A 138,186-nucleotide genomic window follows, 5' to 3' on the forward strand; every position below is an offset into this window, starting at 1 on the left:
CAGGTGAGCTGCCAAGACCTTGGGGAGCTTTGTGGTTCTGTGACAACTTAGTTAATATTCTGCATGGACAAGTCCCTGTCAGCCTTGCTGTGTCAGGGACAGGAATGCAGACTCAGCTCTGGCCTGTATAGCCAAGCTGCTATCAAACAGGCAGGGACAGAAACTTCATACACAGAAGATACACGGGTCTCGTGGGGTGTGGGGTGTGCAGGCCTCCTTTGGGGAAAGGAATGTTCTGTCTGGGAACCTAGGTAGCCATCAGAAGTCAAGTGGGTGTGTAGGGAGAGGCTGTGGGCAGGGAGGCTTGTGGCTGAGCACCAGACACTGGGTCATTCTGAACTCAGCAGTGTTGCAGACACGGCCTTCAGATGTTACCGAGGAAACTGAGGTGCACCTAGTCTCATTAATAGAAAGATTCAGAAAGGAACTCGTAACAATTGTTTTGGCATTTAAAGGAAAACATGGTACAGGTTAGGTAAGAACCCTGACAACCACCAGGAAGAGGTGTGAAAAAAGCATGCCTTCTAAGTTAGATGCAGAATGGAAATAGCTTACTAAGAAAGGAACCACGGGGGCTGGAGAGATGGCTCAGTGGTTAAGAGCACTGATTGTTCTTCCAGAGGACATGAGTTCAATTCCCAGCCGCACAGCTCACAGCCATCTATAATGAGATCTGGTGCCCTCTTCTGGTGTGCAGGCATACATGCATGCAGAAGACTGTATACACATAATAAATCTTTAAGAAAGAAAGAAACGATGGGAGCTGGAGGACTGGCTTGGCTGCTTTTGCATAGGACAGGAGTTCAGTCCCCAACACCCATGTCCAGCTCCTTGGAGATTCAGCATTGTCTACGTGCCTCATCCCCACACAAAATAAAACTAATCTTAAGAAGAAAAAGAACTCCAAGGATGGAAATAAACCAGTGGGCGAATATCTGGACACTCACTGGCCGTTTATAACACCCACCTCCGCTACTGGTTGTATTTCATGAATTCGTTTCCAACATAGCGGTATTCCTTAGATGATACTAAGTAAGGAAAGGTTTCCAGTCGTCCCCTGACTTCTTTCATGTTTTTGTTGTTTGTTTTTGAGACAAGGTTTCTTTATGTAGACCAGGCTGTCCTTGCACTCACAGAGATCTGCCTACCTCGGCCTCTGCAGTGCTGGGATTAAAGGCCTGTGCCTCCATGCCTAGCCCATGTGTTAATCTTCATATAGAGTTTTGTTTTTCAAGACAGGGTTTCTCTGAATTGCTTTGGAGCCTATCTGGAACTCGCCCTGTAGACCAGGCTGGCTTCGAACTCACAGAGATCCGCTTGCCTCTGCCCCCGAGGGCTGGGATTAAAGGCGTGCACCACCACCGCCCATCGTGGAGCCTTGTTTTAAGGGTAGTTTGTTGGTGAACAATAGATAATAGTTTCTGAGCACCACACAGAGTCAGAGAGAGGCAGATGCAGTCTGCCCCAGGTATTGGAGGCCCACAGTGAGATGAAAGGAATGGTTCCTCATCTGAGGCTCCCTAACTTCTGGAGGTTGACAGTAAAGCTAACTGTAACATACCTACTTCCCTTCACCGTGAGCTGAGCTGAGAGGTGTGAAACCCAGCCATTGTTGCACACGAAGATGCTAGCCATAGTTAAGTGCTGTTGCTACTGGCGCACTCGGAAGAAAAGGCATATTCCAATGTACGTGATAGGATGTCAGTAACTAAAGCCTCAAGGTCTGAAAACAGACATTAGACAAGCATGCTGACTGAGCGGTCCATGGTTGATGCATCTGAGACCCTGTCTCAAAAACAAATAAAAACCACTGAAAATAGAACATTTTAAGCCTACTTGGCTTAAAAAAAAAAAAGACAAAGTCATGTGTGTACACTGTTAGTATTCAGGCATCTGTACTGGCCTGCCCTTGGGGTCCTGACAGGATACACGTTCTCAGCTGCAGCCACTAAGAGCACCTCCTGTGCACATTCACTGTGTTCCCTTATAAAAGGCAGGTCTTGGGGCTGGAGAGATGGCTCAGAGGTTAAGAGCACTGGTTGCTCTTCCAGAGATCCTGAGTTCATTTCCCAGTAACCACATGGTGGCTCACAACCATCTGTAATGAGATCTGGTGCCCTCTGCTGGCCTGCAGGTGTACATGCAGACAGAATACTGTATACACAATAAATAAATTATATATAAAAAAAGGCAGGTCTTGCCTCTTTCCCTCTCCCGCTGCTCCTCCTATCCCCCAGAAGTCCATCATCCCCCTCCCTCCTCCCCTTTCCTATTCCCTTCTCCCAAAAAAAACTCCCATGTGAGCCCTGTCGCATGATGGCGTGGCTCTTTCTCCTGCCATTTCTTTTAAGACAGCACACATGACAATATCAATACACGATTATGCATGCCAGATATATTTTTTCCAAATATTGATGCATAGGAATGCAAACTGCAGTAAGAAAGTATCATAAACTGTGCTAAGCCCCAAGGATTATCTCTGTGTGCTGGAATTCAGACGATTCTTTTTGTCTTCCTTTCTGCTTGTCTGTCTTTCATGTTTTTTACTGCAGTGAACATTAATCGGGAAGAGAAATAAAAATGTTTTGCATCAGGCCGGTTGTGGCACACGTCTTTAATCCCGTCACCACAGAGGCAGAGGCAGTCGGATCCCTGTGACTTTAAGGCCAGCCTGATCTACTAGAAAGCTCCAAGTCAATCAGAGTGGCATCACCAGACCCTATCTCAAAAAAAAAAAAGTTTTATGTCAGATAAATCAAGGTAGACTGTGGCTGACCGGCTGGCTTGGGGACGCCAGGTTCCCTTTGGTCAGAGCTTCGTGAGTCTGGAAAAATAAGCAAAGGGCAACTCAAGAACTTCCCTCCCTTTCAAGCTAAGGGCTGTCTTTACAGGAAAATATACTTATTTAGTAGGTAATACACTTACAGCCTAGGAAACCATACAAGTTCGTAGGCCAATGGAAAATACAAGTGTTGGGGAATATTATTTTAAGGTGTGTGACTTGTTTATGCTACATTTGTCTAACTATGAAGCTGTGATTCTTTGCCTGTCTAAAACACCCAGTTGTCCTAATAAAGAGCTGAACAGCCAACAGCGAGGCGGGAGCAAGGATAGGCAGGGCTGGCAGGCTGAGGGTAAAGAGAAGGAGAAATGAGGAAGAGAGGAGCAGCAAGAGAACAAGGAGAGGGAGACATTAGGGGCCAGTCACCCAGCCAGCCACAGAGTTAAGAAGGAGAGATGTGCAGGAGAAAGAAAGATAAAAGACCGGAGGGAAGCCTGGTCTACAAAGCTAGTTCCAGGATAGTCTCCAAAGCCACAGAGAAGCCCTGTCTCGAAAAACCAAAAAAAAAAAAAAAAAAAAAAAAAGCCCGGAGGGAAAGAGGAAGAGAACTAGAAACCAGACAAGCTAAGGCCAGGCACTCAACTAAGAATAAGCCTCAGTGTGTGATTTACCTGGGAGCTGGGTGGCAGACTCCCCCACCCACCCACCCAAAAGTCAAGAGAAAAAACATGCAATATGCTGGCATCAGTCACCAATCCGTTTTGCTTGTTCTTTTTTTTCCCGTTTTGCTTGTTTTGTTTCGTTTTTTTGTTTGTTTGTTTGTTTGTTTTGGTTTTTTGGTTTTTCGAGACAGGGTTTCTCTGTATTGTTTTGGAGCCTGTCCCGGAACTCACTCGGTAGACCAGGCTTGGTCTCGAACTCACAGAGATCCACCTGCCTCTGCCTCCGGAGTGCTGAGATTAAAGGCGTGCGCCACCACCCAGCTTGTTTCGTTATTTTAAGCTATGGCTGTCCTATTCAGCAGCTACAGCTAACAAGAGCCAAAGCCTGAGGAAATTCTGTTCCCTCAGGCACCCACTCTTTCAAAGCTACTAAGGAAATTTATTTAAATCTCTGTTACACTAAAGAACTCAAGATTCAAGGTTGAGGCAGGATCTTGCTTCCCAGAGAGGCTGAATAGCAGCAGCTCACCTACCTCACCTCGAGTCTCCCCAGGGGTCTGGGGATTTTTCCCACCCCCTCCTTTATAAACCCTTCTGCACCTGGCTCCTCCCCACAACTTCCTGTCAGCTAGCTGCCGGTCCAGCCTCCTGACCGCAGGTGAATTTCATTTAATCAGACACATCTTCGCATCATTAAACAAATGCCCCAGAGCATAGACAAAAGTAACACACCTTAAAATGATATCCTACAGCATAGGAGTGTTGAGATTTTCATAAAGAATAAAACAGGATGCTACAGAAAAATCCTATCTCAAAAACAACCAATAAATAAATCAGGATTTTTTTATTTTTTGTAAAGAGAGATGCACAGTTTCATTGCCTATTTGATACAGGTGAATGCCATCTAAGGCCATCCTGACCTTACTTCACTCAGAGGCAGTCACTCTGGGCTAGCTGCTCCTGAGGACGGAGTCTGGAGCTGCCCTCTTCTGGTTGGCAGTGGTCTTGGGCGTTTGCTTGGGCATGTGTTCTATGGCGTTGCATGGGTGTGGCATTTCAAAGAGAGAGCTTATGGGAAGCAATGTCTGGTAACAGGGAAGTGACAGACCAGCCATGACATATTTACCCACCCTGGGCATGAGGTGTCCAGCAAAGGGGAGCTCTCACGTCGGACAGGAACATTCATGGTATGCGATAGTGTGGACAATCAGGAGTTAGAGCTGATGAGCCTCATGACCTGGAGCAATGGACAAGAGGCCCACTAGGCAATCCTGCTACATCTTTTTTTTTTTTTCAAGACAGGGCTTCTCGGTGTAGATTTAACTTGTCCTGGAACTCACTCTGTAGACCAGGCTGGCCTTAAACTCACAGAGATCCGCCTGCCTCTGCCTCCTGAGTGCTTGGATTAAAGGCATGAACCACCAGCGCCCGTTGACCTACTGGCTATAGTTAACCTAGGCTTAAGAATCAGGGAACAAAGCAGAGGGACCTTTGAGTTTAAATTTTAATGTTCACTGGCCTTTAATCCCAGCACCTGGGAGACAGAGGCAGATAGATCTCTGTAAGTTCAAGACCAGACCAGCCTGGTCTACAGAGTGAGTTCCAGGACAGACAGGGCTGTTACATAGAGAAACCCTGTCTCGGAAAACAACAACAACAAAAAAACCAAAATTTTAATGCTCTTCTGTGTTTCTTGCATGATGATGCTATGATCAAATACATAAGGAAAATACCAGGGTCCTACTGCCATACAGAGAACAGCCAATGACATTCACAAAAGCCACAATACTACTGACAACAAATAGGTGTTCGATCCCGTCACCAGGGCAAGCATAGCTTCTTTTCTGTAGGATGATTTTGTTTTTCTTTCTTTCTTTCTTTCTTTTTTTTTTTTTGGTTTTATAAGACAGGGGTTCTCTGTATTGTTTTGGAGGCTGTCGGTCCAGCCCGGCCTTGAACTCACAGAGATCTGCCTGCCTCTGCCTTCCGAGATTTTGTTTTTCTAAAGTTTTATGGAGAACAAAAGATTCCTGGCAATCTGAAAACAACAATTTGTTGTTTTTCGGGAACAGGGTCAAACTCTGTATGTAGCTGATGCTGCCTGACTTTAAACCCACGATCCTCCAGCACACCCTTCGACTGCTGGGATTATAGTTCTGAGCCAGTATTTGTACCTAATACTGCTACACTGAGCACTGGGATTTAACAGCAACTGGGGACCTTCAGATTACCACAGCCAGATGGAGTAGACTTTCAGTGCCAGGTTGTATCCTGGAGCAAGCAGAAATGTGAGAGAAACTCTGGAGTAAAAGAACACCCAGGCTAGCCGGGCGGTAGTGGCACACGCCCTTAATCCCAGCACTCGGGAGTTCGAGGCCAGGCTGGACCGACAGCCTCCAAAACAATACAGAGAAACCCTGTCTCATAAAACCAAAAAAAAAAAAAAAAAAAAAAAGAGCACTCAGGCTGTTCTTTTTCTTTTCTTTTTTCTTTTTTTTCGAGACAGGGTTTCTCTGTGGCTTTGGAGGCTGTCCTGGAACTAGCTCTTGTAGACCAGGCTGGTCTCGAACTCACAGAGATCCACCTGCCTCTGCCTCCCGAGTGCTGGGATTAAAGGCGTGTGCCACCAACGCCCGACCAGGCTGTTCTTTAAGAAGGAAGAGTCAGAGGGCTGGAGAGATGGCTCAGAGGTTAAGAGCACTGTCTGTTCTTCCAGAGGTCCTGAGTTCAATTCCCAGCAACCACATGGTGGTTCACAACCATCTATAATGAGATCTGATGCCTTCTTCTGGTGTGCAAGCATGTATGCAGATAGAACACTGTATACATAATAAATAAATATTAGAAAAAGAAGGAGTAGTCAGGCAGCCGCAGGCAAAGAGGCCGCAGGAAACATCAGCCCCATTTGCCCAGGAGTGTGCCAGGTGGGCAAGAGCCACCAGGAAGAGACTTGGCAGAAACATGGTAAATTGGGGATGGGGGAAGAGAGAGCAGTAAATAAGAAGAAAAAATCAGTTCAGGTTTGGAAACTGAGAGCCATCGAGCGACAGAGACAGAGAGGTAGAACAAACACAAAGCAAGGCAGACAAACTTGCCTGGAGTTTAGGAAAATTCATCTTAGTTCTGTTGTTGCCAGGATCCTGTAATGTTTCCCAGGAAGGGAGATTAATGCAGCCTACTCAGACATGTTGCTGCAGCAGCGGGGCATGAACAGGAGGTACCTGGGGGCAGCCTCCCTCCCTCACTGAAAGCCTCAGGGGGAATGACACTCCAGCCACAGTAACCTAGTGTCTGTGTCCCATTGAAATCCTGCAGTCTTCTGGATGTTTGAAAAATGGGTTCACCTGGTGCATTGATACCTGTAGAATACCAAAGCATGAAGCATGAAGCAAGTCATCTGTGCTGCTTTGTCAGCGCGTACTGGACAGTCCTGGGAGACCAGAACATTCCACTCTGAATTGCCCCACCCCATTCATGCGTGGAGATGTGACCTTTAAAGAGGTGATTATGGTAGCATCAAGCCATTAGAACAGGCCCTAATCCATTGTGGCTGTGTCTTCAAAAGAATTGAAGCCAGCAGCGGTGGCGCACGCCTTTAATCCCACTCAGGAGAAAGAAGCAGGCAGATCTCTGTGAGTTCTGGAATATCCAGCGCTGCACAGAGAAACCATGTTTCGAAAAACAACCAAAAAAACCCCAAACCAAAATTGTCGATGAGGACATAGGCAGACACAGAGGGTGGGCAAGAGGTCCCAGGAGCCACAGTCTTGCTCACACCCTGATTTCTAGCCTCTAGAAGACAACAGTAGAACATTTTAAGATGCCAAGTCTGTGGCACTTTATTGTGGTGGCCTTAGCAAACAAATACACACTGTACGAATTTTACTGAAGCAAAAAAACAAAAAACAAAAAAAAAAACAGAAAACCAAGAAACAAAACCCAACTGAACTTCAGGAAGTGTGTGTTGGACTTGCCTGTGGGGCTTGATGGCTATGCCATACCTGGGAGTACGGGGAAGCAAGGCTAATGACTGGATATGACAATGGGTGGGGGTGACAGATAAAGTAGTGGGGTCAGGTCTTCACTGCAGAATCTACACAGGGCAAGTGGGGTTAACAGAGGCACTCTTTCAGCTTCGTTGCGTGTTTGATACTTTTCCATAATGGAGCACTTGGGGGTACTCACTGCCGAAATACACCAAACCCCGGCCCCGAGCTATGATTTCTCTCTACAAGGCGGCATCAGGAGAAAGAGTGTTAGGTAAAGGGAACAGTAAATCTGAAGACTCGGTGATCGGAACCAACCATGGGCTCACCTTTCTGCGCTTATTCCCTGTGCAGCAAGATGCTCCTTGTCCTCGTGATGAAGATAGAGTGAGTCTTATAAACACAAGATAAAAGGGCTGGGAAATCCCAGCGCCCCTGCCACGGAGGCAGGTCTCAGTCTGGCTCCTGTGTGGTGGCTGAGGAACTGCTGCTCTGTTCCTGTCCTAGCCCGTGCCCCAATATGCACCGTGTATTGGGGTCACTAAGCTGAGCACATCTGTGAGGACCCTGGTCCTCAGCCTCGGATTCCTGCCCACGGTGTCACCTGAGGACACCAGCCGCGTAGGAATCAGGTGTGCCGCACTGCGGGTGCCTCACTTGTCTTCTGGGGGCATTGCCATTGCTTTCTTTTTTCTTTTTTTTTTTTTGGTTTTACGAGACAGGGTTTCTCTGTATTGTTTTGGAGGCTGTCGGTCCAGCCTGGCCTGGAACTCACAGAGATCCGCCTGCCTCTGCCTCCCGAGTGCTGGGATTAAAGGCGTGCGCCACCACCGCCCGGCTCATTGCTTTCTTTTTTGAGACAGGGTCTCTCTACATGGCACTGGCTGTCCTGGACCTTCTGAAACATTCAGGCGGTCAGACTTGCCTTCCTCTCTTCCAAGTTCTTTTAAAAGTCCTGTTGAAGCGGGGTGGGGGTGGGGTGGCGGCGGTGGCGAGTTCCAGGGCAGTCTGGGCGGTTACACAGAGACCCGGTCTTCTGTTGATACCTCACCAGGGATTACACTGGCTTTGCAAACTGGTGAGGAGTTGCTATGTTTACAATGCTTTCTTTTTCCCTAGGGAGGGCGCTTTCTACTTCAGTCTGAGCTGCTCTGATGTCCTGCAGCCTAACTGTGGAGTTTCCTACCTGTGGCGAAAGATTTTGGCAAGTTTGGTGAGCCGCACCTGCAGATCCTGAGGGTCTGTGCATAGGCTCTCGGCCAGAGCTCTCCACCCTACCCAAACCAGTCCTTGCCAAGTTAGGCTTCGGGGACCCAGGGTTCACCTTAGCCAGGTGCAGCTGGGTCTGAGAGAGCACTCCTGGTCCCTCCCACAACCTGGTCGGCGCGCAGTTCTTTCTTGGTCCAGCCTTAGGGCGTGCTTACTCCCCAGGCTCCTCCCACGACGTCCATCCTCTCCCACAGCCCATTGTCCCAACCGAAGCAGGCCCCACCACGAGCCTGGGACCGACCCTGGACGCTCTCTAGCACCGCCCACAATCCCTTCCCCGGGCTTTGTTTCCGGATGCCCATTCTCATTGCTTCGGCTCTCCCTGGGCTCCGCCCACGGCTCTGTCCTTGGCCTCGGCCCCGCCTTCGGGCTCCTCCCACACTTCTGGGGACTCTTCGCAGATCCCGCCCACAGTCCCAGTCCGGGCCCCGTCACGATAGCCCCGCCCCTGGCCAAGCCCCTGTCACGCTAAGCCCCGCCCATGATCCTGCCCAGGCTCCTCCCACAGCCCCGACTCTCTCCAGGCTCCGCCCACGGCCCTCGTCCCCTCCGCTGGCCGGTAGCCCGCGAGGCCTGCGAGCTCCGGATTTGGAACGTCCCTTGAGGCGGGCCGGAGTGACGGCGGTTCGGTCCCAGCGTCCCGACGACGACTCGTCCTGAGTTCCTTTCTGGGTCCCGCGGCCGGCCGTTGGAAGCGGCGCGGCCCAGACGCGCGTGGCGAATCTGCCAGGACGAATCGGCAGGCGTGGCGCCGGCGGCCTCGCGAGAGTGCGGCTCAGACGGAGGCGGCGAGACGGGGCTTGCGGGCTGAGGGCCGCGGGCGGAGAGCGGGCAGCGGAGCGGCGGGGGGCCGGCCGGGCCCCGCGGCGGCTCCACCATGACGGGCCGCGTCTGCCGCGGCTGCGGCGGCACGGACATCGAGTTGGACGCGGCGCGCGGCGACGCGGTGTGCACGGGCTGCGGCTCGGTGCTCGAGGACAACATCATCGTGTCCGAGGTGCAGTTCGTGGAGAACAGCGGCGGCGGCTCGTCGGCGGTCGGCCAGTTCGTGTCGCTGGACGGTGGGTCCCGCGGGGCGGGGGGCTGGCCAGGGCTGAGGGCGCCGAGTGAGTGGGAAGTCGAGGCCGGCGGGGAACCTGCAGCAGATCGTCCTGCCGAAGGCCGTGGGCAGCCAGGCAGGGAAACTGAGGCAGGGCCCGCCCCGCCGTATCCCGTGCACCGACGCGAGCCCCTCCACGGCCCTCCTGGTCCAAGCGTCGCGATCTGGTCCAACCGAGGCGGCCGGGCTGGGTCCCGGAGCCTGGCAGGCTCGGTTTTCGGGCTCTCATCTGAGGGATGCGCGCTCCGTTCTCCCGGGTGGCCACTCTGACAGGTGTGCATTGCCCTAAGGGCTAAGGAGGAGCCGTGCCCAGCCTGGGTCCTCTGCCCAGCCTCTCTTTTTATTGGGTTGTTGCCTATCCTAACCGTTGCGTGCTGAGAGGATGGTGAGTTTTGTATTTGTGATCCAAGGAGCAGAAGTTACTCATCTTGACCAAAGGCTTTACGTTTTGAAACACTTCAGTTTGTCGTTTCCTTTCTTGGTTGTGTGTGTGTGTGTGTGTGTGTGTGTGTGTGTGTCAGATGAATCTAAAATGTTTGCTTGGGTCACTACATTGGTTTTCTAAAAGTTATTGTTTACGCTTTAACGTAGTTTTGTTTTTATTTTCTGTGCACTGGGGATCTAACCCAGGGCCTCCAGCATACTGAGTGCTCTCTAGTCTTTTGCCAGTGGAAGCCTATGCCACATTTTCAGTTACGCTTTGTGGAAAATGGTGATGTGCAGGCTGAGGTCTCTTTCTCGAATGTGGAGTCGTTTTTCACACAGTTTGGTAAAAGGCTTTCCGTTTTTTGCTTGGAGTTACCGTTATACTAACTTCAGCAGAGATCACCATAGACTCCCATAAGGGTCTGTTTCTGGGTTCTTTTTTTTTTTTTTCCCGCGACAGGGTTTATTTATGGCTTTGGAGGCTGTCCTGGAACTTGCTCTGTAGACCATACTGGTCTCGAACTCACAGAGATCCGCCTGCCTCTGCCTCCCAAGTGCTGGGACTAAAGGCATGCGCTACCAAAGCCTGGCCTGCTTCTGGGTTCTGTTTTGCATACATCCTTACGTTTTGTTTACATTTTAATGCCTTGAGATCTGATATTGTGAGCAATCCAGCTTTTGTCTTCTTTTTTAGAATTGTAGATTTGTAGTCACTTTCCCTTCTGTTGTAGAGTAATTGTGTGTGTGTGTGTGTGTGTGTGCGCGTGCGTGCGTGCATGTATTTATGTATATGGTTCTGGGACGGCAACCCAGTCTTGCTCATGCTAAGCCAGTGCTCTGCTATTGAGCTATATTCCTTGTCATTTTATTTTGAGTCAGGGTTTTGCCAAGTTGTCCAGACAGACATTGAACTTGCAGCCCTCCTGCTTCATTCAGCCTTCTAAGTAGTTGGGATTATAAGCCTGCGCTCCAAGACCTAACTTCTTCTTGTTGCTCTTTTGAGACAAGGTGTCCCTATGTAGAGTACCGGGCCTCAAACTTTGAGCCTGCCTCTGCCTCTCAAGTGCTGGGATTACAAGCATGCACCACCAGGCCCTGCTGTGGCTGAATCTGTGGGCGGCAGGGGCAGTGTGTAGTGTCTGTGTGTGTGTGGGTGTGTTGCACGCATGCATGTGTGGGTGCATGTGTGTGTGGGTGCATGTGTGTGTGGGTGTGTTGCATGCATGCATGCGTGGGTGCGTGTGTGGGTGTAGGTGCATGTCTGTGTGGGTGCATGTGGGTGTGGGTGTGGGTGCATGTCTGTGGGCGCATGTGTGTGTGGGTGTGTTACATGCATGCATGTGTGGGTGCATGTGTGTATGGATGTGTTGCATGCATGCATGTGTGGGTGCATGAGTGAGGAGGCCCATAGTTAGCATCCTTGACAATTCTACACTATTTATTAAGGCAAAGTCTCTTGCTGGACTGGCTACTCTCAACCTCTCTCAGCTTCTCTCAGACTCCCAAGTCCTGGGGTTATAGGTGGCTACCACACCAGACCAGCTTTTGTGTGAGTTCTGGGGCTCTGAACTTTAGTCAGGCTTGCACAGTAAGCATGTAATTTCCTGAACCGTCTCCTCAACCCCTCTGGCAGACTCTTGAATCTGCTGTGAGTCCCAGAAGTAAGTTCACATAGGGTATTGTCCTTTGGATATGCTCGAAGATTTGTGTGCAGTCCTGGTTGTTCTGGTACTCACTCTGTAGACCATGCTGACTTTGAACTCAAGGAGACCAGCCTCCCTCGGCCTCCCAAGTGCTGGTCCAGGTATACTTCTCCAATGTAGCCAGTTGGACTTAGGGTTTTCTTTTCAACTTTTGTCATAGCAGTGGTTGTAGTTACATTTCAGATAGTTTCTGACTTATTTTGGAATTCAGGTTCGAGGAACGGGTCCATCTGGTTGTGGATTGGTGTTCTCAAGCTCCTGTGTGCCCCATCCTGTGCGAATGCCAAGCAAGTGGTCTGCCAGCGAGCATGTCCTAGATATCTGCAAGATGCCCCTTATCCTTGGGTGTTAGCGTCTGTGTTTCCCTTTGTCTGTCTTGCTGGTTTACCAGTTTTGTTGATATTTCCAGAAAAACATTGGCTAGGGGTTGACCTTTCCTTCCCTGTGGTGTGCTTCAGACATCACACAGTTCTTCCTCTTTGTAGGTGACTTCCCAAGGGTGTCTTCAGGACGCTGTGACAGTGGTTCTGCATGTTGTCTACAGCCTCCTAAATAGTCGCCAAGATGCGGATGTCTATTAGAGTGATAACAGCAGTATACAGGTCATTGTGGGAGCAGATGTCTAGGGCTTTCCATGGGAAGGCACTTTTCTCAGTGCACACATGGCTTGGTGACAGTGTTGTTATGCTGACTGTGTCCCTCATAATGTCAGGGAAAATAGTGTGAAGCCAGAGTGGAGTGACATCTTAGCATGCATCTTGGAAATCATGTTCCAAAGCCCTGAGTGAAACTCGGATGGGCTCTTAGGTGACATCAAGATCTCTCTCCAGGGAGAAGCACTCCAGCAACCAGCTGTGGGCGCCCTGGGGAAGGCACTGTGAGGTCATGAATTCTTTCTTTCTTTTTATTTCAAAGTTGGCTGAAGTTTATTTGATAAGTTGGATCATATGAGGATGATAATCAGGGTGGGCAACCAGGCTTGCAACTGAATAATTTTCATTATTAAATGGCTTATCTTAATATATTTCTTTTTTATTCTTATTTAACTTTTTACACATGTTTACTCTCAGTTCCCTCTCCCTCTTCTCCTCCCCCAGAACCCCTAGTCCTCCTAACCCCCACCCCACTCCATCTCCTCTCCGCTCCCCAGGGAGGGTTAGGGCTTCCATGAGGGATTTTCAGAGTCTGTCATATCATCCCGGGCAGGGCCTAGGTCCTCCCCCATGTGTCCAGGCTGAGAGAGCATCCCTCCATGTGGGATGGGCTCCCAGAGGGGTCATGAATTCTTAGGTGCAGGTTATTCAAGAGGGAGGTGTCAGTTGCTTTGAACAGCCATGTGGCTACCTGCCTAGTGCCCCCCCCAAAGCATGACCTCACAGGCAGGAAACATGACTTGTCCCATTTCCTGCCCTCGTAGGTCCCTGATCCTCTTTGCTCAACTTGGCCTTCCTCCACTTCCTAGTAAAGCTGTTTTCTCGTTGGCGACTGTCTTGTACGTTCTAAAACAGCTGTCTCCTTCCTAGGTGTCCTTGCCTACAGCAACCTAAGCTGGACACTTCAGCAGTTTACTCTAGAATACGTGCTTAATATATGAAAGTGAGTGATAAGGGGCAGGAGGCTCCTGGCTATGAAACGTAGCACCTTATGCCTGTGATTAGGTTTTAGAGGCCTCTTCATAGGAGTACTGGGCATCCCGACTGCAGGTTCAGATGCCCGAAGCAAGGCAGCAGGTAGCTGGAGAAGTTGGGATTTGAGTCACACTGTGAGAGTCTGGGTTTACCGTTGTTATGAGCAGGAAAGGCAGGGGCAAAGCAGGTCTCCCACAATGCACACTTCCCAGCATGTGCCATGTCCTCTGAGGCCCTCCTTCCCAAGACCTGAGACTACTCTCAGAATGCTTGTTGCAGAGAGAGCTCCTTCACCAAGCAACCTGTGACTCCTGCCTCCTCAGGGTTCATCCTCCCCTACCCTGGGAGCAGCAAACCTTGTTAGGAGACTGGAAATACTCCCTGAGGTTCCAATAATCAGAATTGCTTATGGTGTTTGAGGTTGGACCCAAGGCCTCATGTGCTGGGCAGATACTTCCCAGCCCACTAATCAGAACTTAACATTTCTATTACATTTATTTATATGTGTATGCAGAATTCAGAGGCTAACTTACAGAAGTTGTTGCTCTCCGTCATGATGGTTCTTAGCCATCAAACTCAGGAGGTCAGACTTGATAGCTGCTGAGCCAGCTCACCTGCCATAGAACCTTTTCTTGTTCTTGTTTTGTTTTTCAAGACAGGGCTTCTCTGTAGTTGCCCTGGAACTCACTCTGTAGCCCAGGCTGAACTCAAACTCATAAATCTGCCTGCCTCTGCCTCCTGAGTGGTAGGATTAAAGGAGTAGGCCACTACCACCATTTTTGTTGTTGTTTTGTTTTTTTGTTCTTTTAAGACAGGGTTTCTCTGTGTAACAGACCTGGATGTCCTGGAACTTACTTTGTAGACCAGGCTGGCCTCAAACTCACTGGAGATCCGCCTGCCTCTGCCTCCTGAGTACTGGGATTAAAGGCGTGCACCATCACCACCCAGCTGGCCTTCCTTCCTTCCTTCCTTCCTTCCTTCCTTCCTTCCTTCCTTCCTTCCTTCCCTCCCTCCCTCCCTCCCTCCCTCCCTCCCTCCCTCCCTCCCTCCCTTCCTTCCTTCTCTTTTTGAGGTGGAGTCTTGCTGTATAACCCAGTCTGGCCTCAGAGTCTCTAGCCTTTGTGTGAAATCAACACAGTTGTAAAGACTATCTGGAGACTCTGAGAAAAACGAAGGATAGTGCTATGAGGAGGCTTTCTGGGCACTGAGGTCTCTTGGTCCTCTCCTAGGTCTAGTGCAGCAGGTGAGGGTGGCATTGTGTGTTCCAGGACACATCCAGTCTGTTTCTACCCATGCTGACTTGGTCCTCTCCTAGGTCTAGTGCAGCAGGTGAGGGTGGCATTGTCTGTTCCAGGGCACATCCAGTCTGTTTCTACCCATGCCGACTTGGGTTCAACCCTCTCTGCCCTTTGCTAAGTCAGACGTTCTTCCCCAAGTGGCCTGTGATTGCATATTCCTTCTCCATTGTCCACGAGGGGGCAGACTCTGCCAAGCCCATCTGTGCTATACTCCAGCCTGTACTTTTTGTTTCAGAAACTCCTCTGAGGAGGAGCAGGAGTGCAGTGGGCATTCGTCTAAAGTGGATGCCATCTCTTTGGGAGTAAGGGTGGGGGAATAAGGGAAATGAGGCAAGGTTTTGCTGTGTATGTCCTATTGGCCTGTAACTCTTGACCTATGTGCCTCAGCCTTCTGATTATAGACACGTACCACCATGCTCAGCCTAGCTAATGCCACCATTCTTTTTTAATGTAACTTAAGTTTTTTAAGATCTTATTTTTATTCTAAATTATGTGTGCATCTGTGTATGTGGGGTGCACACATTAGTAGAGGTGCCCACAGTGGCAGAGGTGTTGGCTTCCCTAGGACCGGAGTCCCTGGTGGCTGAGAACTATGTGACTGGGAACCTATCTTAGCCTCTTTAAGAGCAGTGCTTGCTCTTAACTGCTGGGCCATCTTTCCAGACCCCACGACTGATGTGTATTAAAAGCATATATCCACTTTAATTAGAGCACTAGAGGTTTATTTATAAACTACATTTGTTTATGGGGGTGTTATGGTGAATATGTGGAGAAGATAACTTGTAGAATCAATTCTTCCCATCCTCCATGTGGGTCCCAGTCATGAGGTGTGCAGACAAGAGCTCAGTCACTTCATCAGTCCCTACTTTGTTCTTTTGAAGGTTTGGGATGCCTCTGGCAGAGCAAGGTCTTGGCCTTCGGGGCTTTCTCTGCCAGGCTCTGGCTAACCTGTTTTTTATATTTCCAGGTGCTGGCAAAACCCCAACCCTAGGCGGTGGATTCCATGTGAACTTGGGAAAGGAGTCCAGAGCACAGACGCTACAGAATGGTATTGCCCACTTCAGTGTTGCTGGCCCTGGGGTGGGACGGGGGCGGGAGATGGGACAGGATATGGGTGAGGTCAGAGCTGACCAGTCCTCAGCTGTTACTGCTGCTCTGTGGTGTCCACTCTGCCCCCCCCGTGTGTCACCTGTGTCCTGCTCTGTGGTGTTCACTGTGTCCACCCATGTGCCACCTGTGTCCTGCTGCTTTTTGCTGCCCTCATGGTCCAGGGCCCATCGCTCTGGGAGAATATGTCCTAAGCGTGCTCCCTCTTTTGGTCACTCTCAGCTCTTGCTAGACCCCTCGGTAAAGGGCCCCCAGATGGTGCCAGCCCATAACTGTCTGTTCCTGGTTTCTTGGAGATAGACATAAAACCAGCAAGTCTATAGCATTTGACCTGGCAGAAGTGACATTTCATTGTTTTATAAAAGCATAAGTTCACAACAAAGGAGAGAAATATCTGTTCTGATCCTTTGCTTGTTTTTAATTTAATTAGGTTGTTTGCCTTTATTGAATTGAAGAAGTTCTTTATATATTTTAGGTACAATGTTTATTGTTTTGGTTTTTTGTTTGTTTATTTTTTGGGGGGGGTTTGTTTCTGTTTTTATTTGAGTCAGGGCCTCTATGTAGCACCTTAACTGTCCTGGAAGTCTACATACACCAGGCTGGCCTTAAACTCACAGAGATCCACCTGCCTCTGCCTCCTGAGTACTGGGATTAAGGGCATGCACCCATATACCTGGTTTTAGCTATAAGTCTTAAAAACAATACACACGGGGCTGGAGAGATGGCTCAGAGGTTAAGAGCACTGACTGCTCTTCCAGAGGTCATGAGTTCAATTCCCAGCAACCACGTGGTGGCTCACAACCATCTGTAATGAGATCTGGTGCCCTTTCCTGGCTTGCAGATATACATAGAGGCAGGATGTTGTATTCATAATAAATAAATAAAATCTTTAAAAAATAAAAACAATATACACACTCACTTTATATATGTTTATTTATGTGTGTGTGCTTACCACACACATTTATGGACAGGTTGCAGGAGATGGTTCTCTCCTTCCGTGGTGCAAGTTCTGGAGACAGAACTCAGATCATCCATCTTGGCAGCAAACACCTTTATCCACTGAGCTATCTCACTGCCCTCCTGTGAGTCTTTACCAGACGCGTGTTACAGAGCAATTTCTCCTGTCCCATGAGCTGTCTTCACTCCTTTGCTTTCTTCTTACTTGCTGGTATAAAGTAAAAGATGTATCATACAGTGTATGCACGTGTTTTACCTGCACGCATGTGTGTGCACTGTTAGTGTGTCTGGTATAAAGTAAAAGATGTATCATACAGTGTATGCACGTGTTTTACCTGCACGCATGTGTGTGCACTGTTAGTGTGTCTGGTATAAAGTAAAAGATGTATCATACAGTGTATGCACGTGTTTTACCTGCACGCATGTGTGTGCACTGTTAGTGTGTCTGGTATAAAGTAAAAGATGTATCATACAGTGTATGCACGTGTTTTACCTGCACGCATGTGTGTGCACCATGAGTGTGTCTGGTATAAAGTAAAAGATGTATCATACAGTGTATGCACGTGTTTTACCTGCACGCATGTGTGTGCACTGTTAGTGTGTCTGGTATAAAGTAAAAGATGTATCATACAGTGTATGCACGTGTTTTACCTGCACGCATGTGTGTGCACTGTTAGTGTGTCTGGTATAAAGTAAAAGATGTATCATACAGTGTATGCACGTGTTTTACCTGCACGCATGTGTGTGCACTGTTAGTGTGTCTGGTATAAAGTAAAAGATGTATCATACAGTGTATGCACGTGTTTTACCTGCACGCATGTGTGTGCACTGTTAGTGTGTCTGGTATAAAGTAAAAGATGTATCATACAGTGTATGCACGTGTTTTACCTGCACGCATGTGTGTGCACCATGAGTGTGTCTGGCACCCTGGAAGGTCAGAAGAGGCTTCAGATCTGGGGTGAAAACCTTATAGATCAAAGAAGTGGTGAAGGAGTGACAGCGGACCTTCCCTCCACACTTCCTAGACCAAAAGAGACAAAGAAAAGCCCATGAATCTCCCTCCCACTCCTTTCTGTGCCTCTCCATCCATATCCTGGTTCCTCCGTGTTCTCTATGGCCAGTTCTTACCAGCTGGTCTCTGGCCCTGCCCCCCCCCATTCAACGTTAATTTTATTAGCACAGTTTGAGTTGTCCCAGTGCGATCAGATATCCTGCAACAAGAGCCTTGTATTTCACAAAGCTGGCCTGAAACTCATAGTCCCCTCTGCTTCACCCAGTGCTGGGATTACAAGGCCTGTTCCACCACATCCCTTGAGTGAATTTTAGAGTCTGTTTATAGTTTGTGCCAGGAAATCAGCTGGGGTTTTGAGGGGATTATGTTTTTTTGTTTTGTTTTGTTTTTAATTTTACATACCAGTCCCAGTTTTCCCTCCCATCCTCCTGCTCCTCCCAGTTTTCCTCCCCCCTCCCCCCATCCGTTCCTCAGGGTAAGACTTTCCATAAGGAGTCAAGGAAGTCTACCCATCACCACATTTAGGCGGGACCAAGGCCCTTCCCTCTGTGTCTAGGCTGAGTAAGGTATCTATAGGAAATAGGCTCCAAAAAGTCAGTTCATGCACTAGGGATAGATCCTGTCCAACTGCCAGTGGCCCACAGGCTGCCCAAGCCACATAACTGTCACCTGAATTCAGGGGGCCTAGTTTGGTCCATTGCAGGTTCCCCAGCTGTCAGCCCGTGAGCTCCTGTTAGCTCGGGTCAGCTGTTTCTGTGGGTTTCCCCATCATGGTCTCGATTCCTTTGCTCATATTATCATTCCTCTTGAGGGGATTATCTTAATCTGTAGATCATTGTGGGGAGTGTGGTTGCTTGGATGGTACTAAGTCTTCTGGGGTTGTCCTTTCATTAATCTGAGTTTTTAGAGTCTCAGATTTGGACTTACCTGTTAACTCTCCAGTGGGGAAACTGCCCAGATTCTTCTGGTTGGGTTACATTGAATTTGTAGGTCAAGTTATAGGAGTGTGCTATGATGTTCTTAAAATGTGAACTTGAAGAGTCTTCTTATTTTAGCAGCCTCAGGCTGTGAGCAGACATTGTTGGTCATTGCTTCCTGCCTCTATTTTTACTTATTCTCAAAGCTCTCTGCATTGTTTTCATATGTTGCTGGCTTCCCAGAACTGCTGAGATGGGGTCAGCTTGATTCATCACTGACCTTGGTGTATGTGGAGCAGTGTTTTGCTCTTAGGAATGATGTCACTAAGTGTGTCATTTGCTGTTTTGTATCTACTCAGTGATCGTATGGATTTTCTTTGTGGGGTGAGGGCTTGGGAATAGAGCTAGCCTTGAGCAGGGGGCCCTAGAGAAGAGCTATCTTAGCTGCATTGTGGAATTTCCCAACACTGGGTAACTAGTGGGTCTCAGCCCCCAGCTCTGTAGTCTTCTGTGTACAGACTGTACTGTTACTGTCAGCTTCTGGGCCCAGAGTAACCTGCTCTGCCTCTCTCTGGTGTGCTCCTACTGTGTGCTAGTAGAGGAGCCAATTTTTATACAGTCGGTCAAGAGTTGGCCTTGCCCTGAAATGGGCTGTTGTTATTGTTGGCTGTGAGTAGTGTGCTAGCCCTCAGTCCTTATCAAAGAATCAGAGAAGCCAGTATCTAACATTTTGTGGATGCTGTAGAGGTTGTCTGCAGTTTCAGAGGAGGAATGGGGTTGGGTCCTGAAGATGCTAGTGGGACTGGACGTCTCTGGTGACATTTCTTGCCATCCACAAGTCCTCTGCATACCCTAGGGTGTGTCTAGTGTCTGGAGGGCCCGCTCTGGCCCTGGTGCTCACCGTAGGTCGCACTGACAGTCAGTGTCCGCAGCCCTCCCACAGATCTACACCACTGGACTTTGGGAGGTCTTTGTTCTGTGTTTACACACATAGGTGGAAAGCCTGAGTCTCCTGCCTACGGCACAGAGCATCTACACAGACACAGTCTCCTGGCTACAGGTGCTTCTGCAGACCCTAGAGGGGCCTGGCACCCTCAGACCTCCTGGTAGTGTGCCTGACTTTGCCATTGCTCCTCCTTTTGCAGGTGCGCAGCTGGCTCTTGGAGGGAAGCCTGGCCAGGGGTTGTTCCGGCCTGGACTAGGCAAAGAGGCCATTCTGGGAAGGATCAGGCAGATGGCTTGAGTTTTGTGCTGTTAGGACAGAGGTGGTGCTTGACACATAGTTGTAGGAGACCCATTCCTTCCAGACACTCCAAGCCATAGGAGTCTCCAGAGGAGGCATGACCACTGTATGTGTACTGCTCCAAGCTACGTCTATCACTGTCTACCATCTATCGATCTTCATTCATTCATTACCAAGTATTGAACCTAAGGCCTTATGTGTTCTAAGCAAGTTCTCTAACACTGAGCTCCAGCTCCAACCCTCATTTTACTTAAAAAAAAAACTTATTTCATGAATATGGATGTTTTGCTTGCAAGTATGTCTGTGTACCATGTGAATGCTGATAATCAAATCTGGGTTATATGGAGGAACAGCCAATACTCTGAGCCTCTAAGTCATCTCTTCAGCCTAGTTTTACTTTTTTTTTTTTTTTTTTAATGTGACAGGGTTTCTTTGTGTAGGTTTGGCTGTCCTGGAACTCGCTCTGTAGACCAGGCTGGCCTTGAACTCAAAGAGATCCACCTGCCTCTGTCTCCTGAGTAATTAAAGGCATGCACCACCACTGCCCAGCCTGTTTACTTTGCAAGAGGTGGTCTCACCAAGTTTCCCAGGCTGGCTTTGAACTCATCCTATAGCCTAGGCTGGTCCTATTTGTTTGTTTGTTTGTTCGTTTGTTCAAGACAGGGTCTCTAAGTTAGCACCAACTGTCCTAGAACTCACTGTGCAGACCAAGCAGGCTTCAGACTCAGAGATCTGCCTGCCTCTGCTAAGATTAAAGGCATGTGCCATCATGCCTGGCCCAGGCTGGTCTTGAAATTGTGATCTTCTTGCCTCAGTCTCCCAAGTAGGTCAAATTACATGTCTACACTAACAGGCTTTGTTCAAGTCTTGAATCGTAAGATGCCTTGTGATACTTAATTTTAAATTGAAAGTTGTGACAGGGTCATTCTATATTCTATTCTAGGTCGGCGCCACATCCACCACTTGGGGAGCCAGCTGCAGCTGAACCAGCACTGCCTGGACACAGCCTTCAACTTCTTCAAGATGGCTGTAAGCAAGCATCTGACCCGAGGGCGGAAGATGGCCCATGTGATTGCTGCCTGCCTCTACTTGGTCTGCCGAACTGAAGGCACACCTCGTATCCTTTGTTGTGGAAGCCCCATTTTGGTTCTTGGGTGATCACTCAGATGTTGACTCAGGAGTGCAGAAGTTTGGTATTGGTTGGTGTTACCAACAGTTCCCTTATTGGATGTCTGTTCTCAGCTAGTGCAGGGCTCCCTCTCTAAGCTACCATCTTAGTTAGGGTTTCTGTTGCTGTGAAGAGACATCATAACCACAATAACTCTTCAAAAGGGAAACATTTAATTGGGGATGGCTACAGTTCAGAGGTTTAGTCCATTACCATCATGGCAGGGAGCATGGTGGCACACAGACCAGGCAGACATGGTGCTTGAAAGGTAGCTGGGAGTTCTACATCTGGACTGGCAGGCAGCAGGAAGAGAGAGTGACCCTGAGCCTGGCTTGCGGTTCTGAAATCTCAAAGCCCACCCCCAGTGATGCACTTCCTCCAGAAAGGCCATGCCTATTCTAACAAGGCGACACCTCCAGTAGTGCCACTCCCTGAATCTATGGGGGCCATTTTCATTCAAACCACTCAGCTGCCAAGGTGGGTGTAGTCAGGCTGCTCTGTTAAGTCCCTGCCACTTTCGGATGGCGGAGGAGGAGGATGAGGAGAGCTTACTACTTTGGGCTTTCCCTAGCCCCCCTTTTGCAGCTTGGTTTCTTGAGGTTCCAGGCCTGGTTCCCCTGTACACTTCCCAGGCACCTGCACTAGGCTCTGTGGGCAGCACACACAGCAGGAATTGCATCTTTTGTCCTGCAGAATCTTCTGTCAGCGTCTATGTCCAACTTCCTGTGGTGCCATCTGCTGTACACCCTGTCATATATGCACTGCGTCGTACAGCTTCTTCTCTCCGTCATCCAGGGACCTCGGTGTGCTGCTGTCTATCTAAGCACTAGGCGTCTTCTCTGGTAGATCCCTCCCTCTGGCCACCTCCCACCTTGAACTTGTTAGGTCACTTGGTTCCTGCTTGTTCTTATTTTGTTCACTCTTCCTGGTCCACCAGGCTTTTAAGAAATCACTGCTTCCTTTCCATCCAACTGTTCACCTTTTTGGCTTGAGGCAGTTCCTAGACTTTATCTCTAACCCAGTCCTTGTGTTTTGTACATAGGGAGGGGTGGGGAGCACATGTGCTACATGCATATGTGGGGTGAAGAGGATCACTTGTGAGATTCAGATCTCTTCTACCATGTAAGTCCAGGGATGAAATTCAGGTGTCGGGTTTGGTGGAGGCACCTTTACCCACCGAATTGGCCTCTTCCCTAGGTTTTTTGAGATGGATCTCTCACTGAAGCTACTTTCCTGTCCTCTGTGCTCTGCTCTGCAGAGCAGCAAATGACCTCAGGGATAGAAGAGCAGTGGTCCCTGGCTTTCCTACTTCAGCTGGCACAGCTGACCTTGGCAGGAGGGAGAACCTCTGTCAGACTGAGCAGATGATTAAATTGTGCTTGGGATGCTGTCCCCTGAGCCATCGAGATGCTAGTCTGCACAGATGTACCTAGAAGCCCAGAACTTAAAAAAGTGTGAGGGTTGCTGCCTTGGCAAGTGACTGCGCTGTCTTCAGGACCATCTCCAAAGGTCTGAGCACAGAGTGGTCTCCTGCGGCTCCCACCTAAGTCCTGCACCCACTTCAGTAGTTGGGAGAGGAGAGGCAAGTATCAGAAGCGCATCTGAGTGGGAGCCAACTCAGGCTCTGCTGCACCACTGCTGCTAAGGCGTAGACCATAGGACGGAGCAGGCAGAAGCAGGTGCGTGGCATCTCTGGATCTGGCGGGAGGAGGCTCAGTCATCAAGGCAGAGGCTTCGAGGAGGTATGTTGGCAGTAGCAGGCTGTACAGATATTCTGGTAGAGTAATGCTGATGTGTCGCAGTGACATGCTGTACAGATGCTCTGATAGGATGATGTTGATGTGTCGCAGTGACACACTGTACAGATGCTCGCTGGGATGATGTTGATGTGTCAGTTGTCTAAGATATGTCACACACAGAGAGAAACTCAGTCGCAGGCAGGCACAGGAGGTTGCTGGAGCAGCGAGAGGCCAGTCCTCCAGGGGGTGGAGTGAGGAAGCTCCCCAGCAGGCCCTGAGCCATCAGACACCATTCAGAGCATCTGCTCCGTTATTGTCTCTGGATAGCGTCCTGAGGCCTGGGGAAACTCAAGCCCTTCTAGGCCCTGTTCAGTCCATAGAGTGGGCCTGGGCAGCTGGGAAGACTGTCCTTGCCCCTCTAGCTCCTGTTTCAGGAAGACAGACATGAAAGCTCTGAGCTGTGATCCTGCTTCTGTTTCGTGGTCCCGGTGCAGGGGCCCAGGACAGTATGCACTGGGAGCCTGTCATCAGGAGCTGTAGGCCCTGACCATCTGGGTTTTAATCCTGCCTCTGCCCCAGAGTTTGGTAATCTTGGTTCTTAGTCTGTTACCTTTTCAGGGAAATAGGGAAGGGAAAGCCTATGCCTCCATGTCATCACGCTGTCAGAGAGCAGGCCTCAGGATTCTGTCTGTAGACAGCAGAGAGCAGGTATCAGTTCTGCGTAGACAAGTATTAGTGCTGTGCAGAAAGTGGGTGCCAGGGTGGACGAATGTACCAGGGGTATATAGGGAGCCAGCACAGCCTTCTGTAGACAGCAGGTGTCAGTGTGTAGGCAATGGGTTTCAGGGTGTGTAGAGAACAGAAAGCAAATGCCACTGAGATAGTAGGTGTTGCTGTTGTCCACCGCGTAGACCTCCGTGTTGTTAGTAGGCAGCAGGTGTTGAGAGCCCTGTGGGGTTGCTCATCTTGGTTGCAGACGGGGAGGTGAGGTTGGCTTCCTGCATGCTCAGTGCCTTGCATCCTAAGGGCTCCTGCTCTAGAGGTGCTGTGGCTGGGCTGAGAAGACAGTACTGGACGGTACTGGACGGTACTGTCCAGGGAAGTCAGTCAGAGCAAGAGGGTCCAGCGGTGTGAGAAGGGGTCTATGATGAGTGCTAGGCCAGATTTTCTTCTCAGCAGCTTTTCTTCTCTTCTTAGGGTCCTGTAATGGCAGGGTTAGTTGGATGGTTTCCCACTGACCCATTCATCTGCTGGACACAGATTTTTTTTTGTCAGATTGCACATAGAAGGGCCATTTCTCCTGTTTCTGTTTTTGGATATTTATAGAAACATTTCATATGTGAGGCTGTATAAACAAATTTCATAGCTGGGCCTGGAGATACAGCTTCATGAGAGGCTGAGGCAAGGGGATCTCAAGGTTACTCATGGTCAGCCTGAACTTTAGCATGAGTTCAAGAATAGTCTGTATGTCCTAATCAGGCTTTCTATGGCTGTGACCCAATATCATGACTTTTTGCAAGTTGGGGAGGAAAAGGTTTATTAGGCTTACACTTGAGAGTGCTGTTCATCACTGAAGGAAGTCAGGACAGGAACTCAAACAGGGCAGGAACCTGGAGGCAGGAGCTGATGCAGAGGCCATGGAGGGGAGCTGCTCACTGGCTTCTTCCCCATGGCTTGCTAGCCCACCTTCTTACAGAAACCAGGACCATCAGCCAAATGATGGCACCACCCACCGTGGGCTGGGCCCTCCCCCATTGATCACTAATTGAGAGAACGCCTGACAGCTGGATCTCATGGAGGCGTTTCATCAGCTGAGGCCCCTTCCTCCGATGACTCTAGCGTGTGTCAAGTTGATAGACAAAGCCAGACAGTACCGTAGCTCAAATTAAAAGACACAGGGAATAAGTTAAGGATTTAGCTTTGTGGTTGAGAGCTGTATGTGCCAGATCCCAGGTCCAAGCTTCCATGCTAAAAGGAAGATCCTGAGGAATAGAAAGAAAAAATTAATTCCCTGTTTGTTCTAGCTCTGCTTCATTTAAATCTCCAAACTTCAACCCTATGGAGAATCTCAGTTTGAATCAGATCTTGTCTGCAAATGTTTTTCCACCAAGCACAGCCAGTCAGATGTTTTGGTTGGCCATTAGCCTGCTGTTTACAGAGCAACTGATCCTGACCCCCAGCACTGACTGCATTGGGGCCAGGTTGCTGTGGTGGCATTTTCAGACTTTGTCAAAGCTATGGATGGCCTGAGGGAGCCTCAGGCCTCTTCCAGCTCTCCGGAAAGTCCAGCCTCTAGCAGATTTTCATTTCCCAGTCTTTGCTGTGGTTATGTTTCTCCTTAACTGGAGCTGGAGGCTTGCTGAGCACAGTGCCACCTGTCAGCACAGCCAGGGCACAGCTGGGCCACAGAGTGGTTCTGCCCTTTGGAATTTGGGTTCTTGCATGCTGGTGGCTTTGGTCAGACCCTGACTTTTCTCTTGATCTTTATGAAACTCCAGCACCTATGTTAGAATCAGAGGTTATCAAAAGAGGGCTGGGAGGATGTAGTTCCTCTAGTCATTATTTGGAGGACCTTCATATATCCTTCCTGCCAGCTGGGCGAGTTTTCATAACAAGGAAAGCAGTCACTTTGGTTGACAGTTGAATCCTAGTCCGCTTTAAAATGATATAAAATTTCCCCATAGCTCTACTGTGAATGGTCTGCAGACATCACTCTCCCATGAACAGTTTGTGGTCCTTGCTCCACCCCAGCCACCTTCTCCTCCCATCAGCTCTCTGTTCTTAGCATCTTACTTTGACACCGTTCAAAGCAAGCAGTAGGGCTGCCCATGCCACTGCCCCAGTCTTGCAAACGAACAAGATTAGATCTGGAAGCGAAACCACAAAACACAAAGCATAGGTCTTCCTTTACTACTTGGCAAGTCCTGAGAAATTTATACACTTGTCTGCCGACAGTTCAGTCAGACCCTGACCCTGCAGCCCCCAAGGTGCCGTCATTCTTCCTGTCCTAAAGCTGTAGACTGTCACCTTATTCTGGATGTGCGTTAGTACAGGCACACGACCTCGGCTCTTTGCTGCATTGTTATGTGCTTCCCCACTGTAGCCACTCTATGTATAAGACAGTGTTTGCCTTCTGATGTCGGATCCCTGGGTTGGTCCTAGTGGGAGGCCATGTTGAATGAAGTTGCTGCAAGTGTGCCTGTGCGTGTCTTTTGTGGGTGATTTTGTCTGTCTCGGGTAAATGCACCAGACTAGAATAGCTTGGTTAGAGGTGGGCCTGTACTTGGTCTTATAAGAAACCCTCAGACTGTCCCCAGTGGCTGTGCCACGTCAGTCTGTGGGTAGTGTAGGGGCTAAGGCTGTCTCTACCCTTGCTAGCATTTGGTGTTGAGTGCCCTGGGTGGGTTTCTAGGACTCCTCGTGCAGTAATGCTCTTCTCATGTGTGCTTGAGCTATTTATCTCTTTGTGAAATTTTTGCTCACAAGCCTTGCCTGTGTTTTGGTCTCTATTTTATTACCTTACATAATTATGTGTATTTAAAAATGTATTATCTGTGTATCTCTGTGTGTGTACATAGGCACGTGTGTCACTTGGACATTGTGGAGTTTGGAGAACAACTTTAAGAAGTCAATTTCCAGCCAGGCCTTTAATCCCAGCACTTGGGAGGCAGAGGCAGGCGAATTTCTATGAGTTTGAGGCCAGCCTGGTCTACAAAACTACACAGAGAAACCCTGTCTCAAAAAAACAAAATACACAAGCAAACACACACAAAAGAAGTCACTTTCCATCTTTCACCACGGGCCCCTAAGGCCACTCGGGGTTTTCAGGCTTGCATAGCACATGTCTTTGCCAGCTGAGCCATCTAAACGCTCCTCCCCACTTACCTTGTTGAGATGGACTGTCTTCCCTAGGCTGGTCCTGAACTAGAGTTTAAGTGATCTTGCTTCAGCTTTTTTAATTTTTGTTTTTGTTTGAGACTATCTCTGTAGACCAAACTGGCCTTTAACTCACAGAGATCCACCTGCCTTTTCCTCCTAAGTGCCAGGATTAAAGGCGTGCGCTACCGTGCCTGGCCTGTTTATTATTTTATTAATTATTTTGAGATTTTATATTTGTATGTGCCCTGTCTGTATATATGTCTGCACCATATACATGCAGTGCATGGAACCTGAGTTATAGGTGATTGGTAGCTGCCCTGTGGGTATTGAGAGCCGAACCCAGGTCCTCTTGAAGAACAGTAAGTGCTCTTAACTACCGAGTCATTGATCCAGTACCATCAGACAAACATCCTGTTATTTTATATCTTTTTTTTCTTTTGGTTTTTTTGAGACAGGGTTTCTCTGTGTAGCCCTGACTGTTCTAGAACTCATTCTGTAACCAGGCTGTCCTGGAACTCACAGAGATTCCATCTGCCTCTGCCTCTGCCTCCCCAGTCCTGGAATTAAAGGGGTGTACCACACTGCCCGGCTACAGCAACTGCTCTTAGCCACTGAGCCCTCTCTGCAGCCTGTGTAATCTTTTATGTATAGCACTGAGGAGGGATACGGTGCCTTGTGCGTGTTGAGCAAGTGTACCACTGGGCTGCGCCTATAGCCAGTAGCTTACCTCGACTGACAAGTGACTTGTTTTTTATTTTGTCTGGGCGCCATCTGAGTTTGCACTCATCTGAGATCTGTTGTTGTTGCTGTCTATGTCACACTCATGCAAGGATAGGTCTCACACCAGAGCCCCCTGGCAGTGTTTGGTAGGTACCCATCCCCTTGCTATGACATCTATGTCTGGCCCCCAGTTTGTGCCTAAGGGATAGATAGAGCTGAAGTGTGGTGGCCCATTTCCATGCTGTGTCTGGACAGAAGACATTGTACAGTAGATATCTGAAGCCCGTTTCTCGTTTCCCTGACCTTTTCCCCTATTCCTGTAACTGTGTCCTTAAAGTAGATTCCTAGAGCTCTCCCTCAGTGCCTGGAGAGACATGGGGACTGGTTAGGTTCCACCAGGGCCTTTTCCTGTCTGGTCTGACAGATGAGGTCCAGCTCCCTGGGTGTGCAGCCCTGGTAGCCTCCATGCAAACACTCCTTAACTCTGGCTGCAGACATGCTTCTCGACCTCAGCGACCTGCTCCAGGTAGATCACTTTCCTTCAGTCTTTCTTCCCTGAGTGTGTTACAGGACCACAGCTGGTGCTTCTGTATCCCTGGAGGCCAGTTTGTGCCGCCTGCCTCAGTAGGAGAGGGCGGCTCACAGCCACGGTGTTATCCAGGGCCTGGTGGCTTTGCCTTAGAGTCACTTGAGAGACCCTGGTGAAACTTAGTTTAAGGCAAAGAAGATTCTTTTAAAGGAATATTGGACCCCATTGCATGCATTTCAAACCCTGGAAAACTCTCATAGGTACAGTCTATTTAGGGTCATTAGCTTTTTGGATTCAGATTGTGTGGTTTTTTTTTTGTTTTGTTTTGTTTTTTGCATTGCTTGTTTTTGTTTGTTTTTAAGACCAGGTCTCATGTAGCCCCTGCAAGCCTGGAACTCAGAGATCTGCCTGCCCCTGCCATGCTGGGATTAAAGGCGTGCATGCACTGTTCACTTCTAAGTAGTTGAGCATCATGAGAAGATGCACCTAGGTGCCCTCAAAGGCGGTGAAGGAGAGAGGGACGTGGAGACTGCACTGTTGCCCCACTGATGGTGCTGTGCACGGCAGCTGGGTGGAGGCCAACTGAAGTCCCCAGACTACTCCCCGAGGGAGCCCTGAGTGGAAACCCTGATCTAGGTACCCCAAGGATCCTGAGAGCCCATAGCCAGGCAACTGCTCCTGGTTGCTCATCCTCAGTGCCCCTGAAGACTAACAGATTCCAGTCACATGGTGCCTTGTATTTTTGTCCTCCCAGCTGTCTTTATAAATGGCATCTCTCAGCAGCTATTGCTGAGATACTTTTTGGTCAAGCTAAAAATAACCTGCTGGAATTGTGATAGCCCATCGACTCCACCTTTGAATGCATTGTGCTCAGTTCAGAGCATGACCACGTTACTGTTTCCAGCCTCCCAGAAAAGATGGGGCCGGGCCAGGCAGTGCCAGAAGTAGCTTGGACAGCTCTTAGAGGAAAACAGGTGCACCAGTCATCTGGTTTCACAGCTCTGGAAGTGGGAAGACAGCCCAGCCTGTCAGGATAGAAGGCGGCATGCCACCAGGAAAGGCTGAGGTCTGGCCAGCTGTGCGGTCTGGGTGGTTGCAGACCACTCTTCTTGGTAGTGCTGTGCTGGCAACGTGGAGTGGCAGAGGACCTGCAGGTGAGGGCCATGCGAGGCTGTCCCTGTCCCTGCCCAGAACATCTACAGTTTGTCCTTTTGTTCTCCAAGATTCCCCTGGCCTGACCTGAAGACAAGACAGTTTTGCTCTTATCTGGGTGGGGTTCATGCCAGGTCAGTGAAGGCCCTGGGTGGAGCCAGCTACTATGCAGGAGCCAGAGTAGAATTGCCAGAGATCCCAATTAATTAATTAATTAATGTTTTTCAAGACAGGGTTTCTTTTTGGCTTTGGAGTCTGTCTTGGAACTAACTCGCTCTTGTAGACCAGGCTGGTTTCGAACTCACAGAGATCCGCCTGCCTCTGCCTCCCGAATGCTGGGATTAAAGGTGTACGCCACCAATGCCTGGCTCAGAGACCTTGAATTTAAAGCCTTATTTTTTTCCCGACTCACATATATGCCAAAGGCAGATAGCCATCAGCCACAGGCACAGGAGAGTGAATTGTGTGTGTGATAATGTCTAACAGTACCTACCAATATTAGTATGCCTAGAAGCCAGGTACTGTAGTACACACTTGTAGTCCCAGATGCTTAAAGACTGTCTCTAGAAAGTATTCTTTAATTTTTTTTCTTTTAGATTTATTTGTGTGAGCATTTGCCTGTATGTATGCATGTGGACCACCTGTGTCACTGGTACCTACAGAAGCCAGAAGAGGGTGTTAGATCCTCTAGAACTGGGGTTAGCGATGGTTGTGAGCCACCATGTGTGTTGGGAACCAAACCCAAGGCCTCTGCATGCGAAGCAAATGTTCTTTACCATTGAGCCATCTCTCCATCCCCTGGAAAGTGTTAAAACTTTGAATTTACACGTGAAATCTATCAGTCTCTTTCTGTAGCAATCAGGTCTCATCGTCAGACATATCCATCTGGAACCCAAGGTTAAGATAGTGAAGGAGTTTGAAGTGGGTTAGATGGAGGTCAGGGCCAGCTTTGGCCACACAGCTGGAGTGGGGACCTGGATGTCTGTGGGAGCCTGAGAGGATGCTGCAGGAACAGAGTACTCCTAGAGGAGCACACTTAATTGCATATTTGAGCACAGGCTATCTACCATAGGACCTGTGCATATGATTACATCATACACTCCCAGGTTTCCATACATACATGAATACTCACATAGGCCATATAGTCATGCACACCATAGTTTTAAAGATGACCCTTGAAACTGCAGGAAGGCAGAATTACTTCAGGAAGTGCCCTCTGAGCCACCAGTCCTTATGTAGACCTCAGGAAGGTACTTGTGTCCAGCCAGGGTGGAAGGTGACCACCCCACTGCTGATGGGCTATGGTAGCTGACCCTGACCTTTTCAACTGGGTGGACTCACTAAATTGATGTCATAATTCTCTCCTCCTAGTCCTGCATGTAAGGAAGACCCCATTGTGTACCATCCCTTAGACTTTGTCTCTTGATGTATGTCAATATCTAGGGGGTATCACCTTCATGCCAAGAAAGGAGGTTTAGAGAGGGCCCACAGGCTAGGCTTGACGAGGTGAGGGCGTTCTTTCAGGAGGCCAGAGGCTGAGGGCTGGACCAGTCATATCTGTGAGTCCCAGGAGTGGCCTGACTTGAGTGTGTGGGGTTTTCAGGGAGCTGAGGATGGGAGGAGCCTCTATCTAGCGTTGGGGCAGGCCTGAGTGCCCAGGCTAACCCACACAGTGCTGCACTAAGGTGCTCAACTGCACACTAGGGGTACTGTACACTGGTTAAACCTTTGCTTTCCTGACAACGGATAGTGCTCCTACCACTCCAGCCTTGGCACAGCCTTCCAGGATGGACTCACCCCCACTGCTTACCTCCTCTGGCAAAGAAGAGCTGTGGCAGGTGGCCAATAGGCCACATGGCCGATAAGGACTTGAGGTGAGGGTAGTGGAGGAAACATTGGGGATTCCAGGAAGGAGGCAGATCTCTGGGACTGTAAGGTCGAGGAAGAGCGGCCATTGTGTTGTATACCAGTCTTGTGTGGTTCACAGTTAGCATAACTGTACTGTGTTATCACCATACTCTAGCGGGCACCCTCAAAGGACTTTTCTAAGCAACCATTGACAGGATTAGGGGAGTCTGGGCAGCCCAACAGAGGAAGGCTGGTCCTCCTTGTGGAGACCAGCAAAGGCATGGAGTGGATTTTCCACAGTCCAGCAGGGATCTCTGGCAATGGGGTCTTCCAAGACTCTACAGCGAAACAGGCACATTAAAACAGCAGCTGAGCTGGGTGTGGTGGCGCATGCCTTTACCCAGCACTTGGGAGGCAGAGGCAGGCGGATCTCTGAGTTTGAGGCCAGCCTGGTCCACAGAGCAAGTTTGAGGATAGCCAGGGCTACACAGAGAAACCCTGTCTAGAAAACAAAACAAAAAACCAAACAAAAATTACTGAAAAAGAAAAAAAGCAGGGAATGTTTTCTTGAATCCCAGTGCATTCCTAGCTGTGTTCTTTTGTCACAGGTGAACGTGTACGTGCTGGGGAAGACATTCCTGCTCTTGGCGAGGGAGCTCTGCATCAATGCACCGGCTATAGGTAGGCGGGGCTGAGGTAAAACCACCTTGTTCAGAGTAGAGGAACGTCAGGTCAAAGTACAGAACCCCAAAGTGAAGAATGTCTGCTAGAAGTTGTGGGACATACGGTCAGTGGGGTTTATTTCTGGTGCAAACTCAGGAGGCTGCCTGTCAGTGTTCGTCAAACGTGGCTCAGGACCAAAGGGAAGAGTATGATGCATTGCATCGGGCTGGGAACCTAGCAGGTGCCATGGGAAAGGCGGGGGCCCTCTAGCCATGGCTCTTCCCATATGCAAGGATGGGTTTTCATGGTTTCTGAAATATCAACTCATGGTTAGGAGGCACTACTGGGGGCTAGAACAGAGGGCCTGGGAGGATAGGGTTGAGTCCTAACAGAGCCAGGCTTCTGGTGTTAGGCACACTGGGCTAGGACACAAGCTCCCCAGAGATCGCTGCCTGCTAGGGGGCCTTGGAAGGCCGGGTGCTTTTCCTGGACAAAACATCTGCAAGGGAGGACAGAAGCCTGGGCCTAGGGATCCCTCTTTACCCACACACCCCACAGCCCGTTCCTTAAATCTGACCGCTACAGTCAACCCTGTAACAAACACAATCACCCAGGTATGGGGCCTTCTGCAGAATTGTAGCTACAGCTCCTAAGAGGAAGATAGCCCACATGCCACACGGGCCTAGATGGGCTCCTTTGAGATGGGGTTTGGTTCTAACTGCTCTGCACTGCAGACTTCATACAGACAAGATGTTCTTGTCAGAATGAGAGAGAATGCCCCAGTCCCTTATCTGCATGTGGCTTTTGTGAAAAGTCACTTAAATAGGATGGAACTGTTCTAAGTGACTTTTCAGCAGCTTGTGGCTTGAATGGAAGGAAGGCCTCAAGGTCAGCTGGAGCCACTTAGATTCCAAGGGCCCTAAACCTGGGTGCCACTGAGCAGGGGCCTGTCCTCCATCTGTGGAGTACCATCTTGGGGTCGGGGATACCTGCCCTCCATCTGTGGAGTACCATCTTGGGGTCGGGGATACCTGTCCTCCATCTGTGGAGTACCATCTTGGGGTCGGGGATACCTGTCCTCCATCTGTGGAGTACCATCTTGGGGTCTGGGATACCTGTCCTCCATCTGTGGAGTACCATCTTGGGGTCTGGGATACCTGTCCTCCATCTGTGGAGTACCATCTTGGGGTCGGGGATACCTGCCCTCCATCTGTGGAGTACCATCTTGGGGTCGGGGATACCTGTCCTCCATCTGTGGAGTACCATCTTGGGGTCTGGGATACCTGCCCTCCATCTGTGGAGTACCATCTTGGGGTCGGGGATACCTGCCCTCCATCTGTGGAGTACCATCTTGGGGTCGGGGATACCTGTCCTCCATCTGTGGAGTACCATCTTGGGGTCGGGGATACCTGTTCTCCATCTGTGGAGTACCATCTTGGGGTCGGGGATACCTGTCCTCCATCTGTGGAGTACCATCTTGGGGTTGGGGATACCTGCAGTTCAGTTCTAGGTCTGGCTGCAGAGAGAAGTTATCTGCTTCAGACTCGGGCTGATGGTGTAAGCCAGGCCTTTAATGGTCTCAGTAGGCAGTGTCCTGCACCCCCACTGCACTCGCTGGGCAGACTCCACGGCAAGTCCACCCCAACCACTACACCTCACGCGTAGAAGATGAGCTCTGGAATCTGCCCACCCTGGACTCCAGTCCCGTTGGTACTGTCCGAGGAGCACTGGAACTGGAAGGCCACCTTCCCACATTGCACTTCTGTCATTCCTTCCTGCCCAAAGTAGCTGAGCTCACTGCCATCCAGGACAGCACTGGCAGTGTAGAACGTGTCCTGCTCCACCTGGACAGGATGCTCAAACCAGACTGGGAATGTGTTGCTGGATCCATCTGAAACGAACTTGGTGAGATTCTGAGCCAGGACCATCCCTAGCCGTTTGAGTTCAATCTTCACGCTGTACTCAGCCTTCCCAGAACTGGACCCATACAAGCCCAGTCCAGCAATGAACACCCTTCTGTCCACTGCAAACTGGATGCTGTCACAGCGCCCACGGTACCTCCACTGGTTACTTCGGTAGGCAGAAGACTGGAAGCGGTGGCACCTCTGTGGAGCAAGGCCCTTCCTCTTGGTCAGGGGGAAGTCAAGGAGCGGCTTGTTGGCCGCGGTGTACCAGAGGAAGATATTGTGGGTCTCCTCCAAGGTCAGGATATCTGACTGGGCAGCTCCGTTGGCAAACTCCTCTAGTGTCATAGTTGGAATTCGTACTAGATACAGGGCTCTTCCCAAAACGTGCCTCTTGTTGTGAGGGGTGATGGGCAGGCCCTGTCTCTTGCACTCTGCCTCAGCCCAGTTCAGGACTGCCTCAAAGACCACAGCCTCTTTGGTGTTGAGGGCCTCCCTGGTCACAATGATCTCCAAGGTCTGCCGGTCAATTTCACAGAAGCCTTCAGACCTCAGAGCCATCTCAGCCTGTGCATCGATGACTTCCCAGCAGCGCTGCGTCAGTTCAGGCTCCTCAAACAGTCGGCTCTGGGATAGCAGCACACAGGCATTCTTGGCTTCCAGGCTTGTCTCCAGAAAGGTGACACAGGCCTTGGCTAAGGCAGGCACAATGTACTTCTTAGCAGCATACAGAGTGGCGAGCACTGTGTCCGCCTCCAGATCAATCTCATCGCTGTACATGTACCTGGGTAAGGCAGGGACTCTTCTGGGGAGCTGCACAGGCTGGCCTCAGAGAGGAGCTCATGGGCTCCCAGGCACACCCGCTCGGGACATAGGAAACATGTAGGGGACCACTGGAAGGTAACCACCCCATCCTTCCAGCCCCGGAGTACAGCACTTACTTTAACAAGACCAGGAAGGCTGCAGGCTCGACGTCAGGAATGTGGATTTCTGACTTGACTTCCGCAAGGTCCCCATAGAACATGGCATAGAAGACAGAGCTGCCGACAGCCAAGACGTACTGTGGATAAAACAAAGTCACCTGAACTACAGGGTTGTAAGGAAGATCCTGGGAGACTGCGTCTAGGCAGGCCCACCAGGGGACAGGGTTGCGCCCCTACCCACCTTGTGGGCGGGCACGCGCCTGGCTGCCCCCAGGGCCCCCACGATGAAGTGGACGTCGGCCATCAGCTCGTTGTTGAACATGAGCGCATTCCTGCAAAGGGGAGAGGCACACGGGCTGGAACGGCGCGCGCCTGGGCTCCAGAGCCCGGGGGCGGGCGGCGGCTCACCTCTCGCGCAGCGTTGGGTGGAAGGACTGCCAGTTGGGGCTCTCAGGATTGTTGTTATCTGGCGCGGGCGGCGCGGGCAAGGGTAGTAGCGGGGCGGGCGCCAGGCGCGGCGGGCAGCAAAGGCCGACCTTCCTGCCCACGGCCGCGTCCGCCGCGTTGCTGTTGGCGATGTCGGTGGCAGTAGGTGAGGAGGCACCAGCGGGCGGGTAGAGTTCTGCGGCCATCTTCGCTCCGGCCGGAGCCGTCTCCACACTGGTCGGCGCCGCCCCGCGCGCCTTCGCGCCGCGCCGGGGCCTGGGCAGCGGCTCTGCGAGCACCAGCAGAGAGGTTAGGCACTGCGCCACCCGCCCATGCAGGCAGGCCAGCGGCAGCAGCATGGGGCCACGCCGGCCCTGCCTGCCGCCCGCGCCCCGCACCCCGCACCCCGCACCCCGCACCGAGCCCGCGGCCCGGCCGCAGGGGGCGCCGTCCCGCCAGTACCCAGTGCAGCCACAGCGTCTCTCGTCACTGTGCGTCACGACGCGACTCCTCTCGCCAAAGCCCCGCCCTCGAGGGGGAGGCGCCGAAGCCCCGCCCGGCAGGTTTGTCTGCACTGTAGTTGGAGTTTCTATCACTTAAGAGGTGAGAACTCAGGAGCTCAGCTTTTGTAAAACAACCTGATGCAGCTAGCTTTCCTCCATGGAAGAAGTGAGTCTCTTATGCCCGGCTTCTTTAATAGAGCATAAAGTCAAGGGCAGTACATGTTGTAGTGTGTCTTTTTCTTTTTTTATCAGGACTTTGTATTCTCCAGAGGGGCCTCTAACTTCCTATGTAGACCCGCCTATAAGTTAACTGTTGTCTGTTGCATTTTGTTTGCCAGTTGACCCAGCTGTTGTGACCGCAATTATCCCCTCAGATCCTAGTCGGGATTCTCTGAGGCTTTACCCAGAAGTGAGGTGGTTGGAACAAACGGTCGGTTGTTCTTCATTGCCTTTTAAATCTTACTGTTTATATTTTATGTGTGTTCTGTTTGCATGTGTCTCTGTGCACCATGTGTATACCTGGTGTGTGCAGAGGCCAGAAGAGGTGTTGGTCCCCTGGAACTGGAGATACAGATGGTCGTGAGCTGAAAGATGTGGGTACTGGGAACTGAACCTGAGTCACCACACAGTCATACCCAGCCCTTCGTTTACTTCTGCTTTTTTGGTTTTTGTTGTTGGTTTTGTTTTGGTTTTGGTTTTTCGAGACAGGGTTTCTCTGTGGCTTTGGAGGCTGTCCTGGAACTCGCTCTGTAGACCAGGCTAGCCTCGAACTCACAGAGATCCGACTGCCTCTGCCTCCCTAGTGCTGGGATTAAAGGCATGTGCCAGCACCATCTAGCTTCATTTGCCCTTTTTTTTTAAAGGTTTATTTATTTATTTACTTGTCCATTTATTAGGTATAGTGTTCTGCTTGCATGTTTACCTGCTTGCCAGAAGAGGGCACCAGATCTTATTACAGGTGGTTGCCATGTGGTTGCTGGGAATTGAACTCAGGTCCTCTGGAAGAGCAGCCAGTGCTGTTAACCACTGAGCCATCTCTCCAGCCCTCTTGAGATGGTATCTTGATCGTTGATGCTGAGCCCCTTTCCTTGTGTTTCTTGAAATAAACGTACTCAAGTCAGTTTGCCTTTTCACTGCATGGAGTTCTTTAGGTAGTATGGATACTAATCCTGATGCTAGTGATTTATGGTCGTTTTCTCCTGTTTTTGTAGTTGCCTTGTCTGTGGATAGATTCCTTTGCTATATAGAAACTTTGCAGTCTGAAGTCATCCTGTGTGTCTGTTTCTGCCTTTGTTGAATCATTGTTAAGAACAATGTTACAGTGTCCCCCATGTTTTCTTTTAGGGAATTTGTACATCTTTGGTCTGTTTGGCCATAGTTTTACAAGTGACAGTAAATCTTATTTTTCCCAGCCTGTTTGCTGAAGAGACTGCCCTTACACCTTGTGTCTTTTTATCCATCTATCTGTATGCTTCCTGAGACAAGGTTTTAGCTATGCAGGCTTGGCTGTCCTGAAACTGACTATGTAGACCAGGCTGGCCTTGAACTCCTAGAGATCCACCTGCTTCTACCTCCTGAGTGCTGGGATTAAAGGTGTGCGTCATCAGGCCTGTCTTGGTTTCTTTGTTATTTAATGCACATGCCATTTTCATAACTGTTCCATTGATTCTGCAAAAGGATTACTTCGTGAGGCAGAAAATTTAAAGTCTATTTAGTAAATGCAATCTAGTGATACGAATGCCACCTTAATCCATTTTGCTGACTGACCTCAGATTGGAGAGAACTTTGTTAATAGTTCCCCCCCTTGTGATTTGGAAATGTCTGTTTCCAGCACTTCTTGCTGTGTATGACTCCACCACTGTGTCTTCTCTGGAGGCACGGGTTTCCCTGTTCACAGCTTGCCTGTTCCCACAGGCCTGCACGTCCATTCAGGGAACCTGAGTCAGGCAGCCTAGACTCTTTCTTCATCCCCCACAACCCCTTTTAAACTTTTTAGAGACAAGGTCATGCAATGTTTCCCAGGCTGGCTTCAACTCTCCATCCTCGTACTGCAGCCTACGTAGCAGCGTGGACTACAGGCATTTGTTGCCATCCATACTATCCTTTTTATTTAGGGAAGGCGAGTGGAGGAGTTAGGAGTCAGGGCTAGTGAGACAGAGTCTCACTCTGTAGATCAGGTTGGCCTGAAACTCATAGAAATCCACCTGCCTCCGCTTTCTGGGTGCTGGAATTAAAGATGTTCACCATCATTCCTGGCCTGAGGACATTTTTAAAAATCAAGTCTAATCATTGCTGTATTCATTAGGCCTGGAACATAACAATTAAATATGCATATGTATGTTATATATGTAGTTCATCTTTTATAGACAGGTGCATGCTTTTAATCCCAGTACTCAGGATGCAGAGGCAGGCAGATCTCTGAGTTCAAGGCTAGCCTAGTCTACAGAATGAGTTTCAGGACAGCCAGGGTTACACAGAGAAATTCTGTCTCAACAAACCAAAGAAACTTTTGGGGGCCCAAGGCTGTTGAATTTTTACTAAGATGACTACTAGGGTTCTCAACAGTTTAGCACAACCTAGGTGCACTGGTACCCAACAAAGCCAGGTGGTTACTGTGGGATGTGACTTGGATCTATCCAGTCCTCTAGATTTCAGGCTGCTTCAGGGCCTCCATCCTCACTGCCCTCATAAACCCTCCCTAGGTCCTTCTGTTGTTTTTCTTTTCTTTTTAAGCGATGGTGTCTCTGGTGTCTAGGGTGGCCTAAGTGTCCTCCCACACATCTCCCAAGTAGCTTCGGTCACAGGTATAAGCCGGTGTGCTCGGCTTTCTTCTCTGAGACTCTGAGCTGCATTGGATCCTTGTGTGTGTGGTCTCATGGAGTCACTTGGCAAAGGTCTTTTTGCCCTGGAGGATGGGCGAGGTGTCAGTCAGCAGCTGATGTCCTTTCCCTTCCCTGCCCTTGCTGCCGTCTGGAAAGTGAGGTAGAGACTCCTTGAGAGCCACCCTGGTCCTCCTCCAGTGTTACCTGCTGGCGTTCTCTGAGCTGCCTGCTTCTCAGCCCTGAGCATAAGTGCCTCTTCCTGGACACGTCCCAAGATCTCCTCTGTCTCTAGGTAGTGTCTTTGCACAAATGGCATGGTGATAATGAACTGAATTCAGCAAGTGACTTGGTTGCTCTTGTTGGCCCCATTCATGGGCTCCATCAATTTTTGGTGGAAGCTTCAGCACCCAGCAGAGTGCCAGGCAGAGAGGAGGAAGAGAAGCCACTGTGAGCATGCGTGTACCTGTGTGCCCACTGCGCTCATTTTGCAGGCTGCTGAGTTGACATGGCCACTCAGGAAATTCAGACGGTGATGTGTGTAAAGAGCCCACATCTGCCAACTCTGTGACCTCTCGTCACCCTCCAAGAGAAGGTGGAAGCTATGCTCTCCCCATCCCTATTTCATTCATGCCCAGAATTGCTCCCTGGGCAGACAGCCGCTCTTCTCTGGATGCCGGAACACAGACGGTGGCACAGCTGTGGGTGAAAGAGGCTGTGCTCCAGGGGGGGGACCTCAGGGAGCCGTGCGCACAGGGAGGGGCAGAGCACTTTGTGCGCATGTGCGTGCACACTAAGGTGGCGTGTCTCCTGTGCAGACCCGTGCTTGTACATTCCACGCTTTGCTCACCTACTGGAGTTTGGGGAGAAGAACCATGAGGTGTCCATGACAGCCCTGAGGCTTCTGCAGAGGATGAAGAGGGACTGGATGCATACAGGCCGGCGCCCCTCTGGCCTCTGTGGAGCAGGTACAGTGTGGGCCATCAGTCTAGCACTTGGGTAGCATTTTCTCCTGGTGCTTGATAAGCGTGTGCATGCACGTAGGAGTGTAGGGGTGAGCCCACAGTACTGTCCACGCCCAGAAGGGCAGGGACAGGGAGATGGGCACAGGTGAGATATTTAAAGAAAGAGAAAAAAAACCTCTCTCTCTTGCTTGGAAGCCTGCCACGCTTCTGATCATCCGGCTTGTGTGTAAGTTCTTTCTCTGGTAAATAAATACACTAATTTCCATATTGCATTGACCTCCCTCATCATAGGAGGGTTCTAGCTGTCAAATTTAGGGTCCCGTGCGTAATAAGTAAATTGAACCCTAGCCATCTGTCTTGAGCCTTAAAGCAGTCAAGCCCATGAGTTACTGGTTCCAGTTCCAGAGTCCACCTTACATAAGAGCTGTGTCCTGGACCCAGGACCTCCCTGACCTTCATGGTCTTCACCCCTTAAGGACTCTGGTACTTGTTCCCTTGTTGGCCTCTGCAGATTCTGAGATGAGAGACAGGACTTCAGAGGATGAAATGACGATTTGACGTCCTCGTTCTACTCGTGGCAAATTGTTGCCTCAGCATGGTTAGTGATACGGCCTCTCACTGAGACAGAGTCCTTGTTAGCCCAGCAGCAGCGCTGTTTTGGTTGCCCCTGTGAGGCCCTTCAGGCACTGACTGTGGCCTAGACCAAGAGTCCCCTGCTCAGAGAGAGCTCCAGGCCAGCAGGCCTGTTCTTCTGCACTCGTAGGTGATGCTGCCTGAGACTCAGCTTGTGTGTGAGCCCAGACTCCCTCGTTTACACTGCAGGTTCGCTGTCACCGTAATGCGCAGTGCTCAGACAGGGTCCATCTTGTGCCCCAGCCTCTCCCAGCTTGACTGCATTCACGGGACCCTCTGCTCCCATCATAACCGTGGGTTCCCATACATCGCCCTGAGGGGTATAAGGAATTCTTGGATTTTCTGTTTTCCTTGTGTTTAAAAGTAGAATGTAGTACAGCTTCAACCCAAAGTAAGAATGGGAGTGTCTTTGCCATAGACTGCCTGCATCCTAGGTCTGTCTGCAGAAGGCAGACACCCTGCCACCTTGTAGAAGCCACAGCAGACAATCCCAGTCACAGCTGTTCAGCTGTCACCAGCCAGAGCTAAGAAAGAGTTTTGCTCACTTTCATTTCTGTGTGAGTTTCCTGATGATCTCATTTCTTTCCTAGCACTTTTGGTTGCAGCCAGAATGCATGACTTCCGGAGAACCGTCAAAGAGGTCATCAGTGTGGTCAAAGTGTGTGAGTCCACTCTGCGGAAGAGGTCAGCATTCTCCTTCAGTGTGACGGCTGCCGGGCCCAGCTGTGGATTGGAGTTGCTGCTGCCCTGGGTTACCCTGCCCTTGGGAAGTGCTGGCTTCCCACCTGTCCTAGGGTCCCCTGAGATTAGTAGACTGTGATTTACAGAGGCCCCCATCCCAGTTGCTTTTTTCTGTCTGGGCTTTGAGAGCCCGAGTGACTTCTTGCTAGAGCTGGTTAAATCTCACCATGCCTAGCTGGGCGTTGGTGGTGCACACCTTTAATCCCAGCACTCAGGAGGCAGAGGCAGGCGGATCTCTGTGAGTTCGATGCCAGCCTGGTCTACAAGACCTAGTTCCAGGACAGCCTCCAAAGCCACAGAGAAACCCTGTTTCAAAAAACAAAAAAAACAAAAAACAAAAAAAAATCTCACCGTGCCTGTCATGGGTTGCTCCCAGCGCATTCAGATGACCTAGGCAAGATGAATAAGCCAAGGCAAGGAACTGCTGGGACCTGTCATTGCTGCTCCTTTCTGCTCCTCAGAATCTGCTGGAGTGCCTTCTAAAGCAAATGAGAAAGTCATTTTAAGTATTTGGCCTGTAATAACTTTAAAATTACTTTTTTAAAGTTAATATTACATTTATTTATTTGTGTATATGTATGCCACTGCACACAATGGGGAGATCAGAGGGCAACGTGGGGAGGTCAGTTCTCTCCTGCCTAGGGTTCCTAGGGATTGAACTCAGGTCACGGGCACTTTCGTATGCTGAGGCAGTCTCACAAGCCCCCACCCCACCCCAGAGACAGGGTCTCTTTGTAGTCTTGGCCTACCTAGAACTCACAGAGTCCTCATGCCTCAGCCTCCCAAGTGCTGGGAGTAAAGGCGTGTGCCGCCACACCTTCCTCTTTATTTTTAATTAAGACATTTAAAAGGTGTAGTGTATATGTGCAAGTCCGCATGTGTAGACAAGAGACGAACTGGCAGAATTGTCTCTCCTTCCACTGAGGGTGCTGGGCTGAAACTCAGGTCATCAGACTGGGCAGCTGATCCATCTTGTTAAGCTAAATTTCTACCTAACTAGTTTATTAAAAATTGTGTGGCATCGCCCTTCACTGACTCCGGGAGAGCTGGCACTGCTCCTTGCTGGCCCCACCCCTCACAGGACAGCTGGTCCCACACTCGGGAGAGGTGACCCACTCTTTTCACTAGGGTTGTGGGAGAGCTGGCCCTGACAGCTTGGGCACAGAAGAGCTGGCTTTCCCCCTCACCTAAGGGGGCCGTCCCAGCAGCCCAGACTGACCACATCAGCTACCACATCCTGGCTTTGAGTTGACATCTACCCCATCTGTGACCTGCCAGAGTGCATGAAGGCGCTGGTTCTATGGAACCATAGTTGCAGTGTCTCTATGACTTCGGGCAACAGCAGGCTATCAGAGAGGAATTTTGGTGAGAGTCCAGTATTGATGGTGCTGAGAAGCCACAGGCCTTGAACCAGACCAACAACTCATTGCAATGAATGTTTGCAAGTAAACCTTAGTGGACAAAAGTGTGACACACCGTAGCCCCAATGCCACTAAGATGAATGAAGACGTGTTAAAGAGTTGGGGAAGATGGAGGAGAAGAGTAGTTTTTTTTGTTTGTTGTTTGGTTTGGTTTTAATTAATTAATTATTTTTAAAGATTTTCCTTTGGGTGCGATGCTACCAGGGTTAGGGGCAGATATGGAGGGACTGGGAAATGAGTGGGATTGGAATTCATGATGTGAAATTTCCAAAGAATCAATAAAAAATTATGTGAGGAAAATTGTAAGCTGGTGGATACCTTTAATCCCAGCTCTTAGGAGGCAGAGGCAGGTGGATCTCTGAGTTTGAGGCCATCTTGGTCTACAGAGAGAGTTCCAGGACAGCCAAGGCTACACACTAAGAGATCTCAAAAAAAAATTTAATACTAATATTGAGTAAAAATTAAAATGTAGTCAAGCACTTCTATAACCCCAGCTCTAGGCGCATCAAGGCGGCAGGATCAACAGTTCAGGTCATCCTCAGGTACATGGCAGCTTCAGAGCCAGCCTGGGCTACGTGAGACTCACTCTTAAAAATGTTGGCCAGCAGTATGTGCTTGTGGGGGGAGGCCATCAAGGTGGCTCAGCAGGTCAGGACTGACCGCTGAGTTCAGTCCTCAGGGCCCATGTGGCAGTAGGAGAGAGCTGAGCCTGCAGTGTCCTCAGACCCCCACTTGCGTGTTGTGGCATGTATGCATGCTTGTGTATGTGAGCACCTTCCCCACGTAAACAAGCTAGCTTTTTAGCTTCAAAAATGCAGAAAAGTTGCTAAGATGTAAACTGTGTTGACTGTCACAGAAGAGCCCTGCTCAGGTTGCTGGGTGGGAAGAGGAAGGCCGCCTTCCTTGCAGGCCTCCCAAGCTCTTCCGCCAGGGCCGGCGTTAGGCACGCAGAAGTAGTGAGGGTGCCATGGGCTTCTCTCTGCTCTTCTGTCTTAGGCTCACAGAATTCGAAGACACTCCAACCAGTCAGCTCACCATTGATGAGTTTATGAAGATTGACCTGGAGGAGGAATGTGACCCTCCCTCGTACACAGCTGGACAGAGGAAGCTGCGCATGAAGCAGGTGGCCCCGTACTTCCATGTGTTCTAAGATCCCCACATCCGTTGCACTCCCAGGGCTGCTAACTGGTCCTCTCGGCCTTGAGAGTGAGTCTTAGGGGTGCACCATGTGTGGACCCTCCAAGCCCTGTCCACACTGGGGCACATGGTGAGCTTTCTGTCCCTGGCCCCTTGAACCCGTCCCCACAGCCAAGCTCTATTTCCGGTTTATTCCTTGTCGTCTGAGGCAGCCACCCCTGCATCCAGACTTCTTCCATTGCCACTGAGACTGTGACCGTGCTCGTACTAGGACTGCACTCAGGCTGCTGAGTTTGGGGACTACCGGGTGCATTGTGTACATGGGACGACCTGACCCTTCCCAGTCACATTGGCTTGGGTGGGATGTTGAGGTTTCAAGTTTTTAGGTATTTAGAAAGGGCTGCTTCTGCCCAGGGCTACATGCATGTTTGGAAGGAGAGGGCCAGGCCTGCAGCTCCGACTGACCATCCCAAGCCTTGTCAACAGTGAGACTTTTAACACTGGACTCCTTACCAATTGTCTTTCAGCTGGAACAGGTCCTGTCAAAAAAGCTAGAAGAAGTTGAAGGTAACCAGCCAGTTCTCACATGAGTGTTTCCTTTTGGGGACAAAATGAGCATGCTCACCTTGTGCTTTTAACCTGTCCCTTTAGGTGAGATATCCAGTTACCAGGACGCCATTGAAATTGAGCTGGAAAACAGCCGGCCAAAGGCAAAAGGGGCTCTTGCCAACTTGTCAAAGGATGGTGAGTCCTCCCTGCCCACCTCTGAGGGCCCCAGGCCAGCACCCCAACCTTCCCTCCTCACTGGTCCCTGACCGCACCCCAGTCTCTTATCTCCCTGCACTGCAGCACTAAATTACGTATCAAGTTACTGCCACGACACTCTTCTTCACCTGGCCACAACCTGCATGTGCTGCAGGGGGCCCTGCTGGCCTGTTGAAGCATGCGTCCCTGCGTGGGCTTTTCAGAGCTGCTGTAACCTTTGCCAGGTGGATGACTCTCTGGGCTGTGCAGAGTGAAGGCAAAAGTCTGCTTCCTTCCTGGACACACGGTCTAGGGAAGCACTCTGAGCATCGCCCTGGCTGCCTGTCTGTGCTCTCTGTCTGTGCTAATACCCTGTGCCATGCCGGGCAAGTGTAAATGTCCTCTGTGCTCCCCTCAGTGTGTGCAGTCACTTGCTTATGTCCCGTGTCCACGCTAAGATCGCCTCGTCCACCCCTGTCTACCTGCAGTCTGCCCCACTTGTCAGCGTGCGGACAGCTGCCGAGCTTGTCTTTCTGTCCTGCCCTGACTTCCTTTCTGTCTGGCCTTTGCTCCTGGACTGTCTGGGCTAGCACCACACTACTGCCTTCTGTGTGGCTGTTTGGTCCCCATGGCAACTTGCAGCTTGACAGTAGCATTGGCTTGTGCGTTCTGGCTACTCCTGTGCAGTGTGAACTCTGTTGTCACTCATGCCATTTTCAGTCATTTTGTCACTGGGTTTTCCAAGTTCTTGCTTCCGTCATCTACACAAAGCGATTCTGCTGCTGTTCTCTACCAGCTCTTGATTTCCCTCTTGAGTCTGCCTGGCCCTGCAGCACCCTGCTGATCTTGGGACGGCAGTGTGGACTAGTGTGCATGCGCTGAGCGGGTGTCCCCTTGTCTGTCTGTCATGGTGAGTAAATGCCCACCCACTGTCATCGGGAGTTTTCTTTTCTCCGTGAAATGAGAGTTTCAGAGGGTTACGGCCTCCGTGGAGACCACAGGCGTTCCCGCAATAGGTGAATGTGATCCAGTGTCACACCGTTGGGTTCTCCCTAGTTCCTAGAAGGCAACATTTGGATCTCAATGGCTGCTGTACTCATACCCATCCAAGGCCTTGGTTCAGTGCAGAACTCAGTTCACTACTATTGATTCTCTGTGTGGAGGTTTTCTTTGTGATCTCTTCTAAACTTACACGGTCTTATTTTCTACCCGTCCTTTGCACGTACATGTCTGCTGCCTTCTGTTTCCTAGGTGGTTGCTTCCGCCTGGCTTCATCCTTCTAACTTACTCCACCTCCCAGGTCTCCTGCCTGACTTCTCTGTTCTGAGTCTGCTGACTGTGCACGTGGGGCACTGAACTTCCTGTGCCTGTGAGAATTGTTAGGTTTGCAGTTTCTTAGTCTCAAGACATTTCCTCTGTTGCACATGTGAGGGAGCTGTGGAAATTCTGGGGTAAGGTATGCTCTGATGTGGTTACTAACTCTGCTTGTGTTGTGCAGTAATCAGGGAATATGCTGGAGCGTTCCTCCTTGGCACTTGTTGGGCATGCAGTATCCGTAGACACTGCAGAGAGGCACCTTGTGTCATGTGCACACAGGTGAGACATGTCCCACTTTGACTGCTAACAGAACTGAGGACCTTCCATATGGTGGCTCTGCTTCAGAGCTCTGGTCTCCCTCACTCTGATTTCCCCGGTGGCTCCCTCATATTCAGAGATGTGGCTGATACCTTGTTATGATTCTCAAGGCCTGTCTTCTACCAGAGGCACTTAGCCACCTTCAAGCCTGGAGGCCTGACCCTTGGGGCACACATAGGCCCAGGTGTCACTAAGTCTTGGCTGTCCCCTCTTTGGCTTTATGCTGCCTGGAGAACTTGTCCAGTGTTGACTTGATTCAGTCTGGATCCTTCTTCCCTAGTGGTTTGAAGCAGGCTGATGTGCTTGGTCCTGGCTGTCTGCTCTAGTGTCCTTTGTGTAACTCTTTTATTCCTTTTCTTGACTTCATCTGTCCCTCTTCCACAGCCTGACTCTGGAGCACAGCGGAAACAAGTAGCCACAGGCAGGGCACTGTGGGTCAGACTACACAGGTGTGTCTTTAAGAACAAGCGTCAGAAGCTATAATGCACACACTACAGGCTGTGTTTGGCTCTAACGCAGCTTTGGCTCTTGAGCTTTGCCTGTGAACATGCATGACACCGGGTGAAGGCAGCACCACAGTCACTGTGATTCTAGACCTGTCACTGCCACTGTCTCTCTGTCCTTTGTGATGGCACCCCACCCTTCCTCCCTACTTCAAGCTGCCACTGGGTGAGTGGTCTTTTCTAGACTTTTACACAGAAGTCTTCTGTGGACATACCCTGGTCTTTCCTCAGCATTAATTTTGCGTTGCCCTTTAGTCGCGGTCCTTTTTCTCGTGTAGCCCCCTTAAGTGTGGGGAAGTGCTTACCGCTCCTGGGGAGTGCATCTGGGTTAGTCCCAGCAAGCCTGTATGCAGTCTCTGTCCATATGCATTTCCTTTGTACTGGACACAGCAGAACTGCTGGGTCTGGTGTAGGTGGTGTAGGCAAGCAGTTTGCGTAGCAGCCACCACTGTCGGCACACGTGAGACCAGTGCCTCAGTCCTGTCTCCATCCTCTGATGAGGTGACCGGTGTGTATGGTGGGAGGCCATAGGGGACAGCTCTCCTGCTCCGACCGCCCAGCTGCAGTGTCTCTCAGGGCTCCATGGCCACGCCCTCTCTTGCTGTCCTGCCCCGAGTGTGTTCTGTGCCGCTCTGGCGGGTCTTTCTTTGCCCTTTTTATTTGGGTGTTGTGTTTCTGAGCATAGTCGCTCTTCACGTGCTGTAGGCTGCCCTTTCTGACATGGTCTAAAAGGAAGCTATGGCTCACTGTTGTCTTGACAGACCAGACATTGTAATTCTTTTTTTTTTTAATCATAATTAGTTTAAAATCTATCTATCTTTTATGGGTTCTGCTTTTGTCTTGTTGAAGGTGTTTTTGCTAACCCTAGAGCACACACTTTATTTATCTTTTCTGACAGTTCTTACGCTCTCAGATGCCACATTTAAGCCAGCTTTTGCACAGAGCATGAGGACTAAGCCAGGCCATTCTTGCACGTGGGCAACCAACGCCGTCTGCTGGCAGGACCGTGCTTTCTCTGCTGCAGAAAAAGGCATGCTTTTTGGCAGATTTTGTGTTCTCGGTTATTTTGCAGCTTTGCAAAAAATGTTTCTGTTACAAAAGTGGGCTCTTTCTGGCTTTCTGCCTGGTTGACAGGTGGTGTGCGAATCGTGTGTCCCTAGGCTCCGGTGAGGACTCCACACCCAGCCCGTTCTGTGAGGAGGACACGGAGGATGAGGAGCTGGAGGCTGCTGCCAGCCACATGAACAAGGACTTCTACCGAGAGCTCCTGGGGGATGACGGCGGCTCCGAAGCAACAGAAGGCCCTGATGGGGGCAGCAGGCCCCTTGCCCTGGAGTCCTTACTCGGCCCCTTGCCCACAGCGGCCAGCCTGGGCATCTCCGACTCCATCCGAGAGTGCATCTCCTCCCCAAGTGGGGACCCCAGTGAGTGCCACGGGACGGGGAGTTTACAGTCCAAAGGGTCGCTGCTGTGGATTAGACCAGAAATACTTGGGCTTGGATGAGGCACTGTGAGGTCCCTGGGCACTGTAATTCCATTTATCCTGCTGTGATAAATATCCTGTCAGAAGCACCTGTGGGGAACAGCTTACAATGTCAGGTTACAGTCCTTCCTTCATTTCAGGAAAGTCAAGGCAGGAACTCAAACAACTAATCACATCACATCCATAGTCAGTAGCAAAGAGAAAACAGACATTGCTTCCTGCTTGCTCCTTGTAGCTTTCTCGTGTCTTCTCGGGGCCCCAACAGTGAGCTGGGGCTTCCTACACCAATTAACAATGAAGACAGTCCTCACAGACTTGCCTACAGGCCAGCCTGATGAAGATGTTTACTCAGTTGAGACCCTCTTCCCAGGTGACATCTGAAACTAACCATCACACAGGGCACAGAGCTGGGAATGTGCCACCACGCTGAGATGCCAGCTGGCCTTGTTACCATGAGCTCCCTCTGGCCCTCCTGCTTTGGTTGGCTGACTTACGGCATGGCTCCTGAGTCTCAGTGGCTGCCAAATGACTGAGAGGGTCTGGCATAGTCTGAAGTCATACAGGTCAGGGGATGGGTTCACTCCTGATCTTTTCACCATTGGTGTTGCCTGCTGAGTTTGAGCATGGGCAGAGGAGAAACACACTCACCAACATTTGCCCCTGCCACCCAACAGTACCAGATCCCTGTGGCTTCTTGCCCTTCACCTGTAAAAGTCGGGAGGAAGGTTGAGAGCGCTGACGCCCTTTCAAAGATCAGGTCCCGGGGGATGATGCCGCTTTTGGCTTTTGGAGGAACTGCACACATGGGTACCCAGGCATCCGTGCAGGCAAAACATCCACACACAAAATAAACTGCAATAAATAGTTAAGAAGGGCTGGGACACCAGTGGCCGTGGAAGGGTACCCGGTCCCATTCCTGTAATCTGCTTCTTCTCTCCTGGCCAGGTGAAGAGTTGATTTTTGCTAGAGGGTGGGGCCTCTCAAGATGGGCAGAACAGTTGAGAAATGGGGCCTGTGTGAGGTGTAGACCTCTCAGCTGGGGAGGGAGATGCTTCACCTGTGGGCCAAGTATGGAGAGGACAGTTGAGTGTCTGCTTTGAGGGGACAGGTGATTCAGAACAATGCCAAGGGACTTGGGAGCCTGAGCATAGGCAACCCAGAGCAGAGAGCAAGGGAAGGGGCAGACCACAGAGAGTCTCGTGGGATGGTCTCTCCACTAATGAGTCACCCCAGGACCTCAGCCTTGAGCAGAAGAAGACACCTCAGACTCCCCGTCTCGTGGGCCAGTTGCCATGCCTTACCCGGGCCACTGTGTGGGTGAGGGTGGGGGAGTGAAGGGCTGCCTGCATCTAGAGGGTGCGACACTGGAGGGAGAATCCGGTGCTCTGTACTGCTGCGGTCCGCCGCAGACCCACCTCCAGGGCTTCTGGCCTGGAGTAGGATAGCAGCATGCCCAGACCACGCCTTCTAGCAGCCCTTTACCTAGTCTTGACCTGAGCTTAGGTGTCTTGTTGAGGACACAGATATTCTCTGTGCCTGTTCTCGTCCCCATGGGCAAGTGTTAAAGTGACATTCTCTCGGAGGAGATTCCTGCAGCCCCTTTGCCCCAGCCCTGGGCCCCACGCATCCCCATGGTGAGCCGGAGCTGCCGGGGCAGCCTCTGTGACACTGATGGGTTCTTTTCTCTAGAAGACACTTCAGGGGACGGGGAACTGGACCTCAGTGGCATCGACGACCTTGAGATCGACAGAGTAAGCCCTGACTGTCCTTGTCCCCAGTGGTGGTTGGGACTTATGGAGGCTAAAGTGGGGTTGAACTAGCTTCAGGGTCTGTCACTCACCTTTAGCCTCTTTGAGCCTTGTGGCTTTCTCAGACATTCCCTAACAGGTGGGTGGTCTCAACTTGTGGTGCCTGTGGCCCAGACATACACCCTAGACTCCTTCCTCTAAGCTCCATTCCAAGGCAGCTTTGACTGTCATGTGCCCTTCCTCTGAAACCCCAAAAAACCCTACCAGGACCTTGTTGGGAAGGCCTTGAACTCTGCATCTGGCCTTGGCTCCCATTGCATCCCAAATGTACTGTACATCGCTAATCCTCAAATTCCAGGGGCCCCAGACTATGCACTAACACTTGGCTATGTATCTTAGAGATCTGCCTAACTAGGCTTAGGAACTGAATACCGGTTCATGGCTGCAGGGTAAAGTTTGTGGAGGAGGACAAAAAACTGATAGGTTTCTCTGTGAAGGGAGGCCTTCCCACATCCTTTCTTGAGCAGTTTAAGAACATAAATAGGAAGCTAGTTGCTGAGAGATCTTGGCATGCCACGGAGCTCGGCCTCAAAGATCTGAAGCCTGTTCACTGCTTCCCTCCCACAGTACATCCTGAACGAGTCAGAAGCCCGGGTGAAAGCCGAGTTGTGGATGCGGGAGAATGCTGAGTACCTGCGGGAGCAGAAGGGTAAGTACCCACTCACCCTCTGCCTGGGTCCTGGCATGTGTCCCTTGCTGAGGCCAGCTGTTCTGTTCCCTTTCAGAGAAAGAAGCAAGAATAGCAAAGGAGAAGGAGCTGGGCATCTATAAGGAGCACAAGGTGAGTGCCATTCTGGAAACACCTCTCCTTTGTGTCCATGGGAGCCAGACTTGCACAGGCAGTGGAAGCCGTAGGACCACATCCCTGGCTGCCAGGCTGTTGTGTTGTTGCCTGCAGTGAGATAGCCGTGCAGTGGGATGATAGCCGTGCAGTGGGATGATAGCCATGCAGTGGGATGATGGCCGTGCAGTGGGATGATAGCCATGCAGTGGGATGATGGCCGTGCAGTGGGATGATGGCCGTGCAGTGGGATGATGGCCGTGCAGTGGGATGATGGCCGTGCAGTGGGATGATGGCCGTGCAGTGGGATGCCCCTCCAGATGGGCACAGCTGGGGCTCAGGAGTGCATGGCAGGTGTGAAGCTAGCACATGACAGAAGGAGGTGTTTTGTGTGTTTCATTCAGCCCAAGAAGTCTTGCAAACGCCGGGAGCCAATCCTGGCCAGCACAGCTGGGGAGGCTATCGAGAAGATGCTGGAACAGAAGAAAATCTCCAGCAAGATCAACTACAGTGTGCTTCGGGACCTTAACAGCAAGGGTGGAGGTAGCCCTCTCAGGGAGGACTCAGAGACCCCAGAGCGAGCCAGCACCAAGAAGCTGTCACGGAGGAACAGAGCGGCTGGCAGGAGCGGTGCTGCCCCTGGGACAAGCATGGGGAAGAGGTACTGTCCTGCCCCTTGCGCTGGGTCTGCCGGGAAGAGGCCAGCAGAGGACTAGGCTCCATCTCGTTTGCAGCCAGGGCTTCAGGAGCCACACTTGTCCCACTGTATGCTGAAGCTAACAGGCCGTCTCCAGATGTGGGTGTGGCCTGACACCACCCCCTATGCACGCTTCTCAATCCCAGAGCTCAGAGGCTTCTGGCAGCAGCAGGGCCTATTCCCATCTCCAGTAAACATTTGGACACTTAGTGTGAGTGGGCTTTTCCAGCCTGCCACACCCACACCCCTTCTGTCCTCCTGAGGCTCCATCGGCTGTGTTGAGAGAGAGGAAGCAGGCACAGTGCCGCTCTACAGCTTGACGAGGGCGTGTTTGAGGTGGCTGAGCTGCGCATAGTCCTCCTGTGCCGTGACTTACTCTTGGGTGGTAGCTGCCAGTTTTCCTGATGAGGTCACAGGTAGTTCATTCCCTTGGCTCTGGAGATAGACTGGACACCCAGTGTGGCTACCATCCACCTGCCTGCCCTGAGCATCCTGGGAGATGCTGCCTGCCCAGTCTCCATGTGTGAATTAGCCATGGCTTGTCCGAGGAGGAAGCCGAGTGCTCGTGTCTGTGTGTTGCTTCCCTTTTGCTGCCGGTAGGTTTTGTTTTCTTACTTAATCATATGATGCTATCGTAGGACCCAGGAGGACGAGGCTGGAGAACGGTGAATTCAAGGCCAGCCATGGCTGCATAATGAGACCCAGTCCTCAAAATTATAAATTTAAAAAAAGTAACTGAAAAGGTGGCTCGGGTTCAGAGATACCCGAGTTCAGTTCCCAGCTCCCACATCAGGCAGCTCCTGTAACTCCAGGGGATCTGTGTTCTCTTCTGGCCTCCACAGGTATCCATACAAGCACAATATATCCTTACACACACACACACACACACACACACACACACACACACACACACACACACACAAAATAAATAAGTAATAAATAAATAAATAAACGTAAGTCTTAGAGACAGAGAGAAAGAAACACACCTTTAATCTTCACACTTAGGCAGAGGCAGAGACAGATGGATCTCTTGAATTCAAGGCCAGCCTTGTCTACATAGCGAGTTCCAGGACAGGTAGGCTGTGTGGTGAGACCGCGTTTCGAGAGGAGGAGGAAAAGAGGGAGGGAGGCAAGAGAGCCAGGAAGCAGCACCAGACCAGCAGGGTGTGCCGCTGCCCCGTAGTCCAGCCAGTTCACAGCTTTTGAGGTTGCTAGCATGTTCATAGAGTTCTTTACTGTGTCCAGATGGTGAGGGAGAAAAAAAAACCTACCTGTGTGTGCGTGTGCGTGTGTGTGTGTGTGTGTGTGTGTGTGTGTGTCTGTCTGTCTGTCTGTCTCTGTTAAAACAAGGTCTTACAATGTATGCAAGACTACTGGCTTGGACTTCTGATCCTCCTGCCTCCTCCTCGAGTGCTAGAATTAGAGGTGTGTGTGCTCCATCACTCCAGGCTTTAATGACTTTGTCTTACATCTTTTTATACCGTGAGCCTGATCCAGCTGGAACTTAACTTTGGCAAGAGGAGTAAGACGGAAGCCAAACTGGAGTTTGTGGTGGATACTGTAGACAGCATGTGTCTGTGAGATGCCCATCAGGTGACCCAAGTCTCCTGTCGCCAAGCTGATGGTTGCTCTACTTTGTATAGCCCAGGAGTGTTTGGTGGGCCAAATTCTTGAGAGCATTTTTGCACATGGCCTGTTTATTTTTTCTATGAACTGAGAATGAGAGGTCTAGGCTAGGCCTCTTCCCATTGTTGCTCTCAGCACCCGATGTCCTTACAAGCTGTCCCTGCCCCCAGTTGGTGGTATGGTTGTCGTAGGATTTTGAGTTCTGTGATTCCTTCCGGCTGCTTCTGTATGTGGGCAGTCCTCAATTTCCCCCATCCATTGTGTTCACAGAACCTGTTGGGTGTCTCCTGTTGCTCATGAGGCCTTCCCTTAACCCCTTGGTGCCTCAGGTTGGATGTCCTGTCTCCTGTCAGTGCTGGCTATCCCGAGTACTGAGTCAGCATGGCTGCTTTAGGTAGGAACTTCCTCAGAAGGGAGATGCCCTTTTCAGTCCCTGTGTGGTCACATAGCCTCTCTCTTAGAGATTACTAACGAGAACTACGGGCTGAATGCCCATGGAAGCTGTCCCGTGCACGTGTGGTAGATCAGATGGGGCGGGGCCAGGGCTTGACCCTCCCTCCCCACCTAAGCCCCTGCCCTAGCCACCCAGAAGGCATCCTCGGATCTGCTTATTGTGACCTGTGTCACCATCCCTAATGTCTAGCTGTAGCTAGAAATGGGTACAGAGAGTCTGATGGAGCTGAGCGTTCACAGGTCCAAGTTGAAGCTCAGTGAGGCCACTACTGTCAGTGCTGGGAGTTCCAGTGCAGTGATTCAGGTGACCTTTGTGGTCATGTGGTCAGGGGAGTTTGTGAATATCTGATATCCTGAGGAGTTATGAAGTCCTCAAGGCTGGGGGGCCCCGACCACTGCACTCAAGTCTCTGCCCTTACTCATCTTGACCAGTGCAGACAGTTCCAGCAGGGAGAGGAAAAAGACCACAGGGCTCCAGATTCTTAGCTTTCCCTGACAGCTGTTACCCACTGTCTGAGACAGCCCCTCTCAAGAGCAGTCTGGCAGGTGAGGTGGCTGTAGCATCAGCATCTACCTCTAGGAAGATGTTTCCCTAATGGATCCAGTGCTCCAGGCTTACACAAAGGCTCTTGGGTTTCCCAGGTCAGATCAAGCAGGCTTCCACAGCTCAGTAGAGGCAGTACCCAGACCCCACATGTAGTCCTCACCTGCCCTCTGGCTGTCCTAGAGGACGTGCCCTGGCTAGAGATCAGTAGCCATGTGGTGTTTATGAAACTGTAGCATCTATGGTCAAGGCAGAGAGCTTGACGGCGGTGAGGCTCCCTAGGCTGTGGCTGGCAAGGATTATCTTTGAAACTGAAGCTGTGATCTGAGGAACGCCATGCTGAACTTACTCTCTGGGCATCACAGACTCTTCTGTGAGACGTGACCAGCTGCTCTTGGGTCTCCATAGGTCCTAGAGAGGCCACAAACGCAGTAAGAAGGCTTCAGCTCCCTGCCTTTGTGCTCTGTGCCATCTGCCTGGTACGAGATTCTCTTTCAGCGCCATCGAGGATCCAGTATGTCATAGCTGGGCGGGACTGGGCCTCAAGGGCCACACAGAGCATGAGTCCAGGCCTTCACCTGCCTGTGTAGTTGTACCCTGGAAGAAAGGCATCTTGACCGTCCCCATACCCAGAGACCACTTACACTGACCTGGATGGCACTGTGCCTGTCTCCTCTTGAGTGGGTGCCCATTTTCCTTTCTGTTTCTTGTGGACATGGTGTCAAAGGTGCCTTTGTGTTTGGAAGTCCTAGGGACATCAAAGACAGGCCCAAGGTGGAGGTACTGCTGTGGGGGGGGGTGGAATTTTGGACAGGGTTCTCTGTGTATCCCTAGCTGACCTGGAATTCACTCTGTAGACCAGGCTGACCTCGAACTCCCAAGTGCTAGGACTAAAGGCATTTACCGTCACCACCCAGCTGGATCTTGTATTTTTATATAGTGTTTATATATCTCCCATTCATGACAGAATGATGGTAGGCATTGACTAACTAAGACAGTAGGTCAGATCAGCAGCACTGGTGTCCCAGGTAGTAAGACTGAGGGACAGGCGAGACCTGAGGTCAGCAGGAGGCCTGAGGGCAGGATGGGAGGCCGGGGTAAGACTGGTGAGACACCAGCAGAGGTGGTGACAGTTCTGTGTTTCTGGGAAGGTACACCTGTGGAGGGGCACGCGTGGGCCTCAGTCCTTTAGTCAGTGATGGTCACAGGCAAGTGTCATCTGAGGCTGTAGATTGAACTGACTGGGCACACACACTCACACACATCCTCACACACATGCACACACGCACACACACACATCCTCACACACATGCACACACTCATACACACACACTCACACGCATCCTCACACATGCACACACTCACACATGCATCCTCACACATGCACACATTCACACAACACTTAACACACATACACACATACATCCTCACACACATGCATACACTCACACACATGCATCCTCACATGCACACATTCACACACTCACACACACTCACACACACACTCACACCACACTCACACACACACTTACATACACATCCTCACACACATACACATTCACACACACATATACACATACATCCTCACACACATGCACACACTCACACACATGCATCGTCACACACTCACACACACATACACACACACCACACTCACACACATACACACACTTACACACTCACACCACACTCACACACATACTTACATACACATCTTCACACACACACACACTTACACACTCACACCACACTCACACACATACTTACATACACATCTTCACACACACACACACACACACACACACACACACACACACACACACACAGAGCCTGGACTGAGGCTGCTTCCATGCTTTCTTTCAGGTTGAGGCCTCTGGTGTCTACACACCCAGCTAAGAAGGCAGCTGTGGGAGAGGTATGTTGTCCTGCACAGCTGGGGCAGGGCCTCAGGACCACAAGTTGCCATCAGGCTTGGCAAGGGGGAGGCCCAGTTGGTTGCTGCTCCAGTATTAGCCTGGCTCCAGCAGAGAACCCTGAAGCTCAGGGTGTGAGGGTGCCTGAGTCACAGGAATGGGGCAGGCAGGTGCTAAGGGCCTGCTGCTGCGGGCGGGGGTGAGCCAAGCGCACTCTGGACTAGTGTGGGCAGAGGCTAGGTTGCACACCACAGGGCCCTGCCTCCCTCCTCAGATGACAAGAGCTTTGGGGGAAAAGAGGCCTGGGGCTTCATAGCCCCAGGAAACCAGAAGGAGGAGCTAGTGGATATGGGGAGGCAGGCTGGTCCGCTGACCAGCAGGAGCTCTGAAGAGTGCCCATGCCTGGACTGAGAGAACCTGAGGGTCCCCTCAGTCAGGAGGGCAGCCCACTCTGCTTCCATCCCAGAGACAGGCCCTCTCTTTCCAGGCCTTGCTCTTAAGTTCCCCTACCTTGGGAGCTGAGCCCATCAAGCCATCGGCAGTCTTGGTGGAGAGTGGCCCTGTGTCGTACCATCCTGACGAAGATGCAGATGAGGAGGACGCGGAAGAAGAGGATGGAGAGCCTTGCGTCAGTGCTCTGCAGATGATGGGTGGCAATGGTGGGTAGGACCCACGTGGCTATGGGCACACTACAGGAAATTTGGGGGAGGTATCCAGAGAGTAAAGCCATAGCCATCCACCCCAGGGATTTCCATATGTGAAGCCTGTGACTACAAACTAATTGTCTCTACAAAGAAGGGAGCTGGGATACTTAAAGCTGGCCATATGGATTCTGAGGCTCTTGAGTGTGCTAGAAGGAGGCTAGCCCCACAGGGAAGTGGCGTCTGCTGTGCAGGTCAAGGGTTCTGGGCTTGTTGGGAGTCAGAAGGGGCCTGTTCAACCGGAAGACAAATGTCTGGGTTGGCCCTGTTTACAGTGCCCAGGAAGGGGCCAAAGCCCCTCCCTACCCACAGTATGTACTAGCCCACCGGCCCCAAAGACTTCTGGGAATAGATTGACAGGGCGGGCCTTCAGGTGTGGGCCTGTGAGATGAGACACGGGGTTGGTCGTGGGGCTGGGGACATGAAGGTGGCTCCCTGTGGCAGCAGAGGCTGCCTGGACCTCCACCGCTGTTCTCTGTGTTTTGCAGATTACGGCTGTGACGGTGACGAAGATGACGGCTACTGAGTGGGACTCAAGGCCAGGCAGCGTCCTGGCGCTGGACTCCAAGTGTTTCTGTTTCATGGGGGTCAGATGGGCCCTGGGGCCGCGGCTCACAGGCATGATTTGTGGGACTCAACCAGCCAAGCACCACCCGTCTGATGTGAAGCTTTCTTCCCACGGCCGCACTGTGGCCCATCATACTTTACTGTTGGGAATCATGTTTTGAGCAATGTAAGGAATATTTTTGCCCAGCAAGGGAAACCAGCTGTGTGTCTGTGTATAATGAAACGTGTTCAGGGAGTAGCTGGGTCTGGATCCCACCTTGTGACCAAGCCTAGTCATTGAGTCACCAGAAGTCCTCAGGCAGGCTCTGTGCTCCTGTCATGAGATGAGAGCACAAAGAGGCTTTGCTCATGGAGTAACTCTGGTCTTAGCCTGCTGCCAGCGTTCTCTGCCCACCCTTCCTGTCCTGGAGGGACAGGCATCGGGCAGAAGGCGTGTCAGTTACTGCTGTGTGCTTTGCAACTACAGAACCCTGGGAACCTGTCTTTACCTGCAGCCCAGCTTCCTGCTGAGGTGGACACACATGCTTTCTACCAGCTCCAATGTCCGTTCACTGCCTTCAACCACCAGGAGCATTACAGCCTCAGCCTCTTGCTTAGGACACATGGGCTGTGCACCCAGGAGGTCCTGAGGCTACCCAGTAGCAGATTAGTCAAGGTGAGCAGCAGAGCTCAGGACGTGCAGACCAGCAGAGCATGCGCCGCTGCATGTCCAGCACAGCCTGTGTGGAGTTGTGGCTTCCGGCCCTGCCCTGGCACCTGAAGCAGAACCCAGGACTCCTTATCCTCTGCCTTGACTGAGGACCCAGGACTCCTTACCCTCAGAGCACTTGACTCAGACGGCCCTTTCCTGGGTGTGAGTCTGCATGGCTGGGCTGAGGCGGGCCTGAGAGGGTGAGGTGTCGGGGAGGGTGCTGCAGGTGGACGGAGAAGGGTGGGACAGATGCAGAGTGATTTTGATGAGAAGATTGCAAAATGCTTTTGGATTCTGTGTGGGAGTGTGGGACTGTAACCAACATTCCTTCCTGGGGGCAGGCGATGTCACAGGAGTGAGGTCAGAACCATGGTAGGGAGCCACGGTACTGGCCCAGAGTGTGTTTAGGGTGTTTGTGTGCTTGTATGTGACAGGACTTGCCTGTGGCATGGAGGGAATACAGGGCTGAGGGGTGGAGGTAAGGCAAGTACCTGGTACAGGAACTGAGACCTGCTCCCAGCTGTGCCTTGTCCCTGCTGGAAAGTGAGCACAAGCCAGTAAGGAGAGGTTGACAAGAGTCGGCAGAGAGAGGGAAGGGACAGGGAGAAATGTCCCTAGAAGATGGTGAGACCTGTATCACAGGGTTGAGAGGCCCAGGTGCTAAGGAGTAAGGTCCCAGTAGGGGGCAGCCATGCCGTGGGCAAGGGCACCCTGAGCTGAGGCCACAGCCTTGTGTGGTGAGCCACCACAAGCAGCAGTGTGCGGCTCAAGGAGGCACTGGGCTGTGTGACCCTGTTCTGCCCGCAGCTGGTCCATTTCTCTGTGCTCTTCTGACAGACTACCACAGCAGGGTCCCCCTGCCTCGGATCTTCCCAGAATGCAGACCAGTGTAGGCAGCCTCCTGGGGCACACTCAGGCCTCACCACACTGGACCTTAGGAGAGGGAAGGAAGGAGTGGGGGCGGGGGAGTGCATTGGATTCTGCATTCTAGACTGAGACCCTTTCTGGTGTACACATGAGTGCTGAGTGACCTGCCTCCTCTACCCTCTCCTGCTGCCTTTCTGCCCTGGGGGGGTCCTGAACTGAGGAGCCTAGTACTTGGTGGTCAGCCCCATCCTCTGCACACTGGGTGATCACCCAGGCTAGACAGGAGCAGTCAGCAAGGCTCCTGATAAGGCCACGCATCTGCTTAGCAGAGTGTGCGCCTGTCTGCAGAGGTAACGGGCTGCGTGTCGGGGCGGGCCACAGGGTGATAGCGCCGAGCAATGCAAGGCAGTGAGGCTGTCCCCACTTGTAGCTCTTCTGTCCTGAGCTGCTGCTGGACCCAGGGAGAAGCTTGTACAGCCCACCTTGAACTCCGATTTCCTATCAACCTGCTTTACCCAACTATATACCTAGTAGAGCAGGAGTGAAATAAGCCCTGGGGGGGCACTCTTTATACCTAGTTAGAAGGTGGAGGATGAGTTCTGACCATGTACCTCGTTTGATCATGTCATTGGTTTCTGCCCAGAGACCTACCTGTCCAGGACTCAGGGGACACAAACACACACACACACCTAGGAGTCCATTCCTGTCCCACACATAATGTGGGAGTGGGGCATGGGCCCAGCTGGACGGGTATTTGCCACTCTCTGATCTTTGCCTCTGTGCTTAAAGTAGCTGTCACCAGATGCTTGGCCAGATTACAGGGACCCTGCAGGAAACCCCGGAGGCCAGAAAAGCAGGGCTATTGGGTGTTGCTGCTGAGGGAGTGGAATGCATGCATCTTAGGGATACCTGTTAGACCCAGCACTCCTCCTTGTCCTCCCTTCTTAAGAGCATAGGACGGGGCTGACTAAAGAAAGGGGACTGAAGACACTGTTGTGTTCTCTCTGCAGGCTGCTTCCTGCATTGTGGATAACCTAGGTTCTACTCACAGCTTAGGCTGAGCTAGGGACACTGGACCATGGTGCTGTAGGCAGTAGCTGCAACTGGTCTACGGTAGTTTCTTTATGTTGGTGGTGGTGGGGTTTTCGTTTTGGGGTTTTGTTTGTTTTGTAGGGTTTTCTGTTTTGATTTTTTTTTTAAGGCAGGGTTTCTCTGTAGCTCTGGGCTGTCCTAGAACTCGCTCTGTAGATCAGGCTAGCCTCAGACTCAGAAATCTGCCTGCCTCTGCCTCCTGAGTGCTAGAATTAAAGGAGTATGCCACTATTTGCCCAGCAGGATAACCTCAAGTCTAGGGAGCCACGCCTGGGCCAGCCCCTGAAAATCCTTGGAATTAGGGAAGAGATGAACTGAATCGCTGGAGCCATAGCGCGCTGCAGGCCACCAACCCTGCAGGCCTACAGCCTCTCCGTGACCTTGCAAGCTCTGGACCCACCCCAGCTGGAAATAATGTCCTAAGTCAGTGTAGAAGGGGGCCGCTGACTTCATCCGCCTCTCCTTGGAGCACAGTCTCTGTAGCCTTGGGGTGGTCACCCTTGTCAGGCAAGCCTGTGGCAGTAACAACTCTTGGACTCCTCCTGGGCACAGAGGAAGCTCTGTGATCTCTGGAATAAAACACCTGCTTGGTTTCTCCCCAGTCCAACCCATTTCTGTTACTCTGCTGAGGTGGGAGGTACCAAGGTAGTCTGCATACCCCGTGAGTGAGATGCTGTCTGATGGCTGTACCAGGTGTGGTGGTGGATGCGGCAATGGTGGTATCTGTTGAGGGTGTTGCGCCTTTACCTTCCGAGGCTCTCTTCCTGCCCTACTCCTCTGCACCTTCTGCAGCCCTCCTGAAGCTTGCATGGTCCTCTATACCTGTCTTAGCAGCCTCCAAGAGTGCAGAGGGCCCAGCTAAGGATGACAGGTGTACTCCAAGGAAGCCTTGAATAACCCCGCCTGGGGGCGTCTTGGAGAAGGTAGCCTGCTCCCTGATGTGCTTGAAGTTTGCTTATCCCTGTCAGGAGTGGGGTCCCCAATGACCTTTCAGGTTGTGTGCCTTGCCCTAGAAGAAGGCAAGCATGGGTTTGATCACTCAGAGTGTGCGCTTCCTCAGGATAGTAGCTGCCTGAGCCTCCCCTGATGGTCTTGAGTTAGGTTGGGCTTAATATCCAGGACCATTGCTTTGTGGGGCCACAAACGGGAGTCTACAGCTACCCAAGACCTTAACTTACGCTGCCCTGGCCCAGCAAAGCCCAGATGGGAGTGGGGAAACAGCACAGGCGAGCTGCAGTGTGTGTCAGGCAGCAGGGCAGAAGTTGGGAGCCACAGTAAGCGGAGGAGAAGCTAGACACTGAGCAGACAGCCTCGGAGGTGCAAGTCCTGCAGCCACATGAGCTACTGGCGATGACTTGGAACTCTTGGCCACAAGCCTAGTGGTTGGCGTGGGCTGCACCCTCTGGTGGCTGTGTGCAGCACTGTTTCCTGAAGGCCCTTGCTGGACATGGTCTTAGCGGTCGGGTGGTACAGTAGGACTTGCCCTACCATTGAGCCCACCCCCTACCCTGCAGTCTGACAGACAGGGTGCCCGGAGCCAGCTGAGCTTAGTGAGAGCATTGGAACCTCTGGAGCTCCACACCTCCAAGACTTCCTTAGTCCTAAGGCACTATGCAGCCAGTACCCCTTAGCCCCTTATCTGTCCCATTCACAGGGTCCGGTCACTCTGTGAAAGTGCCCTGGCCGCTTAGGGGACACTGAGGTATCAAGTCAGCTTTAGGTAAAGTGGTGGTGGTGGGGTACACTTGCAGATAAGAGTCTCCAGCCCATAGTGGGTTTCCGGGGGGGGGACTCTTGGGCAGGCTCAGCCCTCCTCAATGACTCAGCTCTAGTGAAGTGACCACTGTTTCCTTGGTGGTCAGAACCTGTGTCTGTACCCTGAGCTACGTGCCTGAAGGGATAGCTAGTCTCTAGGGTGCCTGGGCTGGGACAGGCTGGCAAAGGGTGGGGCCAGGTTCCATGCTGTACTTGGCGCCTGAGGTCCGCCCAGGCCTTCAAGGGGCTGTGGGCAGTGGTAATGGGCAGACTTTATGGTTTTCCTGTTGAGAGGAACCTAGATCAGGAGAGCTATTGTCCCCAAACAATGAGCCTGGCTAAGACCCATGAGGGAAGTGGCCCCAAGTTGGTGAGACCAAACCCATCAGCCATCACCCACTTTCAACCCTCAACCTGACCTTGGGTCTAGCCTGCCCTGAGGCTCATGCTGCCACACTCTTGATTCCTGCTATCCCAGCTGACCCCGGATGGGGAGGAACATGGAGGTGCTCCCGAAACATCTGCAAAAGGCTTTAATGCATAATGCGCCTTGTACCCCAGCCTGCTGCTTAGATGGAGGCCTGGCAGGTCCAGTCCAGGAGGCCCCAGCTTGGGCCAAGGTTGGAGAAGTCTAGAGAGAAGGTCTAAATAAGCCTGGTGAGCTGAAGACAGTATCCACTCTGCTGTACGGTGTAACTCCTGTCCCCAAATATGAAGGTTGTGAATAGCTATCAGCCAGACACCTGCCTCAGCAGAGCCTGGGAAATGATTATTATGGCCTGATCGCACAGCATGTCCTGGGGAATGGCCAGCCTCCTCTCCCTGCCCAGTGGAGCTGGACTGACCATTGCGGAAATGCCCTAGAGTAGGGGCAAGGCTCAGATTCTAGTGGGTAGAGGAGAAGCAGGATCAGCATGCTGCCACAGTGCCTGTGTTCCCAAGTGGCATAGGATTGCTGAGGTGGCTTTCATCACCATAAGCACTCACCTCAGAGCCGGGCACCACCACCCTCATTACCTACAGACAAGCTAAATCCATAGGAGAGCAGCCTCACTACAGAGCGAGTTCCAGGACAGCCAGGGCTACACAGAGAAACCCTGTCTCAAAACAAAACAAAAAACCGAAGAGGAAGGTTTAATCACGTCTGTCCACTGTGTCGCCTCACACACACACTCGCACTTCAGTGGCAAGGGTAACAGAGAAGCTGGAGGCTGTCTATGCCCTTCGCCAGCTGGGAGGCTAGAATAGTCTACTCAGGGTACTCTGAGACTCTAGGACCTTCATCTCTCACAAACCTTTTACCAGGATAGACTCTCCAACTACACACACACACACACAGACACACACACACTCACTCAAAAATACATCTTTCTCAGTCATTTGTGAGTTTTTCACCGAGAAGACACTAGCAACGAATGCCTAAGAGCGGAGCCAGTGGCGCAGCAGGGAACAGCCAGGCTGCCTGTGACACGTGAGGGATCTAGCAAGTAAACTGGAGTAAGCTGGTAGGTGGCACGGTGTTAGAAGCAGAGGCAGGAGGATCAGTGTGAGTTCAAGGTCAGCATAGGCTACAGAGAGCAACTGTTTGAAACAGCAGAGTGGGGGACCCTGCAGAGGCCAGCCAAGGGGAAATGAACTGTTTGAAACAGCAGAGTGGGGGACCCTGCAGAGGCCAGCCGAGGAGAAATGAACTGTTTGAAACAGCAGAGTGGGGGACCCTGCAGAGGCCAGCCGAGGAGAAATGAAGCCATGCTAGACAGCCAGGCAGGACCTGAGGATAACACACGGGTCTCCTATTCCAAAAAACACCGTGGCTGGTGGAACAGAATGGGCCCGGAGAGCTGGGTGGTGCCCTGCCCTGCGTGGGTGCAGGCTGTGGGGTAGGAGACAGACTGCTCCACAGCAGAGGTCTTGGCAGTCTCAGGATGTGTGGGGAAATGGGTTCTGGTAGGACTATGTTCAGGCTGCTGCAAGGTGGACAGAGAGGTCTCTGGACAGAACTGGGCTGAGGTGGGTTCAGGCTCTGCAGCCTATGGAGGGCTTCTGAGGGAACATCCCTAACAGGTGTGCCCCACACAAGTTGCTGTTCAAGAACAAGATTTCCCAGCCCATTGACAGTGACTCAGACTTGGAGTGGTGGCATTGTCTCGGGCCGTGTCCAGGCTGGGTGAAGCACAGGTGTTACATTCCTTCTTTCGTAGTTTGCTTTCTCTGCTGTGATTTTTTTTAATTTCACTAGATTTAGTAATGTTATGTGCATACATGTATGCACACCATGTGCCTGCTTGGTGCCTGCTGAGGTCAGGAAAGGGTACTAGATCCCCGGAACTAGAGCTACGGATTGCCGTGAACCACGTGGGTGCCAGAGAGTGGGCCTGGGTCCTCTGCAAGAGCAACAAGTGTCTCAACGGCTGAGCGACTCTCCAGTCTGCTGCTGTTAAAGTGCTGAGCAGACCCACCTTGGGAAGGGGGAGGGTTCCTCCGGCTCACACGTCCCCATCACAGTCTGTCACTGAAGGAAGCCAGGGCAGGAACACTGCTTACTGTCTCCCACTCCAGTTTGTTCAGCGTGCTTGCTCAGACAGCCAGTACCACTTCAGCGGATGGCGTGGCCCACAGTGGGTTGGGCCTTCCCACGTCAAACATCAGTCAAGAAAATGCCCACAGGGCAAACCCGTGGAGGACTAACTTGATGAGCACTGCTTCTTCCTGGGTGAATGATTTGAGTCTAGTTAGTGACCAGTCATCACACCTCCTCCACTGAGGTGCAGCAAGCAGAAGGAAGCCCAGAGGGCCGGATTGCAGGTCTCACAGACCGGGACTTCATGGTTAAGTCCTTCATGCTCTAGCCCTGTGCAAAGGAGAGAGGTTTCCCCGGCAGGCGAGAACCACCCAGGCAGCCTGTCCCCCACCCCACTTCTCCACCAGCCTTCTGGGTGTGGGGGCCAAGGGCACTCTGTTCTCCCCATTCCCCCGCTCCCAAATCCTGGGATGTGCGTGGTGAAGGGTGCGCTGTGGCGAAGGTGAAGGGTCAGTTTTGCCAAGGGGCAATATACCTCAAGGTTCTGTTGACAGTCCACTAATGCTCAGAGACAAACCCAGGAAATGCAGGCACTCAGGGTGGAAGGGGCTGGGGGAGCCTTCCTGAGGCCCTAGGATAGGAGATGTGTGGGAGCTACACCAGGACATCTTCCCGGAGCCATGGCAAATGGACACAAAACTCTCGAGTATCTAGAAGAGACAGGTCTCCCTATGCTTGTGACCTGCGTGGCGACAGCGAGCATGTAAGGATGAGACTTAAGAAGGTGTAGAGTGTGAGGAGGTGTGGGCAGGACGCCATGGCAAGGGACGGCATGGGTCTGCGGGTCGGAAGTGCCCAGAGGTTGGGGTGTCACATTCTGCAGAGTGGAGCAGCCCAGCAGAGGCAAGCCCGTGGTCCAGAAGCAGACGTGTGCCCTGCTGTGAGGACCTGGGAGAAGTCAGCTTCTGTGACGCCTGGTGGCTAGGCACAAGTTCTGTGAAGGTAGTCAGCAGAGGGACACGGGGCCAGGGCGTCCCCACGCTGGGCGCTGGGTGAGTCACCACTGACCCGACGTCCTGGCGCCAAGGGGGGGGGAGCAGGCCACTTTTACAGCAGGAAGCCACAAAGGCTGATAAAGGGCAGGGTTGGAAGCCAAGGGTTTCCCACTTCCTGCAGACTGGGTATGGCCAGGAGACCTGCAGGCATCTGCCTTTGCAGGTCCAGGGGTCCACAGCCTGGCCTGGATGGCTCACAAAACAGGACACACTTATCCCGTGGCTTGTCTAGCTGCACCTTTGGGTAGCGTGGCAAGAAAGGAGCTCGTGGGTGCCAGGAGAAGGGTCTTCTAATCAGGGCCAGGGTGGAGAGGGCGGCCAGCGCGAGGCCAAGGAGGCCAAGAAGAACGCGACAGGTGTAACGACCTAACCAGGCTATGCCAGGAGTGCACCGGTGCCCAGGAGCTGCGGGCACTCCCGGGAAGGGCACACGGACACAGTCTTTGATGTGACTCAGTTGATGCCTATTGAGAACCCCAACCCAGAGTCCCGTGGTGGCCTCTCAGTGCCTCCCCATGAGAGCAACCCTTCCATTCCTCAGCCCCCTGCCGTGCGGTGGCCACAACCACCCAGCCTGCCCGCGACAGAGCGCAGAGGGACTGCTCAGCCTGACCCTTGCATCAGCAGGGCCACACATATGCCCTGTCTTCCAGTCTCAGGTCACTCGCACCCAGCTCCTGGGGCTCCTGGCAAGTGGTCACCACATGGACATGCTCCCTGTCAGGGCTGGCCTTCTCACCAGGACTACCAACACAGCGGTCCCAAACAATGCCAGAAGTGGACCAGCTCGCCTAAGGGCGGCTCATCAAGCTCCGCCCCCCCCACCCCGCAGCACTCCTGTGTGCCCATCCTTCCTCAACCCCAGGCTCTTCGCTGACCCTAGTCCATCTACATTGCTGCCACTGTTCCCATCCCCCAAAAGCCCTCCTTGCTCTCTTCCACCAGAGTTGAGTTAGAGCCCTCTCGGGCTTCAGCTGTCTTCGAGGGTCCCTCTGACCCCACCCTCTGCATCCTGCCCCCCTGCCAGCATGCCCGATTCCATTGGGGGAGGGGCTGCTTGCTCACGGAGACGAAGCCGGAAGTGCCGTGAGCTGGACAGTGCCAAGGGAAGCAGACCCTTCCCTGCCCCATCTGCCTGGGATCTGCCAAAGGTGGAAATGGCCAGGAATGGAGGTCTGTCTCAGTTTCCACAATCTTACAGCCTTTGCCCCTACACTTACCAATTTCTGTCCCTCCCCCATGGCTTTGTCATCCTGGGGCAGCTGAGCTCTTCCTGGCTACAACAGATCCTGCCACGTATACTAATCACAGCTCTGTGGGCTCATTCAGAGCCGCCCCAGGTTAGGGTGGGGGCTTGGAAAAAAGCAGTCTCAACTCCAGTGTGAGCCATCCAGGCCTCCAGAGCAGGGGGAGGCCCAAAGAGGTGAGTTTTCCAGATAGGGACCCTGAGGGCGCACAGCGTCTGTCTGTTGGCTAATCCCCAGTGTCACCAGGAGCAGGAATCTCGCCTGGCTTATGACATGTCCCTGTCTTCACGTTGAGGGCAAAGGGTAAGACAAAGTGGGTGTCTGTCTGGAGTAGATGCTCCGCGGCTGTGCGCGCATGCCCGCGAAGTCAGTCTAGGCAGCCTCCTGCACCTCAGCCCTCCCTCGCAGAAAACCAGTCGATGCGGCCTTCCGCGCAGGCACCCATGCCACCCAAAATAATACGAGAGAAGCGCAGCCCTGCGTGGACAGTTCCCAGCATCAACACAGATGACGTCTTATGCTTTGGGAGAAAAAAAAAATTTCAAGACATCACCCCGGGTCTCAAGAGCCGCACCGGAGGCAGGCAGGCGCTGGTCAGCGGTCTTAGGCAGCAGGCTAGCTGCCCTAGGGGAGGAGCCAGGAGGGGCGGTTCCGAAGCCGTGAGCTGTGCCAGGCTCTGGGCGGGGCGGCTCCCCGCGCGCTCCCGAGATTGGTCCGAAAGCGGGGCGCGCCGTCTCCCCATTGGTCCCCAGCCACCCACGCGCAGGCCTCCGCGAGCTTTGGGCTTCTGGGGGCTACAGTGGAGGCGCACGGTGGCGAGGGGCGCGCGCGCCTCTCCGTGTCGTACTGGGTCCGGCGTTCAGGGTCTTATCAGCGTAGGCAGCTGGCGGCCTGTCCCCGCACGAGCTCCCCAGCCCAATTCAATGGCCATTGTCCGCCGGCCCCTTTGTTCAGGAGGCGGCCACTTCCTGCAGGACCGAGCAGGGGGCGGGTGGCAGGAAACCAAGATTCGGAGGCCAGCCTGGCCTGGGGTCCTGTCTCGGGGGCTCGGCTCCGTCCTAGGCCTGTTGGGTGGATGGGAGAGCCGGAATGTCTCCTCCTAGAGAAGCGGCGGTGGGGGCTGGGTCCGTGAGATCAAATCCTATAGAGCTGGGGGAGGGGCCGGGGACCGTCCCCAGGCCGCGGTGACCCTTCCTGGGCTGCTGCCTCCTACTGATCCCGGGCACAGGGTCACCGTCTCCAGAGAAGTTAAGAACCGCCGGTTTTTGGATGGAACTCAGATGTCGGGAGTGGAAGCTCCACTCCCACTGCCCCCCCACCCCAGGAATAACCCATTGGGACTCAAATGGGAAAGGGACTGTGGCGCGGACTGAGTCCTCTCCTTGTTGCTCGCTCTCCTGAGCACTGTGGAGACCGTTGGGCCGGCTGTGGTCCTGCCCACCAGACTGCTCATCTCTGGAGGACCCACGCCTGACCAAGAGTCAGCTCCGTGGAAGCAGGGGAGTCTGTCCTCTGGTCCACCGTCCGCTGTGGTCCTTACCCAGCCTGCCCCGTGACTGACCCAGTATAGAGCAAAACCGTTCTCCCTCCCCTCTCCCAGGCCTCAGGCCCCACTCAGACACCAGGATCTCATGCTGATACTTCAAATAGGGGTAGCAAGGAGCTCGCAACAAAAGGTGCATGCAAGTGGGCAGAGCTACCCCCCGCTGTCTAGAAAGCCTGAGTACCTGTGCCTGTCCTGGATCCTTCTAGATACAGCGACGGGCGGGGGATGTCAGGCTTCCCTGGGCTGAGAAGAGATTCCCTACATACTCGCCTCGGTGCAGGGTGGGACCAAGAATCCTCAAGGTGAGCCGATGGGCATCCAGCCAGCTCCTTGCCACACCCAACCAGATCCTTGCCCCTTGGGCACGTCTTGTCTATTGAGTCTAGCTACGAAGTGAAGTTTGTGCATGGGCAAACAGCCTCCCTCAGAACAGAGCCCAGTGGCCCTTCCCAAGCAGAGGCCCTCTCAAAGGCCTGGATCCTCTAGAGACTGAAGCCCCACCACACTGATGCCTGTGAACACAGCATGGGAGCCCTTAGTTCGTGTGAGCAGCGGAGGTCTGGGAGAGGGCAGTTAGGCCTGAACTCGAACCTTCTGTGTTCCTTCAGGTTGTCTGAGAGGTCAGGATGGGCCAACGCTTAGGAGGCAATAGGGTGAGCCCTGCCTGAGCCAGGGACCCTGGAAGTGACAGGGGCAACTCCATGAGATGGACCGGTCAGCCCAGGAGAGGTTGGGACCGCCATTCCTGGGTACTGTGGTGCTCCTCGGAGAAGGAGCTATGTGGGGTCCCAGAGGACCTGGGAGCTAGGTGGTCAGGTAGAGACAATAGGCTAGAGGTGGGCAGCGCGAGTCCCTTACCCTCCTGTGGACTACACTGCATCAGAAACAGGCCTGGAAAGGCAGCCTGGCGGGCTGGGGACTGACGGTCCCCGAGAGCATGTCAGTGTGCCAGGAGGCCAGGAGCTCTTCACCTGCCAGCCGCAGGCTACAAGAGCCAGGTATCGTTTGCACGCTCTGGCTTGAAACAACTCCCCGCACGGCCCCGAGCCGGAGATAGCTGCCCTCTCTCCTGAAGCTGCACTCATACTCCAGAAAAGCCACCCGGGTTTCCCAGGGCTACCTGCCATTCACAGCGGCTCTACCCTTCGTGGGATCCTAATCGGCTGCCGTCGCTCACCCTTCTCGTGTCAAGGGGCCATGGGGACCGCGACCAGTCCTCGTCCCAGGGCCCTGCTGAGAGAACAGTGGTCTTACCGGGGCCGGGAGCCGCGGGCCCCTCCCCCTAGACCTTTGTCTGTGGACAGGCTAGCCGCGTCTCCCCCACTGGCTCCACTCAGCTGTTGGCACTTGAATCTAGGCTCCCACAAGGAAGCTCCCGGGTCATCTGCTGGCCCAGGTGATGCCTGGTCCTGTGCTGGGATGTGCAGGGAAAGATGGGCCCCGGCTTTGCCTCAGAGCTGGGGGTGGGGAAGGGCTCTGGGGCCATCTCTTTCTGGGAGGCCTAAGCATGAGTCACCCCGTAAGGCCCAGGCACAAATGCAGGAAGCTGCCATTCTATGGAACTATTTTCTCTCACAGAGGGAAAGCCCGTCACACGCAGGCATTGTTCATGACCAGCGCTTTCCGGGTGGGCTCCTGGAGTAACCAGCAGGGTTAGGGATCTGGGCTGAACAGCTTCCCTTGGAGACCCAGGGGCGCCTGGAGGTTAAGAATGTGGGGCCCTGGTCCAGCCACTAGTCTGAGGTGATGGGAGCAGGTCCACAAGAGGGGTGCCCTAGGGGGGCGCAGGGCTAGATCAGCCAGGTCACTTTGCTGCCTACTCGTAGGAGTGAAGGTCAGGACCAAAGGGCAGACGGGCTGACCACGGCCCCCATACCGTATAGCTTGTACAGCAGCTGCCTGCTCCAGCAAGTCTTGCAGCCCCCAGCCCCCGCCCCCGGCCCTCTGTTTACTTTGGCTCTGAGTCTGTAATGGCCAGAGGTGACCCTGTAACGGCCGGGGATGGGGATGGAGACACAGCTGAGGAGGGTCAGGGTAAGGCAGCGTCACCTGGCCCTCAGGTACTCACCGGTGACTGAGGAGGACGGACAGACTGCCTAAGACACAGGGCCTCAGGAAGTTGGGGACGCTGGCGCCCCCTGTCAACACCCTTACGGCAGTGCAGTACAGAAGCAGCCAGTGAGCCCCCCACCCCACCCCCTTCTCCGGCTGGACGTGCTCTGGAGAGACTGGGCATCCCAGCAGGGGGAGAGAACCTTTTTCACCTTTCTGAGCTCTACCCTCCAAGCTTCATTTGAAACCTAGATTCTGGCCGCCCAGTCTACGATATCCATTCGATCCTTGTGCATCTGGGGACTCCTAAGCTGGCCAGGGAGAGCCTGGACCTGCCTCAGTTGCAGGACAAAGATGTCAGCGGCACAAGAAGAACTCTTGTGTTGTTGGTCTCACTCGCAGGCTTGGCCTACCGTGTAGTGTAGTGTAGGCCTTCACGGGAGCAACCCGCACTCGTAGGCCCCTCTGGTGTCACCACACTTACTTCCTTGGACAGAGCGACAGAGTTGATGAGGGCAGGTGAGAACACGGCCTGATAACATGCAGGGAGGCCTGAGGCTCCCGGATCCCGAGTCTACAACACAGCTGTCTCCTGGAGACCCAGAGTCCACAGTGACGTGTGGGGAGATCGGCTCACAGGGACAGGCAGCCAGCTGGACGGAGCCCAGTCCTAGTGAAGAAAGCAGGGACGTGTCTTGTGTACTGGAGGAGCCTGAAAGGGACCCTGGGGCAGCAGTTAGAAGATTTGACATCTAGGGAGAGGTGGCTCTGAGGAGTCACTTAGAGCTGGGTGCCTGCCGTAAGAGAGCCTCCTATAACACACTAGGAGGAACAGGAGCAGCCATGATGCCCCACAGAGGCCTCTGCAGCCTCGCCGCGCCTCTTGAGGGGGACAGAGGAGCCAGCTGGGGCACAAACGGAGGCTGTGAGACGCGCTGCTCATGCCCCTCTCCTACGTCACCCCGGGCTCTTCCCACAGGCCATCTTGTCTCACTCACTTCTGACACGAAACTCAGCCCGCCACATGCATGTCACATCCTCACAGTTTTTCAGTGGGAGTAAAATACACGAGTACAATATTTACTGTCTTAACCATTTTAAAATGCTTTTTTTAATTGAAAAAGTAATAGGTGCCCCCAGCAAAATTCAAAGCGGTGCTTTTTGTGTGCAGTTAAAAAAAAAAAACACAGCTGGGGACTCCTTCAGTATCTCACCCACCGTGGATGGTTCCTACCTGGTGCACGCCTGTTATCCCAGCACTTTAATTTGGAAGTCTGAGGCAGGAGGATTGCTGGAAGTTCAAGGTTAACTTTGAGACTGTGGGGTTTTTTTTCTCCTTAAAATACACCCAATATTTACTGTTGTGACCATTTTTTTTGTTTGTTTTTAAGACAGTGTCTCATGTAGAAGTTGTGGACTTTGAACTTCTGAGACTCCTGCCTCCACCTCTTCAATGCTGGGATTATTTTGTTCGTTCGTTCGTTTGTTTGTTTGAGGTAGGTTTCTCTGTGTAACAGCACTGGCTGTCCTGGAACTCACTCTGTAGCCCAGGCTGACTGGAACTCACAGAGATCCCCCTGCCTCTGCCTCCCGAGTGCTGGGGATTAAAGGTGTGCGCCACCACTCCTGGCTGTTTTAAGTGTATAGTTCAGGGGCATTAAACTCACTATCATTATGTACTTTCCAGAAGACTGTCATCTTCCCAAACTAAAACCTTATCCCTACTGTGTAATTCCCCAGCCCCCTCTCCCAGGCACCCACTCTATCTCCTGCAGCTACAAATCTGACTACCCCAGGGACCTCATATGTTCTTTTGACTGGCTTATTTCATTCTGCCTCAGAGTTCATCATTTGTAGCATGTGCCACAATTTCCTTTTTAAGGCTTAGCAACACTCCATTGCATACATCTGCATGTTCATGCATCCATTCACAGCTATATTCTGATGCACAAAGATTTTACATTTTCTTTCTGACAGGGTTTCTTTGTGTAGCCCAGGCTGTCCTGGAACTCACTCCATAGACCAGGCTGACTGCCTCTGCCTCACAAGTGCTGGGATTAAAGGCCGCCACTGGCCCCACAGATCTTACATTTTCATGGCCCAATGTGACTGCTTTCCCTTTGGCAGTCACCGACAAGCTGAATGTCTTGAGTTTCTGTCCTCCTTTTCCCCCTAGAAGTTTTGAACCTCGGTCCTTATGTGCAAGCCTCTGATCCACTTGTTCATTTTGTGTTTGGTGCCTGGCAAGCCTCCAACTTCATTCTTTTGCTGTAGACACCCAAGTCCCCTGAGATGCCTCACAGTCAGAAGAGGAGGCCAAAGCCCAGTGTCCACCCCACAGCAAAACACCACAGCCTGCTTCTGCTCGACTGGTTCCTTCCAGCTGTGTGCGTCACTCTGTTTGCTTGTCTGTTTGATTTTCGAGACAGGGTTTCTCTGTGGCTTTGGAGGCTGTCCTGGAACTCACTCGGTAGACCAGGCTGGTCTTGAACTCACAGAGATCCGCCTGCCTCTGCCTCCCGAGTGCTGGGATTAAAGGCGTGTGCCACCAACGCCCTGCCATCTGTGTCCACACTCTTAATTCCCCAGAAGCCTGCTGCAAGTCTCCGTATCGTATGGTCTATGCATGCATGCCCAAGATGTGCTCAGGATGGCTGAGGCTACGGCTGGTAGTAAGGGACCTTTTGTCTTGAAATCTGATCCGAGGGGCTGAAGCAGGCAAAGCGCCTGCTACACTAGCGGGGTGTGGGGGGACCTGAATTCAGATGCCAGCACCCACACGAAACCAGCATGCACGTCTGTAACCTCAGCTCTTGGGGAGCGAGGCAGCAGACAGTGGCAGAGAAGGACCCCCAGCCACCGTGAGGGACACGCGTGTTCATACATGCAGTGCACATGTGACGGTGGCGGCAGGGGTGGTGGTGTGGCACACAGGACAAGTGTTGTAGAGCCGGCTCTCGCCTCAGGGACTGAACTCAGGTTATCAGGCTTACATCATCAAACAGTGAACACCTTTATCTGTTCCGAGTCCAGTGTGGTGCTCACAACCTGATCTCAGCACTTGAGAGTCTGCGGTGGTCAGGAGTTCTAGGTGAGGTCGGGCTACACGGTAAGACCCTCAGAAACACTGAGAAAAGGTGCGTGTGTGTGTGTGTGTGTGTGTGTGTGGTGTGTGAGTGTGTGTGGTGTGGTGTGTGGTGTGTGTGCATGTGTGTAGTGTGTGTGTGCATGTGTGTGAGTGTGTGTGGTGTGTGTATGTGCATGTGCATGTGTGTGTGCATGTGTGTGTGGTGTGTGTGAGTGTGTGTGGTGTGTGTGTGTGTGCATGTGCACATGTGTGCATGTGTGTAGTATGTGTGTGCATGTGTGTGAGTGTGTGTGATGTGTGTGTATGTGCATGTGCATGTGTGTGCATGTGTGTGTGGTGTGTGTGAGTGTGTGTGGTGTGTGTTAGTGCGTTAGTTAGTTAAGTTTCCAGACCTACAGGCTACCCACCCATCACCCCACTAGAAAAACACAGCGCTGGCAGAACCCAGCACCCACCTAGACATGTCCAGGTGATGGACACTGTCCAAGGACGTCTTCCATCCTTCAGCCAGCAGCAGGCAGACCATGTGTGTCTGACAGCTCCCTGTAGGACCTGCCCTACTGTGCGCCTGCTTTGTGTGGGCCTAAAGTGGGGAAGAGAATTTTATAGGTGTGGCCTTCAGTATGTACTGGGAGCCCTCCTGTTCTGACCAGATGTCTCTGCCTGTCTTTAACGCCATTGAGTAGTTAGCATTCCCTGCGTCCACACACACCCCACTCAGGGGCAGACCCGGGGCTGTGTGGCTGGTTCTGATCGCAGCCCCGAAGACATCAGTCTGAAATAGTCTGGAGACACCTGAACCCCGGGCAAGGAGCATTGTGTTGGAACCCCAGCATCCTGAAATGACCTCGTAGAAGTCTGTTTTGCTGGAAGCTAGCAGACGTAAGGACATTTACTGGTGTGTGATCTTGTGTCTTATGCTGTCTGCACCGTCTGGGCACACACTCAGTTGGATCTCTGGAACACAGAGGCGGCTTCCCTGGTCTTGGGACACAGGTGGCATGGTGAATTCTCGTGTCCCCCCGTAGCAAATCCCTCTCCATCCAGGCTCCTGACTGCTCCCATGGAGACCATGACCACCCATCTATCAGTATCACTCTGGCCGCGGCCAGACACGCCCCTTGCTCCTCCCCACGGGTGACCCTGTGCTGTGACACAGGGACTTCAGAAACTCCAGCCACCTCAGTTTATACTACCAGGAAAAGGCAACGGTCCCCACCAGAATCGAAAGAAGGCTCTGTGGGGTTGTGGGGTCTTCCTATTCTCCTGCTAAGCAGGCCCGGTGGCCAGGGTGAGTACACATAGCTCCCAGCCAGTGACACCAGGTCCTCTAACCTTTGAGAGCTCTGTGACCAATCCTTATTGTCTGCACACACCCTCGGGAGGAGCAGTCTGCAAGGAGGCCTCTGAAATGGGAGGAAGGCAATTGTGGAGTGTTTGGCTGGGGTGGGCTTCTAGAGGGGCTCCTGGTTGGTGGTCACTCTGCCCTCCAGGATGCTGGGTGGCCAGGCTAAAGCTGGGAAGTGCAGTGCTTTAAGAGAGGTGTGTGTGCGTGCCTGCGTGCGTGTGTGCGTGCGTGTGTGTGTGCGCGCTCGTGTGTGTGCACGCGCGTGCGCGCGCGCTAGTCTTCAAGAATGGCTCCTGTCAATCATGTGCCTCATATTGTGAATCCAGCCCACACCGCTCCCCAATCTGGAGTGGCCTGGGACTCTGGCCGACATTGTGATGCAGTAAGTAGGTCTGAAGCCCTGTCTGGCTGGGTTGATGTGTGCACTGTGGTAAGGAACAACATGGCCTCAGTGAAGAGAAACAGCCAGAGACCTTTCTCTCCAACAGACGGGGGCAGTCCAGGCCAGGCCAGCCCCTACCTGGGCTGGGGCCCTTTCTCTGGCTTCCTTCACCAGCCTTTTCTCTTCTGACTTTCTCTGAGAGAAGTTTCCCTCCTCTCCCCGTCTGTACACTCCAGTGATTGCCCTGGCTCCCCAGACTTGGGGAGTGGGCGTGGTTGTTGCTAACCAGGGGCAGTCAGGCACCCGCCTGGCTCACTCTCCCAGCGGTCCCCTCCTCTACCCTACCAGCTCTCATCCCCTTTCCACGGGCTTGGAGACCAGCCTGACAGCGCCTCCCTCGCGCGATTGGACTCTGCAGGTGCTACCTGGGCTCTGCGGCCCGCCCCCCGGCCCGCCCCCCGCACGAACTGGGCATGCCCAGAAGTTGCGTAGACGTGCCCGACAGCTCCGGTCTGCGGAAGACTCTCCCCTGCGCCGCCCATGGAGCGCATCGAGGGGGTGACCGTGGGCCTCTGTTCCCGCTCGCCCTACCTGCGGCCTCTCACGCTACACTATCACCAGGTGATCCGCCCCACGCTCGCCTCTCCGGGCTCACCCTCCAGCCCCCCTCTCCCCCCCCACCGCGTTCGGCTCCGCCCCCGTGGGGAGGGGTCTTGATCTGAGCACAAGCTCCGCCCCCTGCTGTCCTGCCCGCGGTTCAGACTGGGTCAACCGGGAATGGCCCAGGAAGGACATTCGAGGATAATCTCTCTTCCCTCCGCGGCAGATTGACTGGCCCTCCATTTCTGACCGCCCACCGATAGTTTTATGCGGTTGGACCTATATTGATTACCCCGGACATCGGGGCCGGAAGGACTTGGGGGAAAGCAGCCCACCCTGAGACGGGGGACACTTCTAGCTCCTCCTTCAAGCTGCTGCCTCTAGGAAGCCTCCCCAGCTCAGCCTTTCCCAGCTCCCAGGTGGCTCCCAGAGCCAACAGGGCCGTTGGTAGCTGCCTCACTTGGCACCGCGGGGCCCCAGAGAACGTTTGTTGAGCTCAGCTGCTGCCACCGCTCTCGTCTCTCACCCTGTGGTCTTCCGGCAGGGTGGTCCCTGTCCTCTGCCCCGCATGGCCCTGTCGCTAGGGCCATCGCTTGTCACACATGGCCCACTCTCATTCTCTGTGCTGCCGGATACACACTGCTTTCCCGACCCGGTCGGTGTAGACCGGGTTTCAGCCCAGGTCAAGCCACCCAGCACCCTCCCATCAGGGTTATGACCTCCAGCCTGAAGACCCCCTCATGTTTGCTCTGCACAGGTCCCCCACCCACACCCCAGGACGCAGAACCCCTCTCCCAGGGTGCAGCCAAGGGCAGTACCGGCTTGGGGAGGGGCAGTTGGGTCCAGTTGAGGGACACGGGAGTCACTTTCCTTTTCCCTTTTACTGGCTGGTTGACATGGGTTGGGCATTGTGGCTGTTCCTCCCCAGGACCTGGGTCTCTGGTGGGCAGTTGGGTGGGAGCAGGGTGGTCCAGGCTAGTTCTGCTAATGGCCCGTGACAACAGTCTTCCCTCACTTCCTGGGAAGCGCTGTGGGGTGGTTTTGCAGCCTTGGCTGGCAGCCCACCAGCACATTTCCGCTGATGGCGTTGGTAACCAGAGCTCAGCTGATCAGGCAACAGCCGTACTCTCGTGGATGTGGGGCTGGGCAGCATTTCCTCAGGAGCTGAGGGGATACCGAGGCTGGGCTATGAACTGGGTAGGGAATGCCAGGCTTTAACCCACTGCCACTCCTGGCCAAACGAGGTCTGGTAGACAGTCAGCCCAAAAGCAGGGGCCCAGTGGCCCTATATTGTATACACATGTCCACCGCTACTTTCCAGACCTGTCTCTCCCTTCCCAGAGCCAACGTCAGCTTCTCTGGCTCTTCCCACGGCTCTAACAAAATGTTTGAAATTGAGTCCAGAGGGTCCTCTGGAGTCACACAGGGTGGTAACTTACTCAGAGGGAAGCCGAGGGGGTAGGCAAGGCAGACTCACTGCAGCCTGGGCGGGTAGCCTTCTTTGGAGCCTGCCTGGGTGGCTGGATGTCAGGCAGGCCCGGGCTCGCCTCGTGGGGTGGCGCTTCAACGGCCCCCTGGGCAGCCTGACCTGCCCAGGACATTGACTCTCTTCTCCCCCTGGAAACCAGGTTGCCGCCACCCTCTCAGGATATCTCTGCCTGCAGGCTCAGGTCAGTCTTTCTGACTTGAGACCGTCGCCCGTGAGGCTCTCCTTTCCCATCGGTGGCAGTGCCCTTCACCTGTGGGCGGGAAACCGTTGTGGCGGCTCCTCAGTACCCCCCTCTTCGTTGCCCTGGCGCACACTGTCTGTGGGACCCAGGCCCCTGTCTGCTTTGCAGCTTGGATGGAGCCCGGCATCTGTGGTGGGGCTCGCCAGGGCTCACTGGATGACCTAAAAGTGGACTACGCAGGAAGGGTTAGGGGTGGGTGGGTAGGCTATAGGTCTCCTGCCCCCAGACACAGCCTGTCTTACCAAGTGGCATCTTGGTGACGGAATGGTCGGTGGGTCCTTCCTAACCCTGTATACCGAGCAACGTTGACATCCGTTCCGGCTGCCCTAGGCTGCACGGCCCACCTTATCTATTCCCGAGTGATGCGTGGGTCTAGGGAGCGCCGCGTGTCCCACACGCAGGGTCGGCAGGACTATGGGATGTGTGAGAGGGAGCTGGAGCCTGAGGCAGGGCGGGGCAAGCATTCACGTCCATCTGATCTCGTCAGACCCACAGCTGCGGTGTAAACCGCCCAGTGGCCCGCAGGAGCTTTGGCAGTGGACACCTGACTTCCTCTCTGCCCACCTGGGACCCTCCCTGCCCCCACCTAAGGGTGTCACATCTGCCCCTCCGTATCCTCCTAGTTCCTTCCCAACTTGGTGGCGGCAGCTAGGTCTCTGTAGAACTTTGTGCTCATGAAATGCCTTTCCTGCCCTTTGCCCAGATTTTCCTCTTTACCCTGCCCAGAACACCAGGGTACCCTGACCTCTGGGGAAACCTCGCCCACCGCTGCCTGCTGGGAGCCGCTACAGTGTGACCCGTGTAGCTCATGTGTCCTGGCAGCCACTGGCCCTTCCTGATCGCTGTCCTGTCTGTTTCAGGATGGCGTCCAGAAGTCCTGGGACTTCATGAAGACACATGACAGGTGAGAGGGCCTGGCCTGGACACTAGGGAGCCCCCATTCCTGCTCTCCTTGGTGTCTTCAGACACCTTCCACCTCAGCCCAGTCTCTGGTTCTTACGTCCCTGAGGCCTGGTGGCTAAGTCATGTAGTAGCTAGCTGGGGACTCCAGGCCCCTGGTGGCAGGCTGGCCCTCCTAGGCCCGAAGACGTCTGTTGGTCTTACTCCTGAGGATCCAGAGCATGGGAAGTGTGTGGTCTGAGGGGCGTGACAGTTGGGAGACTGGCCAGCAGGGGCCTCCACTTTCCCAGTGCCCAATGTGTTATCTCCCCGTTCCCCTCTCCTGTGAACTGGCCTGACTGTGTGGCCTTCCTATCCGAGCAATGAGCTGACTGTGTGCCACATCTGAGCAGGGTCCCACCTTTCCCAGGCTGTCAAGGAAGGAGAGGAAGGGGGAAGTGGGGCTCTGGGGAGAGGGGGAGCATGTCCTTACCGAGCTCCATTCTCCCACGCAGTGTGACCATTCTCATGTTCAACTCTTCTCGGAGAAGCCTGGTGTTAGTGAAGCAGTTCCGGCCAGGTGAGGCCAGCTGGGTGGGCGGGACTTGGGGAGGGGGAATAGCGGTGTTCTCTCAAGCCCCTTGGCCCTGAGCGTGGCTGGGGGCGGGGGGGGGAGACTGAGGTCCAGAAAGATGTGCCTGGCCCAGAGTAGGTTACTCCGAGGTGACCGCCACGTGGCCATGCTTCCCCGTGCCAGCCGTGTATGCAGGCGAGGTGGAGCGCCTCTTCCCAGGGTCACTGGCAGCTGTGGAGCGGGACCAGCCCCAAGAACTTAAGCCAGCGCTGCCCGGCTCGGTGGGAGTGATGGTGGAACTCTGTGCCGGCATCGTGGACCAGCCTGGGCTCTCACTGGAAGAAGTGGCCTGCAAGGAGGCTTGGGAAGAGTGTGGCTATCGCCTGGACCCCGCTGACCTACGCCAGGTTGCCACATACATGTAAGGAGGCTTGGCAGGGCGGGCTGCTACCAGGCGTGGTGGTCTAAGGGATAAGACGGCCTGTCAGGGAGTGGGTGTCGAACCCTGTGAGGACTGGGAGAGGGTTGACGGGCCATGCCTGGGCTCCTACACTGGGCCGGACCTGGTGCTTTGGGAAGCTGGTTCTAGAGCATGCTCAACCCCGCGCCCCTGCCCTGCAGTCCCAGCCGTGTGGGGTTGGGCTCTCTGGGTGGCAGCTGCTGCCGACAGATGCCCCACTTCCTGTGGGATTAAGCACGGGGCGCTGGGGGTGGGGTGAGTCACAGCTCTGTTCTCAGCCGGCGGTGGCTGCAGAGTGAGAGGGAAGGACAAGTCCCGGGGAGGGGAAGGAGGACTACTCCTACTGAAGTCCAGGTGCCAGCCACGCAGGCCTCCCTCAGGCAGCCGACCAGGGACGGCTCCCTTCCTCAAATGGGAAGCCGCCCCATGCCTCAGGGTGCCGTGTGACCCTTGACCGCTGAGGTCTTATGGCAGAAAGAGGGTCTTAGGGCACCTGTCACCCCACAAGCCCTCCTTCAACCATGAAGAACCAAAGCCCCTGCCACCTCTCCCCTGGCACCCTCCACACAGCCAGGACCCTCCTGCCTCCATCTCACAGGATGCCACCCTGTAGCTCTTAGCTGTGGTTGGAGCGTGGTGGATCCAGGGTTTGCCTCTGAAGGGCTGGTCTGTGCCCTTTTCTGTGTCCTCCATGGGGACAGCCAGGGATGGCCTGGATCCGTCAGCTTCCAACATGGCAGCATTTAGAGGACTCTAAGGAGCCTGACCTTCGTAGGAGTTTGGCTGGTGTGTGGAGCAGACAGGGATGGAAGGCAGGAAGGAAGTTAGCCCTGAGGGTGGGGGGCCCAGATCGATGTCTGAGGACAGGAGAACCTTGTCTTGAGAGGTGTCACACGCAAGGCCTCTGGGCTGCGTCCTGACTGGAGGTACAGGAGAGCCGGTGAGAGTTCTGGACAGTGGTCACCCTACCCCGACTCATACTCTGACTGAGGAGGGTGTGGCTGTGAGGAGGCGGGACCGAGGGTACGGCCAAGCGAAGGTCAGAGTACCTGCCCCTATGGGCCTTACCGCGACTGAACAGACCAGAGCCTTACCCACTTAGTGGTTCCCTGTCCAAGACCAGTCCACTCCCTTGATGGGCATACAAGGGGTTTCCCTGCTGTTGCCTTGTCTGTGAACGAGATTAGAGCCTGCAGCAGAGGCTGGAGGCAGCCGTCGCCCTCGTAAGCTAGGGAACCCGAGGCTGGAGCTGCGCAGACTGGGTGGTTGCAGTCACAGGTGCAGGGCGTGACTACGAGGTCATGGGCCATGAGGTAGGGGGTCTGTGGGGACAAAGAGGTAGCTGGGCAGGTCACTCTTGGATGGGGAGGCTCCTCCTTTGGTGGGTTGGGAGGCCTGGAGTGTTCCCAGTTCTGCTGCTGCCTCCATGAAGTGTCCTGCTGAGAGATCCCCCCACCTCTACCTGTCTGGAACAGGGTTGGAATCCGTCCTTTATATAAAGAGCCCTGCGATTCCCACCACCTCACCCAGTCTCTGGTTTCTCCATGGCTCCCCAGCCAATCAGGAGCCCCCGATGTGGGCCAGGCTGGCGTGGGCCTTAGCAGAAGTCATTGTTGGGTCCCCTGCAGGAGCCCTCCCTGGGCAGGGACCTAAGGAACAGATTCTGAGGGCCCTGTCCCAGTACTGCGTATGACCTCATGGCTTCTGCATATCCAGTCTGTGTCCAGGGTCCTCCATCTTCCACTCAGGGTCTCAAAAGCTACACGCAGGGCCGCTAGCCACATCGTAGTCCATCCAGGTGCAAAGGTTGCAGACCAGCTCCTCGTGGCTATTAGTTAGAGGCCACTTCCTGGCTAGCTGTGGACGAGGACCCGCTCTTAGACCCCAGTGATGCCTACAGGTCCCTGTCCATGTGTCTCCTTACGACGCAGCACCTTGCTCTGGTCCCTGTTAGCAGAGAGTATCGGACTTCCTCAAACTTTGAGCTGTCTTGTGAGTTCATCTGATTAGGCCAGGCCTACACAGATATTTCCCCTGGGATGGATTCAGTCAGGTAGCCGAGCAGGGTCCTGGGTCCGTGATATACACAAAAAGTGCCAAATGTCAGTTGTCATATTCATCTTGGCAGTTTGATGGCAGGCCTAGCCTTTGGTGGCCGTCTCTCTAGCCCGATTATCAAATTCACCTTGAAAAAAATCACCTCAGTGATCCGGGCGGTGGCGGCACACGCCTTTAATCCCAGCACTCAGGAGGCAGAGGCAGGCGGATCCCTGTGAGTTCCAGGCCAGCCTGGTCTACAGGAGCTAGTTCCAGGACAGCCAGGACTGTTTTACAGAGAAACCATGTTTCGAAAAAAGGGGAAAAAAATCACTTCAGTGCTCTTTATGTCCCTTACCTAATTGGCGTGAGACGCCCCCCACCTCTGCCACGTGATAGCTCAGTGAGAGAGGGCGTGCCCAACATTGGTCAGGTTCCTCCACTCTAGGGGCACACATCCCATGAATGTGCCCACCGGGCATGAAGCCACTCAGAGCTCCGCCCACCAGAAAGCCATAGAAAGGAGCATGGAAGCAGGGTGGCTGTCAGGCTCACCTCAGCGTGCCAGCATTCCCTGTTCTACCTGACAGGTCTGGAGTAGGACTGACTGGCTCCAGGCAGACCATGTTCTACACAGAGGTGACGGATGCCCAGCGAGGCGGGCCTGGTGGAGGCCTGGCTGAAGAGGGAGAACTCATCGAGGTCGTACATCTGAGCTTGGACGACGCCCAGGCCTTTGCCGACAACCCGAATATCCCCAAGACTCTCGGTGTCATCTTTGCTATCTCCTGGTTCTTTAGCCAGGTGGCTCCCCACCTGAGTCTCCATCGAGACAGCCCGGTCCCGTCCACTCAGCTTCCTGACCCGCACACTCAATAAAGCTTGTGTAATTTTTATTGGTGGCCACTGGCTTTGAGCATTGTGACCCGGGGTGAGGAACAGTGTCCCGAGGGGGTAGCAAGGTCTCCATACAAACCCCTCCGTTCCTCCTCAGACTGTGCAAGTAGATGCTCTGGGAGGCAGGTGGCTTTCAGTGAGCTGGTGCAGCCGGTCTGGGATACTGGCAGGCGGAGGGAGCGGACAGCTCAGGGGGGGACCGGCTTAAATGTTCAGCCTTGGAACACTGCACAAGCTGTGTAGTCTGCAGGAGTGGAGGCTGAGCAGGCCTCAGTTGAGAGGAAATGGGTACAGTTCTGCCCATCCCAGAGAGTTGTGTACTCTGGGCAGATGCAGGGTCTCCGCCATGCCCGGGGTTGGGCTGGAACCACACTGCTACCACCCAGGAACTCAAGTGCCAGGGATGTTTCGTACCTGGTGTCTCCAGTGCCCTCTCCATGACTCATGTGCCATGGGGTGGGTGGGGGTGGGGGGTGGTCGTCTCACCTGACCTGCAGGACACAAGCAATGTCCGCAGGCTTGGCTATGATGAGCACCCAGGGCAGGCATCTTGGTGGGGGCAGCCTGGTCCTTGCACTGAACTGCCTCGGGAACGTGACAGCTCTCTGGCCTTGCTCTCTTGCCTGAGGGTGGGGATACATGAGAGGCACTCACATAGCCCAGAGCCGTCCTCCAGGTCCCCAGAGTGCCTACGGAGGACAAATGGGCCCGCTGTCCCACCCAGCCAGCTGCCTGGGTCGCAGGCACCGCACGCTTAGCACCCCCCCCACACACACACGCAGGAAAGGTGTCTGTGTAAGTTGTATGTTTTGGGGTAAGGTCGGGCTTCAGGATTGTGGCCCAGCTGTGCCTTCCCCTAGAGCTTCAAGTTCTCCAGGATGTCTTATATGACATCCTGGGGGCGGGGGGGGGGGGGAGTCAGCCAAGGTCATGGCCCACTGATGAGGGCCGTGAGGTATCCTGGAGGAGGGATGTCCCCTTCCCCCGTAACTCAGTACAGCGGAGCTCCGGTGATGGTGTCTTTGTGAGCGTGTCCTGGGCTCTGTCTCAGCGTCCCCTTGTATGAGGCCAGGAGCTGAAGTGTTGGAACCCTAATTGAAACAGGGATGGTGAGGAGGCTGTGGGACCCTCTGTCCTCTTACCCCCTGCCCTGCCCTAGAGGATGGGGGGCATTGGCTTCGAGCCCGCCCCTCCACCCCAGGGGGGTGTGACATTGAGGCACTACCCCGAGGAGGCTGTGACATGTGGACTTCTCAGATAGCACCACCTGTATGCAAATGTTTGTAGCAATTCAGGCGGGGCCCAGTCAGACGAGTAACCACAGCTTTTGTGTGTGTGTGTATGTGTGTGTGTGTGTGTGTGTGTGTGTGTGTGTGTGTAGGGTCCTTAGGTGTGTGTGTCCAGGAGCTGAATACTGGGTGTGGGGCATTGATCCAGCTTCATCCGGACGGTCCCAGGACAGGAGTCCATCCAGCCACTGCCATCCATGCCCTGCCCTGACATTCCGCAGCTGCCTGATGCCCACCATCGGAATCCTGTGACCCTCAGGGTTGCCCTTGGGTGTTTGCTGTCTGACGGGCAGAGTGGGGGGAGGGCGCTGGCCGCCTGGAGGATGGGTTAGGAGTCAGGGCACCTGGGCTTGGGTAAAGTCCAGTCCCTTGCTCCGATCTGCAGCCTGGCGGGCAGGTCAGCAGGCACCATTGCTGGGCCTAATGGGGCTGGCATCGATTTCCCGGCTTGGGGTGGGGGGGCTGTAACCGGAAACTCCCCTCCCTGGCGGCTATATTTAGCATCCCAGGACATGAGCGGAAGCATAGCTCACTCCTGAGCCCAGCCAGCTCTATCCAAATCCTGGGTTGCCTCATCCTTCGGCCTGGTCCCGAGGCCCCTCTGTGCCTGTCCAGCTCAGGCTAAGCACCCATTCAGAACATGCCTGGACCCCTGGAGAGAGCCACCAGGCAGGAGACCAGAGGGTACCTTGCCCAGCGGGTGATGAAGGCCTTCCTGAACAGGCAGAGCTGCTGACCCCATAGGGTCAGGTCAGGGTTCCTGAGCCCCCAGGCTTTACATTGGGAGCAGCATGAAGGCAAGCATAAGGTTTGAAGGGTGTGTGAGGCAATCCATCGGCTCCTGGCAATTCTGCCCAAAGGCTGGACAAATCTGTGCAAGGAGGGGCTTCCAGGGGAGGGGCCCTCTCGGTGCAGGGGACCACCTTTCACACCTTCAGCATCTCCTGGTCACTACCAGGCAAGGTTGTGTCCCCCAGAAGACAGGAGGAGGAGGAGGAGGTCATCACCACTGTATTGAATATACTGCCCTAATATTCACCCGAGGGGACCCAGGTCTCACTCCCAAAGGGCCCGGATAGACAGGAGGGACAGGTCCACATCTCCCCGATTTCCAAGGCTTAGTTGGACAGACCCCCTTGGATCCTGCGTACCTATCTGTGTCCTGGCCCGATGAAGAATCCTTCCCTGGGCCACTGCACCCACAGCTCTGAGCAGGGGGGTGGGGTGGGGGTAGGCTGAGCCAGGCAGTCACACAGAAGCCCGTGTCAGCCTACTGTGGCTCTGCCTGCTGGGCCGTCCTCCCACGGCTGCCCGGCAGCAGGAAATGGAGATACACAGGGATGCGCTGCAGGGTTACCCTGGGTTCTAGTTCATGCTGAACTCCCCCTCCGAGTAGACATCGTCCTAGACATCGTCCTGGACACCGGCGCCTCCCAACAGCACGGTGGCATCACCCTGACCGCCCATGCACTCCTCTCTGCCGCAGCCAGGGATTCTGGTGAAAATGTGAGCCGTGGGGTGACGTTCTGTGACTCCCATGGGTGTCAGCGGGAAGACTGCAGCATCACCACCCACCTTGGTTTGGGTATTTTGTCTTCACAAGCCCCGGTCAGGCTACTTCAGCCCCAGAACCTTGGCGTGTCATTCCTTCTCCTCACCTTGCTGCCCCACCCTCCGAATCTCACAGGGGGGGACACCCGGTTTTAGACTCTTACGGTTTGCTGGTCTACAATATATCAATATATATATATGTATATATATATATATATGTCTAAGCCATTATCTGCCTTTACCCCCGGGCCCTGCTGGCAGGCTCTCTAGTTCACAGCTTGGCCGGGTGCCTCAGAGAGACGGTGAGCACAAGCAAGTTGGAAGCTGAGGCTCTTCTGTCCTCTGTGGCCTCCGAGTCTCCAGGCTGGACGGAAGATGAGGCTGAGTCTGCAAAGGGAAATGCGTCCTGAAGGGTGCAAACACCAGGGAGACTTTAACGTGCTTCAAACCCATTATTTGGTGGGGGTCTCCGTGTGTAGCCAGGCCTGGATTGTTAGTCTACCTGCCCGTGGACTCCCTGGGCTCAGGTTGGGGTGGGAGCACTCTGAGTATGCAGAGCCTGGAGCACTATAAGCGTGAGGGATGCTGGGCCACCCTTTCAGGCCCGCTGCTTCTACAGGAGATCTTGGGGAGCCATTAGACTGGCAGGGCAGGTGAACTGGACCAGGGCTTGGCTCCCTGTGTAGGCTGCCAGCAATGTCCCGGGGGCTGGGGTATGGGGCCCATTTCTACTGTGCCTCTGATTCATCAGTGTCAAAACTTCTCCCTCCCCCCGTAAGTCCTCTGGTAGTGACTTGGTCCAGTCGGGGAAACTTGGGAGAGGAGCCTTGGAGAGAGCTCCCAGCTATTGTGGGGTCTTGAAGAGCAGGATAACACATCATCACCCCAAGTGTGGGGATCTGTAATCATCGAGGTTATCACTGGCACTGGGAAGAGGCCCTTCCGAGTGGAACAGAGGCGGTTTGTAGACGAAGAACCCTGGGTATTGGCGTGTGGAGGAGGTGATCACCCATGAACAGGCTCAAGAGATAGTGGTGGAGGGGTGGGATTCCCAGGCTGTGACCCAGACATCCAGACTGCTGGAAAATCCTCTTTGGGTAGCTCTCTTGGCATAGACCACTGCCCTTTATCCCCGTTTCCATTCCCCCATATTTGGACCTCTGGCCGGCGTTTTCCTCGAAGATAAGAGTCTGGCGATGTCCACCTCCACCTCGGCTCCGAGCTGGAAACAGCCTGCAGGAAGGAGCATTTGTTGACTGGCTGTTCAACCTGTGCGCTTGGAGGAGGGGAGGGCTGGGCGTCGGAGGGGAGCAGCGCCCCCTGTAGCCGGCGTGGAGGCCGCAGGAGGCTGAGGAGCCGGGGAGAATCCTCGGGGAAGGGGGCGCACCAGGAGTTGGGCTCACTCGGGTCCCAGAGCCCCACCCGCCCTGCGTGGGGGCTAAAATCCTGATGCGTACAGCAGGCAGCATCTCCTTTGGGACCAAGAGCAGCGCGAGAGTGGCTGCGCTCTGATGGGAGGGGACCATGACGGTGACCTCAGGGGGCGCCCCACTCCTAGTCTGCTAACCCGGGCGAGAATTCTGGAGCAGAAGAGGCCACACCTCAGCGAGCCTGGGCGCAGGAGAAGCCACAGCTCGGCGGCCCCGCGCCCCGCCGCCCCGCGCGCAGACCGCGCCCTCGCCTCCTTTAAAGCCCGGGGCGCCCCCAGAACCCCCCCACAGCCCCACCCCACTGCGATGCCCCGCCCCCTCATGAATATGCAGGTGCGCGGGTGACGAATGGGCGAGCGAGCTGTCAGTCTCGTCCCGAACTTGTTGGCTGCGGTGCCGGGAGCGCGGGCGCGCAGAGCCGAGGCCGGGACCCGCCGCCTTCGCCGCCGCCGCCGCCGCCGGGTGGGAGCCGGGCCGGCCGCCGGAGCGCGGCCGCAGCGAGCCGGAGCCGCCGCCTCCCCCTGCACGCCCGCCGCGCAGCCCGCGCGCACTGCTCGACCCCGCCCGCGCCGCCTGTGCGGCCGCCGCCGCCTGTGCGCCGCCGGGCTCGGAGGGCGGGCGGGCGGGCGGGCGCTGGAGGCCGGCGCGGCGGCCGTAGCGGGCGCGGGCGGCGGCGGCGGCGGCGGGGCCGCGGGCGGGGTCGAGGCGGCGATGCGGGCACGCGGCTGGGGGCGCCTGCCTGGGCGGCTGCTGCTGCTGCTGCTGCTTCTGTGCGTGCAGGTGAGCGGGGCGCGCGGCGGCGACGGGCGCGGACGGGGCGCACCGGGCCGCTCCCCCGGGCCGGGTGGCGTGCGAGCGGCCGCGGTCCGGAGCCCTTCGGCACAGCGCGAGGGTGGGGGCGGGGCGGAGGCTCGGCGACCCCGGCCCGCGCCTCCCTGCACTCTCCGCTGCCTTATTTTTAGGCGGCGCGGCCCATGGGCTATTTCGAGCTGCAGCTGAGCGCTCTGCGGAACGTGAACGGGGAGCTGCTGAGCGGCGCCTGCTGTGACGGCGACGGCCGGACGACGCGCGCGGGGGGCTGCGGCCGCGACGAGTGCGACACGTACGTGCGTGTGTGCCTTAAGGAGTACCAGGCCAAGGTGACGCCCACGGGGCCCTGCAGCTACGGCTACGGCGCCACGCCCGTGCTGGGTGGCAACTCCTTCTACCTGCCGCCGGCGGGCGCTGCGGGGGACCGAGCGCGCGCGCGGTCTCGGACCGGCGGCCACCAGGACCCGGGCCTCGTCGTCATTCCCTTTCAGTTCGCCTGGCCGGTACGTGCGCCCCTCCCCCGCACTCAGCTTCCCTGCGCGCCTCGGCGCCCGCCGCGGTCCCTTCAGCACCTGCGGCCGCGCGGGTGCGGGCGGCGCGCGCCCAGACGGGGCGGGGCCGGCAGGGGGCGCCGCGCAGCGGGCGGGCCCGGGGCGCGTGCTGTTACGGCCAGGTTCGCGCCTGGCCACGTGGGCGCGCGGGGTACCCGGGGGGGCCGATGGGCTTGGGGTCGCGGCGGGGCGGGATGACCAGGGTCTGCGCGCTCGGCGGCCTTCGGAGTGTGCCTACGTCGCCCCGCGCGTGTCTGTGCGTGGGGAGGTGCGAGGCGCCTGTGGCCCGCAGGCTGCGCAGGCATGTGCGCTGCGCGTGCTGGGGCTGGTCTGGGGCAGGCCCTGGCGGAGCCGTCCGGGCCCGCGGCCAGCCTGCTCCTGCCCTGCAGTTTCCTGGATGCCTGGGGGGCACGGACAGGCGCCTGGGACCTGAGCATTGATGGCCTGATTGTGTGTGTGTGTGTGTGTGTGTGTGTGTGTGTGTGTGTGTGTGTGTGTGTGTGTGTTGGCAGAAGCTGCTACAGATGGAAAGACCACCTCTCCCAAAGGGAAGAGACGCTACCTAGGCTCCAAGTTGAAACCCTCTGTGGCACCGCCGTTTGTGGATGTTTTATACTGCTTGTTAGTTTCTGGAATTGGGAAGCATCCTGTCTGGTTAGGGGTGGCCAGGTCAGGCAGGAACCCAAGCCTGGGCATGCTAGGCAGAAGGGTGGTGGGGATCCAGCATCAGGGGGAGACAGGCCCGGTGCCTTGGCGGAAAAGCCTGGGAGCCTTATGCTTGCTTTGTTGACTTTCTGGGTCCTGGTTTATACCCTTACCTCGTTGTAGGTATGGAATTTAGATAGGGGCGGTGAATGTGGACCTACCTTGGAGAACCAGGTCAAGAGCAGCCGGTATGGGTGGGCCTGCAGGCCTGCGAGTAAGGAGTGGGGCTATCAGGCAGTGGCCCAAGAGCTTTCCTGGGTGAGGACTTGCCGTTGGCCCGGCTACCAATAGCCATGGAGCAGGTCTGCCTAGTGCCTTGGTCCTGAAAGTGACCACGGGCCAGCAATGGCCAAGGTAGATTGGGTGGGCAGGGTTTCCCTCACTACTCTGCCATTGCTCTGAGCCCTGGACAACCCTTTCATCCAAGACCACCCAGCTTGTGCCTCCATCTTTATCTTTTCCTGGGCTCCTGCTCCATACATAGGGTACCCTCTGTTCCTCCGCCTGGTCAGGCATCCTTGACCCTGGGGGCTTGTGATGGGAAATGTGTCCCTGAAATGGGAAAGGCAGGGGCAGGCACAGGAGGGGCCCTGCCCCCCTCGCCCCCACGGCAGCACAGCAGGCATGTCTGAGCAGGGCCGACAGCCTGTCATCTGCACTTGGGCCCAAGCCAGCGTGGCTCCAAATCGCTACCTGAGGATGTGTTTTCTGCTCGAGTTGGCAGCAGTGGGTGTGGGGGCAGGGAGAGCCTGGAGGAATGTGGCGGGCCAACGCGTGTCCCTTGTGGCTCTTTGCCCCGCTGGCCAGCCGGTTGGTGTGGGACAGGATGGGACAGGCCGTTGCCTTCCTGGGAGCCTGGGTACCTGGTGTTGAAGGCATTTTAACTCCCTTCGCTCTGTTCCCAGCTGGTCCCCTCGGGTGCCCCGGGAGAGGGCAGGTTTCTAACGTGGATGGAGGGTTGGGGTTAGAGGGCTTCCTGTGCTTGGGGAACAGTTCTGGTCCCCCTCTCCACTCTTGCTCATGACCTGGCTGCCAGACGTGGAGCTGGTGCTGCGATGCCAGCTCCTTGGTATTTCCGCTCTTCGGCAACAGCCCTGGGGCCGCGCTGCCCGGTTTACCACAAGTGCAGCTCCTTCCCGTAAGCAATCCAGGTGCCCGCCCGAGCATTTGGCTCCGGGAGGCAGCAAGGACAGGCTGGGACGTGGGTTCCTTGGTGCCAGGAGGACCTCGTGGGAAGACGGGATGGCGTGGAAGGTGCATGAGAGCAGGGCCGGCCTCTCGCAAGTCCCGCTGCGTTCTGGGTGTGAGCCGTGTGGCTCTGTACCTGCGACGGAGCCTCTCTGGGTGGATTCTCGGCTGTGGAGAGACGCAGCAACCCCGTCAGTGTGTGCGTGTTGCCGACGGCCCCAGGAGACGGGTGTTTTCCCCAGGCTGGCTCCGGTGCCTGCCGTACCTATCGGCAGGGAGGCCATGCTCACCACACGTGCTTAAGCTCTGTGGGTTGAGCAGGTGGTGACAGAGGGCTCTGAGCGGGCCAGGACCTTTCCTCTGGGGTCTACTGAATGGCACTTTCAGGGTGGCCGAGTGAGGAGCATAGTGGGGCTATGCTTTGAAGGCCGCCAGAAGAGGAGCGGCCTCTGCTGCGGGCCCTCTGCTGACCAGCTTGCCGTTTGGGCCCAGGAGCGCGGCCATGTTCCAGTCTGTGTCCTTGGTGGCAGACCAGTGATGCATGCACTGTCGGGGCAGGAAGAGTGTGGGCTCCGCGGCCCATGTGGGGTCATGGGTGACAGTGAGGTAGGTCTGAGGCTGGCCTGGTTTACGTAGCTCAGAAGAGCTGAGATGGCAGCAGTTCCGTCGCCCGGTCCCCGCCCCCCCCCCAGACGGGAACAGTGCCTTTTTGACTGGGACTCGTAGAGCTGGATGAGGCTGTAGGATGCCCAGTCCATTTGCTTCTGAAGTCTCCAATGTGGCTCTGTCCTGCCCAAGCCCTCCCTCTCCCCCTGCTGGCTGTCCAGCACACGGCCCGATGTGTACTGGACGTGTAAGGGACGTGGCGTACTTGAGGGTGGCAAGGTGCAGCGGTCAGAGGAGGGCTGCCCCACTGGGATGGAAGGGTGGAGGTTGCTGGGACTAGTCAGGGTGCCGGGGCAGATCCGGTGGCGTGGGCACATCTGACCCGGGTGGGCTATTCTGAAACCTGTGCCTTGCGTGTGTATACACCAAAGGACCGCCCGCCCTCCCTGGCTCCTAGAGCTGGTACGTGCCCTGTCCTCTCCATCACGCCCATGCCAAGGCCCGTTGCCCTCCCACACCATCCCCGTGAAACCCAGGATCCTCCTCGTGTGGGGCTAGGGGTAGGTGGCACTTTGCCCTGCACCCGGCCTTGTCCCATATGGATTGTGGGGTCTTGTTCGAGGCTGTGTAGTGCACGCTGAAGCAGGGCTCTCAGCAGCCAGCAGTATGGGGCCCCAGGAGGCAGGAAGAGCTAACCTGGCCAGTGGAGGATTTAGGCATGGGAGTGTGTGCGGCCCACAGGAGCCGTTGGGAAACAGGCCTGCAGTGTGGTAGATGGAGGATGGACCCCGTGCGTCCGGGTTGGCAGCAAAGGCACTGCGGTTTTCAGGGGTCCTTGTGGTGGTATCTGGATGGAATGGGAAGCGAGGTCCTGGGGGAACCAGGTAAGGGCTTGAGCTGCAGGTAGTTGGCCACGAGGCTACAAGTGGCTTTAATTCCAAAACCCAGCAGGGATCCTTATTAGCAGACTGAAGGCCTGAACTAGCCCCTGCCCACACACCCTACCCTGAGCTGGGTATGGGCACATCATGCTGATCCTGGGCTAGCTGTGATCTCAGATGGCTGTGAGGAGTGTTCGCGGTCCCACGGACTTCACAGTGGCGCCTGGGCCCTCCAGCATCGTGTGAATAGACAGTTAGAGAAGGCCTTGGCTGGTGTCTGACATGGGGTGGCCTATTGGAGCTGAAGAGGGTTGCCCCTTCCCCCAGCCCCCTGGGGGACAATGGTGACAGAGGCCCAGGCCCCTCCTAAGCTCTGATTTCGGGGAATATGTCTGTACTCAGGGCCTTCGGCATTGGCAGCAAGCGTTGTGCTCTGTCAGGGGCCTGGTGTAGATGCTGGGGTAGAACCAGCCTTGTACCTGGCTCTGGGGTGTGGCCTACTGGCCCCAGGCTGCCTTTCCTGTCCGCTCTGTCCGAGGGTTGGGGGAGGAGACTGCAGTCATGCTTGGAGTCTGAGCAGACCGTGATGGCCTTGGTCTGGTCTGGGGGCATAGCTGGGGCCTGGCTTGAGGGAAGAGGTTCTGCTACACAGACCTCCAGAGGCGGGCAGACAGGACAGGTGGCCCAGGAGGGGCGGCCTAGGAGGAGGGACTGGGATTCTCTGCCCGCTTCTGGGGGAGCTGGGCAGGTGGCAGCTCTCTGCCTCTCCCCCATAGTCGCCCAGCTCTCCCAGCCCCCACAGTTCCCGCAGGTTTCCAGCCCAGGCGCCATTGTCCCTCTGTCACCTGTAGGGTTTGGCTTCCCGGGCAGGGATGTGCACTGCCATTTGTAGTGAGGGATGTGGTGCTAGAGATGGGGGGGGGAGGGCGGGGCTGGGGGCCACCGTCGCAGGTGGGGGAGAAGCCACAGGTGCCGCCTGCCTGCTGGCTCAGGTTCTCCCTGGATGACTTCCTGCCGTCCAGGTGTAGGGAGCCCAGCTGGCGGGCGAAGGGCCCTGTTGGGCGGCGGGGCAGGCTGTGTCCCCTGCGGGAGCAGGTAACCGGAGCCCTGGGCTCAGGCTGAGGTGGTGGTAACCCTACCTGTGTGGCTGGCGTGGGTTTCCTGGGGGTGCTTCTGGCTCATCTGAAACCCAGGTGTGTGCAGGGGATCCGGACCCAGGCTTGTATGCCCGCCTTGTGGCGAGAGCCTCCAGCTGGTGGGCTTGGCCTGTAGCAGTGAGGGCAGCAGTCTCAGGCCCAGCTTGGCCTTGCCCTCTGGTAGCCCATCAGCCCCTTGCCCCCTACTCAGGAGCAGAATGCTCGTAAACCCGTTGGCCTCAGATCTCGCCGACCACCTGTTTCGATGGGAACTGATGGCGATGTCCTCGGTGGGGGTCTATGGTGCCCTGTGCTGTGTCCCCCCCCCCCACGCTCCACATTCCTCGACGTTGTGGCCGTCTTTAGCCTCCTTCCGGCCCTCATCCCTCTCCCTTAAACAGTGCTTCCCCCCTCGGGTTGTAACCTGCTTCTCTCGGGGCTGTATGGCCTGGCCTGGCCCTCACTCTCCCTGGCTCTGTCTGCTGGTTCTGCAGGCGATGTCTGAACTGCGCTCAGCACTTGGATGAGTGGGTGGGAAAAGGTCACTGAAGGAACAGGGTAGGGAAAGCCCGGGAAGGGGCCAGGAGGCCAGCTTCTCACCAGGGATCTAGACCTGGGCAAACGGAGGCCCCGGTGATGATTACTTCCCAGGCAGTTAGGGCGGCCGTGCTGGAGCGTAGGAAGAAACCGTAGAGAGCCCAGGGGTAGGCTCTACGTCCCCACAGAGGAGGATAGCGCATGGGGCCTTCTTAGGCTTCTGTGGTTAGGGCTGGGAGGCCCTGTGGTTAGGGTGGAAATCACAGTGGCCATGGGGAAGGGGGTTTAAGGGGAACTTAAGGGATAGCATTGAGAAACCTGGTGGTGGCTTTGTGGAGCCGAGGAAGCTTCTGGAGTGGCCCTCTGCTTTTGGCCTTGCTCATGGTGGTATGGGCCCCATGTCTACAGACAGGTGCCCACAGGAGGTGCCACAGTAGGAATTGAGGGTGTCCGTGTCGAGGTGCCAACAGACAGGGAGCAGGACAGCTTCTCCCAACACAAGGCCCAGTAGGCTGGGTATGGGGAATGGGAGGAAGGGAAGTTCTAGAAAAGACTAGGACCTCAACCAGATTAGATAGGGCTCCGGTGAGTCTGAGGGGAGGATATGGGAGCCGGTGGGACTCTCGGCCGTCCGGAAGAACGTGAAGTTTCCTCAGCATAGCCAGGCTGCAGAGGAAGGGGAGCCTGAGGGACAAGGCGCAATGGGCTCAGGCCACCCTCTCACAGGGGCAGGTCTCACATCGCCAAGGTCAACAGCTAACAGCAGCGCTCATCACCATGGCCTGGGGCAGCAGGACAGATGGTGTGGGCTGGCCACGATTACGGGCTGAGGCTGTGCCCAGCGCAGCATCTCTCAAGCCTCAGTAACCCCCCACCTGTACAGCAAGGGATGGCCCCCCAACCTCCGTCCTGGGGTGGGAGTTACGGGTCTCACTGCATACTCTCTGCTGGTTTCTCTGGGGCCTCTGAGTAAGCACCTCCGGGCGCCCGGTGAGAGGAGCTGCTGCATAGCTCGCGGGCTTGTAATACATAGGATCGCATCTTTCCCGTCTCAGTGGTTAGGGGTGCAGGGGTAAAGACTCAATGGGAGTGCTCTGCCCACCAATGCTTGAACCCCTCCCTTCATCTTTGTTCACTTCAGGAGCTCGTGCCGGTGAGGGCTGGACTGGGCCGGTCCGTGGGTGTGGGGCCCCAAGATCAAGAGTTGCGGCCAGGGAGGACCCTTCCTGCCTATGAGCTGGGATACCCGGGGGTGGGGGTCTGTAGAGGAGATGAGCCAGTGCTGGGGACAGCGACAGAGGTGGGAGGGAACCACAGAGCCGCGGGACAAGGCCCTCTGCTAGACCTGAGCGTCCCAGAGCCCCACAGGTCCGGGGCACACACCGGGCGGGACCAGCAACAGGTGGGGGGACCCGCAGAGCCGTGGGACAAGGCTCTCTGCTAGACCTGAGCGTCCCAGAGCCCCACAGGTCCGGGGGCGCGCACCGGGCGGGACCAGCAGCAGGTGGGGGGGACCCGCAGGCCCCTGACCGGCTCCCCTCTGTGTCTGCAGCGCTCTTTCACTCTGATCGTGGAGGCTTGGGACTGGGACAATGACACCACTCCAGATGGTGAGTGTGCCCTGCGCTGGGGGGAGTGGGGGGGGGAGGGGCGGCTGCCAGCAAGAAGGCCTTCTCGGAGATCCTGGGAGGCTGGCCCGCTGGGCCAGAGTGCCCGTGGCCAGGTCCGTCCATAGTCCTCTGTCTGCCGGGGGCAATGGCTCCAGCGCCTTGTCGTGGTGTCAAGGAGCTCTCCGTGTTTGGGGGCTCTGCAGAGCTGTGTGTAGTTCCTTCATTCCTGGCGTCTTCCCCGCGCTCTTTCGCATCCATGTTGGTGATGCAGTGAGATGGGACGGTCCCTCAGGTGGTTCCCTGGCTTTGTTCTGTGGCCTTCTCCCTGTCCTGGAGCATGAGGGCCACCACCTCAAGGCTGACTGTCCTGTGACGGCACGTGTGGGTGCTGGGGGTCGTCTCAGCCTTCTAATGGCGAGGTAGCGGTTGTCTGTGGACAGATGGGGATCCAGAGGCAGGATTTGAAGATCTGGGTGGAGCTCCCCTGGGGTTGGGGGAACGAGGGAGTCAGGAAGGCTTGGCTCAGGTCGAGCAGGCTTTGGGGCCAGAGACGATACTGACCTCTTCCTAGGGATGGATTGCTCGGGCTGCCATGTGGGCAGAGTCTGCAGGGCCAGAGTTGAGGCCAGCAAAGAGGATGCTGTGCGTATCAAGACAAGGAGGCTGACACAGGCAGCTTGAGGGGCTAAGGGGTTTCTGGCCATTCTCGGACTCGGAGGCACAGGGTGGCTGATGGATAGGACCTGGGGTTACGGCCAGACATACCTCTCGAGACCTTCCAGAGCAACGTGCGCGCGACGATCTGGAAGAAACCCAGGCCCACCAGAGATGGTGCCAAGGATGTGCAAGAGGGAGCTCAGGAGCTCAGGGTAGGGGTCAGCCAGGGGCCAAGGAGGCAACCGGGGGCCTTGACGAGGATAGGCCAATGGGCCCACTAGGAGAGCTCTAGCTCCTGTGTTAATGCAGCAGAGGAAGGGGGGGGGCAGAGGGCTTTGTGAGCAGCTGCTATAGAAATCCTCAGACGACAGAGGAAGGTGCCTCAGGGAGCCTGCCGCGGTGCACACAGCCACGGGGCAGTCCAGCCCACGAGAAGGGGGTCTCAGAACCCCGTTTAAGATGGCTCGATCGGTAGGATGCTCCTGGGCACCAGATGCAGTACAGGGGAGAGAACGATAGCCGGTGGCTGCGGTGGTGCCCAGTGGGTATGGGAAGCTTAGGGCTCGCAGCGTCCTGACCCTGTCTCTGTGAGGGTGACCTCCAACCTTCCCGTGGGGGCCCGGACAGTGTCTCCTCCACCCCCCTGCCCCTGGCTCACGCAGGGTTGGCAGCCTTCCTCTGCCTGGCTGCCCCATCGTCCCTGAAGCTGCCTGCTAGGCCGGTGCCGTGTCCTGGGGGACCGCCGGGTAGCCGGTGCCGCTGGCTGACTCTGCTACTCCCAAAGGGGAGCTGCTGATCGAGCGGGTGTCGCACGCGGGCATGATCAACCCCGAGGACCGCTGGAAGAGCCTGCACTTCAGCGGCCACGTGGCGCACCTGGAGCTGCAGATCCGAGTGCGCTGCGATGAGAACTACTACAGCGCTACCTGCAACAAGTTCTGCCGGCCCCGGAACGACTTCTTCGGCCACTACACCTGTGACCAGTACGGAAACAAGGCCTGCATGGACGGCTGGATGGGCAAGGAGTGCAAAGAAGGTGAGGGGTCACCCAGCGCCGGGTGGGAAGGGGCATGCGCAGGGCCGGCATGACCGGCTGCAGCTGTGCCTCTCTCTCTCTCTCTGTCTCTCTCTCTCTGCCCCTCTGTTCCAGCCGTGTGTAAACAAGGATGTAATTTGCTCCACGGGGGATGCTCTGTGCCTGGGGAGTGCAGGTGAGCACCATGCCTTCCCTTCTTTACCTGAGTTGCTGTTGAGCCTGCGGCAGGCAGCTGGGGCGCCCTGCGGGCAGGCGGGCGGGCATTGGTAGGCCGTGGAGTGCGGTGCTTCGAGTTAGGAAGTCAGATACTACAGAGCTGAAATGGAACCCTGCCCTTATGAAGCTCTTGGGCATGAAGGGGGCGGTGCTGTCTTGAGCATGTGCGTGTGTCCCGCGACATACTCCCCGTAGGACAGCTAGAAGGGGACAAGAGAGGGTGGCCAAGGTAGTCACACCAGGGAGAGGCAGAGGCCAAGGTAGGTGTGTGTGTGTGCGCGCGCGTGTGCATGTGCGCGCGTGTGTACGAGTGTGTGTGTGTGAGTGTGTGCGCGTGCGTGCGAGTGTGATGAAATTATGAGACCCTGCTGCCCTGCCCGAGGAGCATGGTAGGATGTCACAGTGGCACGCTAGAGGGAGAGGCTGTGACTCGAGGCTGCAGGAGAGGGATGGGCAGGGGTGGGCGGGGCCTGCAGACATGCTCAGGGGCTGGGATTTCATGGAGGAGTGAGAGAGAGGCTGGCTGGGGTTAGGTCAGGAAGGATCTGCAAACCTGGTAGCTTGAGCCGCTCGCTCGGCAGCGGAGCTGTGGTGGCTGAGGTGGGGGACGGCTGTGGGAGATGTGGGAGAGGCAGGCTCGTGCCTGTGAAGAAGGATGTATTGGATAGGCCTGGACTTAAGGTAACACAACATGTGGCTTCCAGGTTACATTTCCAGCCCAGGGGTCGGGTGGAGAGGAGAGGCGTGGATGGCAGGGTACTTAGTGTCACAGGGAGGCCTGAAGGGGGTCCTGCAGCGTCGAGTAGGGAGTAGAAGCCCTCTGAGGCTTGCGAGACATCAAGGGGCAGTGAGGTCCAGCTGGGAGGGTAGAGCGTTGAGCGGGGCAGGAGTTGGCACTCTCGGGTGTTGAGTTGGGGTTAGCTGGAGGGTGTAGGAGAAGCGTTGGGGGTGAGGAGGTCTGGGGCAGTAGAGCCACAGCCGTAGGCCTGCCAAGGCCCCCTGTCGTCCGGGTTCTCCATCCCTGGGTGCCCTCTGAAGGATGGGTGTGCCTCCCGTGCGTCTTCAGGTGAGGACCGTGCGGCACATGTAGCTAAGTGACTTACATGGGCAGAAAGAGATGTATGCAGTGGAGGGCCCCCCCCCCCGTTGTCACCCGCACACACTGTGGTGTCAGACAACCTTAGCGCAGTACTCGAGGCACTGTGTGGAGCACCGACCCACGATGGGCTAGTACCTTCCTCTCGGAGCTTCATCCTAGGAGGGAGGTGGGGGTGGGGGGCAGCAGAATTTGTCCATGGGGCTGGCTCTCTGCCTGGTGTAGTCTTTTACAGCCTGTCTCTGAGCGGTGCGCTGGAGTTGGGCCTGGGGTCTAGGCAGATGTGGCCCACGGGTGGTAAACACGGGAGCCTGCCCCTCAACCCCATCCTCACCGCTTGGCCAGAGGTCTGTTCTGTTACCTGGATGGCTGTACCGGCATCTCTGTGTGCTCAGGGCTGGGCGGGAGGGGGGGTGAAAGACAAGTCAGTGTGTCCCACGGTGCGCCATGGCTGTGGTTAGCACACAGACAGCAACGCTGGGGTAGAAAACCAGGGGAGGGGGCAGTAGGTGAGCGCCACCCGCCTCTCCCTGGGCCAGAGGGTGAGGCCAAATGGCCTCCTGCTGTCCAGGGCTCAGGTTTCAGCAGAGGACACCCCTCCCCAACCGGATGCTACTGCGGAGATGGCTGCGCTTTCCTGCCACCCTCCCCAGGCCCTGGAACTGCTGGCAGGAAAGCCACAAGGTGGGGTCCGGCGTGGGATGGCCCGCCCAGGGTGGAGAACTCACCCTTGGGACTCCGCAGGGTCTGGGCCCCCAACTAGCTGTGGTACCCCTGGTGGATGACCCAAGGCTTAGCCCCGCCCCTCAACTCCCCGCACCACCTGGAGAGAAGCTCCCCAAGTAGAGATGGGACACCTACTGTGGCCAGCCTCAGTTTCCCTGAGTGAGCCGGGCCGATAAGAACCCGTGCGCGTGACCCCGGGGTAGCTCAGGAAGGGCTGTGGTTTTTCCTTCTATAAAAATAACTGCAGTGGCGGGGGTCAGCGTGGAAGTGACGTGGCCTGCGCGTCATCCCTGCCCCACAGGGCCTTAGCCTTCAAGGAAGGGGCCCCCAGAGTCCTGCCCAGGGCCCAGAGGGCAGCCTGTTGGAGTCCATTCTCTCACCTGCCGGCTCTGTGCCGGCCACCTCCTGACATCCCGAGGGACTGCCCAGAGGGAACCAGGTCTTAAGATTATGGCCTCAGCTGGCATCTTCAGCTCCGTGTCTTGGACTCCACCTTGCCCAGGGTGGCCCTGCCACAGGCCGGCTAGGTAGCCCACAGCTTGGACTTCCTGGGAGTCAGGGACGCCTGTGCCCTTGAATAGCAATGAGGTCACACGGCCCTTAGTCCCGGGTGGCCAGGGCCTCTCCTGATGTCCCATCATCCTCAGACCCCGGTTGTCGTGGTGGCCCCAGCAGCACCTGGCGAGCAGGACCTGGCGCTGCGTCCCTGGGCCTCCCCCGGCTGGGCCTTCCTTCCCGGCGCCTGCTTGTGGGGCCTGGCTCAGGGTTGAGTCCGAGAATAGCTCAGGGAGGAGTGACGGGACAGCTGGGCTGACCATCTCGGCCGGTGGCCGGGAATGCCCGTGACAGGGAGGCCGACCGGCGGGCCGTAACCCCTGCTTGGCTCAGAGCTGTTCTCCTCGGCCAAGGTCCGGGGGTGGGGTGGCGGCCCGGACTCATGTGCCTGCCTCCTATGGCCCTTACTCATGTGCCTAGCTGATAGCCCCACTGCTCCGGCCCCCAGGTGCAGCTATGGCTGGCAGGGCAAGTTCTGTGACGAGTGTGTCCCCTACCCTGGCTGCGTGCATGGCAGCTGTGTGGAGCCCTGGCACTGTGACTGTGAGACCAACTGGGGTGGCCTGCTCTGTGACAAAGGTAGATGGGGGGGCGGTGGGCGGCGGGCGGGGGCGGGGCCAGGCCTTAAGCTCTGAAGCTGGGCCCGTCCCTGAGAGAGCCCTACCCTTGTGCCCAGACCTGAACTACTGTGGCAGCCACCACCCCTGTGTCAATGGGGGAACCTGTATCAACGCTGAACCTGACCAGTACCTCTGCGCCTGCCCAGACGGCTACTTGGGCAAGAACTGCGAGCGGGGTACGTTGGCACGTTGCTTCTCAGGGAGCCCGGCCGAGCCCCGTGGTTTTCCGTGCACGGTGGACTGTACCCCAGCGGACTCTGGGTCTTGTGGGCTTGAGTTTGGTAGGCACCGCCCTGCTTACCCTCTCCCTCTGCAGCTGAACACGCCTGTGCCTCCAACCCGTGTGCCAACGGGGGCTCTTGTCACGAAGTGCCATCGGGCTTCGAATGCCACTGCCCATCGGGCTGGAGTGGGCCCACCTGTGCGCTTGGTGAGTGGCGGGGCGGGGCGTGGGGGGCGTGGGGGGCTCCACAAGGTAGGGGGTGGGCAGCACCCTAGGGGGCCGGACGGAGCAGTTGAATCCACTGTGCTGTGGACACTGGGCAAAGGACAGCCGGTTCCTGCCCCTTTACTGCTTCCCCACAGCAGACCGAGCCCCCCACCCCCACCCATGGGCTGTGCCCTACCCGTTGGCCATGCCACCACACCCCGTGCCCCACCGTCCCTGCGTCGACGCTTAACGAGACACGATGCCACATTCACTGGCCGTATCAAATTTGCCACACCCTCCCGCTTGCCTGCCACACCCCTATGTCTCTCCCTCTCTCTTCCCTCCCCCCTGCAGACATTGACGAGTGTGCCTCTAACCCGTGCGCGGCAGGCGGCACCTGTGTGGATCAGGTGGACGGCTTTGAGTGCATCTGCCCGGAGCAGTGGGTGGGGGCCACTTGCCAGCTGGGTAAGGGCTCCCTGGGGGCCGTGCGTGCATGGGCTGTGTGCTGTGCATGTGTGGCTGCGGCTGCTGGCTCAGCTCGGGCTGCGGGGGCCAGGTGCAGGGCCCAGTGGGCGAGTGGGGCCTGAGCCCCACAGCTCCCCTTGTCTCGTTCACAGACGCCAATGAGTGTGAAGGGAAGCCGTGCCTTAATGCTTTTTCTTGCAAAAACCTGATTGGCGGCTATTACTGTGATTGCCTCCCGGGCTGGAAGGGCATCAACTGTCACATCAGTCAGTATGGGTGGGTGGCGCAGGTGGGTGGGGCTGGGGAGCACAGAGGGGGAACCCCCCACCCTGACCCTGCCCACGTGTCCCTCCGCCCCTAGACATCAACGACTGTCACGGGCAGTGTCAGCACGGCGGCACCTGCAAGGTAAGGAGGCTGTCTGTCACCTGCCGGGCCGACACTGGGTGGGGCGGAATGTGGCGGGGGGGGAGGGCATGAGGCTCACCCACCCACCCCACCCCCATCCACACACCCAGGACCTGGTAAATGGGTACCAGTGTGTGTGCCCGCGGGGCTTTGGAGGCCGGCACTGCGAACTGGAGTACGACAAGTGTGCCAGCAGCCCCTGCCATCGGGGTGGCGTCTGCGAGGACCTGGTGGACGGCTTCCGCTGCCACTGCCCACGGGGCCTCTCCGGGCCGCTCTGTGAGGTAGTGACCTGGAGGGGCCGTGGTGGGAGTTACCGTGCGACGCACAGGGAGTGTCGCCCACACTGCCCTCGGAAGCCTGGCTGGGAGGGGGCTTGTGGCCGTCACCCACGTCAGACTTGTCCCTTGTGACCGCTTGTGCTTTACTCCCCCTAATGGGACCACACAGGGAAGCAGCCTGCAAGAGGGTCCCCAAAGGCAGAATCAAGTACTCGATGATGCGGGGTCATCATGGGTCAAGGGTGGGCCTAGGAAGCAGTGGTGCCTTTCCCCCACATCTGGTGCCCTCAGCCCTACTGGGTGATGACGCCTCTTGTCCTGAGCTACACAGAGCGGTTTTGCTCTGGTCTTTGTGAAAAGGGCTAGCCTCCTGCTCAGTGGGTTTCTCGGGGGGCCCACGGCGGTGGCCTGGCTCCCGGTCTGGGGAGCATGGTGGTGCCGGCTGCGGGAAGGACCTCTCTTGGCTCCGAGGGCAGCCTGGCAGCATGGGGGCCAGAAGCCGGCCTTCCTGCCGGCCGGAGGAGCCAAGGCCGGATGCTGCCTGTGGGAGGCAGAGGAAGCTTGGCTGCTGTGGAGGCGAGGGCTGGGCAGGAGGGGGCTGGCGGCCCACAGGTGTTTCCGTCCAGCTGATGGTTGGTGCTTGGACATTCTGGGGTGGGTGGGGACTTCAGGCTCGGTCTGGCACTGTCTGGTGTAAGGCTGAGGCCTGGTTGCCTGCACTAAAACAGGGCTTCTGTCTAGAGCTGGTCTCTCACGGATGCGCACCCTCCCTTTACCGACAGGTGGATGTGGACCTCTGCGAGCCAAGCCCCTGCCTCAATGGTGCTCGCTGCTACAACCTCGAGGGTGACTACTACTGTGCCTGCCCGGAAGACTTTGCTGGCAAGAACTGTTCAGTGCCCAGGGAGACATGCCCTGGCGGAGCATGCAGAGGTGCGGGACGCAGCCCCAGGCAGGGTGGGAACCCAGGGTGGGGCTGGGCCTCATCCCTGCCCATCTCTTTCCCACAGTGATTGATGGCTGCGGGTTCGAGGCGGGGTCCAGGACACACGGCGCGGCGCCCTCTGGCATATGCGGCCCTCACGGGCACTGCGTCAGCCTGCCCGGGGGAAACTTTTCCTGCATCTGTGACAGCGGCTTCACGGGCACTTACTGCCACGAGAGTGAGTGGTGTGCAGAGTCGGTGGGGTGGGGCCCGCCGGCCGGCCGGCCACAGGAACAGCTCACCTACCCTCTCCCGCAGACATTGACGACTGTATGGGCCAGCCCTGTCGCAACGGGGGCACGTGCATTGACGAAGTGGACTCCTTCCGCTGCTTCTGCCCCAGTGGCTGGGAAGGCGAACTCTGTGACATCAGTGAGTGTGCGCTCCTGCACGCCCGCCTTACCTGGACTTGCCCCTGCTGGCTGAGGCCTGGCTCCACTCCCCGTGACCTACCCAGCATGGTGTGCGCGGGCCTGAAGTCGTGGGGTGGAGTCCCAGGCTCCCACGTGCTTGGGCCCAGCTCTTGCTCTTCTCCGTGAAGCCCTCCCCAGCGCCGGTGACCCCCGCTGACCGGCGTCCTCCCCCCAGATCCCAACGACTGCCTCCCCGACCCCTGCCACAGCCGCGGCCGCTGCTATGACCTGGTCAATGACTTCTACTGCGCCTGTGACGATGGCTGGAAGGGCAAGACCTGCCACTCACGTGAGCGCCTGGGTCCCGCCTGCGATGAGCGGAGGGGGCTGCCTGCCAGGACCCTGCCGTGGCCAACGCGGCCCCGCCCGCTGAGTGGTCATGTGCTTGCAGGCGAGTTCCAGTGCGACGCCTATACCTGCAGCAACGGCGGCACGTGTTACGATAGCGGCGATACCTTCCGCTGCGCCTGCCCTCCAGGCTGGAAGGGCAGCACCTGCACCATCGGTGAGGACCCTACCCAGCCTAGTGCAGCCTAGCGGGGCGCACCCTGCTGCACCCCCCCCACCCGAGGCTGTCCGCCTCACCTGCCTTGGGGTCTGTCCAGGCAGCACACACAAACCCCTTCCTCTCTCCTTGCAGCCAAGAACAGCAGCTGTTTGCCCAATCCCTGCGTGAACGGAGGCACCTGTGTGGGCAGCGGAGACTCCTTCTCCTGCATCTGCCGGGATGGCTGGGAGGGCCGCACCTGCACACACAGTGAGCTGGAGGGGCTTCAGGTGGGGGAGGCCCGTGGGTTCTGCTGCTCCCCACCCAGCTCCCCACCCCTTCTTAAAGCTGCTCTCCACCTGTCCAGCTCACCCACCCATCCACGCTCTAAGACCTGTTGTGCCGTCTTCTCAGCGAACCCCGCAGGGTCCATCTACCCCCCACCCACCCCGATCCACCACTGGGAACCCTGGGGCTCCTGCTGAGAAATAGGTCCCACTCCACTACAGGCCCCCTCCCGGTGGCTTGCCTGGGGCTTGGACCTTCCTGGCACTCCTCTGCTGACTCTGCCAGGCTGGTACGGACAGGATAGTGTCTACCCGTGAGCCTCAGGCACACAGGTCTGCCGCAGAGGTGCGCTGGGCAAGCGTGTGCCGAACTAACCACCCCATCTCTCCCTTCAAATCCAGACACCAATGACTGCAACCCTCTGCCCTGGTGAGTGGCAGCCCAGGAGGCTGGCTGGTGGGGGGCGGTGCAGGGCCCATCACGGGGAACCCCTTGTGACCGCCCTCTCCCCTGCAGCTACAACGGAGGCATCTGTGTCGACGGCGTCAACTGGTTCCGCTGCGAGTGTGCACCCGGCTTCGCGGGCCCCGACTGCCGTATCAGTAAGCAGCCTCGGTGGACAGGAGGAGTTGGGATGGGGGCGATCTGTGCTGGGGCTCTCTAGCCAACCTCAGTATCAAGAGCTGGGCAACATTAATGTCCTTGTCCTGATAAGATTACCTGCTAACAGCACTGTCCCACCTCTCCTACGTGTCCGTGTCCTGTGGGTTCCTAGTTCCTCCCTGAAGAGCCAGTTGCATCTTGGGAGGAGGAGTACAGGCTGTGGGGTGGAATGCCCATGCTCACTCCAGCCCGTGAGGATGCTTCCGTGGGTGTGGCCACCTCTCAGAAAGATTGGGGCACAGAGGACTCCGCGTACCCTAAGCACAGAGGCAGATGGAGGGAGGGTAAGGGCCGCTGGGTTAGGAGGCTTCAGGCTGGCAGAGTGACAGTGACAGCAGCCATCTCAGCCTATGGCGGCCTGAGGCACGCCCCCCCCACCACCCTGCCTCTCCCACATCCCAGTGCCCGTGCGGGGTGCCAGCCTGCCCTAAGAAACACACAGTTGCTGGAGAGATGGCTCAGCGGTTCAATTCCCGGCAACCACATGGGTGGCCCGCAACCATCTGTGACGAGATCTGGCCTGCAGGCGTACCTGCAGGCAGAACACTGTACACACACAATAGATAAAAAGAAAAGAAAAGAAACACCCAGCCACTTTCCCCGCAGACATCGACGAGTGCCAGTCCTCGCCCTGCGCTTATGGTGCCACGTGCGTGGATGAGATCAACGGGTACCGCTGCAACTGCCCACAAGGCCGCTCTGGCCCCAGGTGCCAGGAAGGTATGACTGTGGTGACCACGGCGGCCAGGGTGTGGACCGCGTCTGTCCTCCGGGGCTTGGGTACTCTGCTGAGCCTCCTCCTTCTCGCCACAGTGGTCGTTTTCAGGAGGCCCTGCTGGTCCCGGGGCATGTCCTTCCCACATGGGAGTTCCTGGGGAGAAGACTGCAACAGCTGCCGCTGCCTGGATGGCCACCGGGACTGCAGCAAGGTGAGGCCAGCCCCTCATCCACCCCGCTCGCACCCTGACCCTGGGTACTCCGAGGCTGCAGGGGGTGGCCTGGGAGGGGCCCTGGGGCCACCTCTCCCTACGAACACTTTGGGAAGTTGAGGCCCGACCCAGGCTCTATCTAGCTCTTTCTGCTTTGACAGAAAGACCTTTCTGGAGTGGAGTTTTGCCTGCCTCCCTAGGGTCCCTGGGTGGTTGGAGACCCTGACTCAACCGTGCCTTACTGTCAGGTGCTGCGGGTGCATGCCCGCGGTCCCACAGTCCCATGTGTCTCTCCCGGGCGTGTCTTCCCCAGGTGTGGTGTGGGTGGAAGCCTTGTCTGCTGTCCGGCCAGCCCAATGCTCTGAGTGCCCAGTGCCCACCAGGGCAGCAATGCCGGGAGAAGGCCCTGGGTCAGTGTTTGCAGCCACCCTGTGAGGACTGGGGAGAGTGTGCAGCCGAGGAACCCCTGCCCCCCAGCACCCCCTGCCTGCCACGGACCACGCATTTGGACAACAATTGTGCGCGCCTCACGTTGCGCTTCAACCGTGACCAAGTGCCTCAGGTGAGCATGTGGTCCCCGGGGGACCCAGGGTCCCAAAGCTTGCCCCTAGAGTGGTCACCTTGTCACAGCTCAGCTCTCATGGGTCCAGAAGCCCATGGTTGTTCAGATGGCCGCCGCTGGGGCTCACACGGGAAAGCACTGAGCCCAGGGATTGTTGGGCAAGAGAGGGGACAGGTCCAGTCTGGGTTGCAGGGATGCTGTGGGCCTTGCATTTAAAGGATAGTTCCTGTTCCTGATCGTGTCCCAGCCTCATCCTCTGGGTGATTAGAGCTAGCCTGCCTGTCTCCTAGAACAGAGGAGCCCGGAAGCCATGATGCCCATCCCCCCAGCCCCTACTTTCCCTAAGCCCCTCGAGTTGCCTACAGATATGGGGTATGGGAGCCCCCCCGCCCGCGCCAGCGGGGAGATGAGTGGCCTCAGATGTTGGCCGCCGCTGCAGGCCTCGTTAACCTGTTGTACTGTCTGCTCAGGGCACCACCGTGGGCGCCATCTGCTCCGGAATCCGAGCCCTGCCTGCCACGAGGGCAGCGGCACGCGACCGCCTCCTGCTGCTGCTCTGTGACCGCGCATCCTCGGGGGCGAGTGCCGTGGAGGTGGCCGTGGTGAGTGTGGGTGGGCGGGGCCTCGAAAGCCTCAGCAGCTGTGCTGTGGCATGGCAGAGTGCAGACCGGGAGCAGCGGGGACTGAGATGGGACCCAGATTTGTCTGCACCCGCCCGTCCCCCACGCCCCCGTCCCCCACCCCACCCCCGGCACCTCTGCAGCAGTGGGGGGGGCAGAGCTATAGGAGGGAAGAGCGCCGAGATGTTCAGGCGGTCGGCGGTCACTGAAAGTCCGAGGGATCAGTTGCTGGGATGGAAAGGCAACAAGAGTGTGAGACTGGCCGGGCGTTGGTGGTGCACGCCTTTAATCCCAGCACTCGGGAGGCAGAGGCAGGCGGATCTCTGTGAGTTCAAGGCCAGCCTGGTCTACAGAGCGAGTTCCAGGACAGCCTCCAAAACAATACAGAGAAACCCTGTCTCAAAACAACAACAACAACAACAACAACAAAAAAAAAACAAAAACCAAAAAAAAAAAAAAACCAAAAGAGAGTGAGACTGGGTCCTCTTAGGAGAAGTGGTCTGGAGCCCCTTGGGATCAGCAGGGAGCTTGTCTAGGCGAGGCAGAGCTGCCTGCGTGCTGTGGGAGGCAGGGGTGGACAGAGGCAGAGGCAGAAATGACAAGACGGGCACTAGACCAGTAGGAAATAGGGCTTCAGAAGTGGCATGAACAGTGCCTTCCAGGGCTTCTGGCTCAGCCATGTGACACAAGTCTCTTCCTTTGCCTGGCTTCTGAAGCCGCGGACGTTGGCTCTTGGGTAGGATCCCGGGCATGTGGAAGGAGGCTGGAGAGAATGTTCTGGAACTGTCCCTGAAAGAGGCAGCCTTGAGATGGCAGGGGGTGGGTGTTGGCCAAGGGGAGGGTGAGGCAGAGGGATCGAGGTAGCCTTGTGACATATGGTGATGGAGGGACACAGTATTCGGGGAGAGGGGAGAAAGGAAACGCCTTGGTACAGGTCGGGTGCCAGGGTAGGGTCGCAGCACGTAAGTAAGCCGTAGAGACGCAGGGCCGGTTTGGTTTTTGTAGCTCTTTGGGTGCAGATCTGGGAGCTGAGTGCACCGAGAAAGGCCAGCCGTGTCCATGCAGGATACAGGGGTGTTGGCAGAAGGAGGGTTGGGCCACTCCCTAAATCTGTCTGGTGGGTGCATCTCTGAATCAGGATCCCACCCCAGTGAACTTCCCACCCAGAGGGTCTCCAGACTCTCCGAGATCCTGGCCGTGTGTAACCCAGCACCAATTCAGCTCTACCTATGGCAGCCCTCCCTCTATTCAGCCAGCCAGGAACCAGTCAGGGTTTGGGCAGTGGCCATGGCAGGTGCCTCGGAGGCTGCCTTTGGGCTGTCCCCCCAGCGTCACCCTCTGCTACAGTCTTTCAGCCCTGCAAGGGACCTGACTGACAGCAGCCTGATCCAGAGCACAGCCCATGCCATCGTGGCTGCCATCACCCAGCGAGGGAACAGCTCACTGCTGCTGGCTGTCACCGAGGTCAAAGTGGAAACGGTCGTTATGGGTGGCTCTTCCACAGGTGAGCCTGGGGCGGGGTGGAGGGCTCCCAGGCTCCGGGACAGTGGGAATCTGCCAGGCGGACACTGCTCAGAGGGGTGAGGGCACCTGCTGCCACCCAGCTCCGTTCTAGAAACGAGACTGTAGGGACACTGGGGTGCTCACTACCTCTCCTTCTACCTAGGTCTGTTGGTACCGGTGCTGTGCAGTGTGTTCAGCGTTCTGTGGCTTGTCTGCGTAGTCATCTGCGTGTGGTGGACGCGGAAGCGCAGGAAAGAGCGGGAGAGGAGCCGGCTGCCGCGGGACGAGAGCGCCAACAACCAGTGGGCCCCGCTCAACCCCATTCGCAACCCCATCGAGCGGCCGGGCAGCAGCGGTCTGGGCACCGGGGGCCACAAAGACGTACTCTATCAGTGCAAGAACTTCACGCCACCGCCCCGCAGGGCGGGCGAGGCACTGCCCGGGCCAGCCGGCCACGGGGCCGTCGGGGAGGACGAGGAGGACGAGGAGCTGGGCCGCGAAGATGGGGACTCCCCAGAGGCAGAGAAGTTCCTCTCACACAAATTCACCAAAGACCCCAGCTGCTCCCTAGGAAGGCCAGCCTGCTGGGCTCCCGGGCCCAAAGTGGACAACCGCGCAGTCAGAAGCGCCAAGGATGTGCGCTGTGCTGGCAGGGAGTAGGCCAGCTGCCGGGCTGGCACCCAGAACCCTCGCTGGCACCACGATGCCTGCTGGACCAGAGGAGGCCAAGGCCGTGTGCATAGTTTCTTTATTTTGTGTAAAAAACAAAACCAAAAACAAAAAACAAATGTTTATTTTTTACGTTTCTTTAACCTTGTATAAATTATTCAATGGCTGTCAGGCAGAAAACAACGGAGTATTCTCGGATCATTGCTATTTTTGTAAAGTTTCCGTGTCCGCACGCACTGTGGCAGGGGAGCAGGGCGTGTTTGTGTTCTCACCAAATCGTATAATGTTTGTTACCACAGGCTGTCGCTGTTTACAGATTCTTCTTTTTTATTCCTCATTTGGGTTTCTCTCTGGCTCGAGGCCCAAAAGCCCACGGGACCCGTGGGCTGGGCTGTGGCTGGGACCTGTGGCCGTCAGCGGCACCCGTGGCTGTCAGCGGCACCCGTGGCAATTGGCCTGGCCTGTGGACGTCAGTGGGACCCGTGGCTGTTAGGAACATCTGTGGCCATTGGCTTGTGGCTGTGAGCGGCACTGGCTGCTGCGTTGGCCCGTAGCTGTCAGCTGGACCTGTGGTGGCCCGTGGGATGCTGGTTACCACGGCTGTTGGTGGCGCCTGTGGTTGTCAGCAGGGTTGGAGGTCACTGGTGTGACCTACTGCCAGCAAGCAAACCTGGCCCACGCTTTGGCTAGCCCCTCCAGCCTGCCGTCCTTGCTTCCTCCTGCCCAGAACTCTCCAGAGATCTCCAACTGTGCTTTCAGAAGTGCCCTTCCCAACTGCTCGGTCTCCCTCCCGGGATGGCGGCAGTATTGAAGCTTGTGACAAGTGCCTTCACACAGACCCCCTCCCGGCTGTCAGCGTTTGCCGTGGGCACCAGGCCGCCGCCCACCTGCCGGCCCCGGCCACCCTCCTTGTGAAAGTGCATTTCTGTGAATATGTATATATTAAATGAATCGCTCTGTATATTTGATTTAATAACTTAAACGTTTTGGTCTCCCTGTTCTTTGGTTGATTTTTTTTTCTGCTTGTAGTTGGGGCACAGGTAGATGTGGGCGTGGCCTGGGTGTTGGGTCATATCAGTGTGGGATCTTTGAGGTCAGGTGGTCCTGACCTCAAGCGGTGGGTGACTTGGGCCTCAAGCATTGCTGGAGTCCTGTAGCAGTTGACACTTGTGTAGTGGTGGTCCCCTGGGCATAGGGTATGGGGAGTGTGGGTGTCTGGCTCCCTACCTCTAAACAAAGCTAAGAGCGGGCTCTGGGAAACGGGAAACGGCTCATCAGTGATGGTCAAGCTTGGGGGAAGGAAAACCCAAAGAGGCTCACGTAGGAACAAAGGAGCTGGCTGTGCTGGTCTCAGGGCTGAGTGCTGGGAGCCAACCCTGGGGTCACCTGCCAGTTTGCGAATGAGCCGTTTACCCCTCTGAGGGGCAGAGGCTGGCAGAAAGCAAAGAGCAACAGTGGATTCCAGAGCTTCGAGGAGCAGAAAGATTGCTGAGTTCTTGGGGGGGGTCTCACCCTGCTTTTTTGCTGGGCGAAAGAACTGGCCTGGCCACTGCTGGGTTTTTTTCCTGGGATGTCTTGTGCCATTTCTCTGTGCTGCAGATCATGTTATGGGTGTCTCCATGATACCTGCATTGTCTCCCCACCATCTGTAAAGCCCCTGTAGGCTGGCAGTAATAGGTGTGGAGGCGGGCAGTCCAGACGAAAGGCTACCCCGAGGAGTCATGGTCTGCGTCGTGATGTGGTAAGATGCCAGGCTCACATTCCCACCATTATACTGGCTAAAAAGTACCCCGGGCTTCAAATCTCCTCTTTAAATGGTAATACCTGAAGTGAATGGTAGAAATAAAAAAGACCACTCTCATCCTGGGATTCTACCCACCTACCTCATAAATGGCTTTTCAAGGTCAGTGAGCAGACTACAAGAAGCCCAGGCCAACGTGAAGCCTGGCCTGTGATCGGTGGCCTGAAGGACAGACTGCAGAAGCACCTGCATACATCACCCATGGGTTCCCGGCCACCAGCCATAGAGCGTGGCTGTTTACCGTGCCCAGAGAAGATGCCTTGGAAGTTCCAAGAGGTCGGAAAACTTGCAACAAACAGCTTTACAGGCGAAAAAGCTGTGGAGCGGCACCTGTAGAAATGGGGAGTCTATGGGCCGCAAACGGAGGCTTTCAGGTGAGTTCAGCAGACTCTGTGGGACTGCAGGATGATCCCCGGGATGTCGAGAGCCCCGCTGGGAAAGTGCTTGCTGCATAGCAGGAGGAAAACTGAGTTGGATTCCCTAGAACCCACACAAAGCCAGCTTTGTAATCCCAGCCCCGGGGAGACAGAGATCCACGGGGCTTGCTGGCCAGCCAGCTTAGTCAACTTTACAAGCTCCAGGCCAACAGACCCTGCCTCCAACTAAAGTCTCTGAGAAATGATCTGCAAGGTTGGCCTCTGTCTTCTGTATGTGTTCACAAATGCATGCGCGCGCGCACACACACACATACACACACACACACACACACACCTCATCCCTCTCCACATGAAGGTGGACACACACATACACGGTCCGGAAACAGCTCAGGGATGAAGGACGGACGTGGCATCAGCGGCCAAGGATGCTGGGTAGAGGGCCTGTGGTGGCAGTCCCAGTCCCCCAAGAGCCCAGTCAGCCTCAGGACAAGCAGGAGGGTGTGTGTCGTCTCTGCTGAGTCACTCCTAAGGGGTACGCATGTCATGCTCACATCTGCCTGACTGGTGCTGGGAAAGGCTCCGTAGGCCAGAGGGGGCTCGTGGGACGACGTCTGCCTCATGCCTCTCCAAGGGGAGGTGCTCCCGGATGCCAAAGTGTGTGTGTGTGTGTGTGTGTGTGTGTGTGTGTGTGTGTGTGTGAGTGTGTGTGTGTGTGTGTGTGAGTGTGTCAAACGCACAAGTAGAGCTGGGCCTCCGTAGCGGTCCACGTGTGCACGCGTGTGCAAGCCCGCTCCACCCTCCAAGTCCACTGTCCAGTGTCCCTGACACGCTGTACCCTGCTCAGGCCTGGCTTGGTCAGTAGCTGAGAGTTGATCTCCACGGGGATAGGCTGGTACCCAGCAGGGATGAGGACAGACCGGCTACAGCCAGCCCATGACGGTAACTATGACCCAGGTCTGGCTCGCTCCGCATTCTCCTTGGCGTGGCGTCCCTGCTGGGTTGTAAGTTTGTGTAGCTTCTGGTGCTGGCCTCATCTCGACGTGGCCAGTGACTGAAGGGGAATACAGGCCGTGCAGCCGACAACAGGGTTCCCACGGGCAAGGGTCAGGCCATGGCCCTAGGGCCAACCCTGTCCCTAGAGTAGGCCGTGCCCTCTGGAGAGCTGAATGGTTAGCTCCACCGAGGCTGCTTCTTCAGCAAGTCCAGCCAAAGGAACACTCGCTCGTGCGTCCAGCTATCTGCTGCGCACTGTCACCCTGAGGCCGGCTCTAGCCCTGAGTTTTCCCTGGCTGAGTAAGGAGAAATCGGCAGCTCTCCCTGGAGTGGCTACAGCCTCCAAGCTGACCATCTGGCTGGCTGGGGACTCTGCTCCTGTTTCTCTACCTACAGACCCTGCTGCCCAGATGGAACAGGGCAAAGACGGGGGAATGGGTTGTGGCCCTCCTGCAGGAAGACCTGCTCTCTGCCCTAGAGCTACTTTGTTGCCAGGAGCCTGCTGAGGCCAGTGCCACTGGGAAACTACAGGCCCCGCCTCTCTCTGGCCCTCCTATATGTTAGTACTGGGAACATGGGAAAGATAGCTTTGATCCATGGGGCGGGGGTGGGGGGGGTAGTGGGGAAGCGTGCTCCCTAGGCACCACATCAGGCATGTGGCCCGGAGTTGACCCGTAGTCTGTACCTCGTCTTTTAGACCTGCTTCCAAATGGGGTCTGCAGGCTGTACGCTCCCGCTGCGTGTTACCCTCCTACCCTTAGAAACCAAATGCTGTGCAGTAAGAGATGATGACTACGGCCAGAACAGCCACCAGGAGGGACACAGGAGAGACAGGTGTAGGGCCAGACAACCGAACCCACAAGGATTACTTTGAGGGGCTCCCCGTGTCCCAGCAGATGTGAGCTGTGTGGCTCTAGGGGCTGGATTCTGGGGGGGGTAAGCCGCAGAGGGGTTCCCGATTGGGGTGTAGGCAGCGGATGTTCACCCTCCAGCAGAGGACATGCAGCCCCATCCCACCCCACTGTTTCCAGTGCCCAATGGCTGGCACGGCAGGCTAATACAGCCGGGGCAGGGCCCCATGCCCAACACCTGACACATGATTCTCTTTGCAGCTGGGGTCAAACTTGCCCTTACACTCCCGCACGGTCAGAACAGAGGTTGGTATCAGGAGTCTGGATGCTGGGCCCATCCCAGGTGCTGCCCTGACCCAGGGAACCAAGTCCAGGATGGCAGGCTGATATAGGGCCAGGACGGTTCTGAGGTCGTGAACCTATGCCTCTCGTACTTACTCTCACATTGCCATGAGCATCCGGCAGGCCGCCCTCCTGGCTGCTGCTTTGGCGCCGGGCCCCAGGGACCGCACCAGTGGATTCTGCTTGGCGACAGCCCCGACTGCAGTATCTCTGTATCTCCGAAGAAACCAGCCTCAGGGAGCAGTGAGGAGAATCTACATGGGAACCTGGTCCCAGGGTGGCTGGGCCCATTAACCCCTGCAGGCCAAGCTGTAGGCAGCTGGCTTGGCCCTGTAGTGGCTTCAGAGTGGACTTCCATCTCCTAAATGCAGCGGGGGCTCAACTTTCCCCATCAGACCCTGGCAGAGGTCATCCAAGCAGTCTAGGTCAGCAGGGTCCTGGAGACCTCAGGTTCAAAGCATCTAGGGCTTGGGTTAAACCAGTATTCAAAGGAGAAAGTTGATGGGAAATGTTCTTCTGTATATTTGTTTCTCTTATTGGTTAATGAATAAAACATTGATTGGCTGATTGACCAGACAGGAAGTGACGTAGCTGGGCAGAAACAGGATACAAGCAGGGACAAACAGGAAATTGCTCTCTTCTCTGCAGAGACACTGAGCAGTCACCATGTAGCAGGCAAAGGAGTTGGAGGTCTGGCATTCCACTGTAATCCAAGACCACATGGAAGTACTTAGAGATTAATAGAAATCGGTTAATAATTAAGACAGAGATAGCCAATAAGACTAGCCCTAGATAACAGCCAACAGTTTCATAATTAACACTGCATCCGTGTGTTTCTTTGGGGCTGAGAAAACTCATGCTTATAGAAAGCGAGGCCTGTTAGGTAGAGGTCTACACCGCAGTGTTCTTCCTGGCTTCTGGTCCCAGAGGACTCAGAGGCTTGTGGCAGAGCTGGCGAGGGTACAGCCTGGTGAAGAGATGCCCCAAGGGCTGTGCTCTCACAGGAAGGCAGGGAGTGAGCAGCAGTAAGCAGGGGCTGTCCCAGGGGGCTGCTTGGAGGTGTGACGCATGGGCCACAGGTCCAGGGCTTTGGCTTTCAACTGGCGTTAACCCAGAAGAGAGGTGTCTACCTAGTGGTAAGTAGTTCATGGAAGAGAGGACCCCGGGGGGAGAAGCTGATTTAAAACAGGCCCAGGGGCTTCGCATGGTGTCTCACACCTCTAATCCCAGCTCTTGAGAAACAGAGGCAGGCAGACCTCTGTGAGTTGGAGAGCATCTTGGTCTGCAGCGCGAGTTCTAGGGCAGCCAGGGCCACACACAGGGAGACCCTGTCTCGAAAACTGACACCCCTGCCTGAGTTAAAGCAAGGAAAACAGACCTGGAGGCTACCAAGAGAACTCTGGAGTGGCAGCACCCATCCAACGTCACTATTTCTATGGGTGACCCAGATCACTCTCTGGGTATCCACAAGTCTCCAGGTGGCCTGGGGTCCCCAAATCCAAAGACTAGGAAGAATATGGGATCCCAATAAGGCAAAAAAAAAAAAAAAAGAGTGAGCCTCCCTCCTCAGGTGGGTGGATCGATAGTGAATCCCATGGACACAGCACAGCCAACCCATGGCCGGCCAGGAACGTGTCCCAGACCACTGCTCAACCCCAGCACCCAAGTCTCCACACAGAGAATGATTGTCACCTGCAGTCATGGTGACGCTCAGGCTCTTGGAGGCTCAGCATCCCTTCCTGTCTCTTCCTAGTCCCTGGCCACCTTCAGGAGGGTGTTGTACCTCTCACCTCTGAAGTCTCTGAGCTCCCAAGTGACATCGAGATGACAATGGTCTTCAGATGGCTGAGTCAGGAGGCACCATGTCCACTGCAGGTGACAGACTGCAGAGGAGAGGGCCAGCCAACATAACTGTCAAAGAAAGTCACAGTGGAGAAGTCAACGAGCAGCCTCAGGTAGCTGATAAACCCACCAAGCAGGAAAGAGGAACCCAATGGCCGGGCCCAGACCCACACAGACTCCTTGCAGATGTTTCCAGTTCATAGCTATGCAGTATGGAGAAGGGTTTTTTTTTAAGTCACACACACACACACACACACATATATACATATATATATATTCTTATATATTCTTACCATATAGCCTTGGCTGGCCTGAAATGTATTATGTAGACCAGGCCAGCCTCAAACTCTTAGAGACCCATTTGCCTGTGCGTCTATAGTGCTGAGACTAAAGGTGTGTGCCACCACACCTGACAGTAAAATGATGTTAAAGAGACAAGGAAGCAGTCTAGTGACTGATGCACGGCACATGCGAGGCACACTGGTTGGCCTGCATGAGCCTAGCATAGGCGGTAAATCTGCCAGGAGAGCGGACGCCTAATTGTGCACTTCTGACAGATGACAAATAAGTAAGTGCCGTGTCACCATATTTCAAACAATGATTCAAGCTCTCTTCGTCTATGGTTCCTGGTACCCACCGTCCACCGTGGCCTGAAAATAGTAAGTGGAAAGCTTCAGAATAAACAGCTGCTAAGTTTTAAATAGCTTTTATTACGGTGCATTGTTACAGCGTCCAATGTTATTATTTGCTATTGTTAATCTCGACTGTGCCTGACAAACTTTATCGTAGAGATAGAGGTGTGAAAACACCCGCCCTGGCCGGGCGGTGGTGGCGCACACCTTTAGTCCCAGCACTCGGGAGGGAGAGGCAGGCGGATCTCAGTGAGTTCGAGACCAGCCTTGTCTACAAGAGCTAGTTCCAGGACAGCCTCCAAAGCCGCAGAGAAACCCTGTCTCAAAACCACGCCCCCCCAAAAAAACCATCTGCCTGGGAACTAATACTGTCTACAGTTGCTGGTGTCTCGGAGGATACTCCTGCAAACAAGGAGGACATTGTGTGTTCAGAAACGGAATAAACCGGAAGAAGGAATAAAGATACGGGGTGCTTAGCGAGAGCAGGCAGAGCAAAAGGCCACAGGTTCACGGGTCCCCCAGGTGCTGGTTTCCTTTCGTCAGCGTGACACAAAATGGAGTCACACGAACTGGGACCAGCATGAACTGGGGAAGTGCCTCCACCACACAGGCCTGTGGGGCATTTTCTGGCTTGGTGATTGATGTGGGGGGGGCCCAGCCTGACGTGGACAGTGCCACCCCTGGGCAGGTTGTCCTGGGGTGCATAAGAAGACAGGCTGAGCTGGGCACGAGGAGCAAGCCGGTGAGCAGCATTCTTCCACGCTGTCGGCTTCGGGTCCTGCCTTCAAGTTACTACCTCCTCCCCCATGATGGACCTGTCAGCCAAAGAAACCCTTCTTCCCCAAGGCTGGCTTAACCAGCGTCTTATCACAGCAACAGAGAAGCAAATTCCAGGTTCCCTCAAGAACTGTTCGGATGATTTGTACAGACAGGAAGCGGAAGAGAAGCAGACAGGTGGTGATGGTAGGGACAGCGGCAGGGGCCAGTAACTGAGTATAAGATTTCCTTCTCAGACGGCGTGTGTGCAAGTGCGTGCATACGTTCATGCATGCGCACGCATGCGCGCATGTGTGCATGGGTGTGTGTGCGTACGTGTGTGTGCACATGCATGCATGTGTGTGGGGATGTTTGCATGTAGGTGCATGGGTGTGCGCCTGTGCATGGGTGTGGGTGTGGGTGTACATGCACGTGTGTGAGCACATGCGTGTGCATGTGTGTGCATGGCTGCAAGTGTGTGCGTACATGCACATGTGTGCGAACTCGTGCATGCGCACGCACACACATGCATATGTGTATGTGGAGCTGTTCTAAAAGCGAGGGTGCTGCTCAGTTCTGTGAGCGCATGACAAAGCTAACCAATTCACACCCCACACAGGCAAGAGGCTGGCATCCGCCCATCCCTAAAGCTGTTACAACCAAACGCCCAGCACAGCTTCCCTCGAAGCCATCTGAACTGCGTGTGCTGGCTCACACCTGTAAGCTCAGCACTCTGGTTGCGTAGGCAGGAGGATTGCTGTAAATCCAAGGCTACCATGAGCTACATAGTGACTTTCAGACCCAAATAAACACACACCCAAACCTGGTGCCGAACAATAATAATAACAAGCTATTTGATCATGTCACTGACACCCATAAGTTTATATGAGGATAAAACCAGATATACAGAAAACCACATTCAGACCATTAAATTTATTTTCTTTTCACAGTTTATATATATATGTATATATATATATATATATTTAACTTCTTGGCAATCTACTTGTACAGCAGGGCTTAACCCATCTGGCTAAAGCAGAGGCACTTAAAACTTCATTTGCTATTGCTTCTGCATTAGCTTTTTAGAAAGGCAGGAATAGGGGTGCTGATGACAGGAGAGGCGTCCGTGTGTCATGAGGGCCTGGAGCCACTCTGAGGTCCCCACGTGCCACATGGAAGCCTAGAGTTGCTCTAATGTGGCTACCTGGGACTCTGCAGTCTGAATCTCTCTGCTGTCTGATGTTCTAATGAACAGCCTGCAGGTCCCTGAGGCGGTGACACTTCAGTAGACTGTGCCGGACAGTGAAGGACCCTTCCTCACACGACTCAGCCAACAGAGACATGAGCTGTGTGTCCCTGAGTAACCTGAAGGCGGTCACCCCAAGAGTCCATGGGTCTGGGGACATAGACACCCTGGTGACATTGTTTCTCTAGCAGAGTCCTGCTGTCAGAAGTGGGGTTTCTCGTAATGAGTAGTGTGTGTGTGTGTGTGTGTGTGTGTGTGTGTGTGTGCGCGTGTGGGCACACACACACAAATTGCCATCACATGCTCTTTTTCCCAAAGCTATTTTGATTGTTAAAATGTTTATTCATGATGGGCAGTGGTGGCACATGCCTTTAATCCCAGCACTCAGAGGCAGAGGCAGGCAAATCTCTCTCTGAGTTTGAGCCCAGCCTGATCTATAGCGTGAGTTCCAGGACAGCCAGAGCTACACAGAGAAAACTGTCTCAAAAAATGTTTACTTGTTTTATGTGTATGGATGTTTTGCCTGCACATGTCTGTGTGCCGTGGGCATGCCTGGTGCCTGTGGAGGCCAGAAGAGGGGATGCCAATTCCCCTAGGACTGGAGTTACACATGGGTGCTGGGAGCTCAACCCAAGTCCTCTGGAAGAGCAGCCAATGCTCTTAACCACTGAGCCCCCTCTCCTGGCCCTGAATTATAATAATAGAGTTGTTGTTTTGCTTTGATTTTTGTTTTTCAGCAGAGGGATCTTTCTTCCTTCCTTCCCTTTCTTTCTTTCTTTCTTTCTTTCTTTCTTTCTTTCTTTCTTTCTTTCTTTCTTTCTTTCTTTCAGTTGTTCTGGCCATTCTGGGTCCCTTCAAATACCTACAGGAGTTTTCAGGTCAACTTGCCATTTTCTATACCTAAAAACATCAACTGTCGCTTTAGACTTTCTTCTTACAGATTTGTTTATCTTGTGTGCATGAGTGCTTTGCCTGTATGTATGAATGCTCACAGCATCTGTGCTGAGATCAAAAGAGAGCATCGGGTCCCCTGGAACTGGAGACACGATGGTTGTGAGCCACCAGGTAGCTGTTGGAGATCGGAGACAGAAACTGCTCTTAACCACTGAGCCATTGCCCCCGCTCATCTCCCTTTTTAATTTTCGGTTTTTCAATAATCACGTCTCGCAAGAAGGCGCAGCGAAGCGTAAGCCTGCCATCCTCCGTGGAGGTGTCTCCCACAGCTCTCAGGCGTCCCCAAAGCCAGGACACAGATTGTCGAAAGCCATCACAACTATGGGTCTCGCTGTGGACCAGTGTTTGCAACTGGTCTCCTGGCCTGCATTTGTGTTATTTCCATGACATTTCAACACGAGTGGACAGTCAGAGTCAGAGTGTGATCACGGCCCCCGAGGGAGATCTCCACTGTTAAGCCCTGGGTCACACCCTCCACCCCTTCATCGGACCCTGACAACCACTAATCCATTCTTCACCTGCTATTGGCTGGGCATGGAGTCCCCCTGTGTGGTGCAGCTGCGTGCTGATTGGCTCACAGGACACCCACTCCATCAGTGGGTTAACAAACTGGAGAGCTCATACGGGAGAGCCATCAGGAGCTGGGGCTTGGCTGGAGGACGTGAGTCACAGGGGTGTGCATCTGCAGAGGACATCTTGTCCCTGCCTGCCCCCTCGGCTTCCTGGCTGACGCGAGAGAAGAGGCTCTCTTCTGCCCCGCGCCCTTGCCTTGCCACAGCTTAAAAGCGATGGCGTCCCGCACGGGGTTGAGACCTCTGGACTCCTGAGCCGAATTCCTTCTACAAGTCACAGTGACAGGAAGCCAACTGCTTGTTTCTATAATCTTGCCTTTTTAGAGATGTGTTGAATTATGCAATAAATAGCCCCAACTGGCTCTCTTCCTTGAGCCCTTAATAATCAATCACCTACATTACTACACATGTCAACAGTGTTCCTTTTTTACTTCTGAGTGTTACGCCACTACATGAACTTACAGAGGTCTGTTTAGCCACTAAAGGACACGAATTATTTCCTCTTCCAGACCATTACAAATAAAGAGCCTGTCTATATTAGTGTACGGATGTCTGTGTGAGTGTACTTTCTCACTGCTCTATAACAAGTGTCCAAGAGTGTGAGCGCTGGGCTGGGCTGTGGGGTAAGTGTATCCTTACATTTTTCTTTAAATTAGCAAGATTTATTTTTAGGATAGTTTTGGGTTTACAGTAAAATGAAGCTGAGAGTAGAAATCCCATAGACACCCCCTGGTCCCTCTGCCCCAGCACTTTCTGTGACTTAGTTGTTACTGACCCAGCATGCTTAACACACCAGTGCTGTATGCTAAACCACTTCCCGGCTCTAACCACCCCGCTCTCCTGTTCACCCCCCTCGGCTGAGCCCCCAGAAGCCACCGATCTCGTGAATGCTATCTGTCGCTACCAGGACATCACGTTGGGGCCACACAGAGTCTAGTCTCTCCAGACTGGCTCCTTCTTCGTCACATACATTTCAGTTCCCCCATGTCTTCCTATAGATGGGTGGCTCATTTCTTCCTACTAAGGAGCTCATGCTCCATCCCCTGGACCACAGTTACTCATCCCATTACACTGTAGGGATAGCTCAGTCACTTTCAGGTTCCAGTAACTAAAAACAGGTGGCTGTAAACATTCATGTCAGGGTTCAAGTGGACACGTGCTCAGGAGTGCACCTGCAGCGCTCTCCAAAAGCACGCCCCCGGCCCGCACCCCCGGCTTTCACTAGCAGCAGTGATGGGAGCCCAGCATCCCTCCACAAGATGCTTGCCACCCGTCTGCTTCATCAAAGCGGCTGTCTAGGTCTTTGGATAATTCCTTCCCTGCTCGCTTTGTTGCCGTTGAGCGCTGTAAGTTTCAGGTGACAATCCTTTGTCGGACGTGGCTTTTGCGCGCACCATTCCACCAGCTGCCCTGTCTTCTCTCGCTCCTGACGCTGTCTTTCCCAGAGCAGGAGGCTTTAAGTTTGACGAGGGTGTTGCTTTTCTTGGCATCTGTAGTGGTGTGAATGAGAGCGGGCCCCCAAAGGCACACATGTCTGAATGCTTGGTCTCCCGTTGGAGGAACTGTTTGGGAAGGATCAGGAGGCGTGGCCCTGCTGGAGGAGGTGTGTCCTGGGGGCAGGCTTTGAGGCTTCTAAAGACTCGGTCAGTGTGTTTCTCTCTGCCTCTTACTTAAAGATCAAGCTGTGAGGTCTCAGCTGTTCCTGCCTTTGCTCAGCAATCATGAACTATAATCTCTGAAGCCATAACCCAGTTAAAGCTTCCTTTCATAAGGTGTGTTAGGCCAGGTGGTGATGGCGCACGCCTTCAATCCCAGCCCTCGGGAGGGAGGCAGAGGCAGGCGGATCACTGTGAGTTCAAGGCCAGCTTGGTCTATAGAGCGAGTGTGCCAGGGCAGGCTCCAAAGCTACAGAGACTGACTCAAAAAACAAAACGAAAAAGTAAGTGTGCTAGTCATGGTGTTTTGTCAGGGCGATAGATAAGTGACTCACTTTTTTGTTCTGCTGCCCAGCAAGTAGCCTCGGCCTTGGTGACCACCATTTAGCCTGTGATCCTGGGTTGGGGGTGGAATTGGTACTTCTGTTACCTGGCTGGCAGCTGCCTCCTGAGGGGACTGTCAGGAGGGCTCACTGCTCTGGGCTTTGTAAATGGCCCCCTTCCCTCCCTGCCTGCGGGTGGTGTACCCCCACTCCCAGCGCCACCAACCGTGAAAACCTGGTGACTCTCAGGTCCTGAGAGGCCCAGTTCAGTCCCGGCGGGAACTGTTTTGGGGGGCTGCCGGCAACCGGCTTTCCCGCTCCCACGTTCTGAGGCCTCTGCCCCGGGAGTTCTGATTTTCAGGGTCCATTTCTCCAGCTCTGGGACCACGGTTTTGCTTCTTTCTGGTGAGTGCCTTGCCGCTGGTAGGAGGAAGTTCCTGTTTGGCTTTGTGAGAAGCGTCTGGTTGGCTTCCTGAGTGGCTGCGGCTCCTGCTGGGATCTTGCAGGGCTGGTGTCCTTCACAGGTCAACCCCTGAGCTGGCCCTGTAGCAAACCGTGGTCTTCTGAGCTGCGAGTGAGCTTTCGGTCCACACTTCACTCGGGCTCCCGCAGCTTTCTCCCGGCAATGCCTTGTTGTCATCGGTTTTAAACCGGCTTGCTGATTTCTAATTATAAAGTACCACTTGTTCATCGGGGAGAATGGTGAAAAGACAGAAAAGTACAGAAACTGTGTGAGCGTTGGGGGTGGGAATCTCATCCCACCATACAGAAACAAGAGCAGTTGGCACCGGCTTCCCCTATACTGGGTACCATGCGAAGTCACACGGCAGGGATCATGCAGTCTCGCCCTTTGTCAAAGGCTGGGCTCCCGCTCTGTGGCTTCCCGTTGACGGGCAGGGCACATCTGTCACTCACACTGCGCGTGCTGAGTGCCCCGTCGCTATGGGCACACTTGTTTCTTGGCATCCCCCCCCCCCGCCCCCTCACCCTCACTAACCTTGCCTTGCTAGCTTCTCTTGCGTGCTTCTGCTTTTGAGAAACAGCCCCGGCTTCGTTGATGGAGGAGGTGGGGATTGACTCAGCCGGCCAATTTGCTGTTTAAATTCCTAGACACTAAATTGCTGGGTTGCAGGTCACAGAGCATTCAGAATCCGCGCTGCCAAATTGCTCCCAAAAATGTTTTTCTAATTTACATGCGGCAGAGCCCAGGACTCTTCAGCCAGTCAGTTGGAATCGGTCGCAGGAGAGTTCCCACACACAGAATCCTCCTCCGGCACCCACACCCCGGCAGCCCTGTGGGTGCCGTGAGCATCAGCAGGGCTGAGAAGTGACAGGAGAGTCCCCATCTGCATGGCCTGAGCCCAGCTGCCCACACGTGAGCACTGGGATTAGCTGACCAAGACTGTCCTTCCTCCAGTGGGGGGCTGGCCAGCTCTGGAGACCACGGACTCCCTCTTCTCTTCTCACCGCCGGCCTGCCCACCCACACTCTTGTGGACCCCTCTGACTTCCACAACTAGGGCCTTGACTCCATCAAAAAGAACCCTGAACATCCCCCTCACTCTTAACAGCCAGAGGGTAGCAATTCTGTGTGCCTCAGCCTATGTAAGTGCAGCCAGAGTTGAGCCAGCTTCTGTCTGGGAGCCCCAGACCCGCTCAGACCCTAGGGGCACAAAGTTGGGAAGGGGGCTGGTCCGCCACTTAGCAGCCCACCTGGGGAAATCAGCCAGGTCCTGCCCCCAGGGTATCTATCGCCCCCCCACTCCTTTTCCTCTACCTAATCCTCACCTCCTCACCTTCCCCAGAAATGTAAGCCTCTCCAGAGTCTTTCCACACCATTCAAGTCCTCCAGGAGTCCTGTTAGCCCAAGACCTTAGTCTGTCCTCCCTGGCCCCGGCAGTGTAAACACAGCTCCATCCACCCTTTCCTCCCCACCTTCCCTGGCCTGCCCACAGCCAAGGAGCTCTCTGGCTGGCTGGTCCTCACCGGTGACCTTCCTCCTTGTGGAACCATGGTCCAGACTGTGGGGCCAGGCTGGGCTGCTGTGCTCTGCCCGGGTGAGAAGTGGACCCAGACTCCCAGAGTACACCCTCACACATGCGCAAAAGAGTAGCTGTCAAACGTGTCTGTGGCCAGCCCTGTTTTGCTTGTGTCCTTAAGATGTGACCCATGCAACCCAGGATTTCTCAGAGCCGGACTGCTTCAGCTTTGACAGCCCCCCCCACCCCCCCCAGCCCCGTGCTGACGATCACGGACTACTTAACGAGAATAACGTGGGATTATTGCTTTGAAGCAAGTGGAGAAATCTGGGGTCAGCCCTGTCCTCCCTCCTCTGCCTGTGCGGCTGCACGGCTTACTCCAGACCTGTCTCTGATCAGCCTGGACGGGTTCCTTTCCACTCATCTGCACCCAGTGTCTGGGAATCTGCAGACATCATGCGAGTGCCCCTCACCAGGGGGTCCTGCTGCCCTCTGCACTTGTGTGGGACTGGAATTCAGGAGCCTGAGGAAGAGCCAGGCTCCCACAGTGCAAGGCTTTGTGACTTCCCTCCCCCTTGCAGAGGCTGTGCAACAGGGTAGGCGTGGCCAGCTCAGTTCTGTAGGCCTTGTGGCTACCTACAGTTGAAAGTCCCTGGGCAGCATGTCCAGGCCTCCTGAGCTCTGCTCAAACCTCTCTGGACCAGCCCTTATTGATCCCTCTGCACCAGGAAGGAGCACTGGCTATATAATGAACAGAATCCAGCCGACAGTATGGCTGCCCTACTCAGCATCGGTGTCAGTAGTGACACCGATCAGGGAGGACACACCGAGGAATATGCAGTGTTTGGTCACCTTCATGGTGTCTTACACCAGGGAGAATGCAGGCCCAAGCCCAGAAAGCCTCCAGCAGAGAGCTGGGCTGGTATTTGGGACGCTGGGATGTTGCTGCTAGAAAATGGTGAGTTCTCTCCGCCTGGAGTCTCTATGGCCTTGACTTCCGGCTGAGGGCTCAACAGCTGGGGGTTCCCAGTGGCTTATGCAGGTTCCAGGCCGAAAGGGAGAGAGAGGGACCAAACATGGTCAGTAAGCGTCAGAAATGGAGCCAGACTATCTCTGTTCTGCTCGGGAGTGGTCCTGGTCAATTAGACTTGCGTGTAGGAACAACCCGGCAGTCCTGGACCACTCCCCAGTCGCCAAAGCTGTCTTCAAGTGTCTGGAGCAGTCAACTGTCAGGGTGGTATGTCCATCATGCGGTGCCGTGTAATAGACTGTCTCACCTCGGCACAGTGGGTAACCATGTGTGGCTGAGCACAGGGTTATGGCTCCGCCTGGTGCTGCTGCCGATCTGGGCCAGGCCTGGCTGGCCTTTGCGACCTTCTTTAGGATGACCCCACCTCAGTTCCAGGAGTTGGTTGTCAACCATCCTCCAGCCGATTGGCTTGAGTTGGCTCTGGGGGCGGGGCAAGGCAAGGATTCGGGCTGTTTCAGGACTGCTCGGTCCTCCACCATTCCTTCCCTTTCCCTCTCTTCCTCTCTCTTTCTTCTTTCCTTGCTTACCTCCTCAGTTTTACATACTAAAAATTACTTGTTTTAGGCATCTTCCACACGCCAGGGGACATGCCTGTCACGGAGAGTCCCTCCTGTGTCCACCTTCGAAACTGCAACCATCAAATATTCTTCCTGTCTCTGGATTTGCCTTTTCTGGACATTCTGTATAAATGGAATCCCTGTCTTTCACCCCCCACTCAACATGACGACAGGTGGACAGGTGGTGCCAAGACCAGAACCTCCTTCTCCCCCAGGAGAAGCAAAGAGGTGTTTCTAGCTTGGGTGGGCACTAATAAGAGTTATGAATGTTTGTGAATGAGATTATGTTGGCACAGAAGTTCATTTCTCCTATTTCAACAATGAGGGGTGTAATCTCGGGGCCATGTGGAAAATCCGTGCCTAGCACTGGAAGGATCCACAAATGTTTTCAGAGCAGCTCCTGTGGCTTCGCGTCCCCACGAGCAATGCGTGAGTGTCTCGCACAGCCTCTCCAGTCCTCATTGCCGCCTGTCTTTCCGCAGTCACCCACCCTGCGTGCAATGCGGTGTTTCACTGAGTAGTTTTGATTTGCATTTCTCTTCTACTGTCGCCACTGGAAAAGTCTCTGCGTGAGTACTTTGCAGAAGTATCTGTTCAAGTCTGCTGGCCACTTTTATTTAATTATTTTGAGACAGAGTCTCATTAAATAATCCTGACAGGCCTGGAACTCACTATGCAGACCAGGCTGGCTTTGAACTCACAGACTCACAGAGAGCCACTTGCCTCTGCCTCCCAAGCACTGGGATTAAAGGTGTGTGCACACACCACCACATCCAGTCATTTAAAAACAAGATTTATTTATTTTTATCTAATGCATAGAAGTTTTTTTGTTTGTTTGTTTGCCTGTTTTTTTAGAGACAGGGTTTCTCTGTGGCTTTGGAGGCTGTCCTGGAACTTGCTCTGTAGACCAGGCTGGTCTCGAACTCACAGAGATCAGCCTTCCTCTACCTCCCTAGTGCTGGGATTAAAGGCATGTGCCACCAACGCCCTGCTCTATATAGAAGTTATTACTTATATGTATGCCTGTGTACTGTGTACTGTGGTGCGTGCGTGCGTGCGTGTGTGCGTGCGCGTGTGTGTGTGTGTGTGTGTGTGTGTGTGTGTGTGTGTGTGTTGCCTGAGGCCAGAAGAGGGTGTTGGATGCCCCGGAACTGGAATTACAAATAGTTGTGAGCCACCATGTGGGCTCTGGGAACTGGAGGCAGACCCTCTGCTAGAGCAGCCAGTGCTCTGCTGAAACCATCACTCCATCTCTCCAGAGCTTGGCCTTTTATTTCATCAGAGTTGCATGGTATGCACACAGTTATAGAGACAAGATCCTTGTCAGACAATGATGTGACTATTTCTCTCATTTTGGGTGCTGGCATTCTTCATCGAAAACCAATGACCATAAATGTGTAGGGTTATTTCCAGCTCTCAGTTCTAGACCACAGATCTCTATTCTCTCTCTCTCTCCCTCCCTCTGTCTCTCTCTTTGACCAGGATCACATTGTACTGATTACTGTAATTTACTATAGTAAATTTCTGTGTGTGTGGTATGCATGTATATGTTCCCGTGCATGCACACAGAGGAAGAGGAAGACATTTGGTGTCTTCCTCTCCTCAATTGCTCTCCGCCTTGCTTAGAAAGATTTATTTACTCATTATGTATACAGTACCCTGCCTGCACGTATCCCTGCAGAAGAGGGCACCAGATCTCATAACAGATGGTTGTGAGCCACCACGTGGGTGCTGGGAATTGAACCCAGGACCTCTGGAAGAACAGCCAGTGCTGTTAACCTCTGAGTCATCTCTCCAGCTCTCTACCTTACTTTTTGAGACAAGGTGTCCAACTGCTCCTGACCAGGCCGACAGCCAGCGAGGGAGCTCTGGGCTCCACAGTTGTGCGTGCCATGTCCAGATTTTCACACGGGTGCCACATGTCTAAACTCGGGTCTTCACGCCTGTATGGCAGGTACTTGCCCAACGGAGTCATCTCTCCAACCCCTAATGTAGTAAGTGTTTAGGTCAGGAAGCTGTTTCATTTTTCTTCTTGAGTATTTGGACACTTTCATATCAATTTTGGGATCAGTTGCTGACTTCTGTAGGAAAACTAAAACAACAAATAGAGCCAAGGGGGATTGTTGCAATGCATTACAAAAGATGGAGTATCCATGCCGCCTCGGCAGGACTGAGCTGTCAATCCACGAACGTGGGGTCTCTTTCCAGCCTCTACACACAAGGCTACTCACCCCAGATAGGGAACCCACGACAGGCCAAAGACTGGCTACCACCAAAGTCCAACTTGGGGAACCATGAATTTTATTGGGGCCACTTACAGGAGCAGAAATGACTCAAAGACAACTACATCACGAAAGCCACCCCAGCATGGGTGGCAGCTCACAAAGCCAGCAATCTGGAGCTCACTGCACAGCCTGCAGGCAGCTCAACAGGTTGGAGACCGTGAGACCGTCCTTTCCAGGTACCTCTTCCAGGCAGCTGGGTCGGGTTCTGCTTCCTGGGGCAGCTGGTATGCTCTCTATTGTTTTTGTAGCTTTGCTTCTCTTAAGTGTGTGTGGGGGGACCCTCAGCTTTCATTTGTTACTCTGGTAGGGCGGGGCCTAGAGAATGTGGTCAATTTCAGGAACTTCCTGAAGCTGTTTTGGATTGCTTATCTCCCTGCTTAAGTAGCTTCCCTGCAGGTTGGAATGTTTCAATCTCAGAGGAAATTGTTACATAACAGCGTCATCAATGTGTAATTTCCTGTGTGTGTATGTTTCTGCCTAAAGTGCCCAGGCTTGGAACTGGGGCACGACATGTCCACTGATACTTGTTAAAGAGCTCTAGGCTGGCCTGATGGTGCAGGCAGAGCCAAGAGTGTGGATCCTGGGTGTGGCGAGATTACACCAGATTCTGAAGTCTTGGTGCTGGTGGGACTGATGGTTGAGCACCATGGGTTAGACACCTTAGGTCGCTCACAGGGCTCGCCTGGGGTCCCTTACTGGCTCTGCAGTCAGTCAGTATGTCTGTGGGGTCTGGTTGGTTCCTGCTGGCCTGATGCACTGCCTTGGGGGTTCTGTCTGGGGCTGGCTGGTGTTTGCTCACATGCTGGCCCTGTGAACACCAGAGCAGCAGCTGTTTGGCTGTCCTTCAAATGCGTCTTTTTCACAAGGCTGGTCACAAGATTGGTTCCCATTCATGGGAGGCGACATGGCTTGTGACTGGCCGTTTCTGGAGGACAGCTGAGGCTCTATTCTTACGGAAAGTGTGGTGCTCTTCATTGCCACCCTCCCTGTCCTATGTGGTAGTCACAGGTCACTGGGAGGCCAGGTGTCAGGCCCCACGGAAGCCCAGGTCCCTCAGTGTGTGGAGTCAGAAGTGGCTGCAGGCACCCATGAGCTGGATTCCGGCCTGCAGATGACAGACAGCCCTCCTGGAACCCACAGTGTACACACAGTGGTGATGCAGGGACCCAGATGGCCGGCTAGTGTATCTGACACGCCATGGATGAGAGTTCAGGACAGCAACACTCGGAGCCCAGGGCAAGGAGGTGGGCTGGCTCTGCTGAGCTGCACGGAGTACCAGGAAGTGCAGTGATGCAATCGGGGTCTCGAAGGCTTAGCTTGAAGTGCGCCTGGTGTAGGTGCTCGCTCCCATAGTCAATGCAGCACAAGGCCGCTGAGCCCCTGTGCCCCAGAGGCACACGCATGTGGATCCACACACACACACACACACCCCTTCCCCAGTCCCTTGGGAGACTTCGGGTACTGGCTGGAAGAGTGGGATTCCAGAATCCTGAGAGCAAGAGGGAGGCATCAAAACCTCCCTTAGCCCCCAGCCTGCCCTGGCTTGTCAGGCGACCTCAGGATGACCTCACCTGCTCCCAGCTAACTTTGCAAGCAGGTGCCGATCCTCCCCACACTTCCTCGCTGCTTGCAAACGTGCAATTAGCATCAGATCCCAGCATGTCCCAGGGGGATAAGTACAAACCTAGTTTGGGAAAAGAAGGTTTCCACATCAAAAGCTTTGCAAGGCTTGCCATTTATAGGGTTAGAAGATGGGGCTGCGTGGGAGGGAAGAAGGGACACGTGGGCTCAGAGCCCTTCTGTGCAGAGGTTCTCCCTCCCTCCCCCTCCTTTCCCCTCCACCCCCACTCTCCCCCTCCCCTCACCTAATGATTTTAGCTGGAGTAACCAGAGGTGGGTGTGGCTATCTTTCTTCTTGGTGGCCAGTGACCTCCAGGGGTGAGGGTGAGTTTTAAGGATGCTATGGTCCTATTGAAGGACACCAGAAGCAGGAAAGAGGGGTCGCTCAGCCCAACTTTGCTCCAAGCGGATTCCAGGGACATGGAGGAACATACAGGGGTGCAGAGCCCCTGACCCCTGACATGCTGACAGCTAGGGAGCAAGTGGGAATGGCTAGAGCTTGGGTCTGGTCTGTTCCCCCAAGGTTTGTGAGTTGGGAGCTTGGTTCTCAGTGGCCGTGTTAAGAGGTGGTGGCACCTTTAAGCAGTGGGGTTAAATGGGAGGCTCTTGGGTAATTTATGTTATCACAGCTCTCACAGGGCTCCAACCTATCACTCTGGCTTTCTGTCTGACTGTGTGAGCTTCTTTCTGTCCTACCTTGCCGCACTGTCCCCATGGCACAGCACACCAAGTGAACCCTCGCCAGAGGCCCAGTCGATGACACGGTCTGACCCTGGGCTCTCAGTCTCTGTCCTAGCTTCATGTCTGTTGCTGTGATAAAACCCCAGACCAAAAGCAACTTAGGAGAGAAACTATTCATTCAGCATGGGGAGGCCAAGGCAGCTCGCCACACCGACAGGCAAGAGCAGGGAGAGAATAGAGCGCGCATGCCTGCTGCTCAGCTCTATGTTTCCACCCTTGTGGTACCCAGGACCCTTTCTGATACTCCAGGGTGGGGTGCCGCTCACTTTCAGCTGACTCTCCCCGTGTCAACCGGCGCGGTCAGACAATGCCCAGACACACTTATGCCAAACCTGATCTAGACCCTCTTCCCAGGTGACTGGGGACTGTGCCACGGTACAGTTATAGTTAACCATCACAGGAGGCTGGAGAGACGGCTCAGCAGTTAACAACACTGGCTGCTCTCGGAGAGGACTCAGGTTTGAATCTCAGCACCCACAAGTCTCATAACTGTCTGTAACTCTAGTCCCAGGAGATCTAACTCCCTCTTCCGGCCTCTGTGGGCACTAGGCACACACATGGTACACCAGCATACATACATGCAGACAAAACACCCATGCACACAAATAAAATTCAAAAAAATTAAATGACAGAAATTTATTTTAAAAAACAAAACAAACGCACAAAAACTAACCATAGTGACTTACCAGCTATATAAATGCTTTTTCTATATGAAGCATTCAGGCTCAGGGGCTCACCTGTCATCGTCACAGACAATCACCTGTCATCGTCACAGACCGCGATGAGGTTACTGGTACCAAAGTGGGCAATGGGGACATGGGGGCAGATATGTCTTTTCAAAGGTCAGACAGTAGAGATAAAAGAAAAATGCATGGATTTGCAGACAAAAAGATGATTAGAACTGGTAAACAAATCAAAGTTAATTATTTGGAACAAAAATCAAAACAGGGAACCAATTAGAAAACCCAAATGAAGAAAAGAGGAATGTTTAAAGCTCACAAAAGAAGAAAGTAATCAGATAGAGAAAAAGGTTAATTGGAAGAGAACATTTTGAATGCCAAGCAAATAAATAAAGTCTGGTTCAAACAGATGATTTTCTAGAAACATTATAATTAAATATCATAATTATATTACAACAGATGTCTGAAGATACCTAGAAATCTAAGCATACAATCAAGCAGGCCATCTGCAAAGAGCAATCCCATAAAATTCATCGGACCCAGATAGTTTCACATGAATGTTGCACATTTTTATGATACTTATTTTTATTTTTAAATGGTGTGTGTGTGTGTGTGTGTGTGTGTGTGTGTGTGTGTGTCTGAGGGTATAGGTGCCCAAGGAGGCCAGAAGAGGGCATTGGATGCCCTGAAGCTAAAATTACAGGTGGTCATGAGCCGTCCGACTTGGACGATGGGAAATGAACTCGAGTCCTCTATAAGGAAGCTGCTCATAACCACTGAGCTCTTTCTCTGGCTCCCAGAATTACTGTGCATTGTAAAGGATGCCTAACCTTACTACAATATGAAGTGTTACTACCCAGAATACACAGCAGTAAGGAGCTCTGGTTTTTTCTTTTTCTTTTTTTCCGTTTAGATAGGGTCTCTCTCTCCTGGCTGTCCTGGAACTCACTGTGTAGACCAGGCTGGCTTTGAACTCACAGAGGTCCGCCTTTCTCTGTCTCCAGAGTGCCTTGATTAAAGGCTTGCTCCATCATACTTTTAAAGTATTTCCTGATAAACATTGATTAAAACTTTTAAAGTGTAGGACAACACTGTAAACATTTGTATTGACTAACTTCACTGCAAAAATTGTATGCAGCATGTAGCATCAAGTAGCACGGGAGACAAGTCACACCCTGGGAGAGCGGAAAGTGGGGACGCTCACAGGACGGAAGGAGGCTGCTTCACTGAAGGACAGTACGCTTGGCGAGATGTTTGAAAACGTCTTACAAGCCAGGCGTTGGTGGCACACCCCTCCCTGCACTCACAAGACAGAGGCAGGTGGATCTCTGTGAGTTTGAAGCCAGCCTGGTCTACAGAGTGAGTGCCAGGACAGGCTCCAAAGCAATATAGAGAAACCCTGTCTCAAAAAACAAAAACAAAAAAACAAAAAAAAGAAAGAAAACATCTTACATATGTGTCCTCTTTTTGAGGTGATATTTACATAAGGTCAAATGAACAAACTTTATTTCTAAACATTCTTATAGTGCCTAGTGTCAGGAAGGTCTTATCTGTTTTCCTGGACTGTTTAAGAGTCCATTGCTGACCCAGTGTCCATCGGATGCAGGCATTCAGGGCGTACTTTCCAGGCAAGGCTCTTCAGCACTGTCAGGATCAGGAAGTCAGCATTGTATGTCACTGTTCTGGTCCTCAAATCCCACGCAAGTGCTATCAGCTTCCCCAGGGCCACCCAGGATCCCTCCATGCTAGCTGGCCCTTTCCCACACCGCCTTCTGTCTGAACAAACTCTTTATTAATTGCACAACCTTATTTGCTGGAAGTGCATGGATGTCTTACCTTGCATGTTGCTCAGATGTGCGCCTGGTCCCTGGAGAGGTCAGAAGAGGGGATCGGGTCCCATAGAACAGGAGTTACAGGCAGCCATGAGCCACTGTGTCAGGGAGCTAGGAGTCTAGCCCGGGTCCTCTGCTGCTGAGCCCTCTCTCCAGCCCGGGACAAATTCATATGTATTCACTTGACTTTTGTGTCCTTGGTACTTCAAGGGTGTCACTTGCTTCCTAGAGTGTTTTCCCGTTTGGCTCTGTCTGAAGATTTCTCATCAGCAGACCCAGGACAGATGTCTTAGTAAGCAAGGTCGTCTCAGGTGGGAAGCTGGGCTCCTGGTATAGTCTATCCAGGGCACACATGATTGCCACGTGTCCCACTCAGACAAGCTCTCTCCTGTCCACTTCCTCACCTACCTAGGATCTGGTAAGATCTTTTCATACTGAGGGCTGGAGCCATGGCTCAGAGGTTAAGAGCACTGGCAGCTCTTCCAGACACCCTGAGTTCAATTCCCAGCAACCACATGGTGGCTCACAACCATCTGTAATGAGATCTGGTGCCCTCTTCTGGTGTGCAGGGGTATATGCAGACAGAACATTGTATACATAATAAATCTTTAAAATATATATATATATACAAAAAAAGATCTTTTCATACTATGTGAATGCCTGCTCCCCACAAAATGTGTTTAGCTACTATACTCTGTGATCAGTATGGATGTAAGAGAGTTTATTACAGGTTGTTTTGTTTACTTGTTGTAGTTTGTGCTGGGAATTGAACCCAAGCCCTCAGGATCAGTTATCAATGCTCGTAACCACTGAGCCATCGCCCCAGCACTCGGGAGGCAGAGGCAGAGGCAGAGGCAGGAGGATTTCTGTGAGTTCGTCAAGGCCAGCTTGGTTTACAAGGCGAGTTCCAGAACAGCCAGAACTACACTGAAAAACCCTGTCTCGAAGACCCCAAGGGAATTTCTATTTAGTGAACTATTAGCAAGAATGACAACACAAAAAGGATCCTATTTACCCCATTAAAAAGGAAAAAACCCGAGTTCAAGTCCCTAGCACTGACATTAAAAAAAGTAGATGCGGTTGCACACATCTGTAATCCTACAACAGTGGGATGGTGTGGAGACAGGTGTGGAGACAGGTGTGGGGACAGGTGTGGGGACAGGTGTGGGGACAGGCGGAGTCCAGAGTTTGCTGGCCAGCCAGCTGGCCAATTGATGAATGTTAGGTTCAGTGAGAGACCCTGTCTGAAAAGATAAGGACTCCACATATGCATGTACACACCACACACACACACACACACACACACACACACTTAAAACTAATAAAAACAAATCTTAAAAAAATAGCAAAAAAAAAAAAAAAAGATAGACGCCAGGAGGTGGTGGCACACGCCTTTAATCCCAGCACTGGGGAGGCAGAGGCAGGTGGATCTCTGTGAGTTAAGACCAGCCTGGTCTACAAAGAGAGTTCCAGGACAGCATCCAAAACCCTACAGAGAAACCCTGTCTCAAAAAACAAACACATAGCAACTAACCAGGTTAAAGAAGGAAAGTAACAAAACTGTTACATCGATGAAGAATCAAGTGTCTGATGACACACAATCCATACGTGGGACTTTGAAAGGGGCCCTAGAGAATAAGACATGGAGAGAATGTCCCCATGTGGCAGACCTGTGGCCAGCAGCTCAGGGTATACACGGATGCTCACTTGCTGTGCTCTGGATGTCCTGGCCAATGCAACAAGACAAGAAAAAGAAATCAGGCATGTAGGAATCAGAGGAAGGAAGACAAAATTGTACACTGTGTTTACTGACCTTTAGTTACTGTGTTAACTTCCACAGAAAGACCTGAGCAACCAACAATTACCCATCAACCCTAATGCAGCATCAGCAAGGCTGTAAAAAAAAAGTCAATAAACTTTAGTGCATTAAAATGCACATGCAACTCAACACATGTAAGTGGCACCACTTCCAGAAAGAACACAAATGTAGAATATTAAGGAATTAAACTTAAAATCCAGACATTGATGTAAAACCAAAACAAACAACCAAACATCTCTGTCCAGGTCCACGGCAGAGGCTGGAACAGACAGCACCCTTCTGCCTTCTCCACGGATAGGAGTCAGGCTGCCAGGGTGCACTTCGGGCTACGGTTGCCTTAGCCAAGTGTGCTGGCTTCTCTGCCCAAATTCCTGTGGCTTTGGAGGCCTGGGAGAAGTGTTGAGCAGCAGTCTTGGGAACAAGAAAATCACTGGCCTTGTGGGTCTGTCTGCCTTTGATGCAAGATACCTCATTGGAGAGATTCATCCTCCAGCCTGGTGCCTCTATGGTTGGGTTCAGCCATTCCCACCTGAGCTGCAAGACCTAGTCACTCCCAGGTCACTTCCAGGCGGCCCTGCCATGCGGCCTGGCAACTAAGCGAACAGCACGCCTCTGCCTCGCATGCTGGCTCACAGGCCAATGGGCTGTGTGGAGGCCTCTGTCCAGCCCTCTGTGCCCTGAGTTCCTGTGGCATCAGATGGTGATCCGACCTCAGTTCTTCCCAGCCCATCAGGTGGGAATTCAAGGCATGCTTCAGCATGCCTTCTGCTGGGTTCAGACAAGGTACTCAGCTTTGCGTGTGCGAGCGTGTATGAGTGTGTGCATGCACGCGTGTGTGCATGTTGTACATGTGCGTGCACATGCATGTATACGTGTGTGCGGTGGGTGCGTGCATGTGTGTATGTGTTTGTTGGGGGACAGTCAGTAAGAGCCAGCTCTTCCCAGAGCAGGAAAGGAGTGTCCTGGCTTCATCTTCCAAAGAGTTCCTCCTTTTCATCGAGTCACTTGGCCCTGGATATGCTGTGTGACACCATGCCTGTCACTTAACCTCTCTGGGGGTGCTATATCCCACTCACAGGGCCCAACACAGCTCTCATTCTGTAGGCTTTCAGCAAGGATGTCCCTGCCATGCTTTGGGGGAACATAGAAAATTTTTTCTTGCGCTTAAAGATAGTGAGGAGTCAGAGAACGAGGGCAAGACAAAGAGATGAGGGCTTCTACGCTGTTTTACACACGTGGGGGGCAGTGGGAAGATGGAGCATGAGGTTCTGGGGCACTTGGAGGAAGGTCCGTGTCCTACAGGGTGCAGAGTCTTAGGCTTGATTCCGGGGTGAGGCAGCGTGGCGTAGGTTGGAGCGAATGCTCCGGGAGGCTGTGGTGTGTGTGTAGGGGGACAGCAACGGGATGCAGGAGGGGTGAGTGGAAGCCTAGAATCCATCAGGGAGGGATGGTGACAGGTAAGACAGGGCCCGGTGGTCAGCTGTGGCCTGAGGTCTGGGAAGCACGCCTCAGATAAAGAGGACGGGAAAGACGTGGGCGTGAGGTGCAGCCAGGGAGAGTCTGAGGCCAACTGGAGACTCACCAGTCAGGAGGAGGCAGGGCTGGGGATAACGGCGTGAGCATTGCTAACACAAGGTAGGGACCCAGAGATGAGGCCAAGCAGGGCATCTAGTGGAGACGACCAGGAGAGAAGCTGGTGCAGGAAGAGAAGGGTGGTCTGGGGGCAGGGGGTGAGGAAAACTCCCTGGGAGTCCAGCAGGCTGCCACGGAGACACGGGTGAGGGCTGTGCCCACGTAGGGCCAGCTGGATGGAGAGGGGCCCAATATGGGGCAAGGAGGCCGAGGCTATAGGACTGTCCGTGGCGCGTACAAAGTAATTGAGACAGATCTGCAGCTCCCAGAGATGGCTTGCTAAGCAGCTCCTTGGTCCCAAATGTTAGCACAGCCAGTGAGGGCCAGAGCCCAGCCACGCCTGCCCTTCCTTCCACTTTGATCACAGGCCCCACATCTGTTTAAATCTATGTGGAAGACTGAACGCGAGAAGAAACTTAGCCAAGAGTCAGGCAGGAAGACACACAGGAACTCAGCTCCCTAAGAGCTCACAGAGGAGCCTGAAGAAGAGACCACGACCGGGAGGGCACCAGAGCCATTTGTGCCCAGAGGGACTGTCAGAACACCGAACACCAGTTGGAATACATGCAACAAATACGTCTGTGAGCACGAACCCATAAAGTGCAGCTGTGCCTGCAGGAGGATTGTAGCGACTGCCATGTCCACTGTGAGGTACTGCGTGTGTGTGTGTGTGTGTGTGTGTGTGTGTGTGTGTGTACTCAATGCAGGCTCCCCGGGGCCATGGACAGTCAGGGCTCCTGAAAGTAGCTCCCACTGCAGTGGGCTGACACCTTGGGTCACCAGCACACTCAGTGCCATGGGTGGGGGGTTGGGTGGTTAGGGGTGACGGGACAGCAATACTCTGAGTCCTCAGGGACGGGACTCTGAGCTAGTGGGCACGCTGTTGCTTTTCTCACGGTGAGACCCTTAGGAGCTGCAGGCTGCATGGGAGCACACAGCTGGCTGCCCTCACACTCTGTACTCCCCAGAGCAGAAGCGAACTCACAGAGAAGCACAAAGGGCAGGGGTTCATGTCCATTATTTTCCCAGGAAACTCAAGTTTAAAAATAAAAGCATAGAGCCGGGCAGTGGTGGTGCACGCCTTTAATCCCAGCACTCGGGAGGCAGAGGCAGGCGGATCTCTGTGAGTTCGAGACCAGCCTGGTCTACAAGAGCTAGTTCCAGGACGGCCTCCAAAGTCACAGAGAAACCCTGTCTTGAAAAACCAAAAAAATAAAATAAAAGCATAGCTGGGCATTGGTGGCGCACGCCTTTCATCCCAGCACTCGGGAGGCAGAGGCAGGCGGATCTCTGTGAGTTTGAGACCAGTCTGGTCTACAGAGTGAGTTCCAGGACAGGCTCTGGAGCTACACAAAGAAATCCTGTCTCAAAACAAAACAAAACAAAACAAAAAACCAAAACAAAACAAGAAACAATAAATAAATAAATACAAGCAAAAGCATCATTGTAAAAGTCAGTCAACAAACCAAGATTGTATCTGTGATGGTCATGTGTGTGTGTGCCCATGTGTGTGCCCATGTGCGTGTGTGTGTGCCCATGTGCATGTGTGTGTGCCCATGTGCGTGTGTGTGTGCCCATGTGCATGTGTGTGTGTGCCCATGTGCATGTGTGTGTGTGCCCATGTGCGTGTGTGCCCATGTGTGTGTGTGTGTGTGTGTGTGCGCGCGCACGAAGGTCGACCTTCCACCAGCATCTGTGCATGCCTTCCTAGACGCTCTAAAGCAGGAAATGGTGTTGCACGCCCACAATCCTAGCGCTCAGGAGATGGAGGCAGAAAGGTCAGGAGTTCACAGTCATTCTTGAAATCATAGTGCGTTTGAAGCCGGTCTGGGCTGTGTGAGACCCTGCACCTGAACTTAGGAGGTTCACAGACTAAATGCTTGCACGCTGGGCAAGGTGATCATTCCAAACCTCAGATCCGGTCCTTCTCTGTTCTGATACCTTCATGGCTCCCAGATGCCTCCTGAAACCCAGGCCCCACCCTGCACCCCATTTTCTGCCTGAGGGTCCCATGCGTTTTCCTGGGGCCACCCTTACTCCTCTTTACTCTGTGCCTTGAATGCCAGCCTTTTAACTCAGCCCAAGGCCACACCCTAAGTGCATTTCCTGCCTCTCCCTCCTCTGTTCCCTCCTATGCCCATGCTGCCACCCATGCTTCCTGTTAAAGGGTCCCCCCTGAGGAGTTATTGATCCGTTCAGTGCTAAATGAGCCCGCAGGCAGGTGGGTGACACAACAGTCAACGCATGGGAAGGAGGGGACCGCTGAGCGCCCACCAGTTTTCCTACCGCTGAGCCCTCAGGGCCACTGAAGCAGGGAGGCTGGGTAGGTTTTACCCCAGGTCACAGCACGGTGCGCACAACTTGCCCAGCAAGCAAAGGCGGCTCTAGAGGGGTTTGTGACCATATGGGGACGAAACACACAACCCTGAGTCAGGCTTCTTCAATCACCACGCTTCTGAAGTGCTCCCAGCTCCTGCCACTCTGCCCGGCTTCCCCACAGCCTGTGTCTCCCTAGGCTACACGGGCTACCTACATCGCCTCTTCCCTCGGAACTGCAGAGACAGAGGCTAGCTTCTCTCTACTCAACAGTGACCTTAGCTGGCACGAGTAGTAGCCGCCACCTGGCTCTAGACACCCCAAAGCAGGTGGGGATCTACCCCGGAAGCCGAGGCCAGCCTAGCCGCTCTTCTGAGGATCTTAGTTAGGCAGCCATGCCTGTGCTGGCCAGGAACTGGAGTATGCATGCATTCGGGGTTACAGCCATCGGAAGGGTTCCTCGCAGAGGCTCCAGTCCCTGCTGAAGGGATCTTCCACCTCTCCAGCTTCAGGTCTGAGACAGCCCATGAACCCCGCCCAACAGCACCCCAGTCTCGCCAGGTATGCACCGGGCCGGGGGCGGACGCTGGAGCGCGGTCGGCTGGGCCCGCCAGAACAAGCTCAGGGACCGCGCGCGCACAAAGGCGCATTCCGCCGCACCCCTCCTCCCCGCCCCACGCTGTCGGTGTCCCGCCCGCCTCCCTGGGCCCCTCCCCGCTCTTATTGGGGGTGTGTGTCGCGATCAGGGTCCCCTCCTCCCCGCCCTGCCCCCTACCTGGCGGGCGGCGCGCAGGCGCGGGCTTGTCTGACCCCCGCGCTGGAATCTGCCTGTGGCCCTGTCCCACCCCCTTACTCCATCCTGTCCCGAGGGTGTCAGAGACCACGTGGCATCTGGATGGCGCAGGGCCCCTGCCACACAGTCTTTCCATTTCCTGGGACACTCTTTGAGGCTCCCCTTTTCTCTGTCTGTGCCCTTTCATCCCCAACCTGGAAACCAGAGGACCCTGTGGAGTTCTTCTCCTCTTCTGAGTTTCCACAAGAAGACGTTTCTGTTGGGAACTGAGATCGCAAGACTCTGGCACTTGGTGGCCAGGCAGAAACTGGCAGCAATGACTGCCCGGTAGTGAGGGGCCCCCACCTGGCAGGCAGGCCACAGAAGAAGCGAGGCCCACCTATGCCTGGCCTTCAAAAGCCAACGATGCCAGTTGGCGCCGTGGCTCCGCCAGAAAAGTGAAGTCGGGCCACTCAGAGGGATGGAAAAAGTCCTAGACCCACTCCAAGCACCACGGGATGTTCATTGACGTCATTCTGCCCAGCAAATGGGGAAACCGAGGCAAGTGAATTCACTCTCCAGATGCCGGGGCATCTCAGGAGCTCCCTAATTTAGCTCTGTGGACTCCGAAACTAGCCCCATACACTTGGGTCCTGAGACCGTGCCCCTCCTTCTTGCTAGTCGACCCCAAATGCCAGAATCCCAGAATCGGTTGTTGAGAGCGAATAGGCAAACTACCACCCGGTTCGCAGGGACTACCCGAGGCACGGGGCTGGAATAGTGTACTTGTCTGGCGGCAGCCCTGCTGGGCACCAGGCTGCACACTCCGGATCACTGCTGGTGATGGAACTCCCGGGTAGAGCCAGAACCCGCAGCCCCAGGCTGGAGTTCGAGAGGCTCAAGAGCCGAGACTAGCCCCGCCCCCAGCTTACTTCTGGGTCGGGCTGGCAGGGTTTGGGCGTGGCCCGCTCGCTGGAATTGGCCGGGATCAAAGGGCGGAAAGCGGGCCTCCGCCCTCGCCCACTGAGACAGGAATCCGTGGCCCCAGGGGACAGAATCTTCAACCACATTCCAGGTGCCCGGGGCCTAGCAAGGCAAGGGTGGGGCGGAGCTGGAGTGACAAGACGGGCATCACGGAG

At 54.7% G+C, this 138,186-nt stretch overlaps 4 protein-coding genes and 1 long non-coding RNA gene across 17 annotated transcripts; 3 read left to right on the forward strand and 2 right to left on the reverse strand.

The window, feature by feature from the left end:
• Window positions 1–9,236: 9,236 nt before the first annotated feature.
• Brf1 (BRF1 RNA polymerase III transcription initiation factor subunit) lies at window positions 9,237–59,965 on the forward strand. Of its 3 annotated transcripts, none has more exons than XM_005068295.4 (19): window positions 9,237–9,760; window positions 15,821–15,944; window positions 19,616–19,627; window positions 21,033–21,181; window positions 28,090–28,121; window positions 31,733–31,805; window positions 39,181–39,330; window positions 40,551–40,644; window positions 43,119–43,245; window positions 43,787–43,826; window positions 43,911–44,003; window positions 47,302–47,565; window positions 49,314–49,375; window positions 50,000–50,081; window positions 50,158–50,213; window positions 50,618–50,874; window positions 55,397–55,448; window positions 55,934–56,105; window positions 56,636–59,965. In XM_005068295.4, exons 1-19 carry the CDS (start codon window positions 9,577–9,579, stop codon window positions 56,671–56,673), a joined length of 2,061 nt encoding a protein of 686 aa, XP_005068352.1. In that variant the 5' UTR covers window positions 9,237–9,576; the 3' UTR covers window positions 56,674–59,965. The 3 variants fall into 3 exon arrangements, with proteins under 3 accessions (XP_005068352.1, XP_040598287.1, XP_005068353.1); XM_040742353.1 differs by lacking the exon at window positions 19,616–19,627 and adding an exon at window positions 47,040–47,171 and having other exon boundaries at window positions 15,821–15,901; window positions 21,033–21,206; XM_005068296.4 differs by lacking the exon at window positions 19,616–19,627 and having other exon boundaries at window positions 9,239–9,760; window positions 15,821–15,901; window positions 21,033–21,206.
• On the reverse strand, window positions 33,338–35,518 carry Btbd6 (BTB domain containing 6). Of its 3 annotated transcripts, XM_040742354.1 has the most exons (5): window positions 35,503–35,518; window positions 35,023–35,329; window positions 34,856–34,946; window positions 34,633–34,751; window positions 33,338–34,475 (listed from the first exon to the last, which is right to left on the reverse strand). In XM_040742354.1, exons 2-5 carry the CDS (start codon window positions 35,244–35,246, stop codon window positions 33,443–33,445), a joined length of 1,467 nt encoding a protein of 488 aa, XP_040598288.1. In that variant the 5' UTR covers window positions 35,247–35,329; window positions 35,503–35,518; the 3' UTR covers window positions 33,338–33,442. The 3 variants fall into 3 exon arrangements, with proteins under 3 accessions (XP_040598288.1, XP_005068351.1, XP_012967631.1); XM_005068294.4 differs by lacking the exon at window positions 35,503–35,518 and having other exon boundaries at window positions 35,023–35,427; XM_013112177.2 differs by lacking the exons at window positions 34,856–34,946; window positions 35,503–35,518 and having other exon boundaries at window positions 35,023–35,150.
• A 14,857-nt stretch (window positions 59,966–74,822) lies between the features above and the next one.
• On the forward strand, window positions 74,823–81,534 carry Nudt14 (nudix hydrolase 14). Of its 6 annotated transcripts, none has more exons than XM_013112080.3 (6): window positions 74,830–74,979; window positions 76,587–76,628; window positions 77,549–77,592; window positions 78,083–78,147; window positions 78,325–78,562; window positions 81,229–81,534. In XM_013112080.3, the coding sequence occupies exons 1-6, from the start codon at window positions 74,899–74,901 to the stop codon at window positions 81,515–81,517; spliced, it is 759 nt and encodes a 252-aa protein (XP_012967534.1). In that variant the 5' UTR covers window positions 74,830–74,898; the 3' UTR covers window positions 81,518–81,534. The 6 variants fall into 6 exon arrangements, with proteins under 6 accessions (XP_005068355.1, XP_012967534.1, XP_040598291.1 ...); XM_040742357.1 differs by lacking the exon at window positions 74,830–74,979 and adding an exon at window positions 75,086–75,640; XM_040742358.1 differs by lacking the exon at window positions 74,830–74,979 and adding an exon at window positions 75,086–75,640 and having other exon boundaries at window positions 76,623–76,628.
• Window positions 81,515–87,023, reverse strand: LOC121139223. 3 transcript variants are annotated; one of them, XR_005876074.1, is made up of 4 exons: window positions 86,912–87,023; window positions 85,534–85,608; window positions 84,618–84,762; window positions 81,515–82,626 (listed from the first exon to the last, which is right to left on the reverse strand). It is a non-coding gene; the product is annotated as an uncharacterized LOC121139223 (long non-coding RNA). The 3 variants fall into 3 exon arrangements; XR_005876073.1 differs by having other exon boundaries at window positions 84,618–85,608; XR_005876072.1 differs by lacking the exon at window positions 86,912–87,023 and adding an exon at window positions 85,943–86,066 and having other exon boundaries at window positions 84,618–85,608.
• On the forward strand, window positions 86,517–108,423 carry Jag2 (jagged canonical Notch ligand 2). Of its 2 annotated transcripts, XM_040742355.1 has the most exons (26): window positions 86,517–86,585; window positions 86,768–87,118; window positions 93,772–93,829; window positions 95,271–95,522; window positions 95,637–95,697; window positions 98,564–98,694; window positions 98,792–98,911; window positions 99,052–99,165; window positions 99,520–99,633; window positions 99,786–99,899; window positions 99,995–100,041; window positions 100,152–100,325; window positions 101,105–101,255; window positions 101,333–101,485; window positions 101,566–101,679; window positions 101,896–102,009; window positions 102,112–102,225; window positions 102,361–102,477; window positions 102,897–102,924; window positions 103,012–103,097; window positions 103,765–103,878; window positions 103,972–104,087; window positions 104,401–104,649; window positions 105,120–105,251; window positions 106,617–106,773; window positions 106,936–108,423. In XM_040742355.1, the coding sequence occupies exons 1-26, from the start codon at window positions 86,517–86,519 to the stop codon at window positions 107,430–107,432; spliced, it is 3,747 nt and encodes a 1,248-aa protein (XP_040598289.1). In that variant the 3' UTR covers window positions 107,433–108,423. The 2 variants fall into 2 exon arrangements, with proteins under 2 accessions (XP_040598289.1, XP_040598290.1); XM_040742356.1 differs by lacking the exon at window positions 99,786–99,899.
• Window positions 108,424–138,186: the final 29,763 nt, after the last annotated feature.

This window comes from Mesocricetus auratus, unplaced genomic scaffold (genome assembly GCF_017639785.1).
Source record: "Mesocricetus auratus isolate SY011 unplaced genomic scaffold, BCM_Maur_2.0 Super-Scaffold_15014, whole genome shotgun sequence".
NCBI lineage: Eukaryota > Metazoa > Chordata > Mammalia > Rodentia > Cricetidae > Mesocricetus > Mesocricetus auratus.

Coding starts and splice junctions, on each gene's coding strand:
- Nudt14 (XM_040742357.1), top strand. CDS start 75,527: ATGGCCCTGTCGCTAGGGCCATCGCTTGTCACACATGGCCCACTCTCA. Junction 75,641..76,586: donor TAGACCGGGTTTCAGCCCAG/GTCAAGCCACCC, acceptor CCTGGAAACCAG/GTTGCCGCCACCCTCTCAGG. Junction 78,148..78,324: donor AGTGAAGCAGTTCCGGCCAG/GTGAGGCCAGCT, acceptor TCCCCGTGCCAG/CCGTGTATGCAGGCGAGGTG.
- Jag2 (XM_040742355.1), top strand. CDS start 86,517: ATGCGGGCACGCGGCTGGGGGCGCCTGCCTGGGCGGCTGCTGCTGCTG. Junction 99,900..99,994: donor GGGCATCAACTGTCACATCA/GTCAGTATGGGT, acceptor CTCCGCCCCTAG/ACATCAACGACTGTCACGGG. Junction 101,256..101,332: donor CCCTGGCGGAGCATGCAGAG/GTGCGGGACGCA, acceptor TCTTTCCCACAG/TGATTGATGGCTGCGGGTTC.
- Btbd6 (XM_005068294.4), bottom strand. CDS start 35,399: ATGCTGCTGCCGCTGGCCTGCCTGCATGGGCGGGTGGCGCAGTGCCTA. Junction 34,947..35,022: donor CACCCAACGCTGCGCGAGAG/GTGAGCCGCCGC, acceptor TCCCCTTTGCAG/GAATGCGCTCATGTTCAACA. Junction 34,752..34,855: donor GGCGCGTGCCCGCCCACAAG/GTGGGTAGGGGC, acceptor TTTTATCCACAG/TACGTCTTGGCTGTCGGCAG.
- Brf1 (XM_040742353.1), top strand. CDS start 9,577: ATGACGGGCCGCGTCTGCCGCGGCTGCGGCGGCACGGACATCGAGTTG. Junction 21,207..28,089: donor CCGAACTGAAGGCACACCTC/GTATCCTTTGTT, acceptor CTCTGGCTGCAG/ACATGCTTCTCGACCTCAGC. Junction 56,106..56,635: donor GCAGATGATGGGTGGCAATG/GTGGGTAGGACC, acceptor TGTGTTTTGCAG/ATTACGGCTGTGACGGTGAC.